General features: G+C 44.4%; 4 protein-coding genes and 1 long non-coding RNA gene across 16 annotated transcripts; 2 read left to right on the plus strand and 3 right to left on the minus strand.

Moving 5' to 3' along the window:
- Positions 1-10,759: 10,759 nt before the first annotated feature.
- Positions 10,760-17,389, minus strand: HEBP1 (heme binding protein 1). The gene is made up of 4 exons (XM_042816267.1): positions 17,247-17,389; positions 16,557-16,695; positions 14,517-14,697; positions 10,760-13,298 (listed from the first exon to the last, which is right to left on the minus strand). The coding sequence occupies exons 1-4, from the start codon at positions 17,322-17,324 to the stop codon at positions 13,127-13,129; spliced, it is 570 nt and encodes a 189-aa protein (XP_042672201.1). The 5' UTR covers positions 17,325-17,389; the 3' UTR covers positions 10,760-13,126.
- A 2,226-nt stretch (positions 17,390-19,615) lies between these two features.
- LOC122158920 lies at positions 19,616-26,996 on the minus strand. 2 transcript variants are annotated; one of them, XR_006168347.1, is made up of 5 exons: positions 26,888-26,996; positions 24,363-24,460; positions 22,180-22,317; positions 21,651-21,780; positions 19,616-21,128 (listed from the first exon to the last, which is right to left on the minus strand). It is a non-coding gene; the product is annotated as an uncharacterized LOC122158920 (long non-coding RNA). The 2 variants fall into 2 exon arrangements; XR_006168345.1 differs by having other exon boundaries at positions 24,363-24,529.
- Positions 26,997-32,457: 5,461 nt separating this feature from the next.
- Positions 32,458-54,028, plus strand: FAM234B (family with sequence similarity 234 member B). Its single transcript, XM_042816343.1, has 13 exons — positions 32,458-32,536; positions 38,905-39,297; positions 40,204-40,302; positions 42,142-42,330; positions 43,448-43,578; positions 44,247-44,394; positions 44,755-44,896; positions 45,318-45,461; positions 49,068-49,149; positions 49,358-49,513; positions 50,132-50,249; positions 51,376-51,602; positions 52,022-54,028. Exons 1-13 carry the CDS (start codon positions 32,500-32,502, stop codon positions 52,025-52,027), a joined length of 1,872 nt encoding a protein of 623 aa, XP_042672277.1. The 5' UTR covers positions 32,458-32,499; the 3' UTR covers positions 52,028-54,028.
- Positions 54,029-54,778: 750 nt separating this feature from the next.
- Positions 54,779-78,008, minus strand: GSG1 (germ cell associated 1). 11 transcript variants are annotated; one of them, XM_042816355.1, is made up of 13 exons: positions 77,666-78,007; positions 74,667-74,846; positions 68,997-69,283; positions 66,506-67,709; positions 66,284-66,420; positions 64,340-64,403; positions 63,531-63,552; positions 61,900-61,936; positions 61,157-61,475; positions 58,487-58,534; positions 56,301-56,453; positions 55,854-55,965; positions 54,779-55,173 (listed from the first exon to the last, which is right to left on the minus strand). In XM_042816355.1, exons 9-13 carry the CDS (start codon positions 61,473-61,475, stop codon positions 54,858-54,860), a joined length of 948 nt encoding a protein of 315 aa, XP_042672289.1. In that variant the 5' UTR covers positions 61,900-61,936; positions 63,531-63,552; positions 64,340-64,403; positions 66,284-66,420; positions 66,506-67,709; positions 68,997-69,283; positions 74,667-74,846; positions 77,666-78,007; the 3' UTR covers positions 54,779-54,857. The 11 variants fall into 11 exon arrangements, with proteins under 11 accessions (XP_042672289.1, XP_042672282.1, XP_042672279.1 ...); XM_042816348.1 differs by having other exon boundaries at positions 61,900-64,403; positions 66,506-66,692; positions 67,515-67,709; XM_042816345.1 differs by having other exon boundaries at positions 61,900-64,403; positions 66,506-66,692; positions 67,392-67,709.
- A 15,005-nt stretch (positions 78,009-93,013) lies between these two features.
- On the plus strand, positions 93,014-106,800 carry EMP1 (epithelial membrane protein 1). The gene is made up of 5 exons (XM_042816240.1): positions 93,014-93,199; positions 103,771-103,888; positions 104,650-104,752; positions 104,854-104,994; positions 105,740-106,800. The coding sequence occupies exons 2-5, from the start codon at positions 103,811-103,813 to the stop codon at positions 105,916-105,918; spliced, it is 501 nt and encodes a 166-aa protein (XP_042672174.1). The 5' UTR covers positions 93,014-93,199; positions 103,771-103,810; the 3' UTR covers positions 105,919-106,800.
- The last annotated feature ends 36,127 nt before the right edge of the window (positions 106,801-142,927 follow it).

Genomic DNA, 142,927 nt, shown 5'->3' on the forward strand with positions numbered 1-142,927 from the left:
TTACCAACCATGGGAACTGTCTCTTGGAGAGGAGGGGTCCCTATCCCACTCCAGCCACCCTGATGCCCCACATGGGCCTGAGATTGCTGCTGTTCCTTCTCTCTGCCTGCAGCACACTCACCCTTGCGCATGCAGCACAGACCTATGTGGGATCCTCTCCCTCCCCGAAAGTCAACATGCCAGGTGACTTGCTCCACCTTTCTGGGGAATCTGGTGTTTGCTTTGCCTTCACTATGGTGACAAGTGGAGTATTGCGATACCTACAAGGAGTGCTCTTTTCTGTGAAAAGATTTCTGAAGTGCCAGGTGCCAGGCAGGAGATGGCATCCTGGTTTACCTTGTCTGGAGGGACCAAGTGCCTCTTCAGAGTCAGCCAGGGCTCCACCTGGTGAGGAGCTTCTCAAATCAAACCACTAGCAGGTACATATGAGGGAAAAGCAAAGGTTGTGGCTTACAAAACATGCATGTTGTTGTCTAATAATTTATTCAGGAGTCGAAACAGAATGCCTTGCCTCTGACAGACTGTGATGTCTGCTGTTTTCCTCCAAAATGATCTGCAATGAATCTCAAACGCTGGAACAGAAATGCAAATAAGTACTGAAAATAGTGGATGAAATAATAGAATCACAGGATCCTTAAGGTTGGAAAAGTCTCTAAGATCATCTAGTCCAACCATCAGCCCATCCCCACCATGCCCACTATCATGATCCTCAGTGCCTCATCCACACGGTAATGGAATACCTAAAGGGATGGTGACTCCACAGCCTTCCTGGGCAGCCTGTGCCACTGCTGTACCACTTTTTCTGAGATGAAATGTTTCCTAACATCCAACTTGACCCCTCCCTGATGCACCTTGAGGCCATTACTTCTCATTCAATCACTGTTAGCAGGGAGAAGAGGCCAATTCCCACCTCTCCACAACCTCTTTTCAGGCAATTTTAGAGTGATAAGGTATCCCCTGAGCCTCCTCTTCTCCAGATGTATAGACAAGAGAACAAAAGGACCCAGGCAGTGTTTTTGACTCAGTGAACATACCTACCTACTGGGGAAGGGGAGGGGGAAAAAGAAAAGGAAAAAAATAAAGGAAAAAAAGGAAAAAAAAAAAAAAAAGAAAAAAGACACGAGAGAAAAAAAAAAAAAAAAATAGAAAGAAAAAAAAAGAAAAAGGAAAAAGGAGGAAGGAAAAAGGAAATGAGGCAGGGTGTAGAGGCTGCTCTTAGGTCTCCAGTCCTGAGGGCGCGGCGGCGAGGCAAGGGGCGCAGTGACGATATACGGCCGCACGGTGGCGCTGTTGCTTCGTGGAGCCGTCCCCGGCGCGGAGGCGAGGGCTGGGGAGCCGGGTCTGGGGGCGCTGGCCCGGAGGCTGGGGGCGTCTCCGCCTCCGTGAGACTGGAGGAACGCCAACACGCCGGAGTGCTGCTTGTGGTTAATTAAATTAGATAAGGGACGGGGCAGTTCTCGTCAGGTTGGCAATGCAACTCATTGTAGCTTTCATACTAAACGTGTCAAAAAAAAAAAAAAAAAAATGTCGTGGCCTTTCTTTGAACTTTAGTAAAATTCGGATTATTTGTTTCAGAATTATTTAACTTTAATTTTGATTTAATTATTTGACTCGGCATACTTCCTATAAATTAAAATAAATAAATAAAAACCACACACCAAACCTCAAACCTTCCAGCCTAAAAAGGATGATTTCCTGCTGTGGCATTTGGCTTGCTTTACACAATGATACAAAAAGCTCCTCTGAGCTTGTTTTATTTTGGGCACAGTTTGCTTTTTTTTGTTGTTTTTTTTGGGGGGGGGGTGGAGGGGAGGAGTACGTGATTTTTCCTGAATGACAGATCTATCTGGGAGTTTCTGGCAGCATGGTATGCTAGATGTGGCACTGAGGGATGTGGTTAGTGGGCATGGTGATGGTGGGCTGACGGTTGGCTGGATGATCTTTGTGGTCTTTTTCGACCTTTATGATTCTGTGGCTCTGTTGGGCTGTGAGTCTGGTGGGCCAGGGTGTGCTCACCCACATGTGATCACATCTGTTCCACAGTAAAGTCTCAACCTGTAGCAAAGGTAGCTTTACTGTCAGCACTGTTCAGAGAGAGATTACAAATCTGGGCTGAAGTGCAGCTCTAAACATGATCTGAAAGGCTTCTTCAATAAGATGGCCTCATCACTCCATGTGCATCCTCTGCCATGCAGTACAGCGCAGGGAAAGGCCAGCTCCAAATCCAGACCTGCTTTGGCCCCAGACTTGTTTGTAACATGTGTACAGGAGACACATTACTTTGATGTATTCAAGTGCCTCTGTGGCTGTTAAAGTGTATGCTTTCATTCTGGGCCACATAGTGCAGCACCCAGAAGATGGATCTGAGAGACAAGATGTCAGCCAGAAGAGATGGAATCTACCAGCAAAGAACTACAGCCAGAGATGGTGGACATTCCAAATGCTCAGCCCTGTACAGTTGCACCACACAGCCCGGCTGTGGTACAACTGTGCTGGATGAGGATGGAGCACAAAGTATTCTGCAACCAAGGCATTACTGGGAGTTCACACCAAACTGGTGCTTCAAGTCTTGTGCTCATCAAAGTTTTTAATCCAGCAGGAGTCCCAGTGCCAGATTTATCAGTGTGAGTGCCCTGGTTCCGGCTCCAAATCATTTTTTCCAAACTTTGGAGTCAGGAGAGGTAGGAGGAAAGGAAGGGCTGCTCTGCAGGTTTCGTTATGCATATTGCCTCTCTTTTGAATAGCATTTGTCTTCATTGTCTGACAGTAGTTTCTAAAAGTGGAAGTTGCTTTACTGAATGAATGTGAAAATGTTGGAGGAATCTTTATGCTCCTTTACAAGATCCTAAAGACATGCATCTCTTGATAGTGTTTCTTCTGATTACTCTTTCATGGAGCACTCTACAAGTAATCAGGTAATCAGCTTTTGGGGCATGTTCTACCTCCAACTGTGCATACAATGTTCACTCTGAAATTAATAAAAGCATGATGATGTATTTGAAGTGAGAATCTGGGACAAAAAGTTAAATTCTTGCTTTTAAAATCACTTATGAAAGTTTCTTTGACTTCAGTTCTCACATTAGAGTTATCTGTGTGTCTAGAGCTGGAAAGAATCACTTTTATGGGCATATGTGTCTTAGCAACCTCTTGGGAAACAAGAAACATAAAAACTGATTATGTTTTATAAGGGAGTTTGGAAGTGTGTCACAGAATCATAGAATCAGTTGAGTTGAAAAGGACCTTTAAACATCATCTGGTCCAACTCCCCTGCAATGAACAGAGACACCTACAGCTCAGTCAGGGTGCTCAGAGCCCCTCCAGCCTGACCTTGAGGGGTATGCTGCTTTTTAACCCCATGTCTTCACCACCTGTTCTGGTCTGGGGGTTGAGGAATTGGTTGTGATTGTTGGGATTGTAGTCACACAAGTAGACAAGGCACTGGGCTCAGGTTTGTGTTGGTGACCTCAGGTCTGGCATTTGTCAGTGCTCCTCTTGTGTGGTTGGTGCGCCTGTGGCTTCTACTAGGGACATTTCATGTCTTTGTCTTCCCATGCTGGTGTGACAGGGAAAGGCTGTTTGGTCTTTTCAGGGCACAAGGCTGAGGGCAGATCATCTCTCCATGCCTGGGTGCCTGTCACCTCATGCCCAGGTGCAATGCTGAGTGCCAGTTGCACTCACATTCACACCTGGGTTGCTTCCAAGCAGGGCTCATGGTATGGAGCCCTCATTCTTTCCTCCACACTGAAGGCACTAATGAGCAAGTGGTCTTAATTGTGAGCTGCACATAGCACAGATTTTCTGATTCCTTTTCTGTTTTCCCTTGGGATTAACTCCTGTCGCTGGGAGCTGACATGTGAAGTCAAGCAGCAAAAGGTCTCAGATCTGAAACTGTCCTGATTTCTTTGTAAGGTGGCAGGAAGAGGGACCCGGTGGGGAACTGAGCGGGGGCCGCCTGTGTCCTGCTGTAGTAGCTAGATGAAACAAGCACGAATTTCCCAGAACAGGCTGCATGCCTGACATTTCTGCTGTGTAAAATCTCCCAGCAGTAGCACGCTGCAGAGATTTCATAAGAGAGAGGAAGTCACGAGCTGGAGGCACTGGGTCGAGGGTGTCTCCGTCTGAGAGAAGCTCCTGTTTCCATCTCATGAGCCAGATCAGGTCCATGAACATAAGCAGTGAGCAGAGAGTGGGAGCACCTCCAGCCCTGCAGGGTGACCTCCTGTCTGTGAGCTGGGATGCTCCCTGCACCCAAACCATCCATTCCCCATTGCGCTGTGGCCTCCTACTTTGCCTCTACCAAGGCGTGGAGAAGGCATGGCTGGGAGGTACTCCTGTCACCTGGGCTGACAGCAAGCATTCATCATCTCCAGTTTTCTTTGAGCATCTGCAGCACTGCTTTTCCTATCTCAGCCCTTTCCAGCTCTGCAGGTGAATTCCCAAAAGCGCCATGAACTAACTGCACTTCCTAAAGGTCTGAAGAATGAGGACATTATTTACTTTTAGCTGACGATGGGCATCAAATAGTGTGAAAGAAACACACTTCTCAGCTCCATCACTATCTGAGACCAAAATAACAGATAAAAGAAGAAAATCAGTGGGAGTCATCATTATATGGAGTTGCCATGGAAATAGCATGAGAGAACTTGGAGGAGAGCAAGTACACTGTGTCTCCAGGAGGGTATCAATCCCCTGCTAGCCTCATGCCTTTTTATCACATTATCAGGCAGTATTTCTTGATTTAGCAAGAGGAGGGAAAACATCACAGCACTGTTCTGACATTTTTGTCTATCTCATGGTTTCTATGATTAAGACCTTTGTGACCCTTTGAGAAGTAGAAATGCGAACTCTGATGCTGTCAGAAAGTTGTCCTGGAAACCATTCGATAATTTCAGTAAGATGGTAAGAGGGATGCCATTTCCCCAGAAAATATTTATTGGATTTTATGGACTCGTGTAAAAAAAAAAAAAAAAAAAAAGAAAAGAAATTTTTTGTAATGTACCATTCTAAGATTTATTTTTCAAAGAAGAACATCACATTTCATTGGAAGTGCTATTTAGTGCTGATTTTAAAGAAAAGCATTGATTGCAATTTAAATGATCTCCGAGTTCAGTAGAGCTGCCACTTTGTGCTGTTGCACCACTCTGGGAAACTCATTTAACTCTCCTCTCTGTCACTGTATCTTGCTGTTAAACTGCCCCATCAGCTCCCAGCACCTGCAACCCATTCTCCACCCCACAGTTACACAATGGGCTCTTTTCTGGAGGGCACGTAGACAGAGGAGGGAGACCATGTGCATCATGCAGATACGTGTCCCCAACTTCTTTCAGACTCAGAAAGGCTTTTTCCTCTCTGCAGCAAAACCAAATCCACCTCCCACAGCAGTTTGTCCCATTGGTGGCAGCTGTGGCCACCTGACCCATAATAATCTGCCACGTGGATACTGGCATCCTAGAGCTTTTGCATGCTGGTCTGAGAATGCGAATAAGTGAAGCCAGTTTTCAAATAAAATGATGGCTCTGTTCTATGAGGTCTTGCATTGATATCTGCTGTACTGTGGCCCCAATGTTGCAGTATTTTTTCCTGGATGCCTCCTCCCTCACCCCCAACGCCTACCTTTCCTCAGTGCTTTGTCTGCTATGTAATGTGGCCAGGCACCCTTAGAGACAAAAAAGGTACTAGGGCAGCAGGAAATCCTTTCCATTTGTATCTGCTCCCTCACAGCAAGGCCAAAAAATGCAAGGGAAAGAAGAGATGCCCAGGAGCTTCCAAGCACACAGGCTTACTCCTCTCCTCACCTTTTCACCCACTGGTACAGAAGCTTTGTCTCCATGTCATTGCTGCACAGGCAAATGCAGTGGATAACTGGGGTCAGGAAGCAGAGTCACAAGAGGGAAAGCTGAAGAGCACCATCACCACTTGATCCAGTGAGGGCCAGTTCAAGTCATGACCAACCATTGCCCTTAACTCTGGCCCAGAGCTATGTTTCAGCCACTAGATTTTCATCACATTCATGTCACTTGCAAACTCTTTTTATTTTTCCCCTAAAACTGTCTTAACAGAAAGAAAGGAGGAAGCAAGAAGCAAGAAGAAAGGTCTGCTCTGACATCTGCATTTCTCAGACAAAGGTGTTAACTAAGTTATCTAAGATGTGGTTATCTAAGATGCTACAAGCAACCAAGATATCTCCTTAGAACAAAACTTGTGGGCTAAGTTCTTGTTGACTGTTTTGTCTGTTTGCTCAGCGCCAATTTAAGGTAAAATTATGCATGTAATTTTATAAATGCTATTTATAAGACTGAATACATATTATGCATATTTTGTAACAAAATGGATCCATTTTTACCCTTATGAAATGACAACTCCCAAACACTGAATCCCAGAGAGGCTATTTTTATGGCACTTGGTGTTACATTTGTTGCTGAGTAGCAGTTCTCTGTCTATAGCCATGGGAATAGACATCATTTTTAGCACGTCATAATTCTGGGGCTGGATTTGTTCCAGAAGAGTTCATCATAACAACAGGCTGAGCAGTGGCTATTTATGATAAATCAGCTTGTTGACTGTGGGATTTTGGAAAGCAATTGTATTTCCCTTCACATCAGAACTGTTTGGAGAGCCCCAATCCCTCCTGCTTGCTGCATCTCCCAGGCCTAGGGGCTGAGGCCTCAAGGAAACCCTCTGGTGGTAACAGTTGGAGTGGGCATCTGAGGAGTGAGGGTAGGACAAGGCTTCTCTTGCCCTGAAGGTGAGGTTTGAAGGTAGAGGAGCAAGGACGGTCAGACCAACAGATACACCTGAAAGGAACAAAACTGCCCCTGTGGCACTCCACATGCCTGAAACCATAACTGCTTTTTCCAGTTTTATGGGCTCCAAGCCCTGTTTCCCCATTCGTGTCAAACGCTGAGTCCACAGGATGGACTTCATCATTTTCAAAGGAGAAGGGCAGGTTCCCTATTGGGGGGTGTTTCAGGCTGGGTTCCCAAGATGCAGTGTCTCATAAAATCAAGGTTTATGTTTTCCTCTCCCCCCAGCAAGAAGCAGTGCTCGGAACAATCTCAGAGCTCAGGATCCCAGGAAGCAGCACTGAGGGTATCTTCGAAGGAAGAGCACTGCTCTCCACAAAGGTGTACCCCAAAGTCTTGTGCAATGCAAATGGCAACACAGCAGGAGCAGGGCCATTCTGATGTTTTCCCATGTATTACCCCATTTCAGTTACTAGTCCCAACTCCCATCCCCTCCTGAGCACTCTTGACTAAATAATACTGCAGTTCATGGGAGACATTTCAATGAAACAGCACATGATGATTTGGAAAGATGCTCCCTTGCAGAGCTGACTCATAAAGAACACTGAGAAACTCAGTGATTAAACAGCTAGAAAGATCTTTCAGCAGAAAAAAAAAAAAAGGAACATGTCCAAAATTGTCAAGCTGTATGTTGCTTTTTATTTCTGTACTTTGCTTTGGGTAAGAGTTTCATTTGTCTCATTTGTCTGAATATGATGCACGTCAGATTTCAAATCCTCTTCTCTCTTACTAGACACAACATTTAATTCTATTACTCTTGTTCTTCATCAGCTGCGTGGGAAGGTGGATGAACTCTTTGTCTTGTGGAAGAAGATGTTTCAATTGCTTCTTCAGTCTCCAGTTAGGAAAGACCTTAAATTCAACATTAGGGATACTGGAAAAAAAAGAAAAAAAAGAAAAAAAAAAAAAAAGAAAAGCCTGGACTAGCTTGGAAAGCTCTGGAAAAATACTCGAAGGAGAACAGTTGCCATGGCAATGTTTCTCCAATTTCCCTTGGGATGACAGAAATACATGTTGCAGACAGCTCTCCACCCACTGCACACCTCATACAGATCCCAGTGCTCAGGCACAGACCAAGCACAAACCCACTGAGCTTCCAGGTCCAGGCACATGCAGGGTGGTACAGCTGCTCACCAAGGGTTTCTTCCTTGGTTCTTGGCCTGCAGAGCAAGAGGGGTCATTGGGGGGCACGCAGCCTGAGGTACTCAGCTGTACTGGCTCACAGGGTCCTGGAGAGGTAGAAGGGCCACAGCAGGGGATATAAACAGGCACTGACTTGAATCCCGTGCTCAGTGTGTGGCTCTGAGTTGATCCACACACTGGAGGATCCAAGTGCTCAAAGATCCTGAAGCACCTAAATCCCAGCTGTGTCTTTCACAATGTTTCATTTCCATTTTTACCTTTAAGAAATCTCCACCTAAAATCCAGGTTCCTGAACCCAATTTTCTCATCTGGGTTCCATAAAAGGTATGTCTGAGGCTGCCCCAGGATCTAGTGCCACCAATCAGCCAGACCCAGAGCTGTATTCATTAAGAAGAGTGCAGCTCCTTCCACCTCATTCACCCACGTTTTTCCTCATGGAAACTGGGATGTGGGCAGGAACAAGAGCCAGGAAAGCTGCATGCACCCAACTCTCACCTGGGCATGGACTGAGGATGTAGAATTAGACACCATTTCCAAAACCATTTGCACTGACCCATCTTCTGCAGCAGCTCCCACAGGAGACTAGGAAAAAGGCATCTGCCGTGCCCAAAATGTGTCCTGCGCTACAGATTCAGCTGAGAGCAAAGCAGAAAGATTATGAATGAGATGACAAAACCAGCCTGCTGCTGGCATCGGCACTGAGCAGACTGGAAGCATTTCATCTATTACTGTCAGAGAAGTCACTTTTGTCACTGATCCTGCTCCAATAAATCAAGTTGCCAAGCAGTTTTATGGAGGCGTTATACATCCAAAGCCACTTAAGGTCCCGTTAAAAGAGATGCATTTCTTTTTTAGCTGAAGTGCTGTCACAGAAGAGACTCACTGTTCAGAGAGCTACTGTAAAAGAGGCATCATTGTAATTACAGCAAAGAGGGACAGTGTGAGCTAGGATCCACCATCTACTTCCCTTGTCCTATCGCTTTTGGGCAGCCTTGCAAAGCTGAAAACTTGCTACCAGAAGCACAATAGCTGCTCCTGCACCATTTGCCATGGTGATTGATGAAAATGGTGAAATAATGATGTTACTTCTACATTCACCATAAATCAACCATCCCTTCAAAGTGACTAGAGCACTGTAAACCTGCCCAGATTTATAGGGACAAACTTAACCAATTAGCTCTTTTATCAGGGCTGCCATCTTCTTAATGCAGTGCTAGATATATCCAGGTATGTATCTGCAGAAGTGTTTATTTCCAAAGCTAACAAAGCTATGATCATAGCAGACTTAAAACCTTGGTCTGCAAATGTTCACCCTGTGGCTGTCTTTATATTAACAAGTTCTTCTGTGACAGCAGAAGCTGACTAGATCAAAGCATTGGGTCTGCACATGTACATGACCTAGATGCATACACACACACATAAACACATGCACATACAGATATGCATATATGTAAGTATGTATGATTTGGAGGTTCAGGACAGATGGAGACTGCTCCGTCTTAGAGCTCTCCTGCCCCAAGTGCATGAAGCTGATGCTTTTAAACTTGGTTTTGTTGAAACATGGCCGTCCTTGTGGCTGTCCTCACTGCCATCACAGCACTGCTGCGCATTGCACAGGGCTCACCACACCGCTAGCCCCATTTATAACTGTTTGAGTGCAGGCACCAATGAAGATAAAAAGCATTGCAGCTATCAGCTCATTAGCAGCACTGCTGCTCCTTACCTGGTAGGCAGAGATAACCCCCAGCCTAACCTCAGCTGCCCTGGAGGCAACGCCAGCTGCTGCAGAGAGCCAAGGGTTGCAGGAGAGGCATGACAGGAGAGGACAGGCAGATGTATGACCCTCGCTGTGCTCACCCCATGCACCCAGATCCCATCAGGCAGCTCTCCAAGGCATAGAAGCGTCAGTGCTGCCTTTCAATTTCCCCTGCTCTGTCTTCTTGCATCCATGCTGGTCTTGGGTCAAAAATGCAGAGAGCACCTCTGACTTGGTTAAGCTGCTGGTCCCAGCAAAATGAGTTTGTTGGAGTGCCTCTGATGACAGCGGAACATCTGGCTGTCCAAACAAACACTGACCTAGTGACAGAGCCATACACAAGAGCTGGTGGCCCTGCTGCCCACTGAACAGAATGTCAGCCTGCTGGAAACCCTCGGCCCTTCTGCACACAAGGAACTCCCTGCCAAAGGATGAGTATAGTAAGCTTACACAAAATTAAATGGACAAATGCATGGGATAAAGTTTGTCTAGGTCTAAAACACCTGCAGTAGCAAAAATCACTGAGCCACATCCTACTAGTCATTCATTATGCCATATATTGCTGACAATAACTTCTGTGATTCTGTACTAGAGACTGGGGGAGTATTTAGAAATAGTATCAGCACAGAGTTGCATTTATCCTGTATTCTCTGTCAGGTTTCCTCTACTGCCCATCACTGGAAGATACATGGACCTTTGTGTAACAACACATAAAACGATTCTAGATGTGGCTGGATGTGGCTCTGGGCAGCCTGGTCTAGTGGTTGGCAACCCTGCCCATGGCAGGGGGCTTGAAACTAGATGATCATTGTGGTCTTTTTCAACCCAGGCCATTCTATGATTCTAAGATTCTGGACAGAGGGCATGTTGAAAATCACAATCATGAATATCTGCCTGAATCCCAGCCCTAGAAACACACAAGTGAACACAGAGCGTTCCTCACATGACACCCCCAGGTAACACCCCAAAAAAATCAGTAAGAGTTTGTTAGTGGCTGAAAGCCACAAAAAATCAGTTTCCGTCTCACACAGTCAGATAATGCAAGGCCACACCAAGATACCAAAAATAGCAATTTATTGAAGAAAGCACTATGATTTCTTACAGATGTGAGGTGATTAATACCCCAAACTGGCAATTTGAAGTCTTCCAAGTCAACAGCTCCCACTAAGCTCACAAAGTCAATGATCAGCAAAAACTGTAACTCACATTATTGTATTTATTTAGTTAAAATTCTAGAGAACGCACACAGAACACAGGCATCTTAGCTTGTATAGAGAAGGCCGTTTAGTTCGCATAAGCTTTTTGATACCAATAACACTGTTTATGAAACTTTATCCTGTCTGCTCAATGCTAAAGGCCAGCAGCAGAGCTGCAGAGGCAGAGCTTCCAGAACTGGTAGCTATTGGGTCAGATGTCCTTGCTTTTTGTTCAGAAAGTGTGTGCACGTTATGAAACAAAAACAAAATAGCTTCCTCTGTACCACACTGCTGAGATGTGCATCTCTGTGCATATCAGGTTTATTACTGATCTTTCCAATATCTGAGACTTCACAGCATGAATTTTGATAAATTTCAGGATTAGAATCATTGTAATATATTTGTATCATCAGTAGCCAGAAATGACTATATCCATAGATAGTCTATATGTGACTTTCAAAATCAATTCAGGAATGCATAAACAGGGCAGAACTACATCCCTCCATTCCACACCCATGCAGATAAAAATAGTTTGTGGTAAGAACAAGTCAGAAAGGCCTTTGCTTCTTAAAAAAGTCCTTCACAACTTACCACTCTTCCTGAACTCCCTTTGTTTCCCTTGATTTCCTTTTGATTTCTTTTCTCCTGTGCTGTAATAATTAACCATGGCAAACAGCTTTTTCCTTGCTTTTACTAAGTCAACTAAGTCAGTCTAGTAGTCATCTACTTTTGCAAGTCCTGACCAGCTGCTGTTGCATACAGGGAACTGAAACTCTCTTGTGAGGTCCACAGTGAAGTTCTTACATGACTCAGCAAAAGAGAAAATTAAAAAAAAAAAAAAAAAAAAGCAAACATCAGAACTTCAGGTTTTCTCCTATTACTGATTTGTTCTCAAAAAAAAAGGCATAGGTCACACAGCTCAACTGGCCAGATCCCAGGACACCATCCGAACAATTCTGTTCAGCTCCAGCAGGAAAATGTCTTTTGGAGAGCACCTGAACCCTGAGGCACTTTAGCATCAGAGGGGTGCACTTTTTAGCAGAGCAAGGAATTGTACAAGTATCCATAGTGGCACAGTGCATGTAACCATTACAGGCATCCTGCTGTCTGCCTGGAAGAGCTGACAGCTAAAATGCTGATTTGATGCTTACCAAGGAAAGACTGACAGTGTCCTAATACAAGATCCATCCTTAATATTCTATCTGAAGTTTCAGAAAGGCTGCTCAGTATCTGATGTAAACTCACGTTTTCAAGAACAACCAGGCTTTCCTCCTTTAAAGACAGCTGCTCAGAGTAGCCCTTTTGAAACTCACTTCATTTAAGAAGAGAGATCTGCACTTACAGACATCCAGTAGATGCTCATCATTCATCAAATGCACCCTCAGATGACAAGTAATAGGTACCTGCTTTTTCACAGTCTGCATTTTTCTAATTCAATTAGAATACCACATGCATTTCAACTTTGGTCCTTGTGTTGGCTAGTTTTAGAGCAGTAATAGGAAGGTGATGAAATGGTCTTGGGGTCTTACTCATCACACTGTCCAGCTGCTAGCTGAGATCAGAATACAACAAAATCTAGAATGTCCTACTTCAAACAGAAGGGACAGCGGCAAACAGAAATTTTCCTCCAAATAACTTTTTCCAGTCAGATGACAAAAATGTTGCTTTCCTGCACACTATAAGAAAACGTAAAGGATGCTTATTTTCACTGCATTGTTTTGGTAGCAATGCTGATGTCCCTCATGTCCCTTTACATTGTTTTTCCAATTGCACAGATGCTTGCAGCATCTTACTGCTGCAGCAAGCTCAAGATGATAAAAAAAAACCTGTATGCACTCTCATCATATTTCCCTGCCTGCTTCAGGTAAGACTAATAGCCTGCCAGCACTTGGACGTGACTCCTGTCAGGAACCAGTCCTGGTAATTGATTACTTCAGCTGCCTCAGCATTGAATTTTGGGAGCATGAGGAAGATAAAAGCAAGTCACTGTGAGATCATGAGAGTCTGTGATTGAGAACTTGGTCTGCAATGAAGGAGCGGGATCATCAGGAGAGTGTGCAGTGTTCTTTCTTCTAAAATGGTTAGTCCATAAAAGACCAAGGCATGGGTATGAAAGGAGAGGATAATGGCTTTCTGCCTCTGCCTAACTGTTAGTTCATTTTGAAGAGAAGACAGACAGAGTATGGGGAGCCTATCAGTGCAAGGCAGCATCACTGGGATCCAGACGCTCACTCTTTTACAAACCAGACCTCATTGCGTCTCCCATAAGGCTTCATAGGGGGGTCATAACCATTGCAGAAGTAGAAATCCTTGCGGTATGCAGCTTCACTTCCCAGAGCAGTCTTCAGTTTGGCAGCGTAGCTCACATAGTCCACCTCTTTGGCATAGCCACCAAACTGCCTGTGAAGAAATCAAAAGTGCAGAAGAGCTAAGCCGTCCTGCAAGAACATGGAAATAAAGAGAACAATGTATAGAACAATGTATTTAGGAACTCATTTTGATCCAGGTCCTGTCAGGATCCACTGGTGCAGGCACAACTCTTTGGGAACCAGCACACTTTATTTGCCACAGATCAGTAGTCTCAAAGGTTACACAGCCTGGGCAGAGTTGACAGATCCCACACAGACCCATGTGTATCAGTCACTAGAATGGGCCTGCCCTTTGAATGAGTGCCATATCAGAGGAACAGTTTCTCAGAGCACAAAGTTATCTCTAAGCCAGCTCAGACCACGATCTTTCACCAATGCTGTCAATAAACATGTTCACTGGAGTGTGAACAACCACCTCCTGGAAGCAAGATTGAGGGACGGAGGAAAAAGGGAGTCAGGGCATAGAGATACTAACATGTGATAGCCTAGAACCCAAAATGTTTTATGCTAATCTCCCACCAACAGAAACTGTTTCCACATCAGCCTACACCTTGTGGCCCTGCCTTAGGGCCAAGGTTTGAGACAAAATAGCTCATTACAGCATTAGCAGCCCACACCTGCAGCAAAGGCCAGCTGCAGTCACAGGCACAGGAGGACCCAGCAGTCTCTGACAGTTCAGTCAGCCAAAAAGGTTGAAGAGTCAGGGGTATATCCCATGGTAAAGAGCTTCTTGCTATTGTGATGCTAACTGAAGTTCAGCTTAAGTTGGCCAACATCCAAAGATGTTCTTCAAGTGATTTCAAGCAATGCAATGGCTGCTTGTACCCATGATGGACTCCGGTACTTAGGCCTCAGCTGATTCCTATAATCTGGTGGGAACCACACTAAGGGACATGCTCGATGACTAAGAATCATCGTGATCCCAGAAAATGGGGAAAACGATGGTTTTCAGAGATTATAAATGACTCAGCCCCTTCATACTTACCCTCCCCAGCTCTTCACTTCTTCTAGTGAAACAAAAAAGCCTTTCAGGGCTAACCCCTGACCCCAATGATAAAAAAAATCCGTATTCCAAATCTGTGCAGCATTAAACAAGAAATGACATAAACTATGTGCCTTCACGGTCTAGAATGATCCCCCTACCTCCTACCGCGTGCACCCCTTGTCCCGGAAGTCACCAGGCCCCTCACAGCACCCTAAAAACCTCAGCACTACAGAAGTCCTGGAAATCCCAGGATCTGTTCCTTACGTGGAATAAATGGTCATCCCTTGTCTCTCTTCAATCTTAATGCTTTCATCACTAGGACGGGGAGGACTGGCTTGAAATTGGTTCGGGATTCGCAGATAGACCTTCACTTTCTGCTGTAAGGAGCCATCTTCAGCAGGAAAAGCAGTGATGGAGACAGGAGCAGTCATGCCCATTCCAGCGCCTGAAAGAGAGGCGGAGAAATTACTCCAGAAGCCCAGGTTCTTGGGAACTCAAAGCATTAACAGAGATCAGAAAAGCTAATTTTGGTTTAGAAGGCTCCTCATTGTGATCTCTTTGCACAATCCAGCTGAGAGAGTGGGGTCCTTCGAGGTACGCAGAAGAGCTTTTATGCTTTTCCTTGCACCAAATCTCTCTTTCTTTTGCTTTCTATATGGGGATCTTGGGAGCTAAGGGTCCCCAGTAACCTCTGGATGGCTCTTCATTAATGGTCCTGTTTTTATGGCTCTCACTATATAGCTCACATCACCAAAATGATCTTTTCTGACAAATCACCTCTAATACAACCTACAGTTTTCTGATGCAGTGGCATATTTGTAACTGAAATATTATATATATGAGTATTTACAACATTATCATCTGTACTTAGTGGTTAAGCTACAGTCAATACTGGGTGACAGAAACTTTCTCCTAAACCCTTCCAAATGCTTCCAGAGATCCAACAAGTTCCAATGCCCCAAAACTCAGAGACAGTCTGGCTTTCAGGAGCACTGTCCATGTTCTCCTCTAGTCTGTACTGAGGAAACAGCACACCTCTTGTCTGTTTCTAAGATGTACATGGCACTCGAGAACATTTTTCTTCCCTTTTTTTCTTTCAACAGTAGTGAACCTACAACCTTCAGGATTAGGCACTGAAAAGGCCAAGACCAAGACATCCTTCTCATTTATTTATTTTACACTCTGATACCATACCTTTCTCCAAACCATGTTATGGAAGGTACCTTTTCCTCTACAGCAACAGTGATCATCACCTTTCTGAAACTGTAGGGCTGTAAACGCCCGTTCCTTTCCCACTCAGCTTCTATTCCCATACAGACTATATAACTCCTTCTACCACATGCTTGAGAAAGGTATGAACGTCAGAGTATATGCTTTAGATCTCTGTGCTCTTATCATCCTGTTCCGGATGATTACCGATGCACATACTTTAGTAAGCTGAGAATTAGAGGCAATCACCTGGAAGTGCCATTATAAAACACTGCAAAGCACTATTAAAAAGCAAGCTCACTGTTCATTACCCTTTCATGAATAAAAATCACCAGAGTATACAATAAAAACTCAAGGTCATAAAAGTCATCTAGTTGCCTACAAGGACAGGTTTTCTAGGTGTGATCACAGAACCAAAGCACTCCAATTACCCTGGATTTCATTAGCTACCTTTATACAGCTTGCAGGCTGTGATGAGCACGTGTGTGCCTGGCCTTGAAAACCTCACTGCACTCTACAACTTCCTGAAGGGAGGTTGTGATGAGGAGGGGTTTGGCCTCTTCTCCCAGGCAACAAACAGGACCAGAGAAAATGGCCACAAGTTGTGCCAGAGGAAGTTTAGATTAGACATAAGGAAAAACTTTTTATCTCAGAGAGTGTTCAGGCACTGGAATGGCTGCCCAGGGAGGTGGTGGAGTCACCGTTCCTGGCAGTGTTCAAGAGGCGTCCGGATGAGGAGCCGTGAGATACGGTTTAGTGCTTGTGGTAGCAGTGGGAATGGGAAGGTTGAACTAGATGATCTTGTAGGTCCTTTCCAACCTTGTGATTCTATGATCACCCCAGCGGCAAAGTAATGCAGACCTACTTAAAAAAACAATCTTTGCAATGTTATCCTCAGAGAGGAAAGAGAGAGGAGTGGACTCACAGCACGACCTGGCTGGACACCTTATCCTGTAGTTAAGTTGATTGCTCTCACTGAGGGACCATGCTCACCCTAGACCTCTAGTGATGGGGCCACATGGGCTGCCATAACACCAGCTCTATCAATGGGGCTCCCATTGAGCAGCCACTACAGCTGCCCAGCGAGCATCTCACCTTTGTCATTGCTTCCTCCAACATACTTGAGGAGCTTCAGCGCTGCTTCCTTCGAGGCTTCATCGAAGGGCTTCCCTGTCACCTCCACCACAGCAAACTGCCCACCTTCACACTCCCTCTCCTCGTAGCTGAGCTGCTCCTGAGAGAATTAGGATGTTTAGTCTGGAGGAGGCGCAGGTGAAACGTTATTGCTCCCGCTAATGACCTGAAAGGAGGTTGTGGTGAGGTGGGGGTCGGCCTCTTCTTCCAGGTAGCAGTGATAGGATGAGAGGTGATGGCCTCAAGTTACGCCAGGGGAATTTCAGGTTGGATATTAGGAAAAAGTTCAGAAAGAGTGTTTCTGCAGTGGCACAGGCTGCCCAGGGAGGTGCTGGAGTCACCATCCCTGGAGGTGTTCCAGAACCGTGTGGCACTGAAGACAAGGTCAGTGGGCATGGTGGGGGTGGCCTGGTGGTTGTACTCCGTGATCCTAGTGATCTTTTCCAACCTTAGTGATTCTGAGCTTATGTGACGGCGAAGGACGAGAAGGAGAAAAAGAAGAAGCTGCTCCCACCCTTCCGAGCCCGCGGGCAGGCACTGCCCCACACCCCGTCCCGGGCCGCTCAGCCTCCGCCGAACACCGAACACCACCCAGCTGCGCATCCGGCAGCCCCGAGCTGTGCCCCAGCGGCTGCCCGCCCCGCCGCCTACCTTCTCCCCCTTGCTCAGCACTCGGTAGGGCCACGTTTCCACCGTGCTCAGCAGCGAGTTCTTGATCATGCCCAACATGTTGCCGTCTGGCCCGGCCCGGCACGTCACTCCCCGAGAGAAGTGGGAGGGTCTGCGGGCGCTCCACCACCCGCGGCGCGCGGCACGACCGCTAGGATGCGCCCGCGGGCCACGGCAGTGACCCACAGGGTGGAGGGGTGGGGGAGGCCGGGCGGTGTGTATCGCCGTGTGGGGACGGGTGTTCGTCTGGGGGAAAGGAGGAAGCTGGGGAAGGGAAATATAGGAAAATGGACTCGCTGACAGAAGTGTGTAATGCTTAGCGTGTATCCTTAAAGAGCGGAAAATAAAACGGTAAATGTGACATTAAAGCATTTCCCTCTAGAGACCTGTGAGCAGATGAAGCAGTTTGAGCGGCTGGACGTGACCATCTGATCCAGCTTGATGTGGGCTGTCACACAGTGAGTGACAGGAGCTGCTATCAGTAGCGACAAGGCCACAGATCTGGTCACTTATTTACCATTTGTATAATTTCATTCCCCGTTATGCAAGAAGTCCAAAATCTGTAACCCATGATGCATGTTGCAACTCACTTCTGGCTGTTTGTTTCTGGGGGAAAAAAAGTGAATTTCTCTCTTTAGATGGGGAGTTTTCACAAAAATACCAGTGTGCACCTATCTGTGTAGGAATAGGTGGGCTGGGTCAGACCACATGTGTACCTTGCCCAGTCCTTTGCCCTGTGTCAGAATTTATAGGTGAACATGTATGTAGAAAGTAAAAGCATGCAGTGATTGGGTCTGGCCTTGCAGCTCCAACCATCCACGACTGAGACTTCCCTGGGCCAGAAATCCTGTCTTGCTTTCACATAGTCCCGGATGGATTTTATATAACTTCATACAACTTCTCATTGCCTGATGAGATGCTCATGTCTGAAATACAAATAGATAATGAAAGCTGACATTTGTGTTGTGTTCTTCCTCCACATAGGCCAAGGTGGGTAGTATTCAGCCTTGAGGAAAGCGCACAAAGCAGCCCCTGGAGGGAAATGTACAGCTGATGCTGCAGTGCTGCCTCGTGGCTCCGAATGCAGTACAATGAGGAAGAGGTCGATGGGGTCTTTCTCTCCTCTTATTCCCTGTTATTTGGGTAAATATATTCTGAAATCAGAGTAGTCTGCATTTCCTTAGAAATTAACATGAAAGCTTTGCCTGCAGAAATTATGATGAAGGCTTTGACTGCAGTCATCATGAAATGGCCGAGTTCAGGATCCATAGAGTATCCTTGATGTATAGCAAGCTCATTGCACTGGACTTTAGGAGACCAGACTTTGGCCTCTTTGGAGATCTATCTGCTTGCTAGAGGACTGTGGGACATAGCCCTGAAGTGAAGAGGGGCCCAAGGAAACTGGTTGATATTCAGGAATCACCTCTTCCAAGTTCAGAAGCAATGCGCCTCAACAAAGAGGAAATCAGACAAAAACACCAGGAGGCCTGCATAGATGAACAAAATGCTCCTGGCCAAACTCAAACACAGAAAGGAGACCTGCAGGCAGTGGAAGCAACAACAGGTAGCCTGTGAGGAATGCAGAGAAATTATCCAAGCAATGAGGGATCAGATTAGGAAAGCTAAAACCGTCATAGAATTAGATATTAGCAGGGACATCTAAGACAAAAAGAAAAGCTTCTGTAGGTATGTTAGTGACAAAAGGAAGATTAGGGAAAATGTGGTCACTTTCTGGAAGGAAACAGGAGACCTTGTTACTTTGGGCAGGGAGAAGGCTGAGTTACTCAGTAACTTTTTTCCTCAGTCTTCATCAACAAAAGTTCTAGCCGTGCTGCCGAAGTCACAGAGGCAAAGGTGTGGTCTGGGAGAATGAAGAGCCACCACTACTTGAGAAGATCAGGTTCAAGATAATCTAAGGAAGCTGCAATTGAACATCTGATGAGATACATCCGTGGCTCCTGAGGGAAATGGAAGTTGATGTTGCTAAGCCACTATCCATCATATTCGGGAAGCTGTGGGAAAATTAAGTTTACAACAACTGGAGAATTTATACATGGGAAATATTTACCAGACTGTTTCATGCATCTCATACGTCTCCCCCACTCCTTACTCAACTCCTTGATCCCAGCCACAACCTTCCTGTGTTACTTCTAGTCCATCTTGAAGGATGTCATATAAAACTAGATGCTCCACTTTCCCTCTTGAAGGTATTGTAGTGTCACTGAGCTACTTTCCATATGCTCGGGTACTGGGAGAACTTAAAAACCTAGTCTGCATACTAACTGTTTATAGCAAATGTGTCTGCAAAACAACAGTCTGACCAGATTACCCCACAACCATTTAGACATAATCAATTCCTTATTTTTATTCTCATAAAGTGCTTAAAAAATAGTTTATTTTTCTCTCTGGCCTTTATACCTATGTTTAAACAGATTGCAGGCATGCCATTAGCTACAGCGCTGGATGGAAATCTCTGTATTTTGCCTTTAGAGATCTTTAGAGATCTGAAAAGTAAGCCCACTCTTTCCTTTGTTCAGTTCATAACTTGATTTCTGCACCGTTTTTTTGTTTTGTTTTGTTTTGTTTTTTGTTACCAGTTTTACTACCAGGAAAGCAAAGATGAGCTGAAAGCAAAGTATACTATATACACCTGAGCTTTGGGAGTATGTAGTTCTTCTTTTTCTACAGATCTTAATTGTGCTGAAGGATATGGAAGTTGATGTTTGCATGTGGGGAAGATACTCTGTGAATAAGACATCAGCTGAGTTACCAGCCAGACATCAACTGAATTACCAGTGATTTCTGGGACTAAGCTGTTTCCAAAGCTATTTTGGAAAATCTTTGTTGACATCTACTTATACCAGTAGGTACCAAAATTGTTTTGGAGAAACATCACCTGTTTTCAAAGGGTCTTGGCAGAAGGCACTGTGATGCCGTTCACAGTGTTGGAAGTTATGGGCATATCTATTGCATGATGTTTTTGGTGCCTACCTGCAGGTAGCCAAAAGAAAGCTAATTGAAGAAGATAGGTGTTCAGCTTTGGTCCCAAGAATCTGACATAGCATCACTCCTGAAACAATACGCATAGTTCAAGGTTCTCCAACTCTGCCCACTCTCTGAACATGTGAATGGGGCATTCTTTGCATTGGTGGAGAATAGGTTAAGGCTATATTTTAAAACATGACTTTCTCTCCCCCTCCTTACCCAGCTGGAAGTGCAAAGCACTAATCTATCTTCCTGCATTCATCCGGCATTCAGCACTTTTGAAGATTGAATTCCCCAGCTGTTTCTGACAGAGTACTGTGAAAATAGGACAGAGAAATTCAGCTGAACTTTTTAAAAAAGAGCTTACCCTGGTAAGCAGAAGGAACGACAGCATAACCTAAAGGTATTCACACTGAAGTAGACCAAGTTTCTCAACTTATTTTGCATAGGGCACAAAACAACCATCGCTGAAGAACAGGTCCAGATTTGACTTACTGACCTAGGCTTGAAATAGAACAACAACATGCAGAAGTTCTGGTCTCCTCGGTAAAGTCATCTTGTATGTGCTTTAGTTTATTCTGTTTAACAGTGTCCCAATGAGAAAGGCTTAAGCAGGTGCAAAAAACAAAGGCTTTCCTTTTTTTGCTGGTAGAGAGTTAATTCCTCTGAAGTCTCCTGCGCGCAGGTAACCTTCTCCTATGCATTGGGAGTCTCCGCAGCTGAGTATTTCCACGCCTCTGGCTCTGCAGAGCGTTAATTCGGAAGGGAAGGACAGCTTTGTTGATGACATTGAGCCTTTCATTCAATTCTTCTAGCCTTTTCCGTATTGCCTGGACTTCCCTCACAAGATTCTCCACAGCTGCAGAAACAGGGCGGAGACTGCAGAGAAAGTAATACAGAAGAGTAACTCTGAGGACTATTCTTGAACGTGCAAAATAAAGTGCCAGGCCTTGTGTTTCTTGAAGAAGGGAGGGCCCTTCATGCTGAAAGAGCTGCAAGCAATTAGTTAAAAGATTCTTCCAAAACTTCAGCACTTCCAAAACCATTGTGCTGGTCTATTAACAGACCAACTTCTTCTCCCTGCACAATGGCCAAGTCCATTAGTCGATCTGTAACACAATTCATTTTTCCAGCCTGTTCTCACAGGATTGAGGTGCTGAGGACAGAGTAAATTTTATTCAGAGTAACTCTTACAGTCATGGCAATTGGGAATATTTCCCAATAAAGTGTGATCAGGTTAGTCAGTTTACTAGGGTGCCCAGAGCTGCCAGTATAACAAATACCAACAGTGGGATTCATCTCTCTACACTTGAACAACTTGAAAATTAAGGAAGATGAATCCTGGTTGAGGCAGGACAGCCAGGGGAAGTCTAAATCTTGCCTCCAGATGAAGGGAATTACCTGGAGATCTCCGGCAGCAAAGACTCTGGGTTGTTCAGCAGGATGTGTTTCATTTGCCAGAAGATGCTGTTTCCCCATTTCTCAAGTGTTTGAGTAATGCTGTTAATGCCTCCTATGTTGACTTTGTCAGCTAGGTTAGCAGCATGGCCATGGAAGGGAGAAAAAAAAGTTTGACAGAACAAGAAAATATGAGCCAATAATCTAAGTTTAATTTCCCTCCCCTTCACCTCAACAGCGAGTTGCAGTGAAATGCCAAATATTAAACATATGAAGGATCTAAATTAAAAAGCAGATAACTCTCCCTCACCACATATTTTTCTGCCTTCTGTTGCCAGAGTTTTCTGCTGTCACTGGATGCCCCAGCTGACTATTTCTAAAATCATTTTTCTCCAAAAATCTCAGCAGCTACCCAGGAATCAAGAAAGAGCACTCATGAATGAGCAGTATGTGTCCCACTCCAAGGGCAATATAGGCAAATCTTCAGCCCTGAGTTAGCAAATACCTCCCATGTTGACCCACCACATCTTACCGCCTTCTCTGTAGTCCCATTTCAGATTGTGGTCCAGAAACTCCTCCCAGGATTTACTGCATGGCAAGAGGATGAAGAAGAGGAAGAGAGGAAGAGTCACCATGATGGTGGTTCGTAGGACCTGGACTTTCCCCTGCTCTGTGGAGACAGAAAATCTTGCTAGCTGCTTTATTTCTCTCTTTCCTCTCTGTCTCTGTCTCCCATCTGTGACCCAAACACCAAATTTCTCTCTGGTAATGTATTTCTTTAAAATATTTTTTCAGGCTGCTCAGCATGGTTTCTAAAGAAGCAGAGGGACTTTTTTTCGAGGGCACAAAGCACCTTACTTTTTTTCAAGCTATAGATTGGTACGGAGATGCTTCCTCAGTGGGCAGCAGCCGGGAAAGTAGCTTCAATTTGTATGTAGCTATGCTAGGATAGCACCTAGCACTTAGCTATAAATGTTATGTGAATGTCAAGGGGTGGCCCTAGGACACAGAAATAGTTACACCCCCGCTTTACAGTTAGAGAACGCAAGGCACAAGCTAGCAAAGCAATTCATCCAGGGTTCAATATGGGCAGGAATAGGAAATTGTTCTCTTTGACCTTATTCACAACCCAGTAGCATAACTGAGACATTGCCTTGTAATGGGGGTCTCAGAGATAAAATACAAGCAAACAAACACCTAAAAAAACAAAGCCTTGTGCTGTCTCTACTTTGCCCTGGTACCTGGGGGGGTCTGTTCCTTATCTATCAAGTTCACCATCATTTCAAAGCACATGGAAGTCAAGTCTAGCCTATAGGCCCTCCTGGACGTGTCTTTCTGCAGCTTCTTGTCATGCTTATTTGTTATTCTGTCTTGAGTATGTAAGCCTTCAACGTTAAATTCCATATTTTTTTTTTTTTTTTTTATGTCACAGACAGCTGTTCCAGTAGAAACTGGCTGGAAATATCAATTACACACATACTGCACACAGCAAACAGAAAATGTGCATTGCCAACTTCATGAGTTTTAGTGATGATTTCAGTCATCTGTAGTCACAGTGATGGAAAGCTTGTGCGAGAAGCAGGCACATTCAGAAAACTCAAATTACTCCCCTGTTTGTATACATGCATCAAAAGTCTAAGATCTTGCTGCAAAATATGAGGACATCAAATTGCTTTTTTACTATCATACAACCCTCATTTTCTAACCATCTGGGAAGAATACAGCCACCTCAAAACCTATTGGGAGCTGTACCAAATAAAGCAGAACATAAATAAATCCCTTTACTTTGCGCTGTTCTTACATTTAATCACTTGTGTATCTTAATTGAAACTGCATTTATTTTTCCATATATTCAAATGCAGTAGTATGAATATAGCCATACTGATGGAAAACGTCTTGCTATTCTAAAAATATTACTTTCCACCTGTCAGGATGTACTTTGCATTCAGTATTCTTCTTCTAATTGCAGTGTTCATTTAAAGGAAAAAAAATAAATTGCCTTCTTCCTATCTCACATATACACACACCTCTTCTTCCTCCCCCAGCTCACCCAGAGTGAGATGCCAGAATGCAGATCTCTGAGAAAGTTTGATGATGTCTCTGAGGCACATGAAGAAGCAGTCTCTATGGATGTTCTTGAAACTATCTGCACTGACACCTCAACCCCTCTGCCTCTCCAGTCTTCCAGATAAATACTCAAGCCTTTGGACTTTTTTTTTTCTTTTTCTTTTGATGACTATGTGCTGCACATCCCTTTTTAATCTTCCCTGATGGGAAGGGACTTACTAGACAACAATATCTCTAATTGCAAACGATTTTAAAATGCTGCCAACATCAAGGAGACAGTGTGGCCTTCCAGCTCATTTTAAGACATCCTGAAGAGTCTGGCCATTCCTTACCCTTTCCACATACCACCTGTTTCAATACCCTAGGGCTAGAATACTTTGATCATTCTGTATTTAATAAAAGCAGGATTGTAATGAGTTCCACGCGTATCTAGTACTGAAAGTCCAGCTGACTTGACCTCGAACTTTTCAAAGCATCAAGCATCCAAATGGATCACAAGACCAACATGCTCTGTTCGCAGAGTCCCTCAGGGACCAGTTTATTTGTAGCTTTGTTACCACATTTCTGAGCGCCTGCTTTAATTTGATATCAGGATAAACATCAGGTTGTAATCATTTTGAAACAGGTTTCCATATCTCAGATACTTACACAGAAATCAAGCTGTCTTCTCTCTCTTAGGTGGAACTGTAGAAGGCAGTTGGATATTTGCTAGGAAGGTTTCTAGCAGAAAAAGTCTGCAGGGTCATCTGTAATAGGAACCAGATGCCAAGCCTAAGTATGTCTTCAAAACTGTCACAGCATTGCACTGGAAAATACTGACAGGGTAGAAAGCAGATTCACAAACACTCGCACATTTTTGGATGAAAGCTCTTTTCAAAATCTAGAGAATAACAATGAGGTAGTAGTCTTGTTACTGCTACTACTAATTACAATAGTATGGCATGTTCTCTGACAGAAAATTACATCATATTCTGTCCTTGGAGCAGGGTAAGCATGGTGATTCACTGTCTTCATGTGAAAGCAATGAGAGACACTCATCTCATTATCACACAATATTCTTTTCTTCTTTTCATCTCTCAATTCCTCACTCCAACATGATAGAAAAGCTCCACAAGCCAAATACCCTGAGCACAGCCAGGATAGCTGTTGTGCTATCCAAGCCTGAATCCCTGTCTCAGAGCAAAGGAGAACTGCCAGAATCTGAGCACCCATCCCTGTGCCCCAGTGTCACTCACCCCTTCTGTCTCTGGCTGCTATACTCCATTTCCAGTAAGCACACAGCAGGGAACAATGACAGAGCACTGAGATTTCATTGGTAGCCACCCCAGATTTCAGCACACAGGGGAAAGCAGGCAATGGCTTGAGTTCCCTACTGCCCATGGGCTGTGCTGGCTGCCAGGATGTTGGGGAATCATCCAGGTTATGCTCTCCTGGTACCAAACACAGCTTCCTTTTGGAGTGCGTTCTATCCCTGCCTCAGACATGTGAGATGTTGCAGAGTGGTTCAGAGCTCACCTGCCATTGTGCAGCAAGGAGGATTGAAACCTTTGCCTTGCACTTCTAGATGCTCTGAACATACTCTCTCCTGATGCCATATGTGAGCATCCATTGTGTTAGATAAGCACATGCTTGCTTTGAGGTGAGGGCTTTGTTGGTTAGAGCTAGCAGTCACTGTGGTGATACATAAAATGAAGGAATTTTTGCTGTAATATTGGGCTGCCAGTGAATTAGCTTTGTGGTTTGCATTTGAGACCTGTTCTACTCTCATAATTTTCCCAAGTTCCTTTCAAGCTATTTTCAAACTAAAGCTGAAGAGTGATACTGGATTTGGGGGTATTTGCAGAGAAATAAAATATACTTCTAAATGAATCAGGGAGTTTGTTCTCAGGTAAGTCATAAATGCATAAAATATAACTTCTATCCCCAATAATAGTAATGGACATTTAAACAACAAAGTAAGTATAAGACTCTCAATTTTGTAAAGAATCTCAAGATACAATAAGGATGTTTTGGAGTCTACTAGAATTTTTCTGTCTTTATTTCCATATAAAATACTTTAAGGGTATTTTAAGGTTATGTTACTTACACACGCAGCACTGAAATTTTCTGTTTTATGTATAAAATCAAGGAAGTTTTAGGTGCTATAAACGAAACAGTTACGCATAAAAAAACATTTAGTAGCTGCACACAGTATCTCAGTTAATGCCAGTTCTGCTGGAGCTCCCAGGCTAGGATTCTGAAAAGACTTTGAGCTTTGTAGAGGAGAGAGCTGCCAAGTCTGTAAGCTCAGAACAAAGAAGGCGCAAGCCCTCCCTATGAAGCAGGTGGCATTTGTTAGCTCTCCAAGCAAAAGAATGGGGTAATATCAACATTAGCATATGGCTGCGGTGTTATGTAATGGTGGAAACAGCAAGGAAAATGCCAAAAGCAATTTAGAAATCGGAGCCAACAATGTTAACCCAGCTGCTCTGATACATCTGGAATATCACCTGTTACAAAAGCCCTTATGAAGAATCCCTCAGTTTAGATGCATGTGAGTTAAATGCTGTACATTGGTACACATTCAGATGCCTCTTTGGGTTACTCAGCCATAACAATACCTTTATGTTTTCAAGTTTGACAATAAATTTGACTTAACACCAGAGTAACAGTCGTGCTTTTGCATATAATTAAGAGTTACACTGCTCATTTTCTACCTGGATGTTCCATGAGATCAGAGCACCCAAATCCAGGTCCAGAACACATATCCACTGTAAATCATGATATCGGTCAAGTACATTTTGAGGAGATAATATGCATTTTCTTCCTCTTCTCCAAGTGTACCTGCCTTTTCAGGATGTGTCTCATCTCCATCTTCCACGTAGAGCTCCCTCCTAAGAAATTCCCTCTCTCTCCCTGGATAGGCAAATACAGTTCTGGCACCCTTCATGTCTGTCTGTCTGTCTGTCTGTCTGCCTCAAAGGATCTGCTCACTCTTTCTCCCACCTCTGTTCTCTGGAAATGTAGGTAGCAATCTTCCAACCTCCAAGTCTACACCACTGTGCACACATTCTCTCCTCTCCTGAGTTCGTCAACCCAACAAGCTCTTTCCTATGCACATAGAGTCATCTCCTCCTCAGGAAGAAAGCAAGCACTCCTGGAAAAGAAGGCAGAGAAGGGCATACAGGCATTACCTGCAGTCTTGAGGACAGTCCTTCTGGGAGGAGACTTCCAAATCTCTGCCTGCCTGCCTGCCTGCTCCTCTTCTCCTTACCACCCCCTCTGCATTTCAGCTTCCACTGAATGACGTGTCCCTCGTCATTTCCCTGCTCTTTGCGTTCCCACAGCTTTTTTTGTGGAGCCTGCTCCAGCTGCACCTCTCCTGCCCCTCCCTCCCACTCCTGCAGGCTGGCCGTCCCCCCACGCATGGTAGCCTCGAGGGAAGGGAAGGAGCGTGGAGCCTCTTTGAAAGCAGCCCTGCCCATGAGGATACCCCTATCTCTCTTTGCTGCTGGTTCTTATAGGCAGTGCTCAGCCCCTCCAGCACAGCTATCCGCCTTCTCCTAATCACACTTTCCACTATGCGCTGTTCTTCTCTGGCTGCTTGAACCCTCCAGCCATCCAGCCACGAATTAGTTCACCATGTTGTTCCTGCCTCTTAGCAAGCATGCCAATTAATTCCCTGCTGATTAGTTCACTCCCAATGTGCTCTGCCAAATCTATTTCTGGTGGAATAAACAAGGAGGGATGAATCGACAGCAGGGTTATTCTTTTTTTCCCTGTTCCTCCTCCTCCAGGTCTGTGTCTGCCAAGGCTAACAGGCTCAGGTCTGGTCAGCGCTAGACAAAGTGATTCCCAAAGAAATGCAAGGTATTAAAAGGATGATTTTTGTGAAGCAGGAGGTGAGGCCTCGGATCTGATCTCATCTGTGTCACACTGACATTTTTTCAATGATATGAGGATGTGCAGCCGCTGCGGCCCTGAGCAACACAGTTCCTGCACATCTAGGCTCATGACTAGACCTACGGCACTGCTTGCAAGTGCAGTGGCCAAATCTGCATTCTTCCTTATGTTACTTATCCAGTATCAGCTGGCAACAACACCCTTTCTGCTTCCTGACCAGGCTATTCTGATTTAAAACTCTTCTGTCTGTGGCCAAAATGTCTGTGCTAAGTAGTGGGAAAAAAAAAAGGTCCTTTTCCACAGGGTGAAGGATTGTCCAGCCACTCAGAATAAAAACCCAAGTCCAGCAATAACAGAGCAAGAGGCTGCGTGCAAGTTACAGTAAGATCCAGATCCCCAGCTGTAATGGCCTCCGCATTGAGGTTGCAGCAGGGCAGTGCTGGTTCACTCAAGGTGAGGAGGTGATGGGCAGGGAAACTGAGTGGGCTCCTCCTGAGCATATCTATAAACATCAGACAGTGCTTTGCCAGCCCAACTCATGGAAGAGGTCCACCACCAGGGCTACCTGTTTCTCTGACACTGAGCACTAACAATTCAGGCTACTCTTGCCTGCTTCAGTCCCACTGGCTTCATGGCAGGGAAATTTCTGAGAAGACTGCCCTATTACAGAGCCATGCTACTGAAGCTACCGAAGAAATATGACACTCGGTTGCAGAGTTATGAAACACCAGTTTTCAAAAGCAGCACACAGGCTTAACACAAACCAGCCTCCGGAAGAACTGGAAGGTTGTTTTGTCAGACTTCAAGCAAGCAAACAAAATGTCCAGGCAACAAGCAAATAACCCAATCATCTGTCTCCAGCTGTTCCCTGTTTAACACTGGGTAGATGCAGTCTCATTATGCGGGGACACTAGGACACAGATGAGTCTTGAATGAACCTGCTGGGATATCCAGATGAACACAGCAGGGCACTCTGGGGCACCCCAAGTCCAGACTGTGCTGCTGAAGGGTTGTGCTCAACATCCCAGACTTGTGCTGGCAGCAGACTGTCTCTGTGCAGTTCTTGGGATTACTGGGGGTAAAGAACATAAGGGGGCTGCAGTACTTTCCTTCTCTGCCTCCTGCTTGCTACCGTCCACATTGCCAGTAGTGTGAATGAGGAGCACTGGCCAGCTCCCCATTCAGACAGGGAGGGATACCAGCATCCATTTTCCACCACTGTACTGAGCTAGGCAGAGATCAGGAATTTCATCAGTACAGTGAAACAACAAGAAACTCACTGTTTCACTTTCCCATTCCTTTATTTTATCCTTTTCCTTCCCTTTCCAGCTTTGACTGCCTGAGCTCATCAAAAACTCTGCACTGCTAAAACTTCCCTGAAATGCTCTTGCTATAGGTAGCAGAAAACATAGAGTGCTTTGTACCTGCTAGGAATGATATCAGTTTTGCTGTTTTGACTTACTCTTATTGTTTCTTCCTGTTAGCTCTTAGTGCTTGATTGCATTTTAATTTGTTGTTTGGACAGATATTTCCTATGTGTTGCAGTACCTGCTCACATGTGAGTTCTCTGTTTTGGAGAGACTCAGCCAGACACTGGAGTACCAAGGATAGTGTTCCTGGGTCTGCCCACATAGCCATAGTCAACAATACAAAGGAGAAGGGCAGGACAAGAAGAGCGGGCAAGCGTATTAACTTAGCACACACAGAAGTGCAAAGATACAGGTTGGCACATGGGGCTGCCGACAACCCCACATTTCGTCACGTAAGACTCTGCATGCATGTTCTGTGGGATCACCAGACCAGAGGTGAGATCAGCACAGACTCGTTGAACATCATTTTCCCTGTTATGAAGTTCACCAACCACTTATGGTTCTTCTGCTGTGAGCTCCAGCAGCCTCCACACTCATTCTGCGGGAAAGAGAGGGGCCCAGCAGAGCAGCAGGAAGGCTGACTTTGCTGCAAGCTGCCAGTGACTTTACCACTTTTCAGTGTGCACGATCAAAAGGTCAGCCACCAGCTGCAAAGAGGGAAAAAAACGGTTACCTTTGAGGGCCCATGCTAAAGGCAGCTCATCTTGGAAGCAGAAGGCAGGATCAGCAGGGATGTACAGGCCAGCATCTGGCAGCCTGCACATAAGGCAGCTTGACAGAGAGAAACAGTAATTATCGCCAAGGCCAGCTAATGAACCAGAACTGTGCAAACACAGAACCACTGTGAACCTAGTGTGATCATGTAACTGTGCCAGATTCCATGTCTTGAACCAGAATAACCTGGCCTGGCAGTTTGTGATGCTGTGGCTTCAAATACCGTCTTCCTGCAGCCAGGTGCAGACACAACAGCAGAGCCTCAAAAGCTCACTGGGAGGTGTATACCTCTCAAGTCTTACAGCAAAACTGCATGCACAATCATTTCATCATGCAGCTCTCCCAGAGTGACCTGCTTTAGTTGGAGTATTTTCAACAGCAGTTTTAGTGGGGCCCTTTCAGAATCAGGGAGCTCTATACAGCCACTCATACCAAATACTATATATTTGAGAGGAGAACCTAAATGTAAATAGATCCAGACATTTAGGCTGTCCCATCCTACATGCAGAATTCAGCATTTCTAGCATTTTAGAATAAGAGGTAGTGGCATCAAGTTGAACCAGGGGAGGTTCAGGTTGGTTGTTAGGAACAATTTCTTCTCAGAAAGACTGGTGGTGCTTCATTGGAACAGGCTGCCCAGGGAGGTGGTGGAGTCACCATCTCTGGAGGTGTGTGGATGTGGCACTGAGGGACACAGGTAGTGGGCATGGTGGGGATCAGTTGGTTTTGGTGATCTTGGAGGTTTTTTCCAACCTTAATGTTCTGCGATTCTATGTTTATGTGCAGGCAAGCTGGAGAAGGCTGAAATTTCTGGCAAAAGGTTGGCAAGAAAGAAGGCAGTGCTGCAAATCAACTCAAACCTCTTCCACCATTTATTTGTCCCACCCTTCACTAAGTGAGCTGCAGCTGTACAAGGGAAATCACTGTACAAAAAGGTCAGTATTCCTCACTTGTGTGATGCTCACTGTAGGCTGGTCCAGTGGCTGAAGCTGAAGTTAGGACTTGCACAAGCACAACACAGATGAGGGGCTTGAGACTATGTGTTTCTATGCTTTTTGGCTCGTAACGCTTTTCTAAACAACCACATTGCAACCCAGGGCTCTCAGACTTACAAGCTTAAACCGCAGTATTTCATTTTTTCAGCATCTTACATCTTCAAATTGATTCAAAAAAAAAGTAAATAACAATTCATGTAAAAGCAACATTCATATAAATGAATGATTTATTTGTAACTTCAGTTTTATTTTCACAGCTATTTGATTGATATTAGTACACTTGACAGGCCCAATCTAAATGCAAATCAGCTTCCATTTGCAATGTAAATTAGCAAAACTTCATTTTTCATGCTTTGCATATTATTAAACTCTCTGAACACTTTGCTCAGCCACACATTACCTCAAAAGCATCCGTTTTCACCATAGATCACTTGCCTTTGCCCTTTAGCCTCATGGAGGTCTCAGGAATTGGAGAAGAGCCATTTTTGTGGGGATGTATGCATTTAAAAGTGGGTTATGCTGTGCCATGAACACATGAGCACTATAAACCACAGTCTCTTCTAGTGTATGTGTGTGTGCCTGGTGTTAGAAGACCACAAATGAGGACATCAGATTTTCCAGTTCACAGTTCTGGCTGTTTTCTGCTGCGTCCTTGCTTCCAGGTCTAATTAATGCCAGAAGCTTTTTCTTAGAAAGAACCCTGCAGGATAGCTCTTGTCCCTCTGTATCACAAGATTTGCTAAGTGAGACTTGAAAAGCATCCAGAATCTCTCTTGTAAATATTGACATAGTTACGGGATCACCACTGCTCCTAAATCAAAAAGTGGAGGAGGAGAAATGGCAATACGGAACAGGACTTTGTACTCAGAATGACCTAGAAAGAAAGGAAAAAGAATAACTCTGATGGCTCCTTCATGTGCAGCTTCTGAGGAAAGTCCTGATCTGAGGCTTGATGACATCAATGGAAACAGTCCCAGTGGTACTAAAAGATTTTGGATTGGGAGCTGTTTCTCTCTTTCCAGTTCCTATCTGAAAAAAAACAACCAATTCCCTTCAACAGTTGGGCCACTTGGTGTCTCTCTTCTGCTCCCTACTTGCTATGAACGTGTAAAGAGTCACAGAGGGAAAGGGCAAGCATGTCATTTGAGGGAATGGAAAGAGAACAGCAGCAGCAGATGCGGTCCTAGCTGGTCAGACTCTCGTCTCTGGTGTCGGACGTGCATGGGGCTGGGAATCAGGAAGCTGGGGCTCTACGGCTTTGGGGAAACCACAAAACTCTCCTTGCTCAACTTCCCCATTGCGGGAAAGGGAGATTGTGGTGAGGATGGAAGAGAGCGTTGGAAAACACCCTGGTACTCTTTTGTACTGTAATTACAAACCGCACAATAAAACCTAATCAAGATTTCTTGCAACCAATAACTTCCCATAAATGAAGGCACATATTTATACCAAAAATAAGTAAAGCAGTGTATCTTTCTGTGTGAATCATAGACCAACAAGCACACTGCTGTATCTGTCTGTGCTGGGCATGCTGTACAAGATGTGCAAATCTGGGCTGTGCTTGATCACAGCTCTCAGGCTGAACCAGGCCTCCCATCACTCCTGCCCTTGTAAAAGAACATGTGGGGAAGGAATGGGGGCTGAGCCCGTGAGGAGCTCCGGTTTCGGTGGGAGCGGTGGCCTGAGCGCTGCAGACGAGGCCCGCGCGACTGCGCAGGGAGCGCGGGCCGCCCGCTGGCGCCTGGCGAACTCAATTTCCCAGCATGACGCGGGCGAAGCGCGGAGAGGGAGAGCTGGCGCGCATGCGCACCGCTCCACTCCAGCATGGCTACGGTGCTGTCCCGGGCGCTGAAGCTGCCGGGTAAGGGGTTTTGCTCCCGCAGTGGGAAAGGAGCGTAGCGCCGGGCCGCAGCGAGTTGAGACGGCCGCTCCGTGACGGGGCCTGGCTCTAACGGTGTCGCGGCCCGCGAGGGTTCCGTTGCCGGGCAGTGGGTGCGTTGCTATGGGGATGCGGCCGCGGGACGTGGGGACGGGCAGCGCGTGAGAAGGGAAGGGTTGGGGTGAGTGCTGGACGTTATCGCACCCACCAAAAGCAGTCTGGCACGTACGTGTCAGTGTAACCATCTGGGTACGTGTTTAAAGGCCGCTTAGCACGTCTTCGTGGTTTCCAGCCAGAGATCTTATGCGAGATGAAAGGATATTCAACAATAAGGGACTGCTGTGTCAGGAACCAGATCTTTCCAAGATAAGGCAGCGAGCAGCAGTCCAACCATTCTTTTAGCTGGGGTATTAACAGGCTCTGGAAAAAAAAAAAAAAACAAACAAACAAAAAAAAAAAAACAAAAAAAAAAAACCAACAACGTTGCGAAACCAGAATTTGAGTTTGCTGGTTGCTGTTGGATGGAGTGGCATGGGGCTGGGGACAGTGCCAGCGCACCTGGCGGCATTCAGACGGTTCTTCCTGAGCACCTCCTGCCTCTGGGACAGCCAGGGCACTGAAGCACTGCTCATCTCTAAGGATCTGGGGGTGTTAGCTGGCAGCCTGCTGAATGTGAAACAGCTGTGTGCCCAGGTGGCCAAGAAGGCCACCAGCATCCTGGATTAGATCAGGAATAGTGCAGCCAGCAGGAGCAGGGAGCTGATCGTGAGGTCACACCTCGAGTGATGTGTTCAGTTTTGGGCCCCTCGCTACAAGAAAGACGTGGAGGCCCTGGAGTGCATCCAGATAAGGGCAACAAAGCTGTGATGGGTCTGGAGCACAGGTCTGATGAGGAGCAGCTGAGGGAACTGGGGTTGTTCAGTCTGAAGATGAGAGGTGACAGGGGAAGCGTCATCACTCCGTACACAACCTGAAATGAGGTTGTAGTGAGGCGGGGCTCACTCACTCTGCCAGGTAACAGGACAAGAGATGATGGCCTTAAGTTGCACCTCGGAAGGTTCAGGTTGGATATTAGGAAAAAAATTCTTCTCTGAAGGAGTGGTGCAACAGTGGCATAGGGTACCCACAGAAGTGGTGAGACTACCATCCCTGGAGTTGTTCAAGAGCTGTGTGGATGTGGGACCACTGAGGGACATAGTGGTCATGGTGGGGATGGGCTGATGGTTGGTCTTGGTGATCTTGGGTGTATTTCCCAACTTTAATGATTCTAATGCTTCCATGATCTCAGTGGGAAGGACTACACTGTGCACGAAGTTTCTGTAGGAAAATGCAAACGAGTGGATATGTGTGTGATGTGTGACCATAGGAAACATAAAACAACATGGACAAAATCTCTCTTGACATCTTCATCAGTAGTGTGAGCTGTTTGAGATGTACCACTGAGAAGACTGGTTTGAGAAACTTGTGGCTGCAGTTGAGAAAACAGTTCTTGTGTAAGTCTTTAGGTGAAATTGCATGTATCACACCCAGTTTGCATGGTGAACTGAAAAATGCAGCTTTCAATGGCAGTGAGAAAGCGGAAAGCCTATTGCTATGCCTGTTTTTCCTGCAGCATCTCATTAAATTAATTACATCAATATGTGGCAACTTGTCTCCTCACGGACTTAGAGATATGTCTGCAGTACCCAATGATGGGTGCCTGCCAACCACTGAAACACAGAAGAATAAACAGAAGCCTGGAGCGAGTACAAAGAAATCTGGAATCAGTATGTCATCACTGAAATAATGCACTGAAATTGCACTTATGTAAAGTCCAAGATTCGCTCTTTTCACTCCAGAGTGAGTGCAAATAGACACATTTCCAGAAAGTCAAAAAGAAAGAAAGATGGCAATTTAATATCTTTCAAGGCACTAGTAATGAATATTTCATTATAAGCAGGACTTTATTCCAACACATTTCACCTCACAGGTGCCTCCTTTCCAAGTTGTAGCACAATTGACCTTTTCTTCTCTGGGAGATCCCAGTCTACTTCTGCAGGAGTCCCAAGAACTGCCAGTGCAAAAAGTATTATCCAGCAAACACACAGAGTATTTTCAAAGTCAGAGTGCATTTTGGAGGCCTACTTTCCTTGAAAGTTAACACTGGGGCATTTTCTCTCTCTTTGATCATTGCAAATCTTCCTTTTTATTTTATTTATTTATTTATTTATTCTCAATGATTGCAAATAATAATAATAACCCAGTATCATGACTGGTAACTTATCCACTGACCACAAGCAACAGTTCCTCTGATTGTTGGTAACCACAGGCCACTGACTGGGAACTTCTGTTTTATCCTTAGTGTTGTGGAAAAAGGGGAATAGAACAAGTTGTGTCAGGTCAGAAGAGAAGCTGTTTGTTTGCAACAGCTGCAGAAGAAAATGCAGAGCAGTAGAGAAACTGACCGTTAATGTGAATGCTGTGATGTTGTGCCAGTACAGTGCAAGGTTTGTATGCACTTAGAGACCTTATGCAAAAGGCAGATAACGGGATGTGAGTTATGTAAGTCTGCTACATGCTGAAGGCCACAGAATGGCCCAGGGTCTGTTTTCTTTAGCACGGGATCATGAAGGTTATGCGGTGATTGTTATTTTAGGAGATAGGTTGAGATTCTGATTGAGTCCCACTCAGGTCTTAGCATTTTAACTTCCACGCTGGAGATTTGAAGACTGCATGGGAATGCTGGATTTTCTGATGGCTGATCATTTAGCACAGAGGCAGCTTTTAGCTATCTCTTGTTGGACAAACTGCCTTCCCCCTTCCTGAGCCTTGGACTTGACCACAAAGGAAAGAATTTGACTTCAGGAGCATTTTTCAGTAAATCTTAATTCTCTGAATGGTCTGAGGTTGCTGTTTTCACACAGCCTTTACTGCGTTCGTGTCTCACAGCAAGTGTGATCTAAAACTCGGGTGAAGAGTCACATTCCTTCTGCTCTCCTTCCAGCCAGGTGAATCATGTGTGACTCCCCCACTGCACCTCAGAGCAGCCTTGGGGGGCTGAGTTGAGTCTGCCTACACCAGGTCTCCAGATGTGTTTCCAAAGCACCTGCAGATCATTTGTTTGTGTATTTTTTGGCAGTGGGAAGTAAGCATTTGATTCCTCTGAAGTTCGATATGCAATTGTCTTTCCCACGGGCTGAGTGAGCACTCCAGGATTTGGTTTTAAGAGCAGTGTCTGCCCTTAAGATACTTCATAAAAATCAGCTGGGAATTTTATGCCTTACCTTACTGTACTTTGTGTGAGTACCACTGAACCTTTACTTGTGTCACAGCTGCTTTCTAGCCTCTGACAAATGGTTTGGAATTCTTACCTGGCTCTTAGTGGAGAAGATGTTCCTACTACAGAATGTCAGTGGTGGTTGACATGGTTGTTGACATTCGCAGCATCTCAGTTACAGCCAGCTCAAGAAGTGGATAAGCTGTAGTTTCAAGGTTCTTTCTGCTCCCTAGATATCCAGAGCAAAACTGTACAAAATAAAGCTCATTCCTAAAAGTCAATACTTCTAGTTGCCCTAGAGATGAACAGCAGAGTTCAGTAGTATGGGTTGACTGTTTGGAATTATAATAACAAAACAAATCACAGTCTGTCTAAAGTGTAAGCATGCTGTTGGGCTACTGTATTCAGAGCACATCTGTTTCCAAAACTAAGAGCAGTATGGCTAATGTCAGAACTATCCATCTTTGATTTCTCAGGCCAGTTTTTTGAAATATCATTTACTCTTGGATCAGCAGCATTTACTTTTCATACCACTCTGGGCAGTCTTGAACTGGCACACCTGGGTCAGTAGTGAGATGCTGTAAATACCCTGCCAGTGAGACTTCTGGAATGTCTTGGTTTTGCTCAATTCTCTTTTAGCTATATCTGGGAAATTTACACCTTGCTCTCACTGCAATCTCTGAGCGGACAGCTGTGTGTTGCTGAGGTCAGGGGTCTGTGCTGCTTCCAGGATGGAGCAAAGGTCCGAGAACCAAGGTCAAGAGCTCTGAAATGCACACCCTTTGAATGTACATAGTTTCAGGGCAGGACTATGTGATACAGTGTCTCACAGAAATATACTGTGCCTTAGGAATGCAGTATCTTTATCTGGGTGCTCTACCTCCACAAGGAGCAACTTTCTGGAGTATGTGCACCGGATTGTTTCAACATGAGTCCTGTGTGGAAGCATATAGTTCAGAAAGAAGGAGTCCAATTTAGACTCTTTGGGATCTGGTTGGGTACCTTTATTTCCTTCTGTTCACTGTGGCCAAGTTGCTTTGGCTGGTCCATTTGACCTTTGCTCACACTGCCAGTTTTTCTTTGATGCTAAAGTAAACACTGACCATCACTGTAAGTAGTACAGGAAGGAGAAGTGAAGGTCCTTTTGTGGGGCAACAAACAAGAAAGAAATGAGATCCACATGCTGCAAAATAGATACTGGCGTGTTGCACTAACTAGGTGTTACAGTACATGTGGAACTGTGAGTTTGCCTTTTACAGAAAAAAAACAATCATTAAGGTTGGAAAAGACCCCAAAGATCATCTAGTCTGTCCGTCAGCCCATCCCCACCATGCCCAATGACCATGTCCTCAGTGCCACATCCACACGGTTCTGGAACATCTCTAGGGACGGTGACTCCGCCACCTCCCTGGGCAGCCTGTGCCAGGGCAGCAGCACTCTTTTGGAGAAGCATTTTTTCCTAATATCTAACCTGTACATCCTCTGGTGCAGCTTAAGGCCATCACCTCTTGTTCCATCACTGTTACTTGGGAGAGAGGCTGAGCCTCACTTCACCATAACCTCCTTTCAGGTTGTAAAGAGAGTGGTAAAGTCTCCCCTGTGCCCCCTCTTCTCCAGGCTGAACAATCCCAGTTCTGTCATCCACTCCCTATAAGATTTGTGCTCCAGATCCTTCACAGCTTTGTTGCCCTTCTCTGGACACATTTCAAGGCTTCCATGTCTTTCTTGCACTGAGAGTAACAAACAAAATACTAAAACAAACACAGTCCTTGAGGTATAATCTTACTCCAAGTAAGACATATTATCTTAGGCAGTAAGAACAACCAAGAGAGCCCTTTAATTTCTGTTCAGTAAAACTTTCTCAGCATCTTAGTGTCTAAGAATGGTTACTACTTGTGTATCTTTGCTAGTTATTTATGCCTTGCACGTATAACTTCAAGCGTCTTCAGACGCAAGTTAGCTCCTCTCTTAGGTCAGCTTTAGGCAAAGGGAAATGAGACAGATATCTGGGACAATAAAATCCCAACTTGGAATAGGAGAGAGAGAAATAGACCGAAACCTTATAAACATCAGAGCAGTGGCCATGGCTCCATGCCCAGGCTGGTGGCTTGAAGCAGCTCACTGAGACGTGCTCCTCCCCTCGTAGCTCAGGGCAGTGAGACTGCCTGATCTCTCCTACTCCTGCAAACAGATGGCCCTGGCCTTATGCCATGATATAAGACCAGGCTGTGCACCATCCCTCGTCATGCTCCATGTGGCTGGCTTGGGCTAGAGGGAGAATCATCTGTGTGTCACGCATCCATGTCACAGGGGTGGGAACTGGGAAGACACCTAGAGCTAAGGTACTTTTTCGTACCACCACCTGTATCAGACATCAGTGCTACGTTATTTCTCAGCAAGGCCAGGTACAAGCTGTCAGCTGTGGTGGGTGGGAAGAGGAACAGAGGGGGAGCACTGGTTTCATACTCCATGAGTGCTCCTTATTACAGTGCTGAACCACGCAGAGAAAGTTGTGAGAGCATCTCTCATCTCTTCAGACACCAGAATATATTCTGGTCCAAAAGAGTGAAATCACTCACTTTGCCCTCATCAAGGAGTTGATATCCATTGATAACTTGCCTGCTGCTCTATCCCTGTGTGACCCTTCCTTCCATCCCTCATGAAGCAGGATAGCAAATACAGCATCCAAGAGGTCCAGGCAGGGGGAGCAGGGGAAAAGTGAGTTTCAGAAGGCCCCCTTGAAGGACCCAGCCTACAAGAGAAGAGGGACTGTGTTGGGATTAGAGTTTGGCAAGTGCTAAAGGAGTCCAGCCTCAAGTCAGGAGAGTGCTGCACCTTAGGTACTCGAGGGATAAGCATGCCTTGTGTCGGTGTGGCTCACTACAGATCAGGAAAATATACATACATATACATATAATATATACAATACAATATATAATATATACATACAATAATAATAATAAAATAAACCTGATAGAATCTTTTCTCACAGCTGTCACTTGGAACTCGTGGCTCACTGCAGCCTTTTCTCCACTTAGGTCCTGAAAAAGCAAGAAGTGAATGCTTTGTTGTCTCTCTCCATCTCTTTCCACAGGAAAGAAAAGCCCAGATCTTGGAGAGTACGATCCTCTCACTCAGGCCGATAGTGATGAAAGTGAAGATGACCTCGTACTCAACATACAGAAAAATGGGGGTGTCAAGAATGGGAAGAGCCCCCCTGAGGAAGCGCAGGATCCCGACTCTGATGTGGAAGTTGGGATGACGAAGCAGCACGCGTCAGAATGCACAGCCGAGGGTTATCCTGCAGAGGCAGCTGGGGGCTTGGAACAGAAGGCTGCTCCATCCCTCATGCCATACCTGCGCACAGCAGTCTTTTTGCTCACCGTGGTGATCTCGATGATTCTTGTGTTGGTGTGTGCGTTTCTCATTCCCTGTCCCCCTAGGGACTTGCATAACACCTGGAACCACAACCTAGGTCAGGGAGCAGGTGAGAAAGCCCCAGGAACAGCATCTGGCGTGGGGGAGGTGGCAGCTCCCAGGCTGGGCATCTGCGGGAGAGACCTATCTGGGAGAGCCAGCTCAGGACAGAGACCCTTCCTCACCACTGCAGATGCTCCGAGGTAAAAGACAGGAGGCTCTGTCCTGCTCACTCTTCAAGCTGAGGCCTGTGAAATCTGACAGCAGTAGATCACAAAATCTTTCTGTCAACACCAAAAAGCATTTTGACTCTTCTCCCATCCTGCCTTTTTGTCCATAAGGCGTGCTCTGTTTCAGATGGAAATGCCCACTTTAAAACACAGTGCCTCCCTCTCTAGACCCTGGATTTCACCAGCTCCTCCACACTGAAGAGTGTGGGAGTTTGGGAAGAGAGGGATAGAGGTCTTTATGTCTCCTGACTGGCTCAACTAACCTCGTTTCTGTTGTCTTGCCCTGCTTGAATCTGTAAATCAACATTTGGAATCTTTTGTCATCCTGTACAGGCCACTGGTAACATTTCTAAAGTATCTCCCATTCTGATCTCTGCAGTATTGTGAAATAATTTCTGCCAGGTCTAGATATGTCTCTCCCTCCTTGCTTTCTGCCCCAGCTTCCAAATCTAAGCCTTTCATAAGATATGTGACTCCCACATCACCTCTGAAAGTGAAGTGGGAAGCAGACATCTTTTCTTTCCTTTTAGCTCTTCTATTTTTCCCTTTCTTTTCTCTGACCCAGATGCTACATTTCTGCCTTTCCATGTGATAAAAGATCTAGCCATGATGGGAGCTGCCTGGCATTGATAATTCCTTAGCAGACTCCACAAGGTTTTTTTTTTGTGCCAGCCTTCTACTCGCAGTGCAGAGAGCTGGCTGCGTGGCTACTTTGTCAACAGCGTGGTTCTTTGTGACTGTTGTAGGTGGTGTGTTATCCCCACTGGAGCTTTGTGATGTGAATGGTGATGGGCTCCCTGACATCCTCATCGTTTTCACAGCCCTGATGAACGCCAGTGTCATGGGTAAGTGAGTCTTCTACTCTCTTTCCTGCACTTGTCAGTACAGACCTTTGGATATTCATACAATGGTTGGAAAAAGTTGCTGCCACTGTAAATCCACTGTTGTTTTTTTTTGTTGTTTGTTTGGTTGGTTTTTTTCTTTTTTTTTCGCTGAAGTGGCTGTTGTTCTGTGTCTGTACTTTATTATGCTGTTTATGCTTCAATACTAGTTTGCAGTCACCTCTTTCCCCATACCACAACTTGGGATCAGTCCATCTCTCTCTCCTGTATTTGTCCATCTCTCTGTCCCTGATCTGAAGGCAGACATAAAGTGGTCAGAAAACACTTCACTACAAATAGCAGGTAGAAATAAGGTGTTGGTTATTTTTTTCACTTCTCAAAAGCTACTTCTCAAAGCCCTTCACTAAAAGTCTCAGTTGTTCTACCATTGTAAAAGCAAGGAGGTAGAAGTCCTATAGAAATAAACCTATCAACAGAGAGAAAATTGTGCAGACTTAAGTTTTATAAGAAGTACATGAGAGAGAGACTGTTGATGTGAAAGCTGTATTCAGTTTGTAGAGGTTGTCTTTGTATTCTGTGTTTTGCCATTGTGCTTATTTCTCTTTCATCACAGATGTGCAGTTTTTAGCATGCTCCAAATGGAACTAGGCATACCTAGCTGCATCCTGGGCTGAAGCTGTGCTAGGAGACATAAAGCAGACAGGAAAGCAGGTGTAAGGACATCTCAGTCCTATACCCAGGTAGCTGGACATCAACCCTCCTAAAGCTTGTGCTCAAAGTCTTCACATGGTGTTTGATAGAGATACTCTTAGGGTAGGAACCTGGTGGACTAAGCTGTGGCACTGTTAGCTGTTTATCCAGATTGTACACACTACAGCTGTGAGCTGCATTGACTAATTAGGAGTTCTTGATCACTGCCAACCCAACAAAAAGAATTTATGTGAAGACAACTCTTTAGCATAAGCCATCTGATTTTCAGTTTGACAGGTGATTAAGTTTGATTTAGAGAGTGGGCTCAAAACCTCCATGTAGTCAAGTCATGCAGAGTGTTGCCATTAAACAGGAACCAACAGGAACTGTTGTTATCTTGAAATGTGTGGAAGTTCATATTCTAACCTTATGATATGAGAGGTAGAGATTACAATTCTATATAAGGGCAGGCTGAGCTAAAAGTTGCTGGTGTTTGAAATCAGAGCCAAGAGTCTGTTGAAACAGCATGGGGCACCTTTTCTCACTATTATTTTGTGCTAACTGGTGAATTAGAAAAAGACCCTGAGTTACACCAATTTGTTGCATTCAATCTATTTCTCACAACAACCGTGACAAAAACTGATTTAAAATACAACAGAAAAAACTCTCAGATTGCCAATCACCTGCTGCTGCCCAGACAGCCCAAGCCTTCCACGTGAGGCAGCAGCTGCCTTGGGAATTACCTAAGGCATCTCCTCAGTGGTGTCCATTGGCCTGAGGAAGAGGACATGAGAAAGGTTTAACAACAGAATGATTCAGCATAACTAAGCAGGTTGTCCCCAGAAGGAGCTTGGTTCCTCTGTGCCCACCTGATCACATTTCTTGGAGTTAGCTCATGTCCAGACACCAACTTTGATTGTGCTGTTGGCTCATAGCCTAACTTGTCTGAAGGTCACCAGTAGGTTCTGCTGGCAGAAAGACTAAAACAAAGAGTGGGATTTGACCTTTGCTTTTAAGGCAGTGTGGATAGAGCTGGCTTGAGCCGCTCAGCTCCAGGAGCTAGAGCTGGAATTCAAGCACAAGTACCAAAGACAGTGTGGACATAGCCTTTGATGGCAAGGAATTTTACTCTCTTCCTCCTGTCTCTTCCAGGTGTCTCTACGCCCTCCGTGACTATGGTGGCCCTTTCTGGTATGAATGGCAGCACCTTATGGTCCATCCAGCTTCCAGAAGAGACTCGGAGTGTGCAGTGCAAAGGGCTGTCACTGGGGTCACCAGCAGAGCCCGTTTGCCTTGTGACAGGAACAGCTAAATTCCTCAGCCTTCTTAGTGCCTCCACAGGTAGAGTCAAGTACTAGCTTGTTAGAAAGATGCTGCTGCTGCATTTTCATTTTTTTTGAAGGGCTAATAAGTATGAATGATTCAGTGCTGGCTCTTTGTAGTGGCTGTTATTAGTGACACACAGGGAAGGGTCAGAACACTAACGTTTTTCAAGTTATAAAAGGTAAAAGAGCATTCAAACTTTTGATGCTCTCTGGGAGTATCTCTATCCTACCATTTCAGAACTATTCAAAATGTTTATCTTGTCCTATAACATCTCCATGGCACAAAAGATATACAAGATCCATTTTCATCAACATGTAGCTGTTACTACAGCTCTGCACCTAGCTAATGGCACTGAGAAGCTGAACACCAGTCTCAGAGAAGTGACATAAAGATGTATGCTACAGCTAGATAAGCTTTCCAAAGAAATTAGGCCCATAGAGGAATCGATTAGATATGAATGAATGCTGCATTTTTAATCACTGTGTTGGAAAAAGAACTATGGAGAAATAAAAGCATCACATTTCTTTTTGTTGGGATTTTTTTTGAGTGTTTATCAGCTAATCTGTAAAACAGGTTTTATTGAGTTTCCAGCTGGGTCCACACCGGACTGCTGAACAGTTTGACATCATGTCTGCTAGCATGCATTTACCCTGAGGAGGAGTGAGCATACTATACTGGAGTGGCTATTTACTGCTGGGAATTTAATGGAGACACAGATTTGCACTTTGAATATTAGAACTGGCCATCTGTTCTCTTTCCTGGCATCCACCTACAGTCTGTACTGCTGACTGTGGAAAGCAACTGCTGTCCTGCAGAGCAGCATTCCTATTTAGGTTCTCCTTCCAAAAACAAACCTCAAATATGCCCTGCTATTTCAGAAAGATTTTTGAGCTCAGGTCTGTTTAGAGAGATGCAGAGGAGGAAGCACAGCAGAACAAAGACACAACTCAAAGCCAGTCTAAAGAAATGTGCTTTGCTTCCCACTGAAGCTTGACCTGTATGCTTGTTTTTTGTTTTCTCAGGGAATAAGGAAAACAAGCTCTTTTGCTCCCTCCTTCAAGAAGGTTTTGTAGAACTGTCTGGGAATGTCCTCTGGTTCCCCAAGGTCTCTTTCATCCTGTTCTTTCCATAGGCAAGACCATCTGGACACTGAACTCCATTCACCTTTCAGATGGGATCTTGGCTGCACCAGCTGCAACTCTTCCAGATGTAGATGGAGATGGGATTAGGGATATTGTTGTTCTGGCCCTCAAAGAAACACAGGTACAGCATGTCTGTGCTCAAGATTAGAAAGGACCTTGACTATCTAGAGGAAGATTGAGGACCTCGATGTAGAAAGGTTATAACAGGAGATGCAGGAGCCCCTAATTTTTGTTCCTTTAGATTTGCTTGAAAAGCACCTTGTTTCTTTCAGTGGGTCAGAACAGTGAGATCAAGCAATAATGGCACTACCTGCATTTCTTATCAGCTGGGAATGAACAAAAGGTTTATTATTTATCCCTGGCTGAGACTTGAGAATTGTTTCTGCTCAGTGAATGCCTGATTAGAAGTGACTGTTTAGCAGCTGTATAGAAAACCATGTTGAGATAAATCACTGGAAAAAAGAGCACTCAGCTGACCTTAGGTAATAAGTAGTTGTGTGATCAAGTGCAGATTTCCTCCATGCTCATCTCTCCCCAGAATTCTAGCATTACTATTCTTAGAGGAGTTCAGTTTTTTGAAGTCCCTTCCATCTTTGATGCTTTTGCAGACAAGAGAAAAGCATGAATGTAAGAATCCCAGGAAGCCAAGCTGAGCAGAGAGACCACTAGCTAGACCTTGCTGTGGGGAGAAAGAGCAACAGAGCTTCATGCTGTGGGTACCAGGCAAGATTCTGAGAGCACAAATGTGTGAAAGCACTGCCAGAAATCTCTACATCTCTGTCTTTGCAGCCTGATGTGTTTTTCGTCTTGGTGTCAGGAAAGACTGGGGTTGCTTTGGGCGGGCCTGTGAAGTACAACGTCATTGGAGAAGGGAAAGTAATTGGCCCTCAAGTTCATATCACCAGCCGGGGAGCCATCTACATCCTGTTTGGTTTTGGTAAGATGCACCTTGACTCACAAGTACTTCACCTTTCTGAAAAAGAACATTACTTTTACCTAAATTGGCTTAGAGTATTCCTGGGATGTCTCTGCTATGTCTTGCACTGTAAAATCTGGGAGCAGAAGGCATGGGAAGGAGTCTTACTGCTATGCAGTGGAAGAGTATCAATGTCTGCTAGCCTGGAGTACCTTTAAGTTTCTCAAAGCCAAGTCTGCCAGTGGTGCATCATGCCAAGGAAGGTGCAACTCTGGCTTTCCTTTGCGTTTTGCCATAACAACAGAATTCCAAAGGACTCTCTGTGTTACTATGAAATTAACCTTTGCAGTCAAGACTCTTCATCTTTACTCTTTCTGGCAGGTAATGTTCAAGCAGTTGCCCTGAGGGATATCTTTACCCAAGCCAGAAACCGGGACAGCTTTCCTATGATGTTGCAACAGGAGGAGCCAGAGTGGGAAAAGCGCAGATCTGTAAACCTGTCAGAGCTCATTGACATTTACAGGTAGGAGACAAACTTATAATCTTGGTTCTGCTGGAAGGGGAAGGAAAAATGTATACCTTCTTGCACTCCTAGACACAGTTCTTTCCTTTCCATTTCTGGTTGTTGACAATACTATGGAGTATTGTAACCAGTACTGCCAAACTGTGGTCAGAATCAGTCTTGATAGGAATAAAAGGGAACAAATATGAAACCCTGCATCCCATGCTTTTTATAGTAATTCAAGACGTTCAGAAGAGCACAGATCTGAATTTAGGTCAGTTAACTAAGAAATAACAATGTGAAATTAACCTCAGTCACTGAAGAAAAGATGAACCTGTTCAAGAATAGTTCAAATCTTAGGTTGTTGGGTGGACAGGCAGGTAATGCTGAGATGCTTAAATACAAGCCTAGGAATCTTCTCTCTGCTTTCCATTTCTCCCAGTGGGGGTGTTGACTTCCTGCAGACGATAAAGGCATCTGACACAAACTGCAGCAACCTGCTCATCACCACCAAAGATGGCTTGATTCTACTGCAGGGACAGGACCTGGAGCCCCGCTGGACATTGGAAATTCAGAACATCAGCAGGTTATCTACTGGGAACATTTTCCTTTCTTTTTTATTTCTATTTCCTACTTTTCACCTTTAAGTGCATGTGTTCCTTAGAAAGCAATCAAGAAGAATTCTCCATGTTTGCAAAGAAACCTATGATCTGGAGGCATATGTGTACATTGATGCACAAAGAAGGAGGGCAAGCGGAATACAGAGCAGAGGGCTCAAAACCTTTAAACCTTTAAAATGTGTGAGTGATGACAAATTGTAAAATCATGGAATTGTTTGAGTTGGAAGAGACCTTTAAAAGTCATTAATCCAACTTCCCTGCAATGAACAGAGACACTTACAGATAGATCAAGATACTCAGAGCCCCTCCAGCCTGACCTTGGATGTCTCCAGGGATGGAGCATCCACCACTTCTCTGGGCAACCTGTGCCAGTGCTTCACTATCCTTATTGTAAAAAAAAACCCTTTTTTTCTTCATATCCAATCTAAATCTCCCCTCTTTCAGTTTGAAACCGTTTCCTCTTGTCCCATTGCAACAGACCCTGCTAAAAGTCTGTCCCCTTCTTTGTTCTAATAAACAAAGGGCTTGATACAGATATCCAACATAAATGTCTTGACTACTGTGGCACTGGAGCTTAGGGGACTTCTGGTGTGTGATTCAGCCCGTCTGCTGTCCACAGCTGCCAGTTGCCAGCTCAGTGGAGAGGAGCAGGTGCATTAGTGGTGCTAAGTGTTAGAGGTGTCTGAATATGCCGAGTGGATCTTAATCTTCCTTGAAAGCTGAAAATCAGCACTCTGATGGCAGTTTGCCATCTATACTAAATGTAAACCTTAAAATAATATTTCTCATCCTCTGACTTCACGCATAAAAGTTAAGCAATTTGCTAGACCTAATGGTTTGATAATAACTGGCAATTTCAGTTTTCTGAGTGCTAAATGTTTGCAAAGGGCAGCTGGGCACAGTTGAAGGAAATTATGTGGGAAACAGATTGCTAGCTCTGCTATCTAGAGGAAAGAAAGAAGCTTTCAGCTCAGTGTTACCTGCCAACAGCTTCCATAGGAGGAAGGCGTAGAATCTTCATTAAGAAAAAAAGGTCATCTAGACTTGATACTCTTATGCTATGCCCAGTCTTGAAGGCTGGAGGGTGACATAAGCAGTGGCTTTAGGAATGGGTTGTGGCAAGTTGATCTCGGTTTGGGAAAGGTAGTGAGCTAAAAGAGTTTTTGTTCCAGAGTCTTCAGGCTTCTGGATATGGGTCAAGTTTGAAGAATAAGTGTATGCTGACTAAACAGAGTCAGTTCACAGATGCTATAAAATCAGTAATATGCAAAAAACTTCTAAATGAAAAAACTAATTGGAAAATTTGTAGGGATTCAAATCAAGAAGTGTTGAAAGACGCTTTTGTCGTTCTGTTCACTGAATCACAGAATAGTTGGGATTGGAAGGCATCTTTGGAAGTCCTCTAGTCCAAGTTCTGAGGTGTCACCAGACAAACAAGCTTAAACCCAGGTCACCATCAGACAGAGTATACTGAGCCAGTTGAGAGCTCCCCTTTCCCTCAGTAAACCTGCTCCAGCCTCTGTCTTGCTCTAGCCAAGCAGACTAAGTCCATGCCTTTGGGTGCATTCTCAGATAACAGCCTGGCTTCTGCAAGTGTGCTGCATTTCTGGATAGATTTTGACAAGATCCCTGGAAGACCATAATGGACAACCAGTTATAAAACAAGAGTGAAGTTCAGAGACCATGAAATTGTGTAAGCATTTGAAAATTGCATTGTAAATGGATGTTTCAGATAAGAGAGGATTAATTGCTGGTTGCTGTGGGGATTAGTGTTAGGCAGGAATAATTACTAGCCTTCTGGTTCATACAAGAAAGTGCCCAAGGGATTTTTCAGTTGATTGGTAACATCTAAAATACATATGCCTGCCTGTATTTGATGTGTGGAATCTGCCACTGACTAGCCTGCCAGAAGTATGAGAAGTGCCACATCACGAGAGAGTTTAAGTGAATGCCCTCAGAACAGAATAGCCTACTGCTTCTTTTTGGTACAGGAGATTTTTTAAGTTATAGGAACGTGTCATGAGACTGCCTCTAAATTACTAGCTGTGATTGCCAAAGTGTACTATGTTAATGATAAAATAATGGAATTGTAGAACATTCAGAGTTGAAAGGGATACTCAAGGATCATCAAATGCAACTCCTGGCTCCACAGAGCACCACCCAAAAATCAGACCATATGTCTGAGATTGTTATCCAGATGCTTCTTGAGTACCACGGGGCCATGATCACTACACGGGGCAGCCCGTTCCATGCCCACCGCCCTCTGGTGCAGACCCTGTCCCTCACCCCCAGCTGCCCCTCCCCTCTCAGCTCCATGCCGTTCCCTGGGCCCTGTCGCTGTCACACAGAGCAGAGCTCAGCGCTGCCACTCCGCTCCCTGTGAGGAGCTGCAGCCATCAGGCCTCCCTTCAGCTCCTCTGCTCTGCACTGAATCAACCAGGGGACCTCAGCTGCTCTTCATATATGTTGCCCTGTAGGTTTTTTATCATCTTCGTAGCCTCCTTGATACAAGTATAGATAGTAAGCCACTGTTGTGCTGTGGCATTACTCTTAAAAAGCCATTCTGGTCTGCACATTTTAAAGTAGTGGCTGGAAAATCTGGATAAAAGGGCTGGAAAAATGCTTCAGCATGGAAGATTTAGTTTGTGTTTAGATGATGAAGCTTGAGAGATGAGTTCATGTGTGCATGTAAGTAACAGGAGCTAACAGGGATTTTAATCTTGCTGTAGCAAGAAAAGTGCTTTGGAGCAGAAGCTGCTCGTGTTCCAGAAAATGAAAATGCAGCCATGTTTCTGAGGATGAGATTAATCATTAGAACTGACTGTCACAAGAAGTGATGAGTTTATCTTGTCTTTGTATTTCCATAGCAAGTCTCATGGCTGGGCACATCTTGCCAAACTCTAGTGCTTGGTTAACTGGATAAAATACAACAGCGTATCATAAATAAAAGGAGGAAGGACATGCTCTAGTCATCTAGCCTTGCCCTATGAAACTGTGAATTCAAAGAAATCATGTATGCTTCTTAGGCCCAGCTGTGCTGAATTTAGGAAGGACAGAGGTCAGATTCAGAAAGCCAAAAGCAAGTAAGATGGTTAGAAAGCAGTTATAATAACAGATATTCAAGTAATAGTGTTAAGTTGCCCAGAAGGGAGAGGATAAAAAAGAACTTTTTTTAAAACTGCTTTGAGCAGGAGGTCAAATCTCTTGATGAATTTTGAAAGGTTTGGGTAATTTTTTATGATTGTAGCAAAACCGAACAGGTTCTCATTCTAGGGAAAGAATAATACAGCCATGCCATAGGGTGATAAACAAATACCTACACAGCCCAGCAGGGATTGCACCATCTCCCCCTCCCCCCAGTCAACTCTGAAGAATGGCCAATAAGTGCTATGGGCAGTTTGATCATTTTTCACTTTTCTTATCCACCAAAAAATGGTTTCTGCCAATAAGAATAACTCTCAGTGGATGAAATATTTTGGCAATTGCTGCCTTGGTAAGAGGCAGAATAGAGGATGAAAGCAATTCCTCTTTTTCTGTCATAAAGCTGAGTGGTTTTTTGTTCAAATTTGCAGCCAGCCAGTACTGGGGTACTTCAGTGCTGATCAAACCCTGGACTTCATGCTGCAAGCACAGACCGGAAATGGGAAGAAAAAGGTAAAACAAGAGGCAGCAGAGAGGGCATTGGCAACTTAAAAGTGAAGGAGCCTGGGTTGAAAGGGGCAGTGATTCTCTACTTTCAGCAATTCCTATTTCTGTGGCTGACACTGGTCTCTGTGTGGCCACAGGCCTGACAGAAAATAGCACTCTCTTTAAGCCTGCACCTGAACACTCGTTAATGCTACATCTCTTTCTGTATCCTGAGGTGGTGGTGGTAGATGGCAAATCTGGCCTCCCTGTTTGGAAGCAGGAACTCCCATGGCAGAAACAGCAACTTGATGCTCTGTCAGTCATGACTTTGGACAAGAAGTCTGTTTTTCTCTTCTGGGCTGATGAAGCACAGCCTGTGCTACAGAGTTTGGTGAGCAGCTACCCTTTCTTCACTTTGAGTTTTCTTTGAGGTACATGTAATCTCTGTCTTTTATTCCTAATGTAATTGAACTCTAAACCTGCTATTTGAGATTGCTAGGGACATCTTTCCCTCTTGCTTCGACTTGGATGGACTTCTTCAAGCCTGTACACAGTAGCATATGTATGATTTTTCCATCAAAAAACTTCATAGACTGAGAGCTCCCTTCCATGAAACCAAAATTTTCTGTGTTATGAAAATAATTCGTTTTTTCTGCAGCACTGAGATTTTCTGCCTGCAACTTTGTTCCCAGACCCTGAGAGATTCTTTTCAGCATACCAACATACAAGTCAGCATGGAGTTCCAAACTTCCAGACTGTAGCTTGGCCAATCAAGCCAGCTTTCATAGAGCAAAATCTCAACTTTACCAAACAGAGGCTGGGGAGCAAATTTTGTTTGAGAAAAAATGTTTTGCACTCTTTCAGCTCTGTGGAACCATTAAGTTTTTGGTTCTTAGTACCAAGCAAAGGTAGCACAATGTCGGTAAACATTTTTTTTTTTCCTTTGGCAAAGCTAGACTGTCTTTTGGTAGTCATCTGTAACATTTTTGTTCACTTTTCATTCCATCAGCATCCTGGTCCCAGATCTGAGCGCCCGGCGCTGCACCACCTTTATCTTCTCCATCCTGTTTTCCCTACAGTCCTTTTGGACCTCACCAATGCAACAGACAAAGTCATTGCTTCAGCAGGTGAGTTCAAATGGTGGAGAGACTACCTAGCCTAAAAAAAATGGAGGAATGAAGATGTAGCTGTAAAAAACAAAGTGGTATACTTGTGGTATACCACATGTACTAATAGGTAGTATTTGAAATCCACCACTCACACAGACCAGCAATGGGAAATCAGATTGCTCTTCCACCTGAAGAAAGGTCCTATCCAACGCCTACTTTACAAATGAAAGGCCCACCAAGATTCTTGAACGTTTAAGCATGGAAAAGTCTGAGTTTGAATTCATGCATGTTTAATACCAGATACATTCCCTTGCTTTCCGTGGAGCACGTCACCTCAGATACACTTCTGCCTTTGCTGGCTGTCCTCTCCTGCCCTTTGAGATAGCAGATGTACTGCTCTTTCCTCTTTCTTTTTGAAAGGGAGAATCCAAAATGTTTCACTGCATGTTTCCAAGGGAAAGTGAATCTAGATTTAACATTTACAAGATCTCACAGTCCCTGTTGGATTTCCTTTCTTTTTGTAAAGCAGTTCAACCGACATCCAACTTGTTGAGCATGGCAGGATGCAGGATAAAAGGTCAGTGCATATAGCACTGAATCCAGTAGGTCAGGAAGCAGGGAGAAGCTGCTGTGTAGTGATACGTCTAATCAGATTTGTATCAAAAAACAGCTCAATCAAGAACAAATAGAATATTGTTCTTAGCGAGATTTATTAGAAGCTGGGATTTCTGAAGTCTGTACAGATCATTCCATGCTAACCGGAGTAAACTGATTTGCTCCTACTTTAACAATTTACCCTTCTGTAGAGGTAATAATTTATGCCAGCAAGAGTAGAAAGGAATGTTCTATTCAAGTGAACTACATTAATTAAATATGTACATTTTGTATGTCAAACACAAAAAAAAGGCACCTTGGAACCAAAAATTGACATCGTTGATCTACTTTTCAGTGTATTTCTATGGAAAGATTTTTATTTAAAATTGTTTTCCCCAATGAACTAAGGCTCATGCTATTGAAAAATCAAATTGAATACATCCTCAGTCCAGTGACTGTTCGGAATGAGTGAAGACTGTAAGATTTCTTTTGGGTGAAGCATAGTTATTACTCCTCACCAATATTTTCTCTCTCTTTTCTGATGAATCAGTCGGAATTAATGATCTCCAAAAGGATGCATTTCACATCACTGTGACAACAACTGCAACATCTGAAAAACAGCCAGGATTTCTCTCAGTCAGCAAGTTGGGCTTGAAATGGGCCATGATGACGCAGGGTCGAATGGTGTGGCTAAAGGACACCACCACTCCCAAAATCAGCCGTGGAGAAGTGAGGCGATTTCTTGCTCGGCTGAAATTTGTTGACTTTCCTCACAAGGTGAGATTGTGCAGGAATCTGTGATCAGTGCAGATTGTTCAGGATATATGATTGCTTCCGTACTGACACAGTTAGGTGCTTTCTATGAGGTGGGATTCAAATTGACTGCAAGATGACAGGCTGTCTCTTTAGGTGGAGACTGGACACAGTGTAAGGCCCAGCTATACTTTAGCAGTTTGACAAGAAGGAGGATCTTAGAAAGAATCAGGGGTGACAATCATAAAGGACTGAGGGACTCACAGACAGAACTGAGAGGTAGGGCAGTGGTCACTTGTTCTAACATGGCCAAACAGGGGTCCCCTATGCACCCTCTACCTAGTGGTGCCTAGTGTTGCTGATCAGTAAATTAACACTTTTCTGTACTGGACTGAATGATAATGGATTCTGGCTTTGTTTTTCGTTTCCCTTTCCTTTTCCAGCTCTAGCCTGAGATTTTGACAGGACCTATGACCTGCATGGGGAATAGAGGAAGCTGCTCAGGGGACCTTCAGGAAAACTGCTGTGTAGAGGGAGTGGGAACTAAAGGCACTTCCCCTTTCTTCAGCTATCTGGGGAATATTGCTGGAAGCTGGTTTGTCCTTGGCAGATCTGTCCTGTATCAGATGAACCTTGTTCAGCATCTCCCCATCCATATGCTGTTCTTGCATGCTTCCTTCCAGGTAACATGGAAATGTGAATTTAGAGCTTGCGTGCACACGCACACACACACACACGAGTTATATATATGTATCAATTTATAGAGTATATGTATATTTTTTATATGTTTAATTTATGAACAGATTTAGGACACTCCTTTTTATGTCCAAACAGTATTCCAGGCAGACAAACAAGCTCAAAGCCTATGGTGGTCTATGATAACTACAGGCAAATTATGTGGGTAAAGAACACCATCTGCTTTAATCTTCATATTTTTGGAAAGTAGCCTCTGTCTGGCTTCTGCAGGGCAAGTCTTGTCTACGGCCTTTCTTATTCTCTCAGCCCTTTTCACCATCCTGTTGCCAAACTCACAAACAAATTGGCTCTCTTGCTGAATTACCTGATAGAAAGATGGCTGCAAGAACGTTTTTGAGCATTTGCACTTGCGTGTTTCTTTTCCCGGATCCAAGAAGCAAAAGCTTCACATTTCATTTCTACCTCTTATTCATCCATCCTTAAGCTCTGTATAAACCTGAAGTGTCATTGTTGCACCATGTTGCAGTTCGTTGGACTGAGTTCCCCTTTGAAAAGCATTGCAGCCCCTTTGGGGGAGGCTGTCAGCAGGTCCCTAGTGGCACTGTAAAGATCGCTGGACTATAGATACACTTATAGAAAAGCTTATTCTCACACAACTGCTTCAGGGTTTAGGGGCTCAGACAAGAGGTAGAGATGGAAGCTTTTCTGTGCATGTGACCCTGTTCTGGTTTTGACCGTTGGCCTGCCAGCCCAGCAGTTCCAGGAGGAATAGGCTGCCCCCAAGGCAAATTTATTTGCTCTTGGTGCATTTAGTTCCTTGAATCATGCCTGTGAGCGTGCTGTCAGACTCGTGTGTTGTAGTTGCAGAGCATGAAGTTGCCTGCAATAAAGTAACTATATATAAACCAACAACTTTTCTGCCCTAGCAACTCCTCACAATTCAGGGCAGCAACATGTTACTTGTTTTCCCAGATCTGACCTTCGGCATTATGCAGAGCCAGGCTGAGGTGAGAATTGCAGATGTCTCTTTGGTCCTCCTGCTAATATGTGCTCTTCCTGTTTTGCTGCATTTCCCTCCGAGTAGCAAGGTGATGGCAGCATTTTGATGCTTACATCAAGGATGGACACATGGGTTTGCTCCCCTGGGCTCTTGACACCTCGTCTTGCTACATCACCCTTTCTTCTTCCTCCTTGCATCTCCATATAAAGCTTCCAGGACAGCTTTCAGTGTAGCTCTTCAGGATTAGCTGCAAGCCCCAAAGCTGGCCTTTGGACCCTTCTCTCCTAATATCAGAGCTGGGAACAGTTTGTATATGTTTAATGGTATTTTTGTGTAAATAGCTTTGTATATATTAGCACGACTCTATATATTAGCAACAACTCTAGGCCCTGGGATTTTCCTCCAGACGCGTTAGTATTTATAATATTATGTTAGTTAATACAGCTGTATAATAGGAACTGAAAGTGTGAGGACCAGTAATATAAGAAGATTAAACAGGAGTGCACCTTTCCTCCTGTAGCCACCACCTTGCTGGGAAAGGTGAGGCATTTATTACCTAAAGTAGTTATTCTCCTGAGGTTCTTCCTGAGAGAACTAATATTTGAGTGCAGTGACATTAGCTCCTCCATAATGTGAATTCATTCCACCCGCACACACACGCCCCCAGTGTGAATAAAGAGTCTGTCTGTATATTGTTGAGAAAATGTATTTGAACTGTGAACTGCAGTGGAGCAAATAAATACTGTGTACAGCATCAGTGTGTGTCATGTGAACCACCATTTCACCTTTGAGGGATGACGAGTTTGCTTGATTTGGGGACTGTTGGTGGTATTTTTACACTAAGGGAAAAGGGACAAGTGAAGAGAAACAAAAAAGCAGGAGTTCAGCCTAGGATTCTTAAAGGATGTGGAGGAGCACAATAATAAGAGTCAGACCGGAAAGTATCTCAGAATGGGAGCTGGAGGGGGCAAAGCAAGGAGGGTGCATATAGGAGCCTTTACAGACAAGAGAGAGGGGAGGAGATATTTGAAAGCAACCTCCCATTTCTACTCCAGCAGCACTTTTAATCTGTGGGTGGGACAAGAGACTGGGCCTACAAATGAAAAATAAATACGGTCTTCAGGGAGGACTACAACAACTCAGTATGAGCACCTATGCCCTTAGCGCTGAACTAAAGAGATTGCTGGAATGGCAATATGACTCCACCCAAAGAGGCCCAGCAATGCAATTTGCCAGCTGGGTTGGGCTGAGTCTATCTTTCCCTTAGTGCAGTGCTGTTGGGATTAGGGTACCTGCCTCAGTTCTGTCTAACAGTGATTGGATACAGATGGCACCAATGATATTTACCCCCAGTTTCGTCGTTCCCAGCTGAAGACACCCTTCAGGTTGTGATCAGAGAGGACCTGCCTTGCCTCCTCTTGGCACTGCTGTTGCCTTGTTCCAGTGCCTGATTTTCTTATTCTCACTCCCTGAACATTAGAGAAAGGAAGAGCTCCCCAAGAACTTGCTAACAGTAGTGTTAATGTTTGGTTCAGAGCTTTTTGCATCCCAAACCCCACTGTTCAGCTCCTGTGCATTCATCTCTAACACTGATCTTCTCCAATTGTCTGTCCCAAGACCTCATCCAGGTCCAGCTCTGGTTCCCGCTGCAGCACTTTCTTCTGCAGCTCAGTGTAGAAATCAACTCCCTCGGACACTGAATGGAGAGGCTTGTCTCGAGACTCATAGTAGCTGCTTATTTGCTGCTGTATGAAGTACTGGTGGTGCTGAGGCTGATCCTTGAAGCTCATATCATAGCCCTTGATGTGGTTGCGCTTGAACTCCAGCACTGTCTTGGTGTAGGTGTTGAGAGTGGTGACAGCAGAAGCCATGCAACAGGTGAAGGAGGTCCAGGCCATGCTGCAGGAGAAAAACAAGAACAACACATGCCATGAAAAGCCAGGCAAAGAATTGAACTGTATGCACCGTGGTGCACTGGTTTGGCAGGTAGAAGCTGCTGAACATGAACACAAGCTACAGAAAGACGAGATGAGAGATGTCAGACTAATAAATAACTTCACCAAAATATTTTTCAAGTCATCTATTTTCTATCAGCTGGGGTTAGCTTCTGCAGCCTTTGGAGAAAGAAATCCTGAGCCACATGTCTAGTCTTGATGCTACAGTTACAGACCTTTTGGACTTTGCTCAGTGAAGATGTCAAACCAACATGCAATTTTATTTAAACTGCAGAAAAGCAAGGCGTTTTTGAGAGCAACATCACAGGTGTGGCAGTGGCCTCTGCACACAGGGAAGAACTGAGACTAAATAGGGCAAACAAGCATAGAGGCAAGTCTGATTAGTCAGCAGGTGAGAAGGCACTTGTTTAGGTGTGTCTCCATTGTTTTACCAGTTCTTGGTACCTACTCACTTAAGTAACTTGGCAACTATTTGTTAAAGCAGGGGATCAGGAGATTGAACACTAGGAGAACCATGTCTTTGGAAACACAAAGGGTCAAGAAGGGAGGAGGGTTTGGACAAGGTGTAGCATGTCTGAAGACCCACAGCCCAGGGAAGTGAGGGTGGCTGCAAAGCTCACATACTAGAAAGCCCAGCCGTAGTCCCATGTGTGCGGCCTCCAGTCCTCTGGTCCCAGATTAACTGTGGCTTGGAAGACTTGGCTGTACATCATGTGCGCCACCATCCCAAGGAGACCTGGTAAAGAAGACAAAAAAAAAAAAACCACCAAGGAAGATATAGCAGGAGCCAGAGCTGCATGCTTCAGCCTTGTGTGGGAGAGGAGGCTTTCCTATTGCTGTGCAAGGCCAGCAGCTGCTCTACCACCTCTCCAGGGTTGCTTCTACACCACTGTCTCCTTGCAATTCCCATTAACTGTGTTTCTTTTTAGACACTTTTTAGGGGCTTTTTACTGCTCCTTTCACTCTGATTCTCATCAACAGAGGTGAGTGAATGAGAAAGGCTGTCAGTGTATTTTTATTTCTGCCCACATGTGCCTGTCTTGCTGCCAGGTTCCACAGTAACACACTTACCTGACAGCACTGAGGAGACAGCAGCAAAGGCATTGAGCTTCAGTCCGCAGACAGGATTGCCAGTGTGCAGCATTTCCACCATCAGGAGGATGAAGCTGATGAGCAAGAGGCTGATGTACAGCATCTCTGACCCCAGTGACAGCCACAGGATTCCTGCCAGGAATCAGAAACCCCTCACATCAGTACCAAATGGCTTCTTCAAGGGAGAATACTCCTTCTTCCCAACCTAATCCTGAAAGGAAGTCTGTTGGAGAGAAGAGAGGTGGGGAAAATAACCAGCCCCCAGCCTATCAGCAAGGATGCTGAGAGGCACAGAGTGTCACGAAAGATAGCTTGGCTGATCTTGCAAAAGCTGAGAGGACCTAAAACAGCTGCCTTATATAAGCCAGTGATATTCATAAGCAGCAAGGTAAAGCCATGGGGGATATCTTGCTTGAGCAGTTACATTCACCACTCACTCTGCTGCTTGCATGGAGAGTGGGCACATTCATGCAGGGTTTATCAGTGGGACTTGAGTCATACCACAGCTCTCAGCCCAGCTCATTGTGTGGCAGGGATAGAGGAGAATGAGAAAAGACATTCGGTAATGCTGGGCTCTGGAAGAGCACACGATTCACTAAAGAAGAAATATTAATCTGACAAATGAAGCAGCACTGGGAGCACTACTGTTAGCGATTGCTAATGGCCCTTGAGGAGTCATTCCACTGGGGAAAAGGAACATGAAGGAAACCTTCATTACTGTGGCACTTAACTCAGCTCCTCTCTTCTCCTCAAACATCATTATTCCCATTGAGTCACCCAGCTCTTTAGCAGGAATTAATGAGTTGCATTCCCTGCACAGAGGAGCTGGTTTGCTTGCTGCAGCAAGATCACAGACTGTTTCTTTAGAGGTCAGACTGCCAAGAGTGTCCTGGAGGCCACAGGCACCAGCAGTGCTCAGAAGCCTCTGGATTGCTTTTCCTGTGAAAGCAGACTGGTCTCACTGCACATGCTGGTGGCTGCTCTGGAGGCCTACGTCATCTTACAGTGGTACTGTGAGCAGGAAGGGGTGAAAGCAGGTGATTGAGCTGTGATACTGTGAATGCCATGCTCATACTGATACTCCAATTAATCTGTAAGACCTCAGCGTCTTACAGAACAGAGGCTTTCTTTCAGATTTGGGTTGAAATTAACTAAGAAGCTGTAGGAGGAGTGTGAGGAGGGATAGACATATTTACAAAGATGTATTCTGGTTGCATGAGTCTATTTTCTCAGGCTTGGGAAAGACATTGGAACCAATAGAACCAGAAGCCCTGACTGGGAATGGAGCACAAGAAGGTGAGGAAGCAAAAAAAAGGAATTACTGCTTCCTGTGAAAGGAGCATATTGTGGTAAATGTAAGAGCAATTCCTTTTGCGGGGAAGTCATTCGCTTATGACAAAATGGAGATCCATGTGATTTCAAAATGGTCTTGTAACATCAGCATCATTTGATTTGTGTAAATGCTCTTTCCAGAAAGAATAAACATGAGAAGTTAATGTGCACAGTGCAACACTGGTACTGGACCCTGCATCTATAAGCCACGAGACAGAGAAGCAAGACAGAGAAAGAAGGTGTGCTCCACTAAAACACTCATTTCCCTTCTGGCTGCTGTAGTTGCCCAGTGTGTGTTCCAGCCCATCCAGGTTTACTGACATTATCCCCAGGATAATTTGAACCGTGTGACAGGAACAGTCAGCTCTCCAGCCCAGATTTGATATTTGATGAGGCAGGATTTCATTCAAAGTGTGCCTTTTGGATGTCCTGATTGCTTAGTACAAGGAAGTGACTGGGCTCCCAGAGGCATCCATCAGAACTCAAGACTGCAGCACTGAGTGAACATCCAGTGCAAGGGAAGGAATGCCCTTGGGTGATGTCCGTCCCCTCCCTGTTGACTACATGAGATGACAAGCTTGAACTTGATGACTTACTAAAAAAGACGAACCCCACTTCATGTGGGAGGAGGCCTGGGGTTTCTGTTGCTGACCTCACAGATGACAGGAGTTTGGGCAAACATCTGGGAGGAAATCTTTCTATTTTTAGCATCCACGAGGCCTGAGTATTTGGGGACCCACCTCACTGTCCTCACGCAGGAGAAATGTTGCAGGTCCCTTGTCCCAAGGAGGTGCACTGGATAGCTACGGTGAGATATGGGGATTTGCTCTTACCTCTCTCTGCTGGTGGAGAAAGCTCAATAAAGCTACGGCATTTCTCCTCTGAAACACAAAAAACAAGGATATCAGCTTGTAAAACAGTGTAGGATAAAGTAAAAGAATACCTCTCCCTCTCTCTTCATTGCACAGCAACAGTCATTTGAATCTACCTGCCAGATCTTCTCACTTTTGACCTCTTTCTGACCATCCTTCCATACTCTCATGGGGCATGGTAGGAGAAGGCAATCTCTGGGTAAAACTAGGGGTGGCCCTTCTAAAAAAAAAAAAAAAAAATCAGCAATTTTTAAATGTTGTCAGTCTTTGGTGAATATATAAATCTGCTGCTACTTCTTCACCACTTTATTACCAGTCTCTGAGGGCTGTTCCTCAGGACAATTGAAATGTAACTTACAACACACCACAGACCCACCTCTTCTGAGGACACATATTCCCACTCACCTCAGGCAAATCAGTTATTGATTTCCCAAGAAGAAAGCAAAAAAATTCTCTTCCCATATATTTCATGTTAGAGATATGAGATCCTCTTCTGAGACAAAGAATTGCACAGAAAGTAAGCCTTCTGTCCTCCCAGTTTAGGCATATCATTTGGGCAAATGTTGTTTGTTTTTGCTTTGCTTTTTTTTATAGAGGCCAGATACAAACTATTAACAAAGGGTCCACCATTATTATCTTTAAGTCTTTCTTAGCTGTGTACTGCGCCACTGCATTTGAGGGTCCTGTCCTCTATTTGGCATGGTACTTTCTCCCAAGAATACAAGCCTGCAGTTTTTCATGTAAGAATCTCATTTTCTTAATTTCTATCCCCAGTTCTAATCTCTCCCAATCCCCTGTATTACTTCTATCATCTGTGGCTCTCAGGATGCTACCCAGTTTAGTGCCATCTGCAGTCTTCATTAACTTGCCGCTTGCTGCTTCACCTAGAACTTTAAAGAGGTTATTCAGTAATGGCTCATCTAAAGCTGATCCTGAGATTAGCCTGAATAATGAAATCCTTTCTCCAGCTCAATTCAATTCAAACTCCTGTTGCTGATCAACGTCTTCTTTTTTTCTTTTTTCTTTTCTTTTTTTTTTCTTTTTTTTTAAAGTTTTTGTTCTCTCTGCGCTTGCTTCAGAGACCCTCAGCAGTGGGTAGATAGTACTCACTTTATAGGAAGCAGGGGACTGAGGCTGACTATGACTACCCCATGCTCTGGTGCAATCCAGATGTAACATGCTCTCAGCATTCCTTCAAGCATCGGGGTTATTCCAGGACTGCCTGGTGGCCAGACAATTCTTTCAGAGAAAGCTGTCAAATTACGTATTCCCACTCCCACAAGCACCATGGAAACACACTTCAGACCAAATCAGCCCCAAATAAACACATATCTTTCCACAGTATATCTGGAAAAGCTCGTAATAAAGCAATCCCCTCATTAGGACATGAGATTTTCAAGCATGTTCCTGCTTCCACCTCTCTTCTGTCTTTTGTTCGCCTTTATGTATGTATGTATCTGTGCATGTATTTATTCATTTAATTAATTTTCAGAGTCTTACAGCAACAGATAAGAAAATGTGCAATGCTGTACTAGAATGGTCAGTCAGTTAGAGAAGGAGGATAGACAGGATGACCTTTAAGGGTTCCTTCCAAATCAAACAGCTCTATGATTCTATTTGTGTTGGGTAGACCTGAAGAGCAGGGCAGTGGCTCAGTGGAAAGGGCCTGATGTGACTTTCATCACTGCATCTTTAGCTACACATCTCTCTGATGGCCACCTTCTGGGTCAGTTCTGATCCCTGATGTATGTGCCAGGATGTAAAGTGCATTTGTGCACTGTGGAGCATCCACCTGTTCTGATGTGGCACCAATTCCTGTGGAAGGACTGCAGCAGGACTGGGCAAGAGCAAATTCAGGGCAAAAAATACATGGGATCTAATACAGGCTGCGTGACCAGCCTCTGTCTCTCTGGAGTTTGCAGTGCCAGTTTACACTCAAAAATCACAAGTCAGACCTGTCACAATATCACAGAAATTACTAAAAATTAAAATGCTGTGTCTCTAATCCTCAGGTCAATTTGCCTCCTACCTTTGATTTCTCTCTGGTCATATTCTCAAGCTTTTCTCTGCATCTGTAATGCAGGACTTCTCTTTCTCTCCTTACTGCTTTTTGTTTGTTTGATAAAAGCCCAATCCCTATTCATTTCATACATCTCCTCAGTTTGGTGATTTAAGGAGAATGTCAACAAATGTAATCCTCACAGTTGTTAACTAGAAGTTGACAACACCAAATAAAATCCCTGTTTCAATTTCACAGGGGATCTGCACAGATGTGCCCTGTAGAGCATGAAGTGAACTATGTGTAGGAATGGAGCTCAGGGGAAGGGAAAGAAGGGCCACTCCAGTGCCCACCAGGATGGTACAACCACAAAGTCACTGTCACCATCACCTGCACTCCACAGCTCCTGTTCCAGACAGAAGGGCATGCCAGAGACAGGCATTCTGCCTTGCTACCATCTGTAAACATCTCTGTGAAGGACAGAAGTACAAAGACAGTGCACAGGGTTGGTGCCATCAGGGAAAACGAAGAAGGCTTTTCTCTCAAGTGCTCTTGGCCTCCACCTGTCAATTCTGAACTCCTGTGGAGTGAAAGCAAGGGAAAAAGCTGTGGCCATCTGGGCAAGACGCTACCTGGCCCTTCCATGCTCTCTTCACAGGAAAGCCACATCCCTGTGTGGAAGTATCTGAAGGAAAAGCGGTCATCCCCGGTCTCCCAGCTGTAATGGACCTCCTCCTGAGCTGAAGCATTGCTAGCAGCTGCATCAGGCGTCATGGGGACACCGATGCACTTGGAGTCTTTGCTCTTCCCACACAAAGGCTTGGGCACTTTCTGGGTCCCGGTGCACCAGTAGCTGCTGAGCAAGGCAGTGGTGGAAAGGCTGAGTGCCAGCAGGTTCAGGATAACTGCCAGGAAAGCACGGCGCCACGGCAACATCTTCAGCAGCTCCATCTACAACACAGAAACAGGGACTGTCAGACCAGCCATCTAATGTCACAAACCCTAGCTTTTCCAGGGGAAACACATGGGGAAGGGATATGCATAGGAGAAGCAGTCTGTGCTCCTCACAACATTCCAGCAAAGAAGGACCCTTCTCCTAAAAGCCAGAGCAGTGGAGAGATAGCTCAGTTTCAACCATTTCAAAATATGCTGAGGTGTGTACTGGGGAAGAGACGGTGACCCTGCAGAACTACTGAGACTGAATGCACTGGTATGTGTGTGCGTATGCAGAAAATGAGAGAAGTGATTGTTATTTCCATCTCAAAGACAGTAGATAAGAGCTGTTAACCAACTTCCCCCAAATGCCGCTACATCAAACTACTCAAACATGACGAATACTTTGTTCAGCTAAACGAGAATTCTTTCTGTCACGTACCCCAAAACGCTTCTTCAAGCACCGTTAATTCCTTTACCTAGAGAAGCAGATAGGATACTGATTTCAGAGAGGGGAAAGACAGGGAAATGTTCTCAGATCACACTCAAAACAGTGGCCTGCCCCAGGAGGACACCCAGCTACCCACACCCAGCAGTTTGAGTTCAAACTCAGAGCAGTAATTCCCACTTGAGCAAGCACTGCTCTGCACATCATAAATTTGGTAGAATGGTTGGATAACAGTGTCTGTGCTCTCATACAAAGTGCCAAAAGGGTGGGTTTTTTTGTTTTAAGAATAAATGGTGTCACAAACATTATTCCCAGTTTTAGCTCATCGCAGTAAGTAATTCTGAAAGCAGTTTGTGTACCAGGGTCCTGTGGTCTTTCTCTCTCAGAGAGAAGCTTAAGATTTTGAGGTTCCTTCAAAACCGTGCACTGACTTCTGAGTACCCATCTTATCACTCCACAGATTGATTAGATGTCATCTACCCACATATCAACTTTCATGTAATCAACGCATGCCTCTTCCCACATGGCACACCCTATGTTTGGCACAACTTTATCCAGATACTCCCACCCTTTCCTATTTATGACTCTCAAAATATATTTGACCACGAATAGATTCAGTTTGTACAGACACTGCCTGCTGCTGGCCTCTTCACACAACTTCTGTTGACTCACCCAACGCTGAAGGTGTGTGAAAGGCCCAGCATACTGTGGACAATACTATGAAAATATAGAAATAAACAATCAAGTTGTTTGTGACAGACTTACAGGAATACAGATGAAAGCAATGCAGTTAGTTAGAAGCACTTTTTTCTGCTAACCAGCAAGCTCAGAAATGCGGCTAACAGAGATGCTGCTGAAACACTGCTTGGAAGGCAAGATTTGATTAGCATCTCATCACTTAGAAAACAGCGCCTGATCCAGAACATCTTCATCAAAGGCAAAAAAATACTCAGTTCATTAGAAATTCCTGTACTGCCTTATGTTCTGGCATCTTTTGCTTCCTTCAGAGCACTTATTTCAGCAAATGAGATGCTGCACCCCAGAGATACCATTTATCTCTATCTTAGTGGCATGGTAACTAAAGAGTTCACTGATCTGGAGGCATATTGATGATCTGGAAGCATATTGGATACCACCAACCTTCAGAGTGGTTTGTCGGTTGTTCACTCATTCTTGGTTATACTTTCCTTCACCAGGTTTCAGTTTGCTCACACTTTTATTGAAAATAATTTTTCCACTCACAATGTTGACCAAAAAAAAAACCAAAAACAAACCAAAACAACAAACAAACAAAAAAAACACCTAACATTTTTTTTTTCTAATTTAAATCCTCAGTAGTAGGAGAAATACTCTCTCCAGTTGATTTGTTACAGCTGGTCAAAGGCCATATTATTTCAGAACCAGTGACAAGGAAAAAAAAAAAAAAAAAAAAAGAAGAGAAATGAAATGATTCATAAGCAGGAACTCAACCAGTGATGCCAAGACTGTAGGGGATAAGAAGCAAATCTGAACAACATCTTCATGAGAACATTTTCAGAAATGTTTCCCTCCATAAAAGCCGTACACTGACAGCAGCTGACCACAGTACCTAGATAACCCCCCAAAGGAAAGAAATTTCAATTTACCTTACTAGCAAGTCTTGAAGTCCTGTTAATTTGGAGGAGTAATACAGAAATAGAACTCACAATTTGCCTTCGGTTTTACTTGTCTCTAAATTTCCCAAGAAACCAAACTGCTTCAATCCTCCTTTCTCCTTCGTCTCCTCCTCTCTTCCCTTGCCCACTCCCTCCCCATGATTATTAAACGCTATCCCTCCATCCAGCAGCTGGTTTGTAGAAAATGGTCATTTTATAATCCACAATGCAATCACAGCACAGCTGTTCTGGGAGATTATATGGGAAATGCTTGGTGCTGCGGACTGGGATTAAACGCAGCATTCACAGAGTAAAAAGTTTCAGTGAAGCACAGAAGGATTCCAAGCCATCTCTGGGCAGTGGCTGTTTGGGAACTTGAATGGAATGAGATGGCAGTTCTCTGACTGGTGCTGCAGGGGATAATGACCTTAGCTCAGAAACTACCAGCACTCTGGGCACCAATTAGCCCCTTCCTCTGTGCACATAGCCTCAGCAGGTGACAAGGACCCAAAGTTCCCATCTTTGGGATGTCTTTCTGGCCAGATTCCAATCACAGAAAGGGGAAAAATAAAAAATGGGGCTAGGATAGCCTATGTGGCTGAATTTGCTCTGAGTACTGTGCATTCCAGACTCTAAATATATGTTGCTCCAGCTCTCCCCACGGGCAATAGGAGTTGTAATGAAAAAAAGGAGTCCCTTAGCAGAACAAGTGCTGAGTGACAGACAGGCTCTGCGAAGCAGCGGTGAGTCTAACAAGTGCAGTACTCAAAGGGTGGTGTCCCGCATATTGGCAGCTTTACCAAGGCATGAATTTCACCAGGAATTCCAGCTCCCAGCAGCTTCACATCAGATGAATTTGGAAAGCTAGAAAGAAACAGAAAGATTCACACTCACCCAAAGTCCCCTCTGAGCTCCTGCCCTGAAACCTTAAAGGCCCTGTGATACTTAGTTACAGATTGTTTGGCAGCAGAACAGCAGCAATGCATCACCTCTCATGAGAAGGAGCAGTCGCTAGAGGGCTCAGAGCAGCTCCACGTGGAATAAAAGTGTGAGAGAGCGGTGCTGCTCCCACCCCATGCTTCCATCATGAGACGCAGGTGCACCAATAGCTCTGGGGACTGCACAGCCCAGGGGTTCAGGAGCCTGCCTAAGAGGCAGCACTGTTACAGAGTGCTGACCCTCCATGCCTCCAGCATTACAGTTGATGGCTGCAGTTATTTTCATCCCAGCCACTGCCTAAGCTCCTCTAATATAGATAATCATCACTAAGATGGGCTAACTGAAGGCAATGCTGAAAGTTCCTGTGCTTCACAATCTGTCTGGGGGCTTTTTGATTAAAAGCAAGGCTCTGTTTGACACAGATGTTCTTAATTTGCTGAAGGAGCTGATGCTTAAAAGAAGAGCAGTAGTATTCATTCATTGTTTAGTCTCTACATCTGAAGACCTTAAATTTGACTTCTTAATGCTCAGTTTAAACAAAACAAAACAAAAAGCCCAACTGGTTTTCAAGCCCAATAATAAATCAAATTCATTTCATTACGAATAATCCCTAATATTCATAAGGTTCTAATTTTAAGCACGAGTTCTCATTAAACCCCAGGATGCTATGTCAGCTCCTAAAGCTAGGATCATGGAGCATATATTAATGAAATGTGACTGAATTTAGATTTATGGACATGGGCTCAGGTTTAAAAATAAATTTATCACATATATGCTATGGCTTTAAAAATATGCCAGATTTAGAATCCTGAATAATGGCAGATATTTATCCTTCCAGAAGATGGCAATCTTTCTCTAGTCTTTTTTTTTCAGGAGTCTGCTATTCCTGTGTGAGCCTGGGGGAAGGAAGCAAAATCCAAGTTTGGACTTCTGTCCCTTCTGTTTTTGCAGGCTTCCCCCCTCCCCCCTCCCCTTCTTTTTCCTCTTTTTTTTTCCCCCTCATTGGTATAAACACACTCTCTTTCCTTCCCTTGGGGATGTTGGGCAGTGGATCCTCGTCTTTCAGTTGTCTGAGCCTGAGAGACTTTTGAAATCAATGGGGAAATATGTGAAATGGATGCAGAAGCCCACAGGTCATTTGCTCCCTCTTCTGTCCTGCAGAAAGTTATTCTTTTTAATACTTTTTGCAGCATTTTATCAAGTAACATATTAACTTTTTCAGAGTGTTTCCATGCCCAGATTACTGTGCACAGCTCATAGAACACCAACACAAGAGCGTGTTTCCTGACATTAGACAAATTTCCCTTAGTAAAATATTCTTTCTTCTAAAATCTCCATTCCAGCTTTGCCTAAATCTAATGAATTACGGACAGGAAAACATTGTTCTATCCATCTCTCCCCCTGCTGTGCCTTCCAGTTTTCTCATCTTTGCATCTCGTGTTTCCCACCATAGTTTGGCTTTGCTACAGGTTTGAGATGTCTCTTTCTTTTTGAACTCAGTAGTAGCCAGTCCCTGGTGACTTGTTTCAAGTTTGCCCATTGAAGTGAATACCCACAGCAGTTGGTTTCCTGTGCAATCAGCCAAGCATTTGGCTTACAGAAACAAAACAAGGGAACAAAACACACAACACAATCTCAGCAGAACACCTCTGTAGGGACTGCCAAATCTACAAAAGCCTGGGGATTTAGAAGAGGTGCATTTTCATCCCAGCTGTATCACACACACTTAGGGTGTACCCTGCCCAAAAGTGACACCCTTAACTCCCCAGGGTTATTGGTGATAAAGAAGGGCAACAAACCCTTACCAGACAGGGCCCAGTAATTACAATACTTAGCTGGCAGATCCCAAGAGGCACACAGCTCTTCATAGCACTTTACTCGGCTCTGCATCCCAGGTGTACCAGGGACCATACACTCTCCAGACGTCAGTCCTTCAGCCATCCTGAAGAGAAAGAGAGGAGAAAAATGGCTATTTACACCCATAAAGTCACCCTGTGGAACCTGGACAAAGGCACACTCATACTCACCCCTCATTCCGCACATTCTTCACACATGACACTTCCGTGTACCGTTCACCCTCTGCTCCTGTTTGTGCTGTTTTTGCAGGAAGACGTCCAACGCTGCTGTCCCCTCCCTCACTGCCATGCAGCCAGCAGGATGTGTCTGGGCGGCAGTGACACCGAGCGAGCCAGACTTCTTAAAGCCAGTGACAGACTGCAAATGCCAGATTTCTGCCTGAGCTCCGAATAATTCCACTCAGATTGTAACCTTTATTTAGCTGTTTGTATGATGCATTAACTCTTGCTCTGCGAATGACCTCACCAGGCACTTTTTTAGTCAAAGCACATTTAAAGGTGAATTCTGTTTTTAAACATGAACAGCTTACGTTGCTAGACAGCACGTCTGTGGCATAACAGGCATAAAGATTGAGCTGGAACAAGCATAAAAATGAACATAGAACCTTGCCATTAATTTGAACAGAACTTTACATTTTTTTTCCCTAAGCAAGTCTTAGTTAATTTTTTTCTGTTTTACCTTGATTTTTTGAAACATTCAAAACCACATGGAAATGAAATCAAAAAAGTGTATCAACACAGACTTTGAGGATTCACTTGAAGATTCTAGATGCATCCATTTCTAGATATGCAATATAAGACTACCTGACAGAGGGATACTTTTCAAAGAATGCTAAAACTTGCACAATTCTGACATATTTAGCTGAGAACATAGCGGGAAAAAAGCAAAAGCAAAAAAAAAAAAAAAAAACCCAAAACCTTTTTATCAAATTTAGCCAACCGCAAACTAGAAGAAGACAAGCAGAAGACAATATCTTATATGTATCTATAAGGATATGAAATTGGATCTAGTCCAGGAAAACAAGACATCTAAACCACCAAGTAGGTAACAGCTCACCTTATTCATCCATCACTATCGCCATCAGCTCTTCTGAGAAACCCAGTGAAGTACAAAATGAGCATGGACTCACCTCACTTCTTTTTTTCTTTTTGACTGTCAAGACATTCTGTGAGATCTTACCAGATGCTTTGAAATGCTGCGAGTTTGTAGTTTCACTGGCCTTCTGAGCTTGCTATTTCATCACAGTACTTTATATCAGTGTCAGAATCAGTGTCCACTTCTGCAGAGTACGTCTTTACAATTTGGTAATCCCCTTTATGATTTTTTTTTTTCTTCCAGTTTTAAATCTACCGGTTATGGGATCTCAGTCTGCTCCTGCAAAGAATCAGAAACACCCAGACTCAACAGCTGTCACAGGCTCATGGCTTTTTGTCCCTCATCAAGAGGGACTGGTACAACACCACAGTCTGATCTCTTGTGCAACAGAAAGCAAAGAATTCAATCATTTCTAGGGAAAAACAGAGCTCCTGCTGGAGCTATAGCACATATTTTATACAGCTAAGTAGTATTGACTATGCAACAGGATATGATGGAAAACCCATTACATTCTCAGAAAAGTTGTTCCAATGGTTAGTTAGCCTCATTCTTAAAACTTTGTTCTTGATTTGTAATCAGCGCGTGTCTGCTTCAGTTTTCCCACCTCATCAGTCTGTTCCAAGACGCAAATAAATAGCCAGTGAAATGATTTCCTAAAAATGCTATTGTAGGAGTCACAAATCAATGCATTTCATTAGAGGCACACAGTGTGATCTAATGAGCTGGCTGGCAGCCAAAATTCCTGGTTCTGTACTTGGCTCTGACAACACGATTTTCCCCTCTTATTGGCCAAGTCATTAGAGGTGCGTTTACACTGCAGTCAAAGCGGTGGCAGTGATGGGGAGTAAACATTTGGTGCTTGTTTTAGTTGGGTGTTGCTAACAATTTTGCTCCAGCAAAATGGAATGCAGTGCAGGATATAAACCTCAGTCCAGAAATGGAGTAAATTAAACTGTGCTGAATTCCACTTTGCAACAGATAGACTGATAGTTCAAAAATAGCTTGTTTCCCTATGCCATGAAGTTGGGCCTTCACAGTCATTCCCACGGACACACTTCTACAGCACAGCTGATTCTTGTTGATGTTGGAATCAACATAGAGCTGGTGGGAAAGAGACACTGTTTTGATAATGACAAAAGCCAAGGATCTAAAATTAGTGTGTTCAGAGAGTATGTTGCATATGCAGGTGATCTTATTGTCAAACAAACAGAAAGAAAAAAAAAAGAAAAAAAAAACATAGTTTAACCGCATTGCACTTGGATTTCATGTAAGGAAATAAGTACATCAAGACAATGTTTTTCAGCTTTGTTAAATCTTTACTGCAGTATGGTGAATCAGAATATGGAGAGGAAACCTCCAAGAATACCCAATCAATTCACCTGCACCAGCATGACCTAGACACCATGAAGACCTTCAAGGCTACTCCCGAGGTTTTTTGTAAAGTTGCTCTGAAAGTAATGTCTCCTATTTATTTCTATGGAAGCTAAAACAGATACAAAGAACACAGTAGCGCTATTTGATAGAGCAAATTATCAGCTACAAAATACTATTTTTCAACATAGTTACCATTCAGTTTGCACAGATGAACTGTTCAGGATGTTCTTCTTTCCGTGGTGTGACAGCTGTGCATGGACATCTGGAACATTGCTTGTCTTTCACATTGGTGTTGCCACTGCTGAAACGAATCACCTACCACCTCACTGCGCTCATTTCCACTGTTTGATCTCCATCAACATTCAACATGTTGACGAATGTCAATGGATGCAACTTCTTCTGCACGGAGGGACTCAAACAAGGTTCAAAAGCACTTCCATGTCAAATTCCATTTTGTCAGAATGCCCCTCTGCTGCCACCTATCTCACAGAAAAAAAATAATGAACAGAATATTGGCAGGAAGGTTCAACCTCTACTGCCATACCACCAATATCCACCTCTGATGTCACAGGCCATCATAATAAAATACTTTGGGAGAGATCCTTGTAGTACATCCTGGATTTAAATCATTCTATTCCCTTGTTATATCTTCATTTCAACCTATTCAAAATATCCATCAGAAAACTATTCTATCTCTGCTAAATGCTTAAAGTCTCAATTGCACATCTGAATTATTTACTCACACGGGTTGTCCCCTGGAGGTCATTGAAGCTCTATGGTTTACTAAAGTTATACTCACATGCTAGTAATTGAGGAACTGAAGCTTCAAAGGCAGACTCTGAGCTAGCAGAAGAGGTTTGGAAATCAAAATGAGTAAGACAGAGAGTTAGCTTTTTTGAGGTAAGGTGTGGGAGGTGTTTTTGTTCTTCAGCTATTAAAAACTCCTTCCCTTGGCATTGGGAGAAAAAAAAAAAAAAAGAGAGAGAAAAAAAAAAAAAAAGGAGAGAGAACTGGGAAAGGAAGGATTCATGAATCAGGTGGCAGCATGGGAGGAAGCACAGCCACCTGGAGGCATGAGGAGCTCCTCAGGCCAGCTTCCCCAACAGAGCAGAGCTGGTAGGAAGCATGAGTCGGAGGAGCTGAGGTCTGAGACAGTGGTCTAAAGGGAATCATAAAACCACCCTTCTTTAGAGAGCTGAGCAGAGGTTATGTTACAGAGGTTGCTTTGAAATAAACAGCGCTAAATATTGTAATTCCACATTTTATCTCTCTGGACATCATAGTAATTATCCAAGATTCAAGCCTGAGGGCATCTCTTTTTTCCCAGACTTAATGAGGATGTCAGATCCCTCTCAGTCTCTCCACGGTCCCATGCTGCCTGTGCACTGCACTGGGAACCAGGCCTGGACACAGGGCAAGGGTGCTACAAGTTTGGGGCCCCAGCCCCACACCATGGCACGCCTGAGGCAGCTGATGGTGCCATTCAAAGGCCTCTGAGAAGAAGGAGGGTTCGGTGTCCAGCACTCCCTTGCACGTGCTTCCCCAGCTGTGGTGTGGACGTCTGAGCTCTGCCACAGTCACGGGCACCCAGGCTTCCCCACACAGCTGTGGGGAAGGGAGTGCCTCGCTCAGTGGAAACAAACGAGAAGTACTTCGGCAATGGCACACAAAGAGCTTGGGCGTCTCCCTCTTTCCTTCTGTATTTCTCTCCCCTCCTCACAGCCTGATTTCTGGGTGCCTGAGTCCCCCTAGGCTGCCTGACAGGCCCGGCTGCACTGCGAGCATGGCTGCTGCCTCCTGGGCCAGGGCAGGCTGGGGTGAGGCAGCCACAGCCCTTGGCCCAAGTGTAGAGCAACCTGAGCCTTTGTCAAGTGCTGTTGTTTCCATCAGGCTTGCTGTTAGAAAAAAACCAAATAATTAACAAATGTCCTTCCCCTGTGTTTCTTCTGAGCAGGCTCAAGCTGCAATTACTCAGCAGCTTGTTATTTAGCCAGATATGAGGCGGGGATTTTGTGAAAGATGGAAAAGGATGCTTTCCTAACAGAAAGGGTGTAATTTCTTCTAAAGGAAGACAGTATTGAGAGGGGCTCTTTTTAAGTGAAAAAGTCATCTTTGTTTTTTTTTGTTTTTTTTTTTTTTTTAAAATAAGTATTCCTCTTGTTGTCAGAAACAGTTAAGTGGGTTGGAGTGAAATTAAAAACAAAAAGAACCCAATAAAATAGCCAAAACAGATGTGAGATGGTAGATGCTGGCTTCAAGTTTGGCAAAGTAAATTAAAAAAAAAAACAACAGAGCCAAACCTTATGATGAAATGTGTCAAGTGACTATAATAAAGAGGCAGTGCTACTAGCAATGTCTTGCATGCTCTATATGCCAATTCACACATTAATTTCACCATTACTTTTTCCCAGGTAGTCAGGATGATAATTGCTGAGATTTAAAGCTAAGTATTAAGTGCCACAAAATACAAATTATTTGCCAACACTTGAACAGGGTAAGCACAAAAGAAGGGTGCATTTGGGTAGTGTGCTAGTAAGGAAAGAACTTAGAGAAATTAGGTCAGGCAAAATGGAAAAAAATCTTCAGAAACCTCTTCCAAACAGAGAAATGTAGTCGTCTGTGGAACAGTCTCACATGGAAGCAGTGGATGCCCATTGCTTAAGTCATACACCAGCAGACTGGATAACACACTGGAAAATGTTCTGTAGGCAAAAATTTTGCAGAAACTGGGCTGGACAAGAATGTGAGGGGATGGATAGGATGAACTAGCAATATTTTCCCATCTGTAATTTCTATGACAGCTTTTGTGATTGACATTGCTTGAAATTCCTTTATGGGAGCTGCAGAATCTCTGAGGGAAGCAGAAGAAGAGGCTGGAGAGAGAGATGTGGGTGTGTTTCTTGGATGACACCAAAAAAGAAGCCTGCAGCCTTGCAGAGGCTGTGAAACTAGAAAGACTGGCTGCAGTGAACAGGAGGGTAAACATCTCAAAGGGGCTGTTCCCACTGGGCTGATAGCTGTGCAGACGTGCTGCTCTGGGTGAGGACTAGAGGTTAGGAGAATGGTGAAAAGGGCAGACATTTTCCTAACATTCTCAATAAAATTAAATAAATAAATAAATAAATAAAATTCCAGAATTTGCTGGTATTTTCATCTATTACAATCCATTACAGGCCTAAATGTATGGTTCACAGCTTTTCCAGAGCAGAACCACTGTTTCCCACTCTTCAAAGGTTAAAATTCACTCAAGAATTATTAAACGGAAATTAGACTATAAGAATGGCTGCAATTTCCAACAACCCTTTATAGTCACTTCTATAGCTGGCTTAACCTCAACACTGAAGACTGGGGAGAGCTCTTTTAAAATCATCGTTTGTTTGGATGAGACCTTAAAGATCATCAAGCTCCAAACCCCTGCTGTAGACAGGGCTGCCACCCACCAGATCAGGCTGCCCAGGAACCCATCCAACCTGCCCTTGAACAGCTCCCGCGATGGGGCATCCACAGCTCTCTGTGTCTGAAACTCATCACTCTCTAATTAAAGAATTTCCTCCTAACATTTAACCTAAATCTCCCTCTTTTTGTTTCAGGTCATTCCTTCTCGTTCTATTGCTATCAAACCATGTAAAAAGTCAGTCCCCCTCTGGTTCATAAATTCTCAAGCACTGGAATGCTGCAATGAGGTCTCTCCAGAGCCTTCTTTTCTCCAAACTGAACAAGCCCAATTCTCAACCTTTCTTCACAGAGAAGTGTTCCAGCCCTTTGATCATCTTTGTGGCCCTCCTCTGGACCTGCTCCAATAGCTCCACATCCCTCCTGTAGAGGAAACCACAGGCTTGGTCACAATACTCCAGGTGGTGCCTCACAAAGGCAGTGTAGAGGGGGACCATCCCGTCTCTTCTGCTGGCTGCCTCTCTTTTGAGGCAACCCAGGATACTGCTGATCTGCTGGGCTGCAAGTGGACAATGCTTGTTCATGTCCATTTTTTTGTTCTTCAGGACCCTCCAAGTCCTCCGCAGAAGGCTCAAAGCAAAAGCATAAATTTAATCTTCTAGAAGCTTTGAGATCTTTGGGGATGGAAGATCTATTGAAGTCTGCTTGTTGTTGTGAAAGAAAAATCTGAGGATCACAAATCAAATCTGATGAGGCACAATTTGTCCCAGACAGCACCAATTGATGTCTTGGGGCTGTGTGTTGGCAAACTGAGGCAGGAATGTCAGAGGAACCACACCTCCAAGCTGGCCTTCCCCACTATATTTCATAATGGGAAGATCCCTGAACTATTCCTTCTCCACCTCCTCACTCCCAGGTTTCCAGGGGCCCTGACTCAGACACTCAGTTCACTAGTGCACAGTCAAAATGTACATTCAGAGAAAGTGACATGAGTCCCGCTGAATCTCAGTCAGCTTCTTCCATCTCTTCTTGGAAAATGGTCATGGTTTGGGACATGAAGTTTCTTCTCCCTTAGAAGTTTCTCTCTCTTTTTCTAGGCCCCCAGAACTCCCCTCACTTTCAGGCTATGTGTAGTTACTGAAACTTCCCATGGAAGAAAGCAGCAGGGAGTGCAAGGAGCACAGTGTGCATCTCCTACCTTGAAGGTGGAGAGAATTAATCAAGTGCTTTTCACACAGCTCAGGACTCCTAGCAGCAATGGCTATGAACAATAAACCTTCTTCTGATCCTGAAGACTTTCTCATAGATGCTTTCCCTGTAGTTATGACACCCTTCAGGGACACAGGTGCACCTATGGGATGCTGCAGACACCTGAGCTGACCCTGTGACAGCATTTGCCTTCTGGCTCTCTCCTGTTCAGACAAAGGCCGTGGCTTCTGCTACATCCCTGTCTTTTGTGAATGACATTCAGGCTGCACTGAGGAACTCCCAAATGATGAGGAACTTAACTCTCTGAACTGTCTCCTTGGCTAATGAGCCTTGCAGATTGGAATGAACACCCTTTTTCTGCCAGCCACTGAGCTGACTTCTGCATTAGTAAACTGAGCAGTTCAAATCAAGCACCAGCATACAATTTTCTGCATAGTTAAGCTGCTAGTGTACTTCCTGGCAAGTTTTGGCTTGTGCCAGCTGGAACTCTCCTAAAAACAGCAAAGCAAAGTCTGATACCACAGACTGGGGCACCATTCCCAGCAGTGGTTGGGCTGCCTACTTTAAGGGAGAAAGACTTTAATTCAGAGGGATGTTGTGCCACTTGCCCTCAGGTTCAGAGAACTAGCCCTGGATCTATTTATTTACTAGTGTAGGTGTAACCTAGATTTCAACGAGACCTTTCTGTCAGCATTGTTTACTATTAGAAATCTCTCTCCCAAGTGAAGTATTTGTAGACTGTGATTAAGTCAATTCTCTTGTATAAACTGCTTTTGAGTCCTTTCCAGTCTTCAGCACCCTTTGAGAGCTACAAGCAGGAAAACAGAAGACATGCTTCCATTACTGCAGTGTGGTCTCACCAGCTATGTCTATACTCCTGATCCTTTCACCTTCCCTTCCCTTTTTTGAGAACAGAACCAAGACAGAGTCCTTCTGCCCTCACTTGCATACCTCATTTCCAGGGTTAGAAATCCTACAGCACAAGACATTAATCTAGTCCCTGATCTCTCAAAGAAAAAGAGTTTGCAAAATACCATGTTCACACTACTGCTGCGCAGGTTAGACAGAGAACTGAAAAAAAAACCAAGGAAAATGTCCCACTTGCTGTACTTTAGTATAAAGTTAGCTCTGCCTGTGTGATTTGTTGACTTTGCTGTTGTTCCTTTTTCTGCTATTATTTGTGCAATGTGCAAATACTTTCAGCAATGACCTGAAATTCTCCTGATAAATGAGTTCAGTACCACCAGGTTAAAACTTTACCTCCATAGGAATGTCACTTGGGTATATTTGCTAGTTTCCCCGGCCAGTAATTTCTGAAGTTGAGCCATTGATAAGTTTTCAACATCTACAGTAGAGGTAGTTTTGATCATCAACTGCTATCCACATGAAAGTTTCTATATCACAGCCCACTGGCTCTCACTTGTCATGGTCTGAAGTATTCTGTTACAAAGAAAAAAAAAAAATACTACAAATGAAAAGATGTGAGGTTTTTTTTTGTTTGTTCGTTCATTTGTTGTTTTTGTTTGTTTGTTTGCTTGGTTTGGTTTGTTGTTTTTTTTTTTTTTTTTTGTAAGTCACTGAACCTGAGCACAGTTCCAAGCTCAGCTGTACAGATTTACAGAAATGCCACTATACAACTTTCCCTTTGATCTTTGCAAGTATCACAGAATGATAGAATCACAAAGGTTGGAAAAGACCTTTAAGGTCATCTAGTCTAATCTTTCACCTACCACCATTGTTGCCCACTAAACCATGTCCCTAAGTACTATACCTACCCTTTCCTTAAACAGAGAGATGACTTCACCACCTCCCTGCAGCACTGCCTGGGGTTGTTATCACAAAAGTGCAGGACCCAGCATTTGGTCTTGTTGAACTTCATCCTGTTGGCCTCAGACCATCAATTCAACCTGTTCAGATCCCTCTGTAGGGCCTTCCTACCATCAGACAGATAAGCAGTTCCTCCCAGCTTGGTTTCTATCTGCAGGAACACTGGGAGAACCAAGCCAAAAAGCCACGGCAGAGCACACATCAATGGAAGTTAGACAGACACGTAGGCAGTGTCACTCTATTACTACATCTGTCTTCATGAGTTGGGGATATACTGATGCAAGCATTGCAATGTTGCAAAGCAAACATTACGAGTTTCAGTCTCAGCAGACCTTTGGTATGACAGAGCTGTCACTCCTTCAACACAGTTGTCAACACATTGCTAAGTAACCATCACAACATGGCAGTGGCCTGCCAATAGATGGCAGAAAGGTCACAAGGTCAAATTTTCAGTAGCAGCTTCAGCAGAGCTTCTTCTGTAGAGCTCCCCTTGGCTGAGTAACCGAGGAAACTGAGATGTTCTCCAGCAAGCAGTACTTGTGCGAATAATTAATAAATAAATAAATAAGGAGGGGGAAGGAGAGGAAATATAAAATCCTCAGCCTGCTTTGCAGGCACAAGTGCAGCTTGCAACTATTAAGCTGAATTTCCAAGCCATCAGAATGAGTTTTCATCTATATCTGTCACCCTTTTTCCCCCTCCATCAGACATATACTCTGATCTCTAAGCCAAAGGTGAAGTTTTAGGGGTTAAATTCACACCTTTTGCAAAGCACCATGCTTACAGCCTTGGGAGATCGTTGTCAGCCTTGGAAAATTGACAGGTGGTCTCTAGTGGGGCACTGCTGCTTAGAGGGACGGCCCTTTCCCTTCAGCAAGGAGCTAAGTGGAATTAAGTCCTGAGCATTAGATAAAGTCAAGAAAGCAAGAGACTTATTGTACTAACTCTTATCTCCAGAAACACCTTTGACATGCAGAATGTTTGCTCACTGTGATTACCTGGGTGGAGAGGTTACTGTTGCTTAAACTGTTTACTTTCAAAACCACAACAGTTTGCCTCCACCCTCCTCATGCTGCCCTGTGCACCTGAGCAGTAACACACCTCAGTAAAGCTGGGGAACATCAGGAATGACTACAAAGAGTCATCAGGAGGGTGCCACCTTGGGGGCACAACTGACAACAGACAGATGCTTCCACTGACAGTCATCGGCATGAGGGAGCAAATCTGCCTCTGCTGTAAGGACTGCTTTACAGGAGTCCCAGGGGAACAGAGGGCTCAGGTGAAGAACAAACCTGCAGAAAGGCATCTCTTCCTTCCCTGAACCCTGACCCTGCCAGACAAGAAGCCAAAGTGTTTCTGCTCATTGAACAAATACAGCTTTAAAGGCTTCATGTACAGTGCACAGGATGGATGTGCTCTCCCCTACTCTGCTGGGGGGAAGGAGCTCTGTCTCTCTCTTCCCTTTGTTTTGTGCATCTCTGAGACTCTTGCACCTTTTTTTAACGGTGAAAGGAAATGAGAAACAGAATTGAGTGTAAGCGGCATGGTTTCAGATGTCCTGGTTACTCTGCCACCACCAGTGCACTAAAAAGAAATACCTTCAGATACAGAAGAGATGAAAAATCAGTACTGGGTTGATTCCTGTGTGGAAGTCTGTGTTCCCTGAGGTCACTAACAACACTTACGCTGGCTTTATATGGTAGAGAGTTACACCCATAGTCTTTGCCCTGGCCACAGCAAGTTTGTTTCCTGGCCAGCAGTGTGTTCTTCTGCATCTAGGCCATTTCTGGAAACCAGAATTGATAGGCTAAGCTTCCATTACTGGGCTTCCCTTGGGAAGCTATTCCACACACTAACAAAAGGCAGTTGCTAGCAAAGATTTCCTGATATTCAACTAAAAATTTCCTTTCACTCAAACTCTTTCCATTACTCCATTATTTTTTTTTTTAACTTCTCCCTTAAGTAGTGTATTCTGCTTGCCTCCATCCTCACATGATGAAATCTTGTCGTGATGTGTGAAAGCCCAGCTTTTCCCTGCTCTACCCTGGTTCAGTCTCTTGTCAAAAAGAAGCATGCTGCTTGTGATGCCAGGAGCAAGAGTCAGATTCTCAGAAGTGAGAGGAAACCACAATTCCACTGCAGTCTCTGACAGTAGCTGTGACCATCTCAAGCTGCTTACAGCAAGTGAAGAGCCTGAAATCCAGATGTGATTGGCCTGGTTGCTTCCAAAGTCAATCACACAGTCACCAGCAATAGAATAGCCAAAGTGAAGAGATCAACATTTCATGGTTTAGAAATATTTCCCAAAATACCCAAACCAAGGAGTATATGAAAAGAAAAAGGCTCCTTACAATGGCTGAGCTTTGCATTCCAAAACAGGAACCCAAATCTCTGCGGTGGCATTCGTTATGGCATTTCAGCACCACACTTACCTTGAAGTATAGCAGTGTCTGGCATTTCTGAGCAGCACCTACCATGTTGGGATCCTACTTTATGATAGTTGCCACAGAGCTGGTAACAGTACTAACAATTAGTTACAATACCGTCTTTTTTCCTCAAACTGTTTGAGTAAGAAATCATTAAGAGTACTGAGTACCATTATGCCTTTTCTATCAGAGTAACTTTATCTCAGTGCTAAAAGTATTCTTTTAGCTTAAGGGTCACTTAAGCTCAAGGCACAGCCAGCGATATCGCCCCAAATACATGCCTATTCCAGATGTTTTGGTGACTGTAACACACAAAGAACAATTATAGCATGATAAAAAGCACCCCTTTTTCCCTAGAACCTAGTTCCCTCTGCAGTCCTAAATAGTCATATGCAAATCAAATGCAGGTAGCAACAGGCTGTATATGGCCCAGATACGTGTAGGCTATTACATTAATTATATTAGTTATGTGGGACAGCCTTGAAAAATTGAGTCAGACAAGTCCATAGGAGATGTGCCATGACTTCAGCCACTCCTGTTCAGCACTTTATTGCTATCCTCTCAGCTAAGGCGTGTGAGCTGAACACTGCCTGTAGTAGTATGAAGTAAAACAGGATGTCATAGATCGTATACTATAATAATTAACTTTTAAAGAGGTGAAGGTATACATTTAATGTCTCAGGGGTTGAGAACAGGAAAATCAGTATAACTCTTTTATAATATATTCCTCCACCTCTCAAGTACATGGACCTACATATGTATCTCTTAAGGCTCACTTACTTTAGAAGTTCACCAGCCACCCAAGAACATTTTCCAGATAAGTATAGCTTTGTTAGTTTGCTCAGGTCTGCAGCACAAGAAGCAACATTGAGGAGGATGCTTCCAGGAAAGCTGGTGTGCAATGAGAGTACAACAAAGCCTCAGTGAGGCTGGAAGTTAAGATAGCTGGACATAATCTGGGTCCCAGAGGCCCAGTACTGTGAATCAGGTGAGGCTATCACACAGCCAAAAGAATGAGTACCCGCAGGAATGGGCTGTGCTACTGAATGCTGGGAGCAACTGACATTATCAGAGCATAAAAGCAGATAGAATAATGTTGGGAAGCAAACAGGACACATCTTTCCTTCTTCTTCTTCTTCTTCTTCTTCTTCTTCTTCTTCTTTTTTTTTTTTTTTTTCAAAAGACATACCTGTGCCAGCCCTTATAGGCTAGGCCAGCAGCTCATTGATCTTTGTCCTATTAGTCATGACAAAGGTGTTTATGACAATGATGAGTGTGTTTACTGGCACTGTAAAGCACTTAGTAATGCAGTCAAAGACGAAGGTATAGATGGGCTAAGGACATGCAAAGATAACAAGCAAGTCTCCATTCCAAGGCATTTAAGATGTAATTACAAATTATCTACCCTTCTAGTGAACAGGGGTCAGATTATATTACAGGGATTTACTCTAACTGAGTAGGATGATGTGAAAAACCTGATGTCTTATTTTTCAGTTGTGGAAAAGTCCATTGGAAGCTGGGCAAACTGCTCTACAGACAAAATGCAGCCCACAGGCCACCAACTGGAGATCTGGTTGTGAATCTTGGAATCTACAAAGTGCTTCAGACATATTCATTTAACTGTTGTTGTGCATGTTTAACATTGCAGGAAAATAAAGTCCTCTGAGCTTTGGTTACTTTACAAATTGCTTTCAAAGCTGGCATTTGGAGAACATAAAGCTAGGAAGTCCTAAACCAAATAACAATTACACTGTGGGGAAAATTTTCTGCAGTCTTGAGGTCTGACACTTGCAGAAGGATGTAGGGGTCACAGGCTGCTTCACTGACTCCCTTCACAAAGCCCCTTTCTGCCATGCACAGAGTATTTAGACAGAAGGTTACATGGGTTAGATTTCAAAGCAAGGAATGTCAGAAGAGATCTTCCAGCCGTGAATGGCCTCCAGATGTGGACTGTTCTTCTCCAAGCATGGGGGAAGGGATGAGAATGTGTTGCGTTTGTCTCATGAAATTAAATGGAAAAACATTGTCTACTGAGTAGGCTGGGCAGGGAGGGAAGGTGGAGTCTGGAACTGGGCAACAGAGAAAGAAAGCAGAACCACAGCTTAAATACTTTGACACACACACATTGTCCTAAACGCAGTAGTCTCTGAATTATTCATTAAAAAACCACAGTGGATATCAGCAAATGGACATGGAAAGAGCATAAAAAAATAGAAGGTAATTTTCACAGAAAGTGTATTCTTTCCCCTCCCTGAGCTCTGACAGGATCCTGTGTTGTGAAACACCCCTGGAGATGCTGTGGCTAGGACTGTGTGCTGGTTGAAACTGCTAAGCCACAATCAACTTGTTTCTGTTGCCAGCATCCCACAGTCCTGGGCTTGTAGTTGGTTGAAGATAACTCCTCTGCAAAGATTGTCTGTGGGCAGCTTATACCTCCTTCCAGCTGATCCATGCAAAACTACACTCCTCAATTGATATTCAGCCTCAAGCAATGAATCTATGCAAGCTGAGAGGACCAGCACACTTGGGGACAAATTTTACTCCCAGTTATTTCTGCAAAAATCCTACTCATGGTTGCAAATACGCGGAATCCAGATTTCACTACTGATATGGAACTTGACATTTCCTGCTTGGACAGGTGTAGCTGTTGGATCCTACATCCAGAGCGTATTTACTGTTTGTTCAGCAGGAGAACATTAAGTCTCTCTTCTATTTCCTAAATGTGAAAGGACATCTGTCTCCCTGGTAAAATTAATAGGAAAAACAATACAATTCTCCTTTTAATAATTTGTTTTTGCTCAGTTTTTTGCTCACTTTCACTCATGTGGCCTTGTTTCTTGTTAATCCTGTGGCTAGCACACCAGTGCAACAAATGCAAGGAATGTCCATAAGGTATGTCAGCTGTCCGCCTGGAAGTTTGCAGTCTTCTCCAGCTCACTGGTCACTTTCTGCTTCTCTTGCAGTATCTGGCCAGCTGACAGATATTTGGAGGATGACTGTAAGAAAAAAAAAAAAGAGTTTTACTAAAAATGTAGAATCTGTACTATCCCAGATCAAGCATCCAATATCTCTTCTCTAGCTATCACCAGTTATTAAGGAAAGAAGTATAAGAATGAGAGGAAGAGTGAACTATATCCCAGTACATCAGTTCATCTTCCATCAGCCTGCTGATACAAAGATAGTATCTCTGCTGTTGTATTCAGCAATGACAGGAGCTGTGCTGCACAGACATGGCTATGTTGTTCATGCATTGCCTTCTATAACATTCTGTGGCAACGAGCTCCATCATTCCTTGACGCCTAAGTGGAAAGGAACGTAGCTTGTTTGTTTTAAACCTGTAGCCTGATCACTTTATCAGGTGCCATTAGGTTATGTGATAGGAGACTGCGTGAATGTTCGTTCTCTGTTGACGTTCCCCATACCGTTCATGGCTTCCTTTCAGGCATCTCATTTCCAAGACTAGCAATCCGTTCCCGTCCAGACTCTCTCTCCTATTTCTGATCATGGCTGACATTCTCTCTATGCATGCTAGTGTTTCTAAGCTCTTCTAAGTGGTTCTTGAAAGCACTTGAAACCTCCAAATGTTCAGAAAGCCATGCAGTATGAGGAGGCATATTCTTCTGTACACATTCCTCATGCTTCTGTTTGACTTCCTCGGAGCCTCAAGAGAGCTTTCAGCAAAATGCCTGCAATGATTCCAAGATCTCTTTCTCTGCTGCCAATGTCTGACCTGGAGCTTCTCAGTGTATCAGCACAGTCAGGTTGTTTTCCTCCCCGTGGAATTCCCTTGCATTTGCTGCCGCTTTATGTAATCTGTCAGGGAGGGCCAAGACCCTCTGCGACAAGAGATTTTCTGCAATCCTTTGCAGTTAAATTCAGATTGTCTCTCTGGAATAACTGTGGGCCACAGGTAAACTGTTAACTTGCTATTCACATTCCTCTCCTAGTTGTTACAAGTATGTTGAATAGCATCAGAATTACAGAGCCCTGGGACATACTTCTGATGAGCTCTTTGTCGAAACTGACCATTCAAAGTGCTCACGCTGATGCTTGTTCTCTTACTTGCAGTCCTCTTTGTCTGAGCTCCCCACACCAAGAACTCAGCTTTGAGAGTGCACAGGTCCAGTGAATGGGACTGCCTGGCACCAACCTTTTACAGATGCAGTGCATTGGCACTTGAGGCATGTGAGAGTATTCTTGGTGATATCCAGACTCATTCTTCTAATGTTCTCGATCTCAAATCCACATACACAGACACTCTAGTTTCTGTGTTGCTGAGTTTGAGTGGATGTGAGGCCTACAAGGATGTGAGGACTACAGCTTTGATAGGACAAAGGGAAATTGTTTCAAGCCACAAAAGAGGAGGTTTAGACTGGATATAAGGAAAAGGTTTTTTACAGTCAGGTTGGTGAGGCACTGGCACAGGTTGTCCAGAGAGCTGATGGATGCTCTATACTTAGAGACACCCAAGGTCAGGCTGGAGGTGTCCCTGCTCATTGCAGGAGGGATGGACCAGATGGCCTTTAAAGGGCCCTTCCAACTCAAACCAATCTATGATTCTATGATTCTGTGAAACACAGAAAAAAAAATCTGAGTTACTGCATGGGAAAGGTTGGTACTCTTCCCACAAGTCGGGGACATGGTGTAGATCTTCACCATTCCTTTCCATTTCCTCTGCTCCCAATGCTTGGCTCATTCCTGACATGACCCTTCTCTTTTTTGACAGCTGGTGATGGCAGGCAAGGATGCATTGGACAAGTTTCTACTCATGAACAAGCTTGTATATGAAGGATCCTCCTTGAGCCATCCATCAAGTGGGATGGAGAAGAAAGCAGATCAATGAGCCAAATGTGGGCACAGCACACTCTCCACCCTCCTCTGTCAAACCACAACTCTCCGAGCCAAAATCACTCCGAGGCTCATCATGCTGAGTTTCTTCTGAAACACCCCAGCTCCTCCACATCCAGCCCCTCAGCCTCCCTCAGCTCAGCTAGCATTCTCATCTGAAAAAATCAATCTTCTGCTCCTGATTTTGCAGCTGTAAATAACCCACACGGCCCATGGTTTCAGGTGCCACGCTGTCTCCAGGATGAGAGGGGCCACCTTGGGGAAAGAATGCCAGGCATGAAAATGCCTCTGTGGTTCTTGAGACAGGAATTCCTCTCAAACCCCTCCCCTCCCCTCAGTTCCCCTACTGCTCCGTGCAGCTGAAACCCAACAGCAACAAAGACAGGCAAGTTGAGTCACTGCACCACCTGGGTATCGATTACACCTGCAGGTGGAAACCAAGTTATCAAAAGGAAGACATCAGCTTCGCCAGAGGATTCTCCCTGGCTCCCTGCCTGGGCCCAGTGCCAACCCTCACCCTGTTGCATGTCAGCATCCCAGCTCTTCACACAGCAGCCTGGCAAGAGTTTATTTTGACAGAGACATTGCCCTTCGCATGTCTTCAGCTTTCAAGGAAGGCAGAAGAATTCCAAAACTGCTTTACTGAGCAACACTGAGCAACCCAACACCACTGACAGCCAGGACAAGCAGAAAACAACAGCTTCTTTGTGTCTATGTCAGACCTTCCGTTATTTGTAACTGCCTGCTGACATTTCTCTGCACCACGAAAGGATTTTAAATTACAGTGACAACCTGGTCTTTCTTGTGCTAAAGGCTCAGATTTACAAATAGCACATGGCATCCAGCAAGACATGGGCTGACTGGCAACCTTCACACTGCTTCCCTGCCAGGAGAGCATACCTGGGGTCTCCTGTGACTCAGTGACTTCCAGCTTGACCTCTCTCTCCAGTCATTTTGGGACGGACACACATGTACCCAATGACATGCTCTGGTAAGCAGCATCAGCTGCTGGTGTTGGGCAATACAGGGAGTAAGACAATTAACAGCTGCTGCTTGTGAGAGCAGTGGGTGGGATCTGTTTCCAGAAAAGAGACTGGGAATTCGTGTCTTCAGTGCATCTATATAATCTGCTCTCTCGAAAGGAGACAGCAGAGATAGCCATAATATCTCCTGAGAGAGAAATGCAGGTCAGCTACCAAAGGTTTTGCAGCTTCTTTGTTGCTCTTTCCACCCTATTTTCACTGTCATCACCCATTTTGGAGGCCCTGACGTATGGAGGTCTCTGCTAATTCTCAGAGCTCCATTATGACTAGTGCTTGATCCACAGCATGGAAATGACCTTTACATTGAGACATGAAAGTGTAAGCATGGAATTGGAACAAATGGGTGGGAGGCAGCATGAGGAGCCTCCATGAAGCAGCAGTGCAGCCTGCAAGAATTGAGTGCCTGATCATAGCTGGTCTGTCCATCAGCACGCCACTGCTTCTGAGATACATAAGGCTGTCCTTGCTGTGAACCTTGGAAAAGCCAAAGGAGATTGGGACCTCCTTTCTCCTCTACCCTGACCACTCTTCTTACAGAGAGAAGGACTCTACAGGCAGCCGATGGAGCTGTTTGTGATGCCTGCTTGGGAATATCTGCTCTGCAAGTGGCCCATGAGGCCAAAAGACCTCCATCACTTGTGGATAACATCTTCATTTTAAGGAATATAACCAACTATAGGGTACTTGAGTTATAGATCAGGTACCACATAGAGCTTCCCAACACATGGATTTCTGTCTTTGTATCCACAATAACAGAAATAGGATGTTGAGGTTCTCATCACCCTCTCTGCACGTTGCTCACCCCGACACACACATGGAAGAGAATGGGACCTTATGCTCAAGAGACCTTTGTCCTGTTCCTCTGGAAGTGCTGAACATGATGGTGCCTCTCAACCTTTTGTTTTTCACCCTGTTCCATTCATTATGCAGATACAGCTATAGCAAAGTAATTGCTGGGGGTTATTTAACCTGTGCATCATTTTTCTTTACCTCACCCTTTAGTCCAGTTTGAACCAGTGTTACAAATTAGACCCACATTCTTGCATATCACAGAAGATGCAACATTTATTCTCAGGAACCTAGTAACTGCAACCCTAAAGCTTCGTTCAAGGTTCAAAAATTCCCCCTACTAGCCACATCCTCTTAAGCAATTCATCACACCACCTTCAGGAATTGTCCTTCTTCACCAGGGAGCACTACTTACCAGTGTGCAATGCCCTTTCCTTCAATTCATTCATTCTCCTTCTTTTTTGTCCGATTTTTCAGAATTTAGAAAATCATCTTGTGCCATTGAAACTCTTGGCTGATTTTCATTCCACACCCACAAAGTATCACTTTTTATAAGTACGCTTGCAGTCAAAAAGCCCAGGCTTTTAATTCTGTGCTATCTCTTCATCCTCAGAGACAGGCAATGTGGTAAATGCTCCCTTTCTCCTCCTCCCTGTCTAGATCATGTCTTCCCACACTTCCAGCTGCACAGGGATATGATACCTTTGGGAAGGCTAATAGTATTTTTGGATGCATTAGGCAAAGTAACATCAGCAGGTTATGAGAAATAATCTTTCTTTTCTACTCAGCATTGGAGAGGCTGAATCTGATGTACTGTGTCCAGTTCTGGGTTCCCCAATAGCAGAGAAACACAGACAAACTGTAGAGAATCCAGCACAGGGACACCAAGATTATGAATAGACTGTAGCACCTCTCCTGTAAGTAAAAGCTGAGAGAACTGTGACTGTTCAGTCTGGAGAAAAGGAGATTCAGGGGCATCTTCAGTGTCTTCAAATACCTGAAGGGAGGGTGAAAAGATGGATAAAGCTCCTTTCAGTAGTGCCAGGACAAGAGGCAATGGTGAATGCAGGTGGTTCCTTCTGAACACCAGCAAGCAATTCTGTGCTGTGCAAGTGATGGACCACTGGCACAACTTTCCAAGAGAGGATATGGAATCTCCTCCTTAGAAGTCTCTAAAAGCCCCCCGGGCATGATCTTGTGCAGCCTGCTCCGAGTGGCCATACTTGAGCAGGGAGATGGACAAGATGAGCTTCAGAGGTGCCTTACAACTTCAACATTCAGTGAATCTGTAATTCTGTGACTTCTACTGTGGAGGTATCACAGACCAGCCAGTTCGACAGTGCTGCTGGATCTTGAGCAATCCCTTGCCAGGATTTGGGGTAAATCCTTTCAGCAATAAGAACCTTCAGGCTTCACTGTCATCATCACTTCAAGGGCCTTTTAGCCTGAGATATGGCACTGAAATTTGTGGATGCAAGTGGGACAAGAGCATCTAAAAAACTCTGAGTTACACTGGCTGCCTGCTACCCCACTAAGTACTATATCACATTGCAAGCTCTTCTCCAGCATTGCTGTCCCTGATAAGTTGCTTCCAGCTTTCTTTCTTTTGCAAGTTCCAAAGGCTCCCGCCCTTTGAATAGCTAAGTTTGGGTTTATTTTTCCCTAGATAATAGGTTTGCATTTTTCAAGTTTGAATCTTGCGATATTATTTCCTGCCCATATCCTGCCTCTAATACAAGGGAGACATGAATGTGGTGACTGTACATTATAAAAGGAGAAGAAATGGAGTAGTGAACATTTTTGCATTTGTGTAGGCATAGGATACAGAAAAGTAGAAGGTATATGAGGAGAAGAACTGCAAAATTTATGTTCTCTCTGAAAAGATCGGTGGACAGCTGGCAAGAAGCAAGAGAGAAGGGAGTAAGAAAGGGGGAAGATCCTAGTTCAGTACTCAATCTCTCCACCAAGGTGAGAGATCCCCCAAATTCTTGCTTTACACTACTTTCTTCACAGAATGGCACTCATTCAGTCCCTTTCTGATTCAAAATCAGAAAGACTGCCATGGGATCAATGCAAGTTGTTCCAGTATTGCTCTGCTGCAAATAAGATCGGAAGTTAGCTCATAACATGATGCATTTGGATGTTTCCTCTTTCAGAAGGGAAGTATGCCTCTGCAGTCAGAGGAATCATTTCCCTCTTTATCGAGGAATGAAAAAGCTAGCTTAGAAATCCTCCCCTCTCTTCTGTCATGCAACCCCAGAAGGAGGGAGAGGACTTCCCAGCCTCCTACCAGCACTCTGCACTTTGCTCAGGGGCTTGGAGTTCGAAGGCACTTTCCTCGTTGGCTTAATTTCCCATTATGTTCAGCCCTTTCTGCCCTGCCCTGACCAAATCTATGTCCAAACTGCCTTTATTTCTCAGCCTCTCCTCTTTCTTTCTCCTCTTGCCTTACCGTTCATTCAGCTTTGTGTCTTTCCCCTCCCTTCCCCTTCTTTTCTCTCAGGGACTAATAGGGAAGCCTCTGCAGCAAGGCTGCAGCAAGTCTTCCCTGAGCTTTCCTTTTGATTTAGTTGAGTAAACAATACTGGCTTATTCATATGCCAGGTCTTTTGCCATTTCTATCCTTTCTAGTGTAGCACTGTCACTTTTTACATACATATAGGGCCAGTGACATTACAATGCTACATAAATTAGTGCATGAGAGTAAGGGGCAAGTACACTTGCTCTTGATGCATGCTTCAAGAGCTTATCTCTGCTTGCAGAGGAGATTCCTAGAATCATAGAATAATTAAGGTTGGAAAAGACCACTAAGATTATCTAGTCCAGCCATCAACCCATCACCACCATCAACCATTAAATCATGTCCCAGGATACCAACATCTACACTCTAAGAAGTCTATTAAACATTGTGTAGAGATGACACAAACAAAAAACCCATGGGAGCACCACCTAATGTCCAATTATCAAACCTCAACTGCAGCAGAAATGGCACTTGCTTTTCTTTGGCCTCTTAGCTTAAGTCCATTTCTAAGCCAGTGACGCAATTACAGTCCAGGATGGTCATGCAGACAATTCCTTTTGTCAGCACTGAATCAAAGGAAAACAACAAAGCGCTCTCAAGTCATGCCATTTCTTGGTGCTTGCAGAATTTTTTTTCTCCACTAACACAGTAAAACTTGTTGGTGAAGCAGTCAGTAGGGTAACTGTGCAAAACAGTAGCCACAGAAGAGAGAAGTAGAAATGAGCCAGGAGCAGGAAAAAGCAATAAAGGAAATCTCCTTGGCTGCCAGAATGGATGAGAGAGACCTTCATGAGCAGGTGGAAAATACCACTAACCACTACCCTTTTGATGTGGAATGGGAGAGGCTCTTAGGGAAAGTGACGGCTCAAGCAGGGCTGCTGAGGAAGAGGGACCATTTGCATGTTACAAGCAAATGTCTTCAACTGTGGTGTTTCCAACCTAAAAAAAGGAAGACATTGAAGTAGAAGTTAGAGAAAAAGAGATGGGGAGTGTAGTTCCCCCACTCAAAAGCAACGAAGACCTCATTTCAGATGGCCCTCATATTACCGCGCCCTCAACTTTTGCTCCAGAGAAGGGAAGAAAGTTACATTTTCTTAGATTTAGGTCTCAGTTTTCACTTCCGGCCAGCTCACACTGCCTTTCTCAGGTGTTTAGAACTTCAACCTGAGGATCCCATTCAGCCCATCCAACAGCTCCTGGTAAGGCACAGCATTTCTGGGCTACCTGACCAGGCTGAGAGCTAGTACAACGCCCTCAGCAAGTTCCCAGTTAATTATTGTTTGCTCAGTCTGGCAAAATCTATAGACCTGTTGCAGAGACCACAGTGTGTATGCCAGTACTCTAAGACTAAGGTGGAGATGTCAGTGGGTTCATCATACAGAAGGATCATAATCCATCCTCATCTCCCTTCCATCACGAGAATGAAGCATCTGGCCCTTCTCACATGCTGGGACAAAACTGAGTTCTAATTGCCATGAAAAGTATGGAAGGAATGCTGTTATCTCATGACCTTATTTATTATTTATTACTGCTGAGAAACAAGCAGGCACTGGGGCTTCCCAGATGCAGTAGGTAGGATACAGGCAATGCATTCTGACACTGAACTTATTTGTAAGGCACAAGTCCTGGAGGGACTACAGCAAGTCCTATTCATCAAAGCTGTGCACCGAACTCCTCAAACACTACAAACCCAGGGCATTTTGGACTATGTGCCTATCAGCCAATTTCAAAAGGTCAGTCAGGCTGGCAGTTCTAAGTGATTTCAGAAAAATCAGATGTAGATACTTCCCTAGCTTTTGTTCTTCATGCAGTTCACCAAAGTAAGGGAGCCAAAGATCAGCCCTGCCAGCAAAATGAAACAAAAAACAAAAACAACAACAAAAACAACAACAACAAAAAACTAAAAACAAACGAACAAACCCAAACCAAAACCAAACAAAAACAAAAAAACCCCCCATAAAATAGGCCAAGTCTATTTACTGCCGACCGCAATCCATTCCTTTATTGTACCACTGAGCTTGTGAAGTCAGCTTCCCTAAGTGCTGGTAGTCTAGCAATTTTTAAGGGGAAAGGAACATGACAACACTTATTAGGGAAATGACCAAACCCATGAAGGTGTGATTTCCAATATCTGCTTCCTCAAAACTAAGCAAAGCTATAAATCAGGGAACCTCGCCCTCTCTCCAGTGGATGAATGTTCCCATTTGAAGCCCTGCAGGGTCACGCGTGACAAATGCAGTTTATCATATGGCTCTGAGATGTACCATATGTCTCTGCAAATTACTGTATCACATGGATAGCCCCAGGACACACACACAAACACAGTTACACCACTATAAAGCAGTATGAAATTTGCTGGTTTCTATCTTTTTAACCCACATATCAACTCAGGCTCAGCCTTACCTGCTCCATGTATACAGTAAGTGGAGAAGTAGCAAACAGCATGGAGCACATAACTTCTACCATTTCTAAAATAAGCCGGTGGGATGTTGCACAGAATAAATAAGACATACAAGAGAGAGGAAAGGGGTTAAGTGTTTTCAGATTGAAAGACATGATGTTTAGATCCATATGACATAATATACAATGTGGAGATTGTTATCCAGAAAAGCTCACTCAAATAGTACATGTATGTCCTTTTGAATTTGTGCCAGAAAACATCCCAGAGAGCATGGGAACTCAGAAACCTCGACCAGGCATTGATTCTGGCATCTAAAGAAACTGCAAGAACGGTACCCCCCTCTAGAAATATGTTCTGGATGCTTTCAGCTGAGCCCGACTATCCCTTCCCCACCCTTAATTCCACACTTCATCTCCCAGTTCCTATCACCCATTCTTCCTTTGATCTGGGCTTGTCAAATCTTAATGTTTGTCTTTCTTATCTAATGTCACCGCAGATGCCCTTCTTGTTACCAAGGACTACTGGTCGTGCACAGTAGTGATGTTTGCAGAAGTATAAGACATGGCAAACCAAGTAGATATAAAGCAGTGTTTGGGAAGAGCTTCAGTAAAGGCTTGGCATGCATGGGAAATCTTCACCCTCATTGCCTGTGGAAATGCCAGCCTTGATTCCCCCAGCTTTAGTTCTCATGGCTGTGACCCAAACAACTATTAGTTGGCTGTAGGCACCTTGAAAAGCCTGTGAAATGAGTGATGCTTAGGTCAAGGGACACCATGAATTATGGTGTGTGCATCTCAGGCAATCCAACTTCAGCATGTCAAACTGGAAGCATGCTTTACACTTTAGATCCTGTAATGACACTTTTCATGTCATGGTTTACATTGCAACCTGCCTTGTGAAAACCACACACCCTAACAAGAGAAGTTGCTAGAAGTATACAGAAAGACCAGCCTCTACTCGAGCTGGGTGGGTAGGGCTGGTTCTCCCTCACACATACAAGAAGGTTTATTGGGCTCATGCTTCACCCACAGACAAACAGCTACAGAAAACATGACAGATTTCATCAACTGGAAACATTCTCCTACCTCTACTTACTGGTAGAAAGTTTTCTCACTTCTGCCCTGTATCCCTGTCCAGAAGGACAAGAAGATTCAAGGTGGGTAGAAATATCCAAAGAGCTACCAATACGCTCAGTGAAACTTGAGCTGCTCCTCATCATACCCTGACATTAGGGGGACTCCTCTTACTTACTTAAACAGTCAGTCATCTTGCCCACATGCAGCACTGCTTCCAAAAAGGAGCAGCTGTTTGCACCTTTGTTTGCTTGACAATTGCTGTTACCCCCTCCCACACCCAGCTATAGCAACAGGAATGAAGCCAATTGCTGCCAGGATAGCAATGCTCCTCTGGGGCAACAGTCACAGTATATGTGGCCTGTCTGGTTACTTCTCTTTATTCTGCTGGCCAGGCATCAACTTTCCCAGATGGAGAGCAGGGAGGAAACACTTTTGTGGGCAAGCTGCTGCTGACGCCGCAGAACCCTCCTGCCTCCCCGCAAAGTGCTTGAGGTTGACCATTCATTGCCTGACAGAGCTAGAGCAGCTTGTACATGATGAGTTTGCTCTCTCTGGAAGAATAGGCTTTGCCAGTCTTCAGTCACTTCACACTTTGCCTCTTAGCAGACTCCACTGTTGTTGCCCCATATGCATGTGTTTTAGATGCAGGTGTTAGTGTCTCAGGGTCTCAGATGAGCCCTTCTGCTGCAGCCAGCTGCCATATAACAGGTGGCAGCCACTTGTGAGCAGGCCTGGGGACAAAAGGATGATCCATCGTCACTGAACTCTGGTCAGCATTTGTGCAGAGCTGAGCATCTTTTAGTCCAATAAACTCTGCTGGGGGATAGGGAAGGGCAAGTGGACAGTGTAGCTCAATGCGAATACCAGAGCCTTCTCCAGGTTAAGCAATTATATTTTTCTTTCCCTTGTATCATATTCACGTATATAACCAAAAAGCATGTTCTAACCCATACGTATTAAGCACAATTAGGATTATTTTACCCTTGCAGAACAAAATTCTGTCTTTATTTTCCCATGGGACTGTGTGGGCATGGAGTCTTTGCCTACAATATATATCGTATTTGCTGCTGTCTCATCCACAGCTCTGTTTTTAAGTTGGTTGCTATAGTCTAAAATTAGACAGGGACAAAACACATATCAGTAACTCTAGAGAAAAGGAATAATCTGAAAAACAGCAAGGTTTTTTTAATCTGTGTAGACAGCAAAGAGCACTAGCTTTCTCAAGTATTGTGTTCAGTTCTGGGTTCCTCAATACACAAAATACATGGAGGCCCTGGAGAGTATCCAGAGAAGGACAACGAAGCTGTGAGGAGTCTGGAGCACAAATCTGATGGGGTGTGGCTGAGGGAACTGGGATTGTTCAATCTGGAGGAGGCTCAGGGGAGACATTATTGCTCCCTGTAAAGACCTGAAAGGAGGTTGTGGCGAGGTGGGGGTTGGCCTCTTCTCCCGGATAACAGTGATAGGATGAGGGAGAATGGCCTTAACTTGCACCAGGGAAGGTTCAGGTTGGACATAAAAAACAACAACAACAACAAAAAACAAAACAAAACACACACACACAAAAAAAACAAACAAAAAAAAAACACTGGAAGAGCAGTGGTTCATTGGAACAGGTTGCTCAGGAAGGTGGGGGAATACCATCCCTAGAGGTGTTCCATAAAAACGTGGATGTGGTACCTAGGGACATGATTAGTTGTCAAGGTGGGAATGAGTGGTGGTAGGAAGACTAAGCAATGTTAGAAGTCTTTCCAGCCTTAATGATTCATTTCACTTAACGAAGCACTCTCTCACTGAAGAGGGAAAGACCTTTGGCAGGTATTTTATCCACTCTTCCCTTTTCTGGCTTTTGCGAAAAAAAAAAAAAAAAAAAAAAAGATTTGATTCCTTATGGAAGCAGATCACCAACTTTACCACAATATGGATCTCAGTTTAACCCAGATGTTTTCTGACAAACATCTTCCTCCCTCTCCAGCAAGCATCTCAAGCACATCCCCTCTCCTCTTGCCACCCATGAGAGCTATACCAGTCAATTCCACGCAGTTGTAAAGAATCTATTTTTAAAGGTCTTTAAGTTGATGAGAAATGTTGACCTCAGAAAACTGTGAATCACAAACCCCCTTTTTCATCTTTCCTGCCCGTGCTCTCCCTGTGGAAGCAAACCACCACCATCTGGTCATCTTGCTCCAGAGTCACCACCAGGCCAGCGCTGTATTTTGTTATATTTCCAAAAGTCTTGTCCATGTCCATCCCACAGGTCAGATTTGCATTCCCTCACATGGCTGACCGTGGCAACGTCCCCTCGTGCAGCACTGGAGTGAGGGATGTGGTGACTCACCAGCCTCACTGTGTCCCATGCCAACCGGCTGTTTGCTTCTTTGAGTGAATTGTATTGTTGTAGTCACGTTGCCACATTTGTAACTACACAATATTTTTTTATGACAACCAGAAGTTCAGTTTTATAAACAGATGCTGTTGTGGGCCTCTATTACTCAGCTGGATCAGCGTCAGTCTTTTTTTCCAGGCTGCGGTCTCTGTACTGTGCTCTGAGTCAGACACAACCCTACAAACATTTCTTTGAATCGCTGGTTTCCTCCCAGAGACTCTTGACACCTTGCCAACAAAGCAGGGCGTAGCTTACTAACTTTTTTTTTTTTTTTTTTTTTTTTCCTCCTTCTCTTTAAAGGCAGACTGATTCATAGTAACTTCTTTAAAACAGAGCTAAGTGACACCACCCTCCCATACCACCGGAGGAAACTTAAACCACCACCAGGTCACTCCCCTTCACTACAGCTCCGCACTCCGGCACAGCAGCGCCGCAGTCCCCCACGCTCCTGCTTCCACAGGTGCCAGCACCGCACGGTAAGAGTTTCTCTCCAACAGCTTTACCAACTTCTCTTGCTCACTGGAGCCCGATTCCTTTTCCTTGCAGCTCCAGCCTGCTTTTATCTTTCATTCTGCCACTTCAACTTGGTGAACGAGCTCAGCACGGGACGCACCTTAACTTTTCAGCATTTGCGTTGAAATGCAGCTGTGTAACGGGGCAAAGAAAGGCGTTGGGTAGAATGCTGGCTCTGGCAATGTAATTCTCACCTTCAGGGCATGTGCAGCAGGGAATCATCAGGGGAAGCCCCACCTGGTCTAGATGTGGCATGGAATTGCTGCACTCTTTTGGAGCAGCACTGGCTCAGTTTATGAGAAAACCCTGCTTGAAATTAGGACTGCATGTTCAACACTTCTGACTCTCACTGACATTTTTCTACATGACTCTATTCTCTGTCCTCTCTGTCAGTAGTTTGCCAAGCTCTAGTTTAGAACAGCAGTCATTTTTCCAAGTGGAGCATGGGAAGTTTGGGGTGCAATTGGAAGTTCTCTTTTTGCTATGGGAGACCCTGTAGAGATCCTGTAGCCAAGCCCCTGCTTAGCCAAAGCCATGTGGTGAATAGGAATGAAGGCATGCTGTGCCTTCCTGGGCAGCACAGGAGCATGGAGCGCTGAGGGGAAGTGTAGGATTGCAGGCTGGCAGTTTTCCCTGCTCACCTGCCTTTCTCCACACAACCTCCCCCACTCTCCCTCCCCTCCTTCACCACTTCTCTCACTTCATCTGTCTGCTGTGTGTCCTGCGGTCAAATGCCTAAACTATTTTTTGAGGTCTGAGAAAGGGAGCTCAGCACAGCCAGTTTGCTGGCACCAGGCTTCAGTTCCAACAGCAGGAACCCCGCCCGCCTCTGCAGTTTCGTAGGACAGAAAGAGACTGAAGCAGTGCTTAGCCCAATCCACCTGCAAATCACTGGAACTGGGGTTGGTGCTGTGGGCAGTCACAATAGGAATGGCAGCGAAGGTAGGCTGACAGCAGCGTGGCAGCAGGGTGGATTTTATTATTTGTTGATGTCCTCTTTGTCCCGGATGCCTCCTGCTAGAGAAATAGCTGTATTTCAGAGGCCGGGGAGCTGACTGAGGCAGTGTTTCCTGAGCAACTTTTGCCTAAAGGCTTTGAATTCCTCAAGGCACCTCTGAGAGCAGCCTTGCCCAGGCACTGGCCACTTGACATTGCTGGATAGAGTCCACTCACATACTGTGAGTCTTTTCTCCTGAGCAAACACAGAGGAGGGAACATGGTATGAAGAGTGTAAAAGCACAGAGCTTGCTATCTATCTATCTATGATAACAGAGGTCTGAGCCAGCCAAAATCCCCCCCCTAACAGGTCTCACACCACTGTCAAACTTAGGGACAACATGAAGACTGAGGATAGGCTCAAGGAACTGCATCCAAATGGCAGCACCTCAGTCTTGCTAGCAGCTCCTTGGTTAGAGGCAGTTCCTCGTGGCAGGCCCTGCAGTCGGCTCTCCTGGCTATGGCTGACACTTGGCATGCAGTCCAAGCTCCCCTCATGCAGCAGCTGGGCATCCCTGCAGGGCATGTGCCATCTCAAGGAGAACTCTGAGTGAGGTGGAGCTGAGCCACACCCAAGGTCACACTAACAGGCATGGGATTTGAGATCCCACAGCTAGTGCTGCCTATAGCTCTGCTGGGGACAGAGGCTTGGCAAACCGGCCCTGCTGGCCTAGCCGGTGGTCTTTGAGTTTTGCCTTGTGTGTGCAATGCAAGTGCGTGCAGGAGTTGCTCTGTGGTGCCCTGAGGTGGAACGGAGGTTGTGTTTTGAAACAGCTCTGGAAGATTTGCTGATAGAAGCCAGCATGTTTTGGTGAAAGGCACACCTCAGGCCTTGCTTAATGTGACGGAGCAGGGGTTTGCTGTGAGCATGAATCCATCTCCCCGTTAGTCAGCTCCCAGCTGAAAAGCTGGCACATGGCATTCAGCCCATGCTTGTTGGAGAGCAAGAAATACCACTACTGGATTGGTCACTCCTCTGCTCCTATTTTTTGATGTGACAGCACCATCACACAGTACAAAACAGAGCAGCCTGCAGGGTGTGGCACTCCCTGTTTTTTTGGTTTTTTTTTTCTTTCTTTTTTTGCTGTCCTCTTGCTCACATGCAAAGAAAGTAATGAAAAAGGACTAAAAGATACGATTTCTGCACCATTTCTTCGAGGTAAGGAGAAGTAAGGGCAATAAAAGTGCTTTTTACATCTCCAAAAGGGAGAGTGAGGAACTGGGTCTCCTATCTCCCCCACTAAAGATTGATGCTCAACATACCATGAGTCTCTTCTGCTGAGGCAAAGCTGCATTCACAGGAAACCTCTTTTCCATGGCCTTCCTGGACGGATAGCTGATAGCTACAGTGCAGCCCTGAATGAATGTGCCTAAGCACAAGCTTAAACCTTGCCAGCACCAACCACATTCAGTCATCCCATAGCATAGAGTCCAGCAGCAGTTCCCCATATAAATTGCCCAGAGGGAATGATAGAGTGCCTACACTCTTACACCTCTTCCTGCTATTATACTCCAGGCAGGACAGCAAAGAAGTGCATCTGAGGACTGCAATCTGGAGCAGGTTTTTTTCAACCTCCTTTTGGAAGTTTTTTAGAAAGAACCTCCTGAATTTGAACAGCTGGCCAATGAACAAAGGAAACCCTGGCCAAATTTACAGCTCTATGCATCCTCCTTGCTCTGAACTGTTTGCAGAGGGCAAACAGATTACATGGAAGTTTCTCTCTGAGTAAGATCAAACGTAGTCCATAACCTGACATGGTAGGGAGGGACAAGTTAAGGCAACTCTGCTTTTGAATCCACCTTCTCCGAAAGAGTGACCAGTTCACCAAGCTCTTAGCTCAGATTTAACCCTTTGCCCCATAAGAATCAACTTGTACCATAGGTATGGGGAGACACCCATGGTGAGCTCCTAGGGACAGGTCCTAGGCTATGCAGAGAAGCACAATGAATGACTGAGCACTGGCATGGCTGAGGGCAGGTGAGCAGTGACTAATGCCTAAGGCTTAGCTCTTGCAATGTGGCAGACACATTTGGATTTGAGGAAATCCAGGGTGAAGGCCTTTGCTGCCCTTTTGCCCTTACAGGGCAGTCTGCTTAAGGTGGGGAGTTGTGAAAGCAACTGCCAGCCAGGACTGGGTCCAAGATCCACATTCTTCTCATTCCTGAGAGACATCTCCCTTATGGGCTACAACAAGCTTCTGGAAGAGATAGTGAGAGACATGGGAGCAAGAGGGGTGAGCTGCAAATGCTCAGAGCTGGGAGCTGGCTGGTCAGGGTCTGCTGAAGAACAGCTCCAGGAACATGGAGTCAGCTACATGATAGTTGGCTCCAGCAAGAGCAGCCCAGCCAATGTAGTGTGCCCCAGCAACTGGAGTTCTCTTCTCTGGTGGAATCGATTTCCATACGTAACATAAACTTGAAAGACCTCTGTCTTAAGTGGTTCTGCCAGCCCATAATAATTGCAATTGGAAGTAGCCCTTTCCAAGACAGACAGGAGGTTTAACTTCATGACCACCTTCACCCTACTCCACAAAGAGCACAGACCAACACCAGGCTGCACAGCATCCCCTTGCTTTCGCCTTGTGCACAGGAGCCAATACTTTACTCATCCTCTCTCTGCACCCTATTCCGCATTGTGGGTTGAAAGAAAGACCCATAGAACAATTTTACAAGTTAATCCTTCATAGTGTTTTCCAAGCTGGTTTGTAGGAACCTGGGCACCTTGGAATCAGACTGACCCAAAAGCTCAGACTCTGGAGATGTCTATGTCACACCAACCTTGGTGTCTCAAAGACTGTATTGGCATATTCAGAGATTTTTCTGTCTTAAGAAGGTGAACGCTATCTGGTAAAGAACTATCTCTTTACTCACTCTTGAAACAAAAAGAGGGGAATCTTTATAATGTCAATGTAAATCAGAGATCTGCAGTTTTAATTAAAAGATGAAGACAAAACACAGTCAGTGTCAGTTCCACCTCGATCCACAGACTATCACAAGAAAGATAAGCAGCCAATCCCAGCAGAAATGGTATGTGCACTTTTGCTTACACCACACTGTAACCTGAACTTTCCTGTCAGAGCTGTCAGATGGTTTCTCCCACGTGGGCACAGTCAAATTCACACAGATAAATATGTGCACTCATGCGGAATCTGTGCATGAGGATGCACGCAGACACACACAGCTCAGACCTGCCTCTATAGAAACCACAGTCACATACATCCCATTCATAGAGGGAGCCATGCAGCAGACACACACCCCTACACGTACTGCATCATCTCCCAGACAGTCTTCCCACAAGTGTTTCTCATCTATCTTGGCATCTTCTCTGAACTCCTGCAAGTCCCAGCAACTCCCAGCCTTTCCTGATATCTGATTAACCCACCCAAGGACCATCAAACACATCGTGGGTGAGTGTGCTCCCCAGAGCACTTCATGGAGTGTGGAGAAACCCCTCTGTGCTGCTGTCAGCTTTGCTCTCCCCTTCCCATCCTCCTTTACTCTCTGTCCATCAGTCCCAGTCCACGGTGTGTCTAGCATATGAAGTGACATGTTTTCCACCCACAGCAGCCGCTGGCTGCCTGCCAGGCCCCAGGCAGCTGTCTCTTCCCCTTCCTACTACCAAGTGAGCTTTGGAGTTTCTGTTGATTTTGTCACATGGCTGAGCACTCCAGGGTGGCTTCTTTGGGAGAAGATGCCGATTTCTCAGCATCTGCCCTAGGAACTCTGACATTTCCCCACTCTCAGATGAATCACGAGCATGAGAGCTGTAAAAATCCAGTGTGTCATCTTTCCTGACTCCCCCCTGCATCTGTCAGCAAGCAGAGGTTCGTTACCAAGGGTGAATTCTCAAGAAAGTAGTTTGGTCCCACAAGAAGTGATTCACGTGCTTTGCCACTCCCTTGGGAAAAGAATTGCCCCTGTTCCCTTGAAGACCATACCACCAGAAAATGCATCCCAAGAACCAGGCAAAATATTCCATTTACTTAAGTTTATTTTCAGCTGTGACCCCTCAGGCTGCTCTATGCTTTCCTTCTGGTTGACATTCAGCTACTTCTCATCGTACCCCATGTGGTCACCACAGACAGGCACCACCCATGCATACACAAAATCTTCTCGTTGCCACAAACCAGAGGCTCCAAAGTTCTCTGTGCACCCACGCACACCTCCTGCCCAACCTTTTTCCCACACATGCGAAATCTCTTTCCAGAGGCACCAGCCTACTCATCTACATCTCCATAAAAAGCATCTAACTTGTAAATTGAGTCAGGCTGGTCTGTCAAAACCAGGTTCTTAACAGCCATGCCTTTATACAGTGGTTTGTAAAAGCCTGGAGTCAGCAAGGACTGCAGATTCAATTGTATCTGAAGTGAAAAGTGGAGCAAAGGTTGAAAGCAAAAAAGATCACTTCAGGTGCTTTCTTATAATTGCCATGAGCTTTCTAGTATCAGTATAATGGGTCCAAAGTCACGATGCCACCAGAGTATCACAGAGAACGTGACATCTGCAGTCAGCTAAGTAGCCTTGGGCATGATGAGAATTCATGCTCATATTGCACGTGATGACAAAGCATGTGATCATAGCATCCAGGGCATAAGAGGCAGCAGGGGCCTCAGTGCAGTCAAAGACAGATCCACAAATTCTGTAGGAGGTTTTATTCTACCCTGAGATTTCCCCTACTGTGTTAGGGCAGCATTGCTGTTTGTAGGTTGGCTTTGCCCTGAGAAATGTACCAGTGACAGAAGTGGTAGTTTGAGTTTGTAACTGTTTCAAATAGTATCATACACTTTGTTTTTGCCATCTGATCTCCTTCCGTCTTGCCTTTCCTTTCCAAGTGGCCTCGGCCCTCACTCCAACCACCAGTATTTCTGCACCTACAGTGACTCAGTGCCACCACAGACAGTGGCTAGGTTCATGTGCTTTCTCTGAATGTAGGAAAGCATATACTATTACCATCTTTAGAGATAATGTACTTGGTTGATCTGACTTACTTCTATGTTTCTTACAGTCTCTGATGGCAGCCAAAGGAGGCAGAATTTCTGCCACCTCATTTGCATTCAATCTATGGGCATTTTTGCTGGTATTCTTGCCAGAAGCACACAGTCTTTCCCCCAGAATGTTGAAAAATGGAATATCTCAAACTCAAAGGATTTCAGCAGAAAATCTGATTTTTAGGCAAGCCAGAGTTCACCACCACAGTGCTTACAGGAGGTGCAGTTTAGATATCAGATGCTCTCCGGACAGTGTATGCTCTTTCCTTAGCCAGCAGCTCTCACAGTACTTCATCAACTCATTCTGGGAGAGAGAGGTACCATCCCAAGAAAGAACCTCTCAGAGAGGAGAATGGGAGTGTGAGTCAGATGTATTCCATTCCTCAGGAAATATTCAGATCTGAAATACTTCAGACTTATCTGAGAGTGCTCAGATTTTTCAACCAAACAACCCAACCATTCCTGTGGAAATATTATGTCCACCTTCTCCTCTACTTCTTTTCTCTGTAGTGCACACTTCTCCAGAATCAGTACCTAATCTGGCTCTTCCTCTTGTGTTACCCACTCTCCTTATTTGAGGAACTACGCTATGGGCCTTTGTTATATCTCCAAGTGGCACTTGGCATTCCATTCTGATGCTATGCTAAACAGTAAACTGAGAGCAATGACTCTCTTTTCTGGACTGATCTCCAGACAAAAGGATCCAAAACACATAATTAGACAAAGGGACTTTAGGGGGTGACTATATTTTGCCTGCATGAGAAAATGCTTAGCTTTTCAAGGAGTGCTTGACTGCTTGAACTTGATTTGGATGCAGCAGATCTTTGTGTTTTCCTCCTGTATGTGTGCTCCAGTAGTGTCTAGGTAGATAAAGTCTGTAATAATTATCCCTAGAGTTGTGGGTTTTTATTGTTTGTTTGTTTTATGTTTGTTGAAAGCTGATGCAGTGATTGTTATTCACAGTTACTGTTGGTGGAACTGGTTATTTCTCCTCATCCATCAGCACAGTTTGCTGTCATCAGCGCAAGATCATCTCTCTTAACTCAGCCATGCTGTTCAGCAGGTGCATGCTTCTTTCCAAACAACGTTACACCTCAGTAGTCATTTTACTCTCATGCCTCAGCTCTATTTTTCTTGGATTAGTTGGGATCTTACCTTGAGAAGGTGCATCAGAAGACTCACTGTGGGATTCATGATTTGTTTGATTGATCGGTTCTTGAGAGGCAGTGCTAGAACTAACAGTGTCCTGAACACTTGCAGGGTTAAATAACTGTGGTTTTGAGAGCCTTGGGGTGAGTCAGTGGAAAAAACTGGCAGCTCTAGGAAGGATAAGAGTGACTCATAATCAAAGAAGAGCCTAAGGAACTCCAAATCCAGCTGCAGTTTAGGAAGGGGAATGTTAGAAAAGGCATTTGCATGCAATTGTGTTTTATTGCTCCAGCAATGTGACCACACCCTGAAGTGGAGAGAGATGTCTCACACTTAACAAATGGAAAGAGTATCCTGTCAGTCCTCAGTGCTCTGCCAACTTCTCTGTCTAATGGGAGGAAAAGTCCATGCCGTACAGTCAGAGGCAGAGATGACTTTATTTCAATGCCATTCAACCACTGGTCCTTTGAGATTGTTCTCCGGTGCTTTATTTAAAAAGGAAGAGAAGGATGAAAGAAGGGGAAAGTGAATAGAGAGGGAGGCTTGTGCTTTAACTCACAAAGATTCAAAACTAAGCTGTGAACATATAACCCCAGGGTGGTTGTATTTGATAGCATGTGTATTCAGGGAAAGGTGCTGATGATCTCAGGAAGGAGGTACACTGAAATCATCTCAGCAAACAGTTCTCTCAAGCAGTGTGAGAACTGGGCAGAAAAAAAAAACAACAAACCAACAAAGGGAACAAAGGATTTGGTTTTCTCTTAGCATATTGGCCACAGTTCTGTGTGTGAATTTTTCTTTACACTGTGAAGTCATATTTTCTACCACTTTCATCATACAGAAAATGCATTCCAAAGCATTATTCTAGTCCTTTAGAGTATCATGAAAGTAGGTCTCCAGTCTTTCAAGCACAGGTTTTTTTTTGAAGCTCCTCAAAAATAATCAGCAAAAAAAAAATTGCCGAATTCATTTCTAAAGAAACTTGGAAAAGTACACCTATCTAGGAAAGAAAGTTTAGCCACTGTTCCATAAAGGCATAGCAGGAAGATCTGCCACGATTTGGTGTATATATATATATATCAGTACATCATGGTAAGAACAGCATTCATTACAACCTATGTAAGAACCAAGGTGCTGAGAAGCAAGGATGACGAGCAGTCAAAGGGATGAGAGCATTTGATTCAAGTGCTCTATTCAAGGTTCCTGCTGTAGATAGATATATAACTTCATCATGGCAAGAGCAATGGTTTCTCAGCTCAAGTGGAGCTATCTAGATCAGTTCCCATCCAGCACTTTGAAATGCACATTTCTTTTGCAGTCAATGAAAAGAAGAGGTTTAACGATCAGGTCAAATGTATTTATGAGGTAGCCTGCATATAGTAGTGAAAAATTGGCTTCTAGCAATGCTGAACATACACAAATGTCCATCATTAGAGTCAGAGAGGATCTCCTATGGCTGTACTTCCTCCCAGATCATCAAGGGAGGCACTGCAATGAAAGAAGTCATCATCAGTATCCAGGCCATCCAGATAAATCAAGTTCTAGAGCACGGGGAATATTGCTAGGGCACCCCAAAGCAGGCAAATAAGCCAGGCTAGCATTCACCAAGCCAGGGCTAAACTCCCTAAGTTCTCCCAAGTGAGAGAAACTTCACTGTTGGTGAAGATTTTCCTAAGGAGATATAAGACCAGTCACTGGACCTTATTTGTCCTTGTAAGGAATGATCTTGTTTGAATAGGAGGAATGTGTAACAAAGGCAATTCCCTTGAGTTCTTGAACTCAAGGCTAACACTGGCTTTGGATAAAGTGCCACTGGTGGATAAGAAATCTGCCCACCCACCGTGGTTTGGGAAAACTATATCCAACGCAGTGCAAGGAGCAGCTGCAGTATTTTACAGGAATACACTACCACTTACAGTCACAATGAAAGCACCCCCTCAACCTCTCCCCCCTCAAACAAAAACAAAAACAAAAAAAAAAAACAGGATTGGAAAAGGTGGAGTCAGTGAGTAAATAATAAAAATAGGGGACTTTAAAAAGCTTTTTGTCATAGTTTGAGTGAAAGACATCATGAAAAATAATTGTATTGTTCCATGACAGTTACCACACCCTGTACACCCTGTACAAATGGTGACAGCATCAAACTTTATTACCTGAGTCACCTGCACCCAAATAACTTGACAGCCAACATTAATCAAATGCTTGACACTGCTCTTCAGTAGTACTTTAGTATCATCATTACCAAGAGATAGAACAACTTCACCCCGTGAAACTTTCTAGGAAGCAGTCTTACAGTGTTTATAGGGTGGGCCCAGCAAATTTTCCTGTCTGATTTCTGTGGTTGTGCTACTTGATTACTGCTACATTTCTGGGAGGACTGGAAATATTCTCACTCACTTTGCATGAATTACCTGCACTTGCTCCCTCAGCTGAGATTTGTTCACTGTATTTCACATTTTCAGGGGAGAAGGCAATAGCCGTAATAAATAGTGTCATGAGTGCTATCTAAAGTAGATACCCCTCCCAAAAACCTTGTCTTTGCAGTGGCATGTTCATCAATGATAATGAATCTTAGAAAAAGTAAAAGATGCAGAGTATGGAGGAAAAACAAGAAATCTGCATTACAAGCGAGTTACTGCAGTAATAATGTGATCTGCATGCCTCAAGTTTTTAAAGGGAAATAAACAGTCTTCTGTGCAAACCTAAGCATCTTCCTCTACCCCAGAACACCTCAGTGGTGTTTCTATTCTGGTTATTCTCCTCTACATAAGGGATCAGGCCATTGAATATGAGCAGTTCCCCAGACCATTTTCTACCAATGCTCAGCATGTGATGTACCAAAGGAATGCCCCTCCTCCATTCTGCACTACCTGTCCCACGTCCCAGACTGAATGGAGGAGGCTGTACAGCAAAAGGGAAAGGGACAACAGGAAGAGAAAATCTTTCCTGACCTCCGTGGGCAAAAGCTCTACTTCCTGGAGTGTAGGCCTGTAGTATGTCATTTTTACTTTACAGAACCACACTCCAATTTAAGCAACCTATGTATATACACAGGCTATTTTTACAGCTCTCCAAAGCTATCCACCCCTGCTCTACATCTCTTCCTAGTCTGGTTCCTTTGCCTCCAGGCTTTAACTGCTGGAGGAACTACCATGCAGATTCTGAAAAAGTTTTTAACTATGGTTTTTTGTTTGTTTGCTTTTTATGCTTACGTGCTTACAGAGTGAAATTAAAATCAGCCTTTTTTGTCACGTGTAAATAAAGCTTATGTCCCTGTTCATTGTTGGGGAGTTGGACTAGATGACTTTGAAGGGTCTCTTCCAACTGGAGAGATTCTGTGATTCTATTCCTTGATTCTGGCCTTCCCTTCATCTTCTCCTTCTGCTCTTGTTCTTCTTCAGATTTCTCTGCACTGGTGTCACCACCTAGGAAGGATCCAAGATGTTGGTACTACTGGCTGGTATCTTTGTGGTTCACATTGCCACCGTCATCATGCTCTTTGTCTCCACCATTGCCAACGTAAGTAGGGGCTACCCTGGATGAGCCACGGAGCTTGGTTGTCGCCTGCTGCATTAGTAGCTAACGACAGGGCTGGAAGCGGGACAGGTGCTTGGGTCTGGAGACTGAAAGCCTGCGGCCCAAACACACGTCGACAGCGGCAGCAAGTGGCCTTGTCAGCGCCGCCAAGGACGCAGGAGAGGCGGCGGGCACTCCGCGCCAGACTCCGCAGCCGCGGAGCAGAGGGCCGGGGCTGGGCGAGGCCGTGCCCGGGGCGATGGTGACCCCTGGCGGCTCCTCGGCCCGAGCCGGGGCCCGGTTGCACACATCGCCACGGGAGGTTACAGCTCTTCTGCCGTCTCATGGTAGGCGAGGCAGAGGACAGATAACCTCTGCGATTTCTGCTGTAGCATGGGAACAGATTTTTCTTGTGTTTTGTCTGGACTAAATGCCCCTTGACATTCAAAGCCAACCCGGCTGTCACTGACATACTCCGTCTCATTCAGCTCTCAATCTTGTGGCACTTGAGCTGTGGCTGCTCCCCTTTACAGTTTAATTGTGGTTAAGGTGGTGCAGTCACCGTCCCTGGAGGTGTTCAAGAACCATGTGGATGTGGCACTGAGGGACACAGTGGGGATGGGCTGACGATTGGACTTCATGATCCTAGTGGTCTTTTCCAATCTTACTGATTCTATGATTCTGATCTCACAATAGGGCAAAGGGTCCCAGTCGGAGGCACAGAGCTCTCTCCCTCATAGCGCAGTTGTGTCATTGTGTTTCAGGTTTGGATGGTGGGTAGGAATTCCACTGGAAATGCCTCCTGGGGACTCTGGATGTGGTGCAACAACACCTGTGAGTCGCTGACACCCAGTGAAGGCAATGCTGGTGAGTAATACCTCCACTTTCGTTGTGGTGATGTCTTGCCATGCTTTGTCATGCAATGTCAAAGCTGAGCCCTGACCTTCTCAAATCTGCTCTGTTGGCAGCTTCCCTCAAAGCAGCGCAAGCCTTCATGATCCTCTCAATCATTTTCTCCGTCATCGCTCTTGTTACATTCATTGTCCAGCTGTTCACCCTGGAGAAAGGCAAACGTTTCTACATCACTGGAGCCATCACGCTGGTTTGCTGTGAGTACACATGCTGGGCAATGGCTTTTCATGCTTCCCGCTGCCTCTGCAAGCACAACAGGCCACATGTCTGCCACTCATGGCCACCAGGGAAGTTATCAGCCAGCTAAAAGCTTTCAGTGGCCCACTTTTTGATTTAAAAAAAAAAAAAAAAAAAAAGCATAGAGCGCTCTGGGCAGCCTGATCTGGTGGGTGGTAACCTTGGCCACAGCAGGGTGACTAGAACAGGACGACCTTCAAGGTCCCTTCCAAGTCATTCTAAGATTCTATGATTCATAGAGGAACTGGAAAATGATCTCCATATATTTTTAATTTAATTTAAATAATGAAATTATTTCCAGATTTTCATTAGACAATCCCAGTGAGTTCTGCAAATTCTCTTCATGAAACAGCAAAAAGCATTCAAGTATTACAGAGGGCAGGGAAATAAACAGTTAGATAGCTACTGCTCATGGGATTCAGTACATAGCACCAAACTGTCTGCAGATCTTATTACCTGATTACTTATTTTGTCTTAACAAAAGTTTATTCCCCCATGGCATCCACTAAAAAAGACCCAAGTGTCTTATGTCACCAAGTCCACAAGAGGAATTCTTTTGAAATAAGCCTAATGGATTGCAGCCCCTCTCTCAGATGACATAAGATATGCATTACAATCTCAATCCAGAATATTACCTCAAATGTCCTACAGCAATGCTGGTTTTTATACATTTTCCAATTCTTTCTTTTCCCTTCTTTCCTCCAGGGATCTGCATTCTGATTGGAGTCTCCATTTACACAGCTCGGTTCACAAAAAAGCAGTCTGTGATCCAGGCAGAAGAGGTGACAAATGCTCACCACGGCTACAGCTTCATATTGGCCTGGATCTGCTTTTGCTTCAGTTTTGTCACTGGCATCCTCTACCTTGTTCTTAGGAAAAAATAAGGTCGATGAGAGTACTGGGGAGAGGGTTGGTTGCTGGGAATGGGGAACAATTGCTCTGCCGAGAGAACTTTTGGATAAATAGAAAGAACAGGATCAGTCACCATCACCACTACTGCCACCACCATAGCAAAACAACAAAACTAGAATCTTCAGAAACTCATTCACCAAAGAGCAGGAGGAACAGAACTGACTGATCTCTCATTCCTGGGGCTGCTACACCAGAAATCTGCAAGTGACCCAGACAGCTGTTCTCCTTTTCTATCATAACTTCACATTCAAGCCCAGCAGTGATGACTGAAGAGCACCGAAAAAATGAGGGCTACATCTTTTTCCCTGTCTAGAGCCCTTCCCACTTGCCTTTCAGCGTGCCTGGTGGGTTGGGCATTCAGGCTTACAACTCCCTTTTTTGTCCATTGAAACAAATGGGATGGGACTTTTGTTACATTTATATATATATACATATATATATATATATGTATGCACATATATGAAAGACATTACATTGAGAAACAACCCAATAGAAATCAGATTAAATTAGTATTAAAAATACTACGGGAACAAGGCAGCTATTTTTTTTTTTTAGTTTTCATTTTTTGCTGTTCTGTTTCCTATTTGACATCCCCATGGTTGAATCAAATACTGGTATGAAGGGCAAGTATACAAATATACAAGCATGGAGGATGGAGAGAAAGAGAGAGAAAGAGAGGGCGGGAGACATACACAGGGGTTCCTAAAAATAGAGAGCGCAGTTGCTCAATGATGCACGTGCAGGGAGGGAATCCTTTGGGTGTGTGTCTGCACTAAAATCTTCTGTTCAGCTCTAGTACATAGCAACAACACCGCAACAAATGTAGGCTTTTTTTTTTTTTTTTTTTTTTTTTTCACATGAACACTCAGGACATGGTATGAATTGGGAGCCCCACCTTGTGACACAGCTCATCTCAATTGCAGATGCTACACGTTAGTAGAGGAAATGTATTCCCTTATGAGAGACTTGGAGAGATGAGACAGGACTTGTGAGTTCTGCCCCGTGCTGCACAACCTTAGGCCAGTCACTTAATCTGGTGCTTTTCCATCCTCCTAGACCTACCTCCTATGGTTGCTGAGAGATTTGGAGAACGCTCTCTGATTCAAGGTCCCCATGTGAAAGGCTGGCAGAGGATAGTCAGGCATTGTTAGTGCTGCAACCAATGCATTTCTGTCACTTTGAAGAACCTCAGTCATGAGTGGAATTCATAAGGGACAAGAGGTTAAAATTTCCTGTGGCTCCATCCATAACTGAAAGGCAGAGAGTTCAAAAAATGTACAGGTGCAGTTTGTGCTCAGATACAATTGTCTCTCTCTCTCTCTCTCTCTCTTTCTGTTACATTTTCTTCTCATGTATACTTTATCAATTTGGTGGATTTACTCTAGTACTGTATGTTGGTGTTTCATTAACAAAGGTTATTTCATATATAGTCATTGTAAATATTTTGAAATGCATATTTTTAACTTTAAGGGTATAAAAATAAAATCTGATTCCCTTTATTATAAAGAATTTTGCTTGTATTTTTTCTTCATTAACATTTCAGATACTTGTTAACAGAAGTATTTGCTGTATTCTCTGAATCAAAACTCACTCCTTTAGAACAATACAAGACTACCATGCCTTGCCTGTCACCCTCCAAGATTTCCCATTTTGGTAGGGAGGAAAAAGAACAAATTTTGAGGCTCTTTTCAGGCTTTCTGCAAGCTCAAACAGATAACATGGGCAGTGGTAACACTCAGCCCCCAGAGCCAGTCTTTACTTCACATCCAAGAGAGCTGAAAATGTACTTTCTTGATCATAGAATCATAGAATTATTTGAGTGGGAAGAGAGCCTTAAAGGTCACCTAGTCCAACTCCCCTGCAATGAACAGAGACATCTACACTAGATCAGGCTGCTCAGAGCCTGGTCGGGCCTGAACCTGAGTGCCTTCAAGAATGAGGCATTCACTATGATCTGTCAGAATCTCATGTCTGTGAATGCTACTGCCTACAGTGCTGCAATATTTATTTTGTCACAGACCAATCCACAGCACAAGTGATTCCTAAAACAAAATCACCAAGGTGTTTGTCTGGGACATTTGACTTTGTAGAGCTCTGTTCTCCTTAGATTCGACCGAACACAGTAGCAACTCCAAAGCTTGTGCAAAAAGTCCAATGCCCAGGACACAGGCAAGTCTCACCAAACTTGGAGTACAATCATGGGAACACTGAGGTGAGACCTAGCAGGAATCTGCTTGTTAGGAACTACTTTTTTAATCAATTAACCCACCATAGGGTAACCTAAGAGACATGCTAACCAAGGGCAAAACCATGACAGGAATCTGTAGCAGGTGCAGTTCCACTGAAGAAAGACCTCATACACAGTAGGATGTGGGAAAGCTCATGGTGTGCTATGAGTGGACATTTGTTTTGGCTTAGGACGTCCCAGGAATCCTGCTGTTCCTCATCCTACTGGCACTCTAAGAAATAAAGGATAACCAAAGACCAGTTAGCTACTAGAGAATGAGGGTCTTCTCTCTACACACCAACACTAGCAGTTGGAGTGTGAGCAGGGGCATGCTAGTCAAGGAGCAGGTATCCGTATCCTGCTGTTTATAGCATGGCACACCTGATAATATGACATCTTACAGGATGACAAGGCAATCCCAACTTTACTGGGATGCCCAAGACAGACAGCAGACAACTGTCTCAATATTTTATACAAAAGTCTACTTCTGCCTCACCACCATTGTCACTGGCAGCTTGGCAAGGATATGAAAGCTACTTGACACTCTGGGCAGCTTGTTTTGGTTCACAGGGGCTTTTAAAGGATCAGGGCTCTGATCTACATTCAGTAAAAATCACTGGGTTCTCTGTCATCTAGCAAACCTTATTGATCCAGTCCCTGAAATACAATCATCACAAATGAGCCTTTGCTTCATATCTAGTAGGTCTCATTACCAGTTTCTGAGTCCTGTTACAATAGGACATGGCAGGTCAGGGAATGACATTTGCCATTGGTGGGACAGAACACACCGAACAGAAAAGCAGAAGCCCCACAAACATAAATCAAATATTAAAGAGAAAGAAGTCAAAATGGATGGGAGTAAACAGCACTACCAGTTGTGTCCTATGATTGGTGTTCGCTCAGAAAGCATCTTCAACACAACCTGGAGATACACTGACCCAACACCACACAGAATGTAAGACACAAAGTCATGGTAGTCCAGGAATAGCCATTGTAGAGATTTCAGGAACCAAGCCTCATGAGGGCCTGGACCAAAATGGAGTCAGGGACAAATCACAAAGGAGCCCTTGCACTGGGAAGAGAGGTCTAAGATACAAGAGAGGCAGAGAAACAAAATGCCTGAAGCTCCACAGCAAAGCAAATGAAGGATTCTCCCTCCTTGGTCTTTCTTCTGTATGTCACAAAGCAACACAATATAAGGAGGAAGAGATTTTCTATAAACATTAATTCATGGCATTTGACTACACTAACTCAATCAGATGAAATAACTGTCTGATTAAAAACACACCCCAGGAGTTAGCAGAATCCGTACACTGAGGAAAGCTCTGCTAGACCCAACTTTCCTGAAACCCCTTCAGGAATGAGGGTAAACTGAAGTTCTCCAAACAGGAGAAGCTTGGTTTAATAAGGCATTGCCAGCATCAACCATTTTATTAGACACACTCAGGAGGAATGGGTGAAAGCCATTTCCATTCTCACCACAATGTAAGCAGAGCAGAGAGCTGCTGAAAATAAGTGACAGCCAAGGGGGCAAGAACAAAAGACACTCTCATTCTGACCAGAGCATCAGGCCATGGAGGCTGGGCAGAAACTGTCCAGTAAGTGTTCACATTAGCAGGTTTGAAATGATTTGTATGTTTTCAGAGGTATGTTGTAAGAGCAGGAGAGAATTTGAGGGAGATTCCTGCTCTGTGACAGGCAGAAGCCAAAACTCGCCAAGCAAAATAACTCTGACTTCTGGGCTGATCAAGGAGTGCTGACAGCGCTGGAAACACAGATGCAACAGCACCATTACAGAATGCAGCTGCCTGACAGCACAGCCAAAACAGGAGGATGGCTTGACTCCCTTGTAGCAAAGGCAACATAACAAAAACTAAAACCAACAACAACACAAAAAACAAGCCTGCAGGGAATGGGAAGACAACGGGAGGCACAAAAGTTGATGCTGGGAGTGGTGGTAAAAGATTACGGGTCACTTCCAGCAATGCAGTAATTCTCTACTGCTGACATCCAGGGTGCAGTTAGCCCAATAATCATTTAACAGAAAAAAGTTAGAAGAAATCAACGTGAAATATTATTCCATTCAAAACATATCCAGCCCAGGAGGCAGCCCAGAAATGTATACTGTAGTTGTTTTAGTTGTGTTAGTTGGCTGCCTAATCTTAGGATTATTTACATTTGCAGCTCTGCCTTCTCAGATAATAGCAGCCAGGTACCAGTTGATTGCCAGAGGAACTGTGGAGGAATTTGAATCCCAAACCCTGTGTTCCTGCATTACACAGTTGGTGAGGTGCATCACTGCAGGCAGCTCAGCTCCCAGATCTTGTCAGAGCCTCGGTTCTGGATTAGATACACCAGTGATCTGATGCATGATGACAAATCTCATGTTGCACAATTCACTCGAAGTATGTGGGTATCTGGGATAAATATACACCTTGTCATCTGTTACACTGCTTAGGAAACTTGATTGCCTTTCTGCTCAACCTAGTGCAGAAGGCTGAAGCTGGCAGCCTTCCCCCTTTGTACCCCCTTAGCAAGTAATGAAAAGGCAGTGCGGCAGGCACGATCTCTGAGAGCTGACAGGCAGGGGCCAGCATGCAGAGACATGAAGGAGCTCCAAAAAATCCCACAAGCTTGTCACATCATAGCCATGACTGGTCCTATGCAGAGCACCCTGGGAGGTGATGGCAGCCTGCAAGTCCTTCTGATGGTTAGCAGCTCCCAGAACCAGGTCCAAAGCTCTCACCAATTTTATTTACAGTCTCAAGGAGATAGAAGATAGACCTAAGGGATTTTATGTTTCTAAACAGCATTTTGAAGCAGAAGAGCATTCTGGTACATTGCATAGAGGATGACCAACCATACAGAACAGCAAACTACTTTGTAGTAAAGAAACCAGAAGCCCGCCACTTCATGACCTTTAACTAGAGACAGTTTGTAGGATCTGTAAGAAAGCCAGAGTGTGAAGAAGGTGAGATAGAGGTGATAAACAGGAGGCCCATCCCAGAAGCCAGAGCACTACCAAGCCAAGAAGATGGCCTGGCAATCAGTCATCAGATGCTGTCATGAGCAGGACAAAGAAATGGGAGATCAGACATATGAATGAAAAAGAAATAGACAGGAAGAGCAAACACTGCAGGAAACATGAAGACCATCACAGTCCTAATGACTTGAGGGAAGAAGAGCAGTTCAGTGGCAGGTGATTGGAATTTGGGACGCATGAATATCATTGCTATTGTCTAAGTATACAGAGCAGCTGACACAGACAGTAGGATTTGGCAGTAGGATCTCTGCTCCAAGGCAGTGCTCGTGTGCAGACCTGATGAAAACTGGGACAAACAGTTTTAACTATCTCAGTGACAAGGACCTACATATGCTCTTTCAGCCTCACGTTAACCAAAGCCCCCAGTCCCCTGCGTTGTCACTAGAGGTCAGTGCAAGCCCAGTGATCCCTCTGCTGACTATACCGGATGATTTGAAATACGGGTATCGCCAGCCATGGCTGGTGCTGCTTTGCCGTGATGTAATTCAGAAATGGGAGCATGCCCCAGGCTCACTTGGCAGCCCTGAACCAGGCCCCTGCTGGCCTGTGGCAGGTCTCATAGTAGAAGGCATGTTGGGACAGCTTGTACCACGTAAGAAGAAGCACGATGGGAGCATTTATCACCAATGAGAAACCCACTGGGAAAATGGAAATGGAAGAAGAAACCCTGCTTTACAAAGGTGGGGCAACGAGTGTACCCTCTCTAGCCTTCATGGCCGCACAGATGGCCACAGCTCAATTCCCTGGCCACTGAGAGCAGTTTTGGGCTCAAGATGATAAATGAGTTTCTTGCCCAGTCCTGCAGTTAATGCCATTCCCTCTACTCTGTACTGTTGTTAAACTGAGGCAGAAAAATTGCTTTGAGCTGATGCAAACTGGCTGGAAGCAGAACATGGAGGGGATGCTGTAATGATCTGGAAGGGAAAGACTACAGACCAATTGGCAATGAACTTGCTACAATTAGGTAAAGCTTGTATTTGCAGTAAATCTAGGAGTCCCTACTGTATAATTGCATGCCTGTAGTAAGACTTGACTCCTATCTTTTCTTGGGGGTGTCATTGTGTGTGTTGGAGCTCCAAAACCAGGAGACAGATGAAGCTGAGAATAGGAGAAGCTAACCATGGGAGAATTAAAAAAATATGTTTTTCCACTTAAAGGATTCTGCAAAATATTAATATCTTGCTTGATTCTGTCACCAAAGCTCTGGCAGGAGTGAGAGAAGTCCAGAAAAGAGCCCTGGCTTTGTGGAGTTCTGGGAGTTTTTATGAAGATTTGGACAAGTGTCTCCTTCTGCCCCCTCAGCCTAACTTCTCAGGTGGACTCAGAAACCTCCTTTCCCCAGCAGCCATTTCAAGCTTAAGCTCTCTTAGCTGTCACCTCCCAGGCTGCTTCTGCAGGTATGGGAAATTAGAGGGGGCCTGCTGAGCAGGGCTTGGGACAAGAAAGGGAAAAGCTGTAGGTGTAGCAGGGGATTCAGGAATCTGTGGGTGGTAAAACTGCAGAGACCTGATCCAGCCTAGCTGTCAGAATCAGCTGTGCAGGCCAGGCTTACTATGTGCCAGCAAAGGTAAGGCTGGGGGTCTTTTCACCCCTCACCACCTCCCCAGCTGCAGTCCTGGGCAGCTGCCTGCTTCAACTGTGCAACTAGTGCTGAGACAGGCCTCCAAGGTGAACCTTTCCATACTGCTTTCACAGAGTGACTAGCAAACAAGGGCATTTGGGTCAAGATTCATATCAAGCAGATACTGGTCATGGAAAATCAAGCATAGCCACACCCAGATCCATTGTTCTTTGGAGCAGAAACAGTAAAACACAGAGAGCAAGACCGGTCTGATTGTAGTGCCAAAGGAGCAGTTACTGCACACTGGCCCGTGAACATTCATACGAATATAGCTTTGACACATTCTAAGCTGAACTTCTCCCATTCTGGTTCTCTCTGTCCCTTTTTATTTTTCCACTTAGAGGGGAAAAAAAAACAGATTTGTGCAATATTTGCTTCTAAGGAAAAGCTTAATGAAAAACAGATGCTTTCTACCATGACTCTTTCTTTTCATTCTTCCCAAGAATGACTTCTACCCTCTCCCTGTTGTGGAGGAGGAAGCACAACTTACAAAAAAAAAAAAAATAATAGCTGGAAGTCATGCAAGAAACCTGTATTGCCCAGGAGAAAATCAATGCCACTTACACCAACACATATGCTATGGATAAAAGCACCACTTGTTCAGAAAAGTCACTGTCAGGTAAGATAGCCCATCTTAAATTTCTGACCATTTTAGCTGGTTAAACACACCTCCTAATGTTAGTACAGCTTTTGTGCCATAACAGAATTAGTTGTAGATGCAGTTCAGGTGGTCAGCTCTGACAACATAGCCATGCATGCTTCAGGCTGGGTAGCGTTAAAGAATAGATTCATGTTCCTACAACCTTACCTTGTTTCCCAGGGTCACTGATCTTAATGGATTCCAACAAAATTGGAGCTCTTCTTTCATCAAAATGCTCTTTGTTTGAGAAAGTGCAATGGATGAGAAGAACATGCAGTTTGACAGTTTCATTATTTGTAATTGCTCTGTTTATAACAGCATCCTTTATATGCATGGATTCATCTCAACTCTTATGGTTTCACATACCCTGTTTTATGAAGTTTGAGAACACGGCTTCTAAGTCTCCTTCACCAGGTCTGGAAAGACAGATTTCCAGCATCAGAGAAGCTTTGCTCCTTCTGTCTTCTGAGTCTTCCAAAACCTTATGCCTGACTGTTCCCAGTATGCAGAATAGGGCTACTATCTGCATGACCACCCTCAAGATCATCAGATTAATTGGCACAGCATGGATACCGCTTATCATCATTCAACCAGGAGCACCCCTGTCCTATTGTGATCCCTAACCCTGGCAGAGGTGAGCTGGCAGACACTTGCTATACCTTTCCTCAATCAGGCAAAGCACCACACAGTTTTCTTCAGGACTATCTTGCTTCCTGGTGCTACCACCTTTCAGATCTCCCACAGGTACTCAAAGGACAAAGGCTTCAGCTTTAATCATCAAAGCCATTAGCACCTGTCTTGCATCGCATTTACCACTCTTTTCTACCACATGTGCACTCTTAATTCCACGAGTGTTGAAGTTTTCGACAGTCTTTGCCTTTTCAAAGGACACTGCAGACAGCCATTTACACTTTAAATAGATATTAAAATGAAGCCACCTGCATGTCTTCCAGTTCCCAAACTGCAGAGCAGAGTGATGCGTAATTGAAGTGTACCAAACACATCAACAGTTTCCACTAGCAACAGAATAGCATGATATCAGCTTCAAATATGGACTGGAAATACCTTTGGATATCAAATGTATGTTTCAACCCTACAAGGGACTCTAAAAATAAGCTATTTATTTCCATCCGTTCTTGATTTGATACCACATGGTTTGTGAAGTAGGACCAAACTTTTGAAACAGAAATAATAATAGAGGTACAATTTTAATTGCATGATCCTATACCCTTCTCCTTTCCACTGGATCTGCTGCCTCATTCATCATACAAAAGACTACTGTGGATGAGGCTCTCTTGTTCCACTCTGTTGTCCGTACTTATCTGCATGCCAGCAATGTGCTGCATAGCATACAGAATCCTGTTCCCTCCTGGGATTTCTGATTTGCCTCATTATTACCACTGAGCAGTTCCCAAACTCAAAAGGACTTTTTTTCTGCAAGTCACCCCTACAAAACCAAACCATTTCACAGCCATTTTTAGAGACAGAGAATTGAGTCATAGGCTGATTGCAGCCAAAAATCTGTGATGCTGACCCTTAATTTTGGGTACCACAGTGGCTTGCTGCTCCAACACACAAAAAGAAACAGCTTGTGGCCAGTGCAGAACAGTTGGGTCTATGTGGTTTGCTCAGCAGCACAAAGAGTCCATGGCAAAGGCAGACAGAAAAGGAAGGGGTTGCTACAAACCACTGTAATGTTCTCAGCATGGTTGGCATTATTCATCCTCTTGCCCACACACAAAGGCAAAAGGAAGACTGCACACATTCCTTAAGACAGCAGTCACATCAGGTCGGGATGCCTCACCTGGGAAACATTGGGAAACTTCTCGCCAGTGTGGACCCTCTGGATGGGAAACACAAGCACACAAAGATAAGTGCCAAAAGGAACAACTAATCCTAGATGTCAGCTTCAAGACTCCAGTAGCCCACATACAGAAAGCTCTATGCACTCAAAGCACAGCTCCCATGGGTTTGAGCTGTAGTGGTGCTTTCTGCAAAGCGAATCCCAAGGGCTCCCATGAATTCTTTTTCTCTCCTGCAATAACTCATGTCTGTGTAGATTTTCTTTTAAACAATTGAGCACAAGCTCTGTCTTGGCTGAGAACCAAGTGCTGCACATTTGCATCCCAACTTTACGCCTTCTTGCGCATTGAGCCCATCCAGATGGCAGGCTGTATTCAAGACTTAATGATCTGCTTTCCCTCCCCCCAGTATGGGCACAGTAAATCATTGGCAAATCTTCACGATGATCTTTTAGAGGGAAGATGGATCAAATATATAGAGCGTGTTTTAAAATACTAAGTCCTTGGGAAAACTATGGTCTGCAACATTGGTGCAGCGAATGGATTGAACTGGATGCCTTAAAACGTTCACAAGTCAGCATTCCCTGCCAGACCACCTTCCCAAGTCCCCATGCCTGAGACAGTCTTCTTTGCCTGTTGCCTTGTAGGCAAAGTTGTTGCCAGATTTGACTTGCCAACTCTGCTCTTGATCAATTCCCTACCTCCTCCAAGGAAAGGCTTTTATCAGAGACACGCAGACTAAATATCATGAAAAAATTTCAAGAAATAAAATTGGAGTTTGGATTGTTTGAAAGTCAGGTGCTGTCCACAGAGATTGTTGGAGCCCTGAATCCCAAGCCAGAATTTTACATGTCCAAGTCACAATTGGAAGATGTATGTGTTCATGATGCACATCATCTGCCCACAAAGCATGGCACAGAATATTGGAGTCTGCTCACAAGTCTACACCTCAGGCAATGGAGACAGATTTTAAGATGTCCTAGTGTGTGGCCACATAAGATAGTTCTTCCATTTGATAGGAGAATAAATAGCATGTGCAAACCTAGTCTCAATAAATAGGTGCAGAGGTTTGTGCACAGGCTGCTTCAGCTGATTCTCCACAGTATCACACAGAAAGCTGCAGGAGAGACAGGCACTGACTCTGAACTGTCCTGACACTTAGGAGCCTTAACATGAAAATCCTTCTGTGCCCAGCCTGGGTACATCCATCCCATTGTTTTCAGGCTTTCTAATACTTGTAGCGAACAAGTCAAAGGCTTGCATTCTACAGTTCTTATCGCTTCAGAGCTCTGATCTCTCCCAAAAGCTGTTCCCTCTGTGCCTGCTCAGTGAGGCATGGTCCTGCACTGAAATGCCATGTGCTGATACGGTGAGTGGTTTTGGATGCCAAGGCGATTAATTCAGGTTCACACTATACTTAATTGTGACATTCCTGGTTACTCAATGCTGCTCCTCAAATTAAGTCTACTTAACATCAAAAGACTGTTTTTCAGCGTGTGCAGTATACTCAGAAGGAGAAATTCCCTCCCATGGAGTTCACTGCATTTCAATCTACTTAAGCAGGATCTGACAATAAACTTAAGTGATTTGTATCCCTTGAGCTAACCATCTGCATAGGAGTAAGCATCAGCTATAGCTTACACATAGAATAGTGCACAAAATATTAATATACCCACACGTGCATTCAAACAAAATGTCAGTGCTGTTTCTCAAAGAATATGGGAGCAAGGGCTGGAGGCCAGCAAAATAATTTTCAGCTTTTAAGTGACAGACAATGGAAGCAATCCAGTCTTGCATCTCATAAGTACTGGCAGATTGGCTAGGATTTGGATGCTATCAACGAGATTCAGTACATAGGCTTGGTTTCAATTAATGAGCATGTGTCCATATGGCTCTGTGTGTGTATGTGTTTATACTGAATGTTCTTTCCTGTCAGCGGGCACTGCATAAGTACAAGTGTGCATGTTTGTGCCTGTGAAGACAGGTTCAGAGCTAACTCAAAGACAGCCCAATGCACAGGCAAAGTTCAGTGTTGACATCCAGAACAAAAAGTCTTGTATATTAGCTGTGACAAGACCTTGGAAACTGTATTTATAAGGAACACCTCTCCTCCCTTGCAGGATATCAGTGCCAAACAATAGCAGTGAAAGCATTAAGAGGGATCTGCCACAATGCTGGGGTAGGGTAGCAACATCTGGAGCTGGGACAAACCCACCCAGGGAGAAATGAGGACCTTCAACCTATTCCTGGCAGACACACGAGCCAAGCTGCCCACACCAGCCAAGCTGCCCTGGTCTTCCTACAGGAGTGTGCATCTCAACAACATCCTGCCTGTAATTTGTCAGCAGTATTGCTATGTGTCTTGTCCAAAGCACTTGTTTCCCCTCGAGCTTTCTTTGTAAGAAGTGCCATCGTGAGTACAGACTGATTGAATGAGAAGTAGACAAGTGAGGTAAAGTGTTCTGTACACACTAAGAAATACAGATCCAGCATTTTTAAAGCATTTTATGCATCCTTAAGATTAATTCAATTATTTATGCCCCAACTCAGTTTCTTAAGTTACAATCAATTCTGTTAATGATAATGCTAATTAATAATCAATGATAAGCTAATTAATAATAAAGACATAGTAATTATGTTGATGTTGACCATATATAACCATAGGCTCTGACAGGGTGCTTGCCTACTGTTTTAGGATTAGCTTGCCTTTCCACCTCCAAGTTAATTTCCCTCAAGATGCAACAACTTTGAATTGTTCTGACAAATAGTTAATCCAGGCTGGTATTTTCATCTCTGTTGGAATTGGTACCTAATTGCTTTAAGCATCCCTTCAAGTTCTACTCTCATTTTATTCCCAAGAGCCACATACATAGCACTCAGAAGATGACAATCCTGATATATCTGTAGATCATAATGAGGAAATTGCAGCCTGATTTTACCAGAAACTGAAGACTATTCGGGAAGAAGAGAGTCAGGACACGATATGCAGTGGGATCAGATTGATGTTACTAGATCACTTTATGGACAGCTCATCAGCTTATAGACAAGTCTGGGCCCAGAGATCTAGTGTTAGGACAGTTTCCGAGAGCATCTCAACCTATTCCATAGCCAGCATCTCCAGCCCCTCATGTCTCCATACAAAACCTGAAGCCTCTGTCAATACTGTGACTCTTCAAGATCTCACAATACAAGCAAGTCAGCCAGTCATCCCACCTATTGCAGCACGGTGCCTGAAGGGAAAGCAGGCTCAGGGTCCTTGGGACAGCTTCTCACTCCTTCCTGTGTGCTCCTCTTCATCAGAACAGTAAAAGCTACTCAGGAAAGTCACACTGGCAAAGAATTCACTGACAGGACTGGTTAACTTCATAGAGTCTAGTTGGATAAAGGTGACCAACTCCTCACCCCCACGCCCTCCCCCAAGGAAACCTGCAAGTGACCAAGGACAGTATCTTCACAAGGGGCACTTATCTCAGAGGCAAGGCACTAGTGGAGGCTCTCAGGAAGAAGGCTATTGCATCTACTGCATGTGTGTGGGAGGTCATAATGGTGAAATTAGGAGGACAGGAAAACAGCAGATGTCCAGTCACTGACTATGCAGAAAAAAAACAGCACAAAACCTTATCTGCCAACTTCCCTTCAACAGGAGCACATTGATAACTCAAGGGAACATCACAGGGGCATCACAGACCCCTGAAGTCCCAGCTCTTCGCAGGTGTCTTCCGGACACTGCAGTGACAATAACAGGACGTGTGAGAAATGGGGACAGGAGCAGAGAAATGGTGTCATGGATTAGTGAAATGGGAGATTAGGGAGGTATAACTGGCAGAACAGAATGGCCGAGAGTAGGACTGGGAACAGAGCTGAGGGAGAGCACGAAGACTGGAAAGTTTTATGGATGGGTTAAATTCCAATGTTCATTTATTTTAAAAGCTTTTTTAAAATTATCCCTTTGATGATCGGATGCAATTACAAGCCTAAATTAATATGCTAAGACAAGAGACAACAGATGGATACCAACCAGAAGATGAATAAGAAGAGACAATCAGGCAATTCTGGTCAGTCTGACAGACCGTGAGCTCAGCAGTCTCCTACCAGCCCACATTCACTCACAGGCACATCAATCTATGTCCTTCTGACCGTGGTTTCATTATTTCCAGAGAATTTTTTTTACAATCTTTGTCCTCATCAGCATTTTTATTTTATTCATGTTTATTTACTCAAAATCTGTTAGAGACGTAGTGTTTGGGGTCTCACAGTGGTGGAATTCCTGTCCAGGAAAGAGATCTGAAGTTTGTAGATGAGCCAAAGGAGAGGGAAGAAAACAAACTCAGAACCCATGAATGGCTAGCTCCCTATATCTGCAGCAGCCCACACACAGCGCTCCAGGCCTGGAGTCTAACCTGGAAAGGAACAGGGAATTCACGTGGCAGATATGTATGCAGAATTGATCTGAAGTGATAAATTTGCAGGTTCCAACCTGACTCCATGCTGGGGTTATAGAGGAAAAGTAAAATTGAGTACTTCTTCCACCCTGGTGATTCATTTTTCAGTGTTTCAGACATCAGAGAGCTGAAGCCATCAGTATCTTTTCAAGCATTTGCTCCCCCAGTTAAATACAGACCTAGGTCCCTACAGCAAAAACTACTATTCTTTAAGAAAAAGCCAATGCTAAACACCAATTTGCCTCTTTGTAAAATCTCTCAGGCAAACAGCAAGCTTGTGATGGATATAACTCTTTGGAGGATATGCAGAACTTCAGGACTAAAAACAAAGAAATCATTTAGCTGAGTTGAAATCTCTGTCTTTATTTTGATAAGGATAACAAACTCACTTCTTCCAGTAAAATTAATGCTAGAGAACCTGAGTGCACACTTTGGATAGCAAACAGCAGCTACTGTTAAATTTTTGCAAATGACTTGACAAACAAATTTATTACAGCACATAAGTACTTGTTCCTATGGAACAATAACCCAAACTGTGGAACAACATGAAAACTTGGTAGGATCAGTAACTTGCACATAAGAATGTGCAATAACAGAATACAGATAACAGAAATAACAGAAGACAAAACCATAATGCACCCGGTTGAAACTCAGGCACTAACAAAGCCATCCCACTCACATTACCTCTGACTTCACTGGATCAGGATGTCAAGAAGGACATTATAGAAAGGAATATGAACTAGAAACAGAGGCAAAAAGCAGAGCAATAGAAAGACTGTGGCATAAAGAGAGATGAGAACGATTAGCATTGCTTGATCTCAAAAGGCAATAAAGAAGTGAGGGCTGCAATAGATAAAAATATCAAAGGATGGAGAAGACAAAATGACTGCCTTGTGCAGGAAATGGAAGAGCATTGAATTACGATGGAGGCAGGTACTGTGAAATGTTTTCCACGTGGCTTCTAAATAATGTATGGAATTTATTGTTGGAAGACGTTATTCAGGCTAAGAATTCAGGAAAATGTAGAACAAGATTTATACATCTTACACTGGATGAGATTTTAAATTATTTTTTTGTACCACAGCACGTAAAATCCAGCTTCTAAGTGTCAAGGATTAACCAGAAAGTATCCCTCCAGGAAGGTTATCCCTAAACAATATCCTGTGGGATGCTTCCCTTTCCTCTGAAGTGCTACAGAAAATTCAGAGGTAGCCTGATGAGGAACCTGATCTCACCTACAGGATAATTTCAGGGAAGTGTTTTCACAGTTGAACAGAGAAATTGTAGGTTATTTCATCTGAGCCCATTTGAAATGCTTAGCAGCATCTCAGGCTGTACTGTCAGGAGATCAATTATTACATCAATAGAAGGAATTAAGGGCTTTGTCAGAAAAAAACATTGGGAAACCAACAGCCCTAAAAAATACACAGACCAAATTCTCATGCTGTCACTGCTGAGACAGAAGAGGGCCCTTCCCCTGCATCTGCCTGGTGGGAGCTAAGCTGCCAGCAGGAGAGTGGTTCAAACAGTCCTTGGCCCCACAGCAGCTGGAAGAAGAGAGCAGAGTTAAGGAAGACAGAGGCCACTTTGGAGAAAAGTACCCAGCTCCTCTTATGAGCAGATGTACGAGAAAATGCTGCTATGCCTGGCTATGGGGAAGGGAGGGAGGAAACGGAAATGGAAATATATATGGTATTTTTTTCTTTTTTTTTTAATTTTGGCTGGATTCTGACATTTTGATTCATGAAAAGGAACATGTAATTGTAGAATAATAGTATCACAGAAACACAGAATTGTAGAATGGTTGGGTTGGAAGGGACCTGAAAGCCCATACAGTCCCACTCCCTACCACCCACCAGTTCAGCTACCAAGGGCCCCATTCAACCAGGCCTTGAGCCGCCAGCAATGGGGCACCCATAGCTTCCCTGGGCAGCTGTGCCAGTGCCTCACTGCTCTCTGAACAAACAATTTCTTCCTAAAATCTAGCTGAAATCTTCCCTCTTAGTTTAAAGCCATTCCCCCTTGTCCTCTGAAGATTAGACTGTGTAAAAAGTCAGTCCCCTTCCTGCTTATAAGGTCCCTTCATGTACTGGAACGCTGCAATGAGGTCCCCCTGCAGCCTTCTCTTCTCCAGGCTGATCAAGCCCAGCTCCCTCAGCCTGTTTTCACAGGAGAGGTGCTCCAGCCCTCTGAGCATCTTTGTGACCCTACTCTGGACACACTCCAATAGCTTCACATCCCTCATGTTCTGGAGAGAAGGCTACAATATCTAAATATTAAATGATTTTCCTGCAGCATTTAAATCACATTACTTCTGTAGACTTCAATTGAAAAACTCTGCGTCACACTAGCCTCTAATTCCAAACAGATGAACCAAAGGTTGTCTCTATTTGAGAAGTTCCAACATGGTGTTCTCTACAATGTTCAAAAGCAAAAATAAGATGTTATTATTTCTCTGAAGCAATATAAATTATCTTTCCTCCTTGGTCCCTTACCACCTTAGAAATGTAAAAGATAATCCGAACATAGAAAAAGAGCCAACTATTGTCTGGAAGGGTGTAACAGAGACTGAACATTTGGGTAAGCTAGTTACCTGCTAGAGGATTTGGACAGATGTCTTTTGCACCTCATAAACCAGCAAAGACGGGCTCAGCTGTTGGAAATTGCTTAACCTGTTGCATTCTGCTCCTGATAGGAGTCTGGTGCTAAGCCAGCCTTGTTCCTCTACCTCTTTGCCTGTCTTTCTCACACGTGCATGCACACAGTTAGGAGGACAAATTTCCACTTCTGAATGAAAGGTGACATCTCTTCTCTTCAGGAGGGTCATTCAGTAAGTTTGCAATTTAATACAGGCTTTCAAAGCTCTCATGCTGTCCAACGGCTTGACTCGGCTTCCTACTGCTCTGTAGCGCTTCAAGGCTCTTTGTTCCGTAGGGATTTGATTTTTATTCTCTCTGAGATTGGAAAAGAAAGAATCTTTTTTTTAGCATGTAGCCAGGCTGGCTTAGAAGACTAAAGAAAGGTAAGGTCACCAGTTCAAACTAAGCTACATCATTGTGAAAATGCTAACAAGCAAGAAAACTATGATTCTATTGCCTGATACAAATGATTGGATGGCAGAAGTGTCATCAAAACTATTACTTTGGCATTATGTCACAGACAGGATCTTAATGTCATCTACTGTATCACCCAAATCTTGTTACCAAGAGTAGACCAGGTCCAGATGTGCTTGACTTGCAATATCATAGCATTTTCACATTGATTAACTATTCAATTTTATTAGCAGCCTGTAAGGGCGGGTGATGGCTATTATTGCTATTCAGTGTAATGTGACTCAGATTATGCAGTGTACAATCAGGACAGCGATCTGCGAGCACACAAGCTACCAGGCTACTTCCTAGCCTCTACAGCTTTCACCTACATTAACAACAAAATTATGGCTCGAACTACACCATGAGAAAATTTATACAAACTGCCTACCTCCCCCTCCACCACCTCTACTTCTTCAGACACCTGGAGCAATATTCATAAAGACAGCAAATGTTCTGTTACACACTAAGTGTACATAAGTAGTGTTTTAGTAATTATATTGGGCTGGTGCCTTCCCAGAAAGCAAACAATACAAATCTGCTACAGTTCTCAGCATGATGGCAGAAGCAACAGCATCAGACTGGCCACAGATTTGCAATAGATCTCCACTCTGACTGCTTTCTGGCTGGCCTTGGATGCATCATATCATTCATAATCCTGCCCTGCAACCACTGAGCAACGAGCTCAGTAGGGAGGGCCTTTGCAACACATCTGAACCATGGTGTTGTACGATTACTGCTCCTTCCTGCAGAGCCATCATGTAGCTGCCACAGCTTTTGCTGACTGTCAGTATCCCGAAAGGACTATACAGCTGCCTTGCCTCCAAAGTAAAATGGGAAAGTTTATCCAAGCCAGCTGGGAATAGGTTTTCAATCTCCCCTGCATCTGCATGCACAGAAACACACACATATAAACTCACTACATGTTGAACACTCCAGTCATTTCATCCTTTCCCTCTTTCCTCCCTCCCTCCCTCTCTCCCTTCTTCCTCTCTTTTCCTTGCTTTTCCTTCCCTCCTCCCTTCCTTCATTTTCCTTCCTTTTCCTTTTTCCTTTCCTTTCATCCTTCTGTCCTTCCATCCTTCCATCTGTCCTTTTCTTCCTTTCTTTTCTTTCTTTTCTTTCTTCCTTTTCATTCCTTCCTTTTCTTTCCCTCCTTTTCATTCCTTCCTTTTCTTTCCCTCCTTTTCATTTCTTCCTTTTCTTTCCTTCCTTCCATCCCTTCCTCCCTTCCTTCCCCTGTGTTTTCTTCCTTCCTTTTCATTTCTTCTTTCTGTTTCCTTCCTTGCCTCTTCCCCTGAAGAACCTGTTTCCTCTTTCCTCGGCTGGCAAAAGAGGAAATACTTCATTATTTCTTGCTGAATTTTTCCCATTTCACTGTCCAGCCCAGCACACAGCCCCATTCATTTGGAATAAGGCTGTTTCTTCAAACTGTATTGGTCAGTGCTGAGATGCCCCAGGGGCACTGGGACGAAGGACCTCTGTGACAAACTCCAGAGCTGGCTGTTACAGAGATCAGTACACATGAACTGCAAGATGCACCTCTAAGCTGGGAGAATCATCTTCTGATCATGATGTCTCTTGCAGCATGACACCAGAAGAGGTTGTTCTCTGGTCAAAACAAGCATGTCCAATCTTGTCTTTAAGAATCTGGAGAAACCAACCAAACAGTTGTGCTGCCTCAGCTGAACTGCCTGAGAAGGATGAAGTAAGGATGTATCTAGAAAACTCAGAACTCTGTATTGACTTTTCACGTGTCCCTCCTTTCCCTTTCTTCCATCACTTTCCCTGTTCTCCACCACATCAGCCATCTTTTTAGAGTAGTTAAAAATCTGCTTCTGAGCTGGGAGGTTAAAAGGAAAAGTTATGGCAAAGTCAAAGCTTCAGTGCATGCTAATTTGAAATGATTTCCAACTCCAAAACACTCCCTGAATTTTCTTTAACTGCATATCAACAGTTTCCATTGCCTGCAGAGTAAATATGGCACTCAGGCCAAGCCAATTTTTCAAGTTGACATTACTGGGCAAAAGAACAACATCATTTTTAATGTGTGGAAAAATAATGAAAAAAATTACATTAACTGTTGCAAACTTTCATCTTGAAAAACAGATACGCAAACTAAGTCTTACAAAAGTCCTTACATATTTGGATAAAAATGATAATAAAGAAAAAAATAAAAATCTTCAACGACCACCAGAGGGCTCTGCTTTTGTGTGAGAAACGACCAGCTCAAGTCGGCTCCTTAATTCATACAGAAATGCCTGTGTATGCAAAATGACAATCAAGTCTCCTCATTCATTTCATTTTGTGCTGTGCAATTAAAAAAAAAAAATCGGCAGGATTTTTCTTAATAGGTTGTCTGGAGAAAATGTCCATGAACATGGCCCAGTAATGTGATGCTATCTACGTGCCTTGGCATGCAGGAGTACAAATCACCTTGCATCTTCACAGGCTGTATATCAGAAAACAGTAGATACTTTAGGAAACGATAGATGGAGGAAGGAAAAAAGAGAGAGAGAGAGAAAGAGAGAGAAAACAATGTTTCCTTGGGAGAGCATCATTTAGGGCATGTCTTACAATTCTCAAGGGTGCTGCACATATACTCAACCATTTGCCAAATGTCTAAGGGGAGAGCAGACTCTAAACCTGGGTGAAGATGTAAAGAATTCTCTTTCTCCAGCACAGCAGCTTTTAGATGCCATGCTGGATGCCAGGTGAATAAACCAAGCAGCAGAGCATGCACAGTTCCGTGGGAGAGAGTGAAATGGAGCTGGTGTCAGCAGGACCAGCAGAAACAGCCTTCCAGTTCTAGGAGATATCTGTACTTTACTGCAGTGAGTAATGCTGTTTAGTATGGGTTGGAGTATCTCTTATTTGACTTTTACTTCTTTTCAGGGATACAAATTTCCCCCGACAAGCCCAAGGGATGTGTAACTAAATCAACTAATCTGGAGAAATGGACAGTCATGCGTTCAGGGCTACACACTGCTTAGGAACCATGGGAGGATCAATGGAGAAGCTCCTAAGGGATTATCTCTCTTACCTCTCGGTGATTTTTGTGGTGATTCTGACAGTCACTTAGAGAGGTAGCATTTAATCTTTAAACTGCTGACAGAACTGAGGTCTCAAGGTGAAACTCAGCCATATGCTGAGCAGCAAATAACCTTACTGGTGCATTCTACCCACTGCTATAACTAAGGATGATGAGGACGGTACAAAAACACCATGGGAATGGTCAGTAATCAGGAGTCTCTGCAATATCTGATTAGTAAACAATTAATGCTATGCTTTCCTCCAACTCTCCAAGGCAAAGCTATGTCCCTGTATCAGCCAAGTGCCAAAAATTTGGACGAGACACAGAGAAAGTGGAAATAAATTGCGTTATCTGTTGTTTATCAGGGTCATCCTGCAGTGCTGAGACAACAGTAAAGACAAGAATTCCCACCTGGACAGAGCTGCCCCATCATTTCTATTTATTAGACACAGCTCCCAGCCAGAACCAAGAGAAAATAGACTGGATACCTGCTTATGCCAAACTGGGTTTTTCGAACTGAGATGAAATGACAGAAATGAGAGGTCATACGAGAAAAAAAAGGTATCAGGAAACCTAAAAATACAGATAGAAGTATTTGTTTATTTTAAAAGTTTCTAAGAGAGGTAGTCATCTCCTCCTCATCCTTTGTTACCTAAGTTACCTGTGGGCTTCTGTAGACCTCATGAGAAGTCAAACTCAGGAAGATATATCTTTTCTAAGTCTGATTTGATATCTAATGGTGAACCTTAAGTATCCAGCAGGCCAGAGGAGGAGCAATTACTTGTGTTCCATAACCATCTTTCACTTGAATTGTCCCCACCCTGTCATACACTGCTACAAGTCTGTAACCTGTGGGGATACGTGAAACAGCCAGCACGGAGGAGACTCTGTGATCTGCCTGAAAGAGAGTGTCTACCTGTACTTTCAAGAACAGATTCAAAAGCCCACAAGGCAATAAACGCAGGAGGCATCTTGCATAGATATCCAGCAGACTTCTATTCTTAGAATGATTCTAGCATAAAATGTTCCCCAGTTTGTCTTACTGATGAAAATAGTTCTTAAAACTGGACATGATGAAAGATGCCATCACTGGGAAAGTGCTATCTAGGATGCCCAAGGGGGGCACAATCAGTGTGTGTGAACACAGCATGTGTCACAGTGTATAAGCAAACAACAGCATTATGCTCATGAGCAATATCTCTCCAAGAAGCCGAGCAATGGCTCTTGAAGAAGCCACGTTTGAGCTATGCATACTCAAGGGTTACGAAAGGTACTGATGATTGCAGTTATCAGTGAGGACATTTTTTAAAAATGTCCAAATGACATAAATATCAAATTATCATTTTCAAATTTGAATTAGACCTGTGGGGTAAGAATCATCATTTTAATTTTAGCTATCTAAGAACTGGGCATCTGGACAAAACCAATAATTTGGGTTTAACAGGAGCATCCAGAGGGCAATTCAGTGAGTCTGAACACAAGATAAACAAGAATAGGCAGTGTCACCTGCTCTGTGGGATGAAGATAAGCAGGTACGGATTGAGCAAATGTCCAAGAATAACTAGCCTATGGCTGCTGACTACTCCCAAGTGCACGCATCCATCTCCAATAACATTCTTGAGAAGGACCCCCTTGCCTACATTTTTTAGTAAAAAGGCTGTCTGCTGGGAACAGCAAATCTATATAACTGAAGGCAGGAGCAGCTTGAAAATCTAAGCACTAAACTCTCCACAACCAGTGAGTTTTATTCTCGTATGAGTAAAATAGAAGAAACGAATCCCTCTGGATCTTCTCTTGCAGCCAAGATTGTACAGCAATGACTGTAAAGAAGCCAGTTCTTCAGCATGTTGTATATTTCCTTGGAAACATGGCTGGGCAGAGGGCTGTTGAAGGTGACAGCAGCACAGTGGTCCTGTATTGTCATCTATCCTGATTCCCAACCAACATGACCTGGGTTAGTACGTCTTCTTGCCTCCTGTCTGTTCTTCCAGACATGAAGATAGGTATGCATAAATACCTATACCGGTCCTCTGGTTGGTACTGAAGTCTATCTCAGAATATTACCACCTTTTGTGTGGTAAGGTTTGGCTCTCTCCTCAGGGGAATGTTCCCAGTTACGTAGGTTACACGGAGAAGTTGTGGGCACACCATCCCTGGAGGTGTTCAAGATGGTTGGATGGAGCCCTGTGCAGCCTGATCTCATGGCTGCCAACCCTGCCCATGGCAGAGGATTTGAAATTTTAAGCCACTTCCAACTCAAGCCATTTCATGGTTCTATGTAAGAGGGCAAAATGCCAGAGACAAAGTTTGCTAACAGCTCATATGACTGTAATGATGGAGAGTGGTTCTATATTCCCTTAGTCCTCATAGTGGATATTTTTCTGTATGATATCAGTTCTTAACGAGAAACTAACACTCACATGACAGCTCACACTCTTACCTACCTTGTGTACTGTCCACCACACAGCTGTGTACATCCATTGTGTCACACATCTCTAGTCAAACCCTGTGTTCCCTCCTGCCTCTATATAGGCATAAAAGCAAGAAAACATGCCAGAAACTTCACAAGCAAGGGCCTTTCCCTCACCCCAGTTCCAAAGGGCAACTCACAGAGAAGCCGAAGGCTGAGTTTTCCCTCCAATGTTCCTTTTACAGTGGTGCCCAACACCTCTACATTCGTGCGTAGCCCACCGTACAACACAAAGCAGCTGAAAACCCTGCAGAATGGGCATAACTGAGAGGCCGAGTGAAAACACCTTCCTGCCCTCTGCAGTCCAGCCCCTGCCAGTGGAGGTGACAAAAGCAGGAACTCATTACAGTCTGTTACGTCTCCCCTCTGTCCCTGTCCCCTCCTCCCTGACATCAAACCTGGAGCGTCCAGGGGGAAGCCCCATCTGCTTCTCATTCCAGACCATGTCATGTCATAATTATTCCTAATTATGCCTCATTTAGCTTGATATGTACCAGATTGGCAAAGATGCCCTGGTGAGAAAGAACATCTTGGATGGCTGTAGCGGAGAGGCAAGGTAAGAGGAAGTGTGAAGTAGAAATTAATAAAAGGATGGGAGCCGCGCTGCCAAGCGAAAGGTGTCTATGGAGCGTGAGGCGCCGGGCACCGCGGGGCTCAGCCACCCCGCCCGAGCCTCTGGGATGGCGGCGGGTGATGGAACGGCCCCGGTGTGGGCACCACCAGGCTGCTACAGGCCGTGCAGCGGACTGCCGAGCTGTGCCCGCCGCCCCGCGCCTCCTTCCACCAGATGGCGCCCGCCGCCCCCTGATAACGCCCCGGCCCGGCGCCTCCCTCAGCCGCGGCAGCTGTACCGCAGCCCGGTCCCAGTGCCTGCCCCTGCACGACGCGGTCTCTTTTTTGATGGAGGACCTGCAACGTGCGTGGTATCAATGATAGCAGAGGCACTTACCGTGCTGTAGGAAAGCTCCAGTTCCCATTAATTCGCTCCCCGTTTCTCCACATGCACATGCCTCCTAGACCAAAATCGTATAACTGATCATAGAATCACAGAGGTTAGGGAAGACCTCTAAGATCACCTAGTCCAACTGTCAGCCCATCCCCACCATGCCCACTGACCACATCCCTCAGTGCCACATCCACACGGTTCTGGAATACCTCCAGGGATGGTGACTGCACCACCTCCCTGGGCAGCCTGTGCCACTGCTGCACCTCTATTTCTGGGAATAAATTTTTTCCTGATGTCCAACCTGAACCTCCTCTGGCACAACTTGAGACCATTCCGTCTCATCCTATCACTGTTATCCGGGAGCAGAGGCCAATTCCCACCTCACCACAACCTCCTTCCAGGTCATTGTAGAGAGCAGTAAGGTCTCCCCAAGCCTTCTCTTCTCCAGACTTAATAATTCCAGTTCTCTCACCTGCTTCCCATCAGGCTTGTGCTCTGACTCTTCATGCTTTGTTGCCCTTCTCTGGACACACTCACAAAGAGGCAGCTGATCCCCTCAGATGGCCCTGGAAGTCACACAGCTCTACCACCGCATACCCTGGCCACCATAATCTCTTCCTCTTTGTGTGTCAGCAACAGGTTGAGGCTGAAAGACCACCCACCTTTCTGCCTTTATTCACACCGGCCTTTCTTCATATCTGTATGGTATCCACGTGCCACATGGATGCCAGTAAAACATAATGCACAAGACAGTTCAAAAATGACTGTGCTTAGTTTGAGAGGAGCATTTCATAGAGTCATAGAATCATTTGTGTTTGAAGGGGCCTTTGAAGGCCACCTTCTCTAACTCCCCTGCAATGAAAAGGATACCTACCGCTAGGTGCTCAGAGCCTCTCTGGAGTTGCACTCTAGGTGCTCTACCACCTCTGGACAATCTGTTCCAGTGCTTCACCAGTCAGACTGCAATTTTTTTTTTTTTTTTTTCTTATATCCAATTTAAATCTCCCCTCTTTTAGTTTGAAACCATTTCCCCTTGTCTTATCACAATAGACCCCACTCAAGAATCTGTCCCATTCTTTCTTATAGCCCCACTTCAGATACTGAAAAGCCCACTCTCAGGTCTCCCCACAGGCTTTTCTTCTCCAGGCTGAACTGCCACAGCTCTCTCAGTCCTCTCTTGTCCTTACAGGGGAGGTGTTCCATACATCCAATTAATCATGTTGCCCTCATCTGGACATGCTCCAACAGGTCCGCGTGCCTCCTGTACTGAGGACTCCGTATCTGGACACAGTACTCCAGGTGAGGTCTCACCAGCACAGAGCAGAGGGGCAGGATCACATCCCTCACCCTGCTGGCCACGTTCCTTTTCATGCAGCCCAGGATACAGTTGGCTTCCTACACTACAAGGACACACTGCTGGCCTTGCTCCTTTCTAAGCTCACACTGCAGAACCTACCAAGGAATCCCTCATCAGAGTGAGCCTAAAGGCAACCAAATAACAACATCATCACTATGACCAAGGTGCTTTCAAAAAGCATTTTGGGACAGGAGGAATGAGCTAGCATAGGGACAAAATACGCAGAAGTGACGTCTTCATGTGCACTGCTTGCTTTCTCAAAAAAAAATTTCAGAACTGTTTTGAGGCTCAGTTCCTGTGACTAAAATGGCTGTTGGGAGAGCCAGCGTTCCGCTGTAGTCAGCTGCAGGCTACATCTCTGAGTTGATGCAGGCGCTGCATCTGCAGAGCTCCTGGCCCTCCCCTCTGCCTCTTTTCGCTTCTCAGCATCAACTTCCCAAGAAGACCACCAGGGAGACAGGGCTGCTTTCCCCCAGTCCTTCTCTGAGCTCACTACTCTCTTGCTGCAGTGGGATGGGGTCACATTCCAGAGGGAGAGAGGAAGGCAGAGCCACCTGCAATGCAAGCACACAGGCTGCTGGTGGATGGAGCTGGGCAGCGAACGAAGGATGATTTACTGGCACAAGCTAAGCCAATATAAATAATTAAAATGATACAGGTGTCTGCACTGTAAGAGATTGCCTGACTTAATTCAATTCTTTTGTAAACCATTTTAGTTAAATCTGTATAAAACTTGTGTTTAAGCAGGCCAAAAAATGTTAAAAATCATTATTAATACATGTCACCAAAAAACAAATACAGCTTATCAAGGCATTCATTTTTGTTGACAGGATAGTTATTTCACCTTGCATTTCTTTTTCTGTTTGTTGTTTTCTTCAGAGATTGTACATTCTTCTCTGCTGGGCCTGCCCCTCGTCTCTTTGTATCGTATAAAAATAGGGCTATCTCTACTCAGATATGGGCAAGTCCATCTCTAATCCTCTAATCATAGAATAACCATGGTTGAAAAAGACAGCTTTTATTTTACTTTATTTTTAATCCCATTCCAAAATTACCCATCAAATCTTTATTTCTGTCCAAAACTCACTGTGGCAACATCTCAAGATCTTCTCAAAAATATTGCCCAAATGCTCAAATAATTTGGTCCCGCCCACCCCAGCTTCCATAGTTTTTAAACAAATGCATAATAGAGTTAAGAACTACTAATAATAAATCCCTAAATTCCTACCAGAAGTCAACCACAACAGGACTAATGTAGGTCCAGTCTTCCCCAGACATGTTTTTGTGATCTTTGATCACAGAAGAGGAACTCTGACAGGTGCTTCCTTTGTCTTTTTGTATGCTCACAGAATGCTCAGTGTTTGACATTCCCTGGATCAGCCATTAGTTAGTTCTACTAACCAGTAGAAACTGCCACTGACAAGAACAAATAAAAGAGGGGCACATTTGGGGAGAAAAAAAAAAAAAAAGAAACTAGTGGGATTGTAGTGGATTTCTCTTATCTGAACTACTCTGAAGGAATGAGGAGGGACCTGGGACAGAGCAGGATTTGAAGAGTACAGAAGGAAGGTGGTCTGGTTTGCAGAAAGGGGATAGGAAACAGTCTCTAGACAGGTAGGGAAGCAAGAAGCATTTAGGCCCTGGGACAGCAGTGTGACAGCTACAGGCTCAGGAATGAAAGAGGCCACTAGTGCCAAGCTGGTGGGTGGACAGCTGCTGGGTACCCCTGGGCACCTCTAACTGGAGCTCTGGTTTGGTGGGCAGAGACATATTTGCTCTGTGCTGCTACATCAGCCAGACAACACTCATAGGCAGCCTCCATCTTCTACAGAAATCAGGCTGGTTTCCTACCCATCTCTGTATTTTATGCTCTTGAAGCCAAGTAGCCTGAGTGCAAAACCTAAAGGCACATCAGAAGAACTAGGGGTAAGAGTGAACTCAGCTAGGCACCCACAGCCTTGACACTGATGCTGTCTAAAGAGCACAGACCCTCACCAAGGAAAAGTGATGTGCACAGAAGAAGTGGGAGAGGATGTCACCCACTCACTGCCAGCTGTCCCAAAGTCCTGTTTGTTATCAGCACCAGAGCCTTTCTCCACTGCAAGACAAGGCTATAGACTGACACAGAAAGGTAGGACCTTGCCCATCTTGGATGCCAGAGCGTGAGGTAGCTCCTGAAAGCCATGCCGGGAAGGCTGCTCTCCCCTAAACAGAGATTAAGCCTTGTGTACACTTGGCAGGGACCACAGGCCACAGACAGTCACCCAGCCCAGAGACATCACTGGAGGCCTCAAGGGGAGACGGTCCAAGCCAGGATTTGTGGTTGTTTACCTTGACATCCATTTGGATACACTCCAAGTGTAGACAAGGGATTTAGATGCCCAGATTATTCACCCTCATGGCAGCAATGCTCAGACACAACCACAAGAAGATTAGAGATATCCCATCTGTTTAAACTGCTCCCCTTTTCCTGCCAGCACTGATCACTCTCTGACATCCCTGACGAAGAGAATTTAAGCCCCGGTTGCACTAACTAGCAGTAGCATGAGGACTGCATTTCCCATTGAACTCCATTGGCTTTTTGCAATCCAGCTCAGTGTCACTCATGCCATCAGTGGTCTAATCACTGCTGGTGTGGTCCCATACCTCAGCCCCCAGCTGCAGTCCCTCGATTCTTCAAAGCATTAGACAGAACTGTAGCAGAAAGATGAGTCTTGCTTTTCTTATTCAGCTGTTCAACCAAATGGTGATGATCCAAATAATGAGAAAAGCCAGCAGACAACATAAGGAATTACAGGAAATGTAGATCTTAGTTGTCCTCATGTGGTTCCAGGTTGTGATGCTAGTTTTACTCACACTTTAAAATGTCACCTCCTTGGGCTGCAGCCAAAAATAAGTTCCAGTCCAGGCTGGAAAACAGAGGCTTTGACCAAAAGTATCTTTACTAAGCTTTAACTAAACCATTTGTTATCAGTAATTGCTACAAAATAAGAGACACTCTGTTCAGTCCTGCATCTTTGGAAGGCAACACAATAAGCAATTATGAGTTTACAGAGAAATTACATAATCATGTAGTCTCAAGCACTTTCCCTGGGGGTAGACATTCCTGTTGTTAAGCAGTGAAGTCAGAGTGCGGTGTAGCACTTTTCCTTCACTGTGCCATTTGGAAGCAGAGAGCAAAGTCCTTCATGACTTCAAGTGCTTGTTGTTGTGGTTCTGCTCCCCAGAAAGAGGGCACCTCCCACAGCCAAATGCACACCTTTGACTTGCGAACAGCCTTTTCTACAGACTCTGTGGAAATGTCACCAGTGCTGAATATCCATTAAAACCACTTTTTTGCACAAATTACAAGTCTCCCTCCTATCCAAGTAATGACTTAGCTCAGCCCGACTCAGTTTGAGAGCACAGATAAGAACACAGCAGAGACTAATCTCACTGGGAGGCAGTCACATGTGTATGCTGTGCTATTACAGCTTTAATCCTTGCAGAGCCCACTTCAGGGCCCAGTAACTTTTCTTCTAAGCCCTCTGCAGGAGTAGGCCGAGGAGGAATTGCTGTAGATGACCAGGAATTAGTGATAATGGTGGATTGGTTAAGGAGGCATTCCCATACTACCAAGGAGGAGCAAGATGAATCGTAAGCATCCCTCCCTTCATTTTATTTATTTATTTATTTTTTGCAGCAGATCTCAAGCCCATCAAATCTGGTGGTTGTTTATCTGTTCTCCTGTCATCCCATCTCAATATCTCAGCTATGAAAGTAAAATATAGCTCATGCTCTTATTCTTGGCAGGTAAACACATGTACTATTTGCTGTCTCTAGTGCTTTTTAATGTCCTAGATTATTCTTTTGAAGGGTCAGAGAATGCCTTCAGTGCTGTCCAGGCAAAAGATATCCAGTCAGACCCCTGCTGTATTCAAATAAATTGCCTTTTTCTTTTTTTAATCTTCTAGAAAACATTATTTGCCCTCTAGGCCTGACAGTTATTCCCACACACTCAAAAGCAACAAAACCCAAACACACTGAATTCTTTATAGCCAGCTTAGTGGGAAAGAGCAAAAATATCTAAAATTATGCTTGTGGAGGGCTGCATAAGGAGAAGAGGGAAGCAGAGATGAGTGGCTGTGCTAATAATAGTGCTAATAATAATGCTTATCTAAAGTGCAGCCCATGATTCTCGGGTGCCATACCACAGTGACCACAAACATCAGACCCTTTCTATGCTTTCTGCTAATGTTTCATGAGCTGGCAGTGGCCCTCTGCACCATCCAGGAGCAGATCCTGCTGCGGTGGGACTTGCTCTGTTCAAAGGGAACTGCACAGCTTGTTTGAGGAATGGACTATGCAAGGGGCTGCATAGCACAATGAGGACAATCCCAAAAGCTCAGTGCTTAATTGCTCCTAGATTTCTTCTTAATTTCATCTCTTGTGTTATTCAACCGAACAACCAAGATGCTAATAAACTGGTACACCCAGATCTATGCAGCAGAGCAAGCCGGCTCAGATTATAGGCAACAGATAGCACGTGCCTATCTGTAAGGCATTGAAACTGAAGAGATAGAAATCATTGCTGTGAGAGCACATTTCATCACTTTCTTCCCAAGAGTGGAAATCCTTACACCTCCTATCTCCTCACCCCCAATACCCCAGAAGACATTCAACTGCATTATATAACAGGCAAAAACTTAATCTACACGACAGCTTCACAGCAGCAGGGCTTCTTCATCACCCTTGGGGAGAGATTTTGGGCAGGGGCAGACGAGCTTTGTATCGTACAAAGCAAATTGCAGCTACTGAGTTAGATTGCCATAAAAAGTCTAAGTCATCAAATGACAGACAAGGAATAAGATGGAAGGATGGCAGAGAGAGACACTTGAGATGGAGGAACAATTTTATGGGTTGCTTCTTTTGTTTTGGTTTGGAAGAATAAGAGCATTGCATTTTCAGCATATTATGCACAGTAAATGCTGAAAGGCCAAGCAAAGTAAAAAGGGGGAAAGGCCCTAAAAACCTGTATATTATTGGAACATGAGAAGGAAAAGGTTTTGTTTCCATAGTAACAGGGCCTATGGTGCTTCTGCTTGAGCAATCTACCAGAGAAAGAGGGCTTTTCCTATCAGAGATGCCACTGAAATGAAAGATAATTACAGAGACCCTCTCCTTCAACCAGGTGTATTTGTAAATATTTCATTTGATGCATTTAAGCATTCAAATCTAACATAGTCCCCAGAAATTGATGCCTCACAGATAAAAAGAGAATGAGCCCCTAGACAAATGTAGGTGAGTACCACAGGTCAAATTTCTATGTAGCCTCAGGCACGTGGTGGTGTTTTTGTCCTTTCACTTTTCTTGTTCTGTGACTGAATGTACTCTGAGGTTTCAAGATAATTTTAAAAGTTTAAATCCTTTTTGACTGCAAATTTTGGTTTGCAAAGTTACCATTATCTTCCAGTGTAAGAGGACATTTTTCCCCATCTGTTACCTCCAATTTCCCACATATATGTATGTCAAGTGGTGGTCTATGGCAGCTTTCATGCACCAGTAGCACAGCATGAAAAAAAAAACAACAACCCAACCAAGAAAAAAAAGAGCACATACCAATATAAGAAGAATACCAATATAAGAAGAACTAGAACAGGACTCCAAGCATAGTTTTTATCCTTTTACAAAGAGCATCATAAGATCATTGCTTACCAAAAGTGATTAGATTTAATACTAACTGAAACTATCTGTCAACAGCATTGATAATCAAAAGTCCAAAAAGAGATTGCTGTGCATGTAGTGAAAGAAAACTTTTGCTCCAAAGAACTTCAAATCCAATCATGAGACAACGACTTAGATAACTGTATTTTTGCCGCTGATAGACAGGGATAAGGTACAAGAGGTCAAAACACCTTGCTTCTTGTAACAGAAGCGTTTGAATGTTTTGTTCCTGAACTCCACCCAGATGTTTAGCTACATGAATATCTCTAGAACAGGATCTCCAGGTGTTCAGTTGCAGAAATCAGTAGACATAGCTCAGCTGCTGAGACCCAGCATAATCATGCAGATGCAGTAAATAAAGGCAGAGCAGCAACTTTATGGCCACAGGATCCCAATTGACACTCCTCTGCCTATTGTGGTTTCAGTGAAGACCCTTTCTTACCAAACTAGAAACAGTACCAATATAAAATAGAATAATAAAAAAAAAATAGTATGAAATAATTAAAGAAAAACAAGCAGACCAAAACCAACAAACCAGACACACGAATACACAAAAACAACAACAAAAACCCGTCATCCTTCAGCCACAAGAGTATTTTACATAGAGGAAGCAGGAAAGCATTTACCTGCTGGAAGGAAGGTATCTCTGCACTGATCAGCTGCAGTGTAGTTAAGGAGGGAGAAAGCAGAAGCCTTTCTCTCTGATATTTTAAGGGTCAAACCCTGAAATAACTTGCTGGGAAAAGCTTCTGTTGGAGGTATCTGTCTGTTGTCTTTCTATCTATTTTTGCCTCTGCATATCTAACCTTTAGGAAAGAAACCATTGGGAAAAAGTAAGTGGGGACTAAAGGGTACCAATAGCTAGACAAAACAAGTACATGTGCTCTCAGGTGCCGGTGCCAGGACCATCAGCAAATAAACAGGTTGCAAAACTGTGCTCCAACAGAAGTCTTAGCACCTCCGGATCCTGAAGGGATGGATGTATGGAAGTGTGAGGATGCACACAGCAGGATACATTCTTTTCTCTGGAAAAGGAGCTGACAGTGGTGCCAATCAAAGCCTGAAGCTGGCAAAGCAGTTACAGAAAGCAGACAAGGAAGAGACTGATGGCCGCGGATAACACTGTCCCATTGCTCTTTGCAGTTTACTGACACAAGGCTTTCCATTCTCAATGCTAAGGCAGGAGCTCCAGTCCCTCTTTCATCCCACCTAGATAAGTGCCAGTATCTCACCACTACCACCACCACCACCACAATGATGGTGACACACTGCAACAACAAAACTCATGAGGCGTTTTGTGCCTTCTGTTTGCATCCCTGCCCCCATCATAGGTTTCTCTTCTGAGTTGTTAAGACACAGAAAATCTACATGTCTACATCTGTGTGTTTGGAAACTGGCCTGATAGAGCTTTGTCTCTCTGTCATCATAAAGGCACATCACATTACCAAAAAAGTAAATTTCTTTCTCTGATGAGGCATCAGAACAGCATGGTGGCTGTTAGAAGAGATGGAAAGTAGATTTTGAGCTAAGTGCATTTTTTCTTTCCTCTTTTTCTTGCAGTATTCTCCATGCAGAGTCAAAGAAAACTTGCAAAGATTTTCTATAGTGCTCCACTGCAACTAAGCACAGCTTCCAGAAGATAATCCTGCAGAGGCACTTTCAGTAGCACTTAGAGACACAGAATTAGCAGATGTGGCAGGATTGAATATCCTGTAAGCAACATGAGGATCTCATAAATGATCTGCCTCACAGCTCACTTTAGGTCTCATTTTGGTATACATATCACATGCTCCTGGACCCAACTGAAGGAATTGATATGTTGGAGTGCAATATGTAGGACACCACAAGGAGAAGTAGCATCTCCAACACACCTGTGAAGAATAAGGCTGCCATTTCCCTGCAAACACCCCAAGGCATGGAGTCTATCTATCTCCCAATTAAATAGATTTAAGTCAACTTAGCACTATATTTTTCATCTGCCTAGTACTATGTTATCCTCTTCCAATCTCCCCTTTTGCTTGAAAAGCTAAAGAAGCACAAGGTCCATCTGAATTTGGTATGGTTTTACATAGCCCAGAAGCTGCTCTGAATACAGAACTGGTTCATCTCATCCTAGAAATGCTCCCTAAATTGAGGACTATATCAGGAGTGGGAGTCTGTACTGCCTTGCATACACCCTGCCCTAGGGGAAAAATGTTTTTCGTCTGCTCCTGTCCGTTAGTGGAGCTGCGCCCAGCCCATAATCATCTCTCCCAGCATAAGTTAGTAAGTGGGCTGATAGCACAGTGCCTTTTCCCTCCTGCGAGGACACCCCACCCGCAGCTGTGTACCTAGATGAAGTGCCAACAAATTATGGAGGCGAGGCAGAAAATCATTCCTACAGCTCCATTTGTGAGATAATTTATAGCATCTGCTTCTGAATTCAAACGAGAGCAACACTGCAGCCTTTCTAACCTGCTGCTCTTGCCACACAGGTTGTCACCATCTTCGGTTTCTTTGGGGAGCCTCTGTGAAAGGGAAATGCATTAATGGGGCACAGGCCAGCTATTAGCAGACCCCTGTCTAGATTATAATAGAGATCATAGCTCGTTTGGTTGCCCACAGCCTCAGCAAAGGCGTCATGGACTGAGACAGGGTGACAGAGGTGGTATTCCTGCCCTCAGCCAGCAGTGCTGGAAGAACTGGCAGCCAGGCAAAGAAGGCAGAACAGGGCACTCTGGTTTCACATCATTAGCAAGCACAGAAATAGCAGTAATGTGCCAACAAAAAGTGACCCAAAAGTGGTTTGTCTACGTCACACTCTCAAGCTGGGGAATCCACCTTGTGTACTTGCCAGGCATTGCAAGAGTACACTGGGCACTCTAATTTTTAAGTCACAAAGTCATTATCAAACCTCAGTGGTGTGAGATGGGGTTAAACTCTCTCCCCTTGCCTATTCCTGCTTGACTGAGGCACAGATGAGCAACTCTTCCTTGCAAGACACACCTCTTCCTCTTGCTCCTTCTCCTGCATGCTCCTTCCTCAGCTGCATCACAGCTGCCCACCCTCAGTGAAGCTTGACTTTCTCATCTACAGCAGGTTAAATCCCCTTGAAATTCCTATCTACCTGCTCACACTTGGTGCCAGCACAGAAGATATACAAGTTGAGAATTAACCCATCCTGCTATGGTGAATGCACTTGAGTCTAACATGTCTGATCTAACTTGGATATCTTTAAAAGTAGGGTAAACTGTACTCTGGAGGTCCACATATCCATGTCATGGCCTCTGAATTTATGGAAGATGTGTCCACTTTCCTCAGCTAATGATTGGATTGGCCTTTCTGCCCACAAGAATTACACAAGACATGCCATATGGGCTGGGGAATGTTGAAGTAAGCCTTGGTTCACAGCAGTCTGTGCCTGTGCCACTTGGGGAGAGCTGCCCAGTGCTGGTTCTCCTGTGATCTTCTCTTGACAGGGAAGGAACAGGAAGGCAGCAGCAAGTGCTGCTTGCAGTGCTACTGGCCTTCCTTCTAGGAGCTTTTCTGCTCCTCTTTCTTTCTCCCTCCCTCTCAGCTTATGCAAAACAGCTAATTAGTTCCATTTGTAGCAGAGCACCATCTCTGATTGTTCATCAGTAATTCCTTTGTTGCCCTCCATCACTCCTGTTGAGCCTCATTAGTGCTGCTAGGAAGCAGGGGAGCTGATAGGATATTTATAGGAAGGGTGGGGTGTTCTTTACACTTTATTGATGACTAATATCCATTTCCCACTTACCACCTCTCCCTTCATCTCAGTCCTCCCCTGAGAGCCTCCTCTCAATGTGAGGAGTTATCAAGGGGCAAATATGAGACAGGACAGGACTAAATTGTTGTTTAAGAGTCAGGGAAATGAGAATGGAAGCAGAAAAAAAGTTGAGCTGGAAGCATATTTCTTGGTCAGGAGTGCACAAGCCTGCATAGAGCTGGGAAGCCTAAGAGGTGGGCTAAGCATGTGCCTCTGTACACACATACATTGGCTGGGACAGCAGGCCACAAGTGAATGCAAACAAACTTGGCTTATCTGGGAGGAGAAGAGCTGCTGTGGAGAGGAGAAGGCTGAAGAACCACAGGACAAAGAGAGGAGGAGGAAGGAGGGACAAAATCCTAAATCATTTACCCAGTATGGACATTTTTATGACTTCATAAATGGAATATGCTTACTGTCAGCAATCTGCCTTTCGGCACCACAAGGCCAACTCGTTTGTCAAAGCCATAGGCCCTAAACAGCCAGTAGTCAAACCAGGTGACATTTTAATACCACTTTACACCTCAAGATTGCATCTTCCTTCCAAAAGGTCCCAAGGAGTTTTTCCAGGCACATAATTCATGTCCAGTGGCACTGAAACGGAGTTTGTTCCTGTGAAGGATGAGCCAGCTCCACCACTGTGCAGGAGTTTTGGACAGAAAACAGTGACAGCTTCTGTGTCTCTCTGAAGCATGTGCATGTGTGTGAGGAGGGGGGGTTTCAAGGCAACAGAATGCAATTGCAAAGGATGGAAGCTGGCCAGGAACTGTGGCCAATTCCTCTGCTAATATGTAGGTTAGTGCTGAGGAACTGTAAGAAACAGCCCTGGTGATTCAGCGCATGGCACTGTTCCCTCAGCCTCCCTAGTGAATCATGGCTCTGCAGGGGGAAGGACCTCTGAGTGCCTGGGGACGGCTCCTGAAAGAGGCCACAAGCTAAGGTTCCAGCATGGGCAATCATTTTGGATCAATGGCCAAAACCTAGGCTATTGATCTTGGACAAAGTCCAGCTTTGGGAAACGGCATTACACAATTGTAATTCCCAGTTTTGGGTTTCAAGCAAGTCACACTACTTTTGTTTCCTATTCAGAATGGTGCCTTGCTGGGTACAGAGGCAGCTTCATTCTTGACCTGCTTCTCCTATGCTCTCCCAGGGTGCCTGCTCCTTGATCACAGCTGGTATGATGTCCCTGAGTAACACAGGTATCCTCGTAGAGACAGCACACATCCATGGGCTGCACTGTGCCCAGAGTTCTCCTGCACAGCAGCTGGTGAAATGCTGCCATGTGTGGAGCCCTGTGAAGAATCTTCTTTTCTTCCAGATGAGGATGGTGCCATTAGACAAATGTGAGGCGGCAAGCACTTGGACGTGCTGCTCAGCTTGTTCCTGTAGCTCAACCAACCTGCTACAATTTTTGCTTAGCTTAGAAGAAAAACTGCTGCACCTCCAACAAGCAACTTGGAAGTATCATTCCTAAGGGCTTTAAAACTAAAACAGCATCACAGATAATCAGCATCCTTGGAAATACACGAACAAGGCCCATGTGAGATTTGAGCAGATCCCTCAATCCCAGAATCTGTGAGAAACTGGTCCTTCCATTCCTCTCTCAGTGGACTGCTGCAGCAAAGCCACTGAGGAACACCTGCTCTCCTACACAAACAGAGACTGCTCTCACTGGCTCTCTATGTAGCAGGAGCAGAGTTTTCCCTAGCCATCATGCATACAGTATTATGTTTGGTATCTCTCCTCTGTCAGCTAATTTAATTGACTGCCCTGGTTATGAAGAATCATGGTGTCTAGGAACAAGAAGTAATACTTGGCATGATATTGCCACTTTCACATCTCAGAGCTGTGTGAGCATTAACTAATGCTAACTCTAATTAGCTGCAACACATGGAAGGTAGGTAGGCTTGATATTGGCCCCATTTTTTAGCTGATGACACTAAGACTCAGAAGGCTCAAGATGTTATCTCCATTGAGATGAGTTAGGCAAAAGGACCAGGATGCAAATGGGCAAACATGCTTTTTAAAACATTTTCTCATCCTGTGGGATATTCTGCCTTCTTATACAACATACAGAGCTCAGAAACTGAGGACAGTAAGACTTAGGTCCTACCGTGTCACAGCCCTATCCGAAGTATTCTTGTGCTGTGCTTGACCAGCTGTGAACCCATGTTATGGTGAGTGCAGAGCATCCAGCCAGCACATGCAATGCCACTAGGACCCAAGAAGGCTTCCAGAAGCCACAGTCATGTAATAATAGTGCACAGGCAACCCCCTTTCTCACATTTTCCTACCTTTTCTTGGTGAAAGATGTTGAATGAAATGGCAAGAAGTCTGTACCGACTGTACCAGAAACCATATTCTGAGCAGAAAACCAGACACTGCGCGAGACTGCTGTAGAAGTTCTCCACTAGATAGCTGCTATCTCAGATAGTTGGAGTCTCAAAATCCTCTCAAGCTGTTTCTATCAGTGGTAGATCCCATCTTCAATCCTCTCTGGGTCATCACACTTCTACCCATCTTGCTGAGGTAGGCATCCTACCCAAGGTTGCTTCATTTCCCTAATTAGCCAATTCATAGCTGCACTCTTGAACTTCTGCCCTGATATGGAGCTAGATACATTCATGAGTAAGTGGGTTCAGGTAGTGGCAGGGGTAAACAGCCACCACCCTTAGCCCAGGGCTGTGGGTGCTGTTGGGTACACACACTGTAGACAGGGGCCTGTCTCCCTCACTCTCCTGAAACATCTTGTACTGACACCATAGGATAGACACTGAGCTACAGGAACCATTGCTCTGTCCCAGTGGGGCATTTTATGTCAACACTAGTGTGATTTCA

Source organism: Centrocercus urophasianus, unplaced genomic scaffold (assembly GCF_019232065.1).
Source record: "Centrocercus urophasianus isolate 14NV4802_14NV808 unplaced genomic scaffold, USGS_Curo_1.0 seq_15, whole genome shotgun sequence".
Classification (NCBI taxonomy): Eukaryota; Metazoa; Chordata; class Aves; order Galliformes; family Phasianidae; genus Centrocercus; species Centrocercus urophasianus.

Bases quoted from the DNA above. Each gene is read 5' to 3' on its own strand.
- HEBP1 (XM_042816267.1), bottom strand. From the start codon at position 17,324: ATGTTGGGCATGATCAAGAACTCGCTGCTGAGCACGGTGGAAACGTGG. The intron at 14,698-16,556 runs GTGAGATGCTCG...CCTCTCTTTCAG, and splicing joins TGGAGGAAGCAATGACAAAG to GCGCTGGAATGGGCATGACT. The intron at 13,299-14,516 runs GTAAGGAACAGA...ATTTCTTCACAG, and splicing joins GGGATGACCATTTATTCCAC to GCAGTTTGGTGGCTATGCCA.
- FAM234B (XM_042816343.1), top strand. From the start codon at position 32,500: ATGGCTACGGTGCTGTCCCGGGCGCTGAAGCTGCCGG. The intron at 42,331-43,447 runs GTAGAGTCAAGT...TTCTTTCCATAG, and splicing joins CCTTCTTAGTGCCTCCACAG to GCAAGACCATCTGGACACTG. The intron at 44,395-44,754 runs GTAAGATGCACC...TCTTTCTGGCAG, and splicing joins CTACATCCTGTTTGGTTTTG to GTAATGTTCAAGCAGTTGCC.
- GSG1 (XM_042816346.1), bottom strand. From the start codon at position 61,475: ATGGAGCTGCTGAAGATGTTGCCGTGGCGCCGTGCTTTCCTGGCAGTT. The intron at 56,454-58,486 runs GTAAGAGCAAAT...GATTCCTGGCAG, and splicing joins TTCTCCACCAGCAGAGAGAG to GAATCCTGTGGCTGTCACTG. The intron at 55,174-55,853 runs GTATGTGAGCTT...TTTCTCCTGCAG, and splicing joins GACTACGGCTGGGCTTTCTA to CATGGCCTGGACCTCCTTCA.
- EMP1 (XM_042816240.1), top strand. From the start codon at position 103,811: ATGTTGGTACTACTGGCTGGTATCTTTGTGGTTCACATTGCCACCGTC. The intron at 103,889-104,649 runs GTAAGTAGGGGC...ATTGTGTTTCAG, and splicing joins TTGTCTCCACCATTGCCAAC to GTTTGGATGGTGGGTAGGAA. The intron at 104,753-104,853 runs GTGAGTAATACC...CTCTGTTGGCAG, and splicing joins ACCCAGTGAAGGCAATGCTG to CTTCCCTCAAAGCAGCGCAA.